General features: G+C 42.8%; 2 protein-coding genes across 2 annotated transcripts; one reads left to right on the forward strand and one right to left on the reverse strand.

Moving 5' to 3' along the window:
- Window positions 1-49,352: 49,352 nt before the first annotated feature.
- RNF146 (ring finger protein 146) lies at window positions 49,353-72,262 on the forward strand. Its single transcript, XM_063441168.1, has 2 exons — window positions 49,353-49,503; window positions 70,234-72,262. Exon 2 carries the CDS (start codon window positions 70,235-70,237, stop codon window positions 71,279-71,281), a length of 1,047 nt encoding a protein of 348 aa, XP_063297238.1. The 5' UTR covers window positions 49,353-49,503; window position 70,234; the 3' UTR covers window positions 71,282-72,262.
- A 17,093-nt stretch (window positions 72,263-89,355) lies between these two features.
- Window positions 89,356-117,481, reverse strand: ECHDC1 (ethylmalonyl-CoA decarboxylase 1). The gene is made up of 5 exons (XM_063441169.1): window positions 117,262-117,481; window positions 108,516-108,662; window positions 107,715-107,763; window positions 93,546-93,626; window positions 89,356-90,381 (listed from the first exon to the last, which is right to left on the reverse strand). The coding sequence occupies exons 1-5, from the start codon at window positions 117,479-117,481 to the stop codon at window positions 89,979-89,981; spliced, it is 900 nt and encodes a 299-aa protein (XP_063297239.1). The 3' UTR covers window positions 89,356-89,978.
- Between the last annotated feature and the right edge of the window lie 26,698 nt (window positions 117,482-144,179).

Genomic DNA, 144,179 nt, shown 5'->3' on the forward strand with positions numbered 1-144,179 from the left:
CCTTTGGCGAAACTATACAGTCACCCACACTATAATTCTCTATATATGAATTACCCGTCTATAACACACCCCAGTAACATCGTCTTTTACAAACAGCAGTTACAGTACGGTTAGCATAGGTCAAAGTACAATTTAAGGTCACAATACAATTATTAGTGGTTATGGTGTTAGACATGCAATAAACGACAATGATTAGTACTTATATACAATGTCAGTAAATATACAGGGTTATGGTACCGTGCACTATAGTACAGCAACACACTATTAACACTCTCGCTAGACGGCTGAGCTCACGCTATCTAACAAGATATACACGTTACTAACAATCTTTAACACATATACAATCCCAACTAAACTATTGGCCAGTACCTTGATGGACTACCTAAAACTATCTACATCCGTTTTGGTTAGCCACACTGCCCAAGCACCACATATAGCGAACTAGAGGGCGGAATTTACAACAGAACCCTTTTAGTCCTTCTACTCTATCAATAGTCTAGTGGGTTCCAAATTTACACGCCTTCCCACTTAGCCAAGATAGGTTGAGATCTAGCGGACCGAATTTACACAGACGCCGCTTAGTCTCCCAGTCCCTCCGACCTAGCGAACAAATTGTACACCCTAGAACGCTCGTCTATACAAGACACCGGTGTCCGGCTAGGGCTATTTACACAGAACCCCGCCTGACTCCAAACCAAATCAAACGGTCTTACTAAAGAGCGTTCGATTGAGCGGTGCGCCTTCGCTCCTTCCCTCCGACAGAGAGGGCAGATTCCATACACAGATTTAACCCCTTATGGGCCTACCGCACAATCGGTATACCCCTAGTGGGTCCGCCGTCTAAAACAGCGGTCGTCTTACCTCCTCGTTCCTGAACCTGAGTTCACACTCATCGACGGGGACACCCCAGCACTTACTACGTAGAGGCCGATGATATCCTGGACAACAGACCAGTGGCGCCGAGACGAAGGGAGGTCCACGCAGAAGTTCAGGGGTGCAGCCGTAGAGAACGTGGGCAAAGATAGACCGTCTCACGCCTCTGCTTCTCAGCTACCGTTGAACGATGAGCTTCCCGGCCAATGCACCAAATGATACCGGAGAAACTGACGGAAGCCAATCACAGAGAGATGGACACAGGTTTCTTCAGGAAGGAAGAGATTCTTTATTCGGTTCACCAATCGGGACTCAGAGGGACTAATGTCACCAAAATACAGCAAGTTCTGAGCCCCGGACAATAGTGCAGGCTCCTTATATAGGCATATAACTCCTCCCATATTAAGCTCCACCCGCACATTCTCTTGACCAATCAATACAAATAAGAATTAACTTCCTGCTTGACCGCATGGCTTGTCCAGCACAATGGAGGAGGGGAATACTACATCCTGTATTCTCGCACATGCTCCGTACACTACTGATCGTATCTTGCCACGTGCAACTAACTGATCGATACGTCAGCATATGCACGTACACATGCCACGTGGTAATCTTGGCCTACTAAATTTATTTTTACCGAGATTCCACCACAATAATGCACAGTTTTCAGAGGCCACGTACCCTGAACTTGAAAAGTTCTGAGGACATAGTTGACTGGCTAACACAGGACACCCAATCTTCTACAGCTTCCGCTCGGAACCTTGACGCACCATCCTCCTCCAGCTTAGCTTCGGGCACCTCTCAAGATACCACTCACCCTCCTGCCGCCACCACCAACACTAGCACTACAGCCGCTTCACTTGGTATGTCAGAGGAGTTATTTACACATCCGTTTGAAGAAATGAGTGATGCGCAACCATTATTGCCAGAGGATGTAGATAACAGGAATATGTCTCAGGCAGGCAGCATTACACACATGGACGTACGGTGTGATGATGATGATGATGTTGTACCCGCTGCTGCTTCCTTTGCTGAGTTGTCAGATACAACTGAAATGGTTGTTGATGACGATGCATCCATGGATGTCACGTGGATGCCCGCTCGGCAAGAAGAAGAACAGGGCGAAAGTTCAGATGGGGAGACAGAGAGGAGGAGGAGGAGACGAGTTGGAAGCAGGAGGAGGTCGTCGCAAGGAGCTAGTGGCACAGTCAGACAGCATGCATTGGCACCAGGGGTCAGCCCGACAGCACGCCAATCAACGCATGCTGTGTCCACCACCAGAATGCCGTCATTGCAGAGCTCAGCAGTGTGGCATTTTTTTTGTGTGTCTGCCTCTGACAACAGCGATGCCATTTGCAACCTGTGCCAAAAGAAACTGAGTTGTGGGAAGTCCAACACCCACCTAGGTACAACTGCTTTGCGTAGGCACTTGATCGCACATCACAAACGCCTATGGGATCAACACATGAGTACAAGCAGCACACAAACTCAAAGCCGCCATCCTCCTCCTGGTCCAGCATCTTCAGCCACGTCAACCACTGCTGTCCTCCTTGCCCCCTCTCAACCATCCACCACTCGGTCTCACGCCTTGAGCAGTTCCCGCTCATCTGCCCACAGTCAGGTGTCTGTCAAAGACATGTTTGAGCGTAAGAAGCCAATGTCAGAAAGTCACCCCCTTGCCCAGCGTCTGACAGCTGGCTTGTCTGAACTATTAGCCCGCCAGCTTTTACCATACAAGCTGGTGGAGTCTGAGGCGTTCAAAAAATTTGTGACTATTGGGATACCGCAGTTGAAGGTACCCGGACGAAATTTCTTTGCACAAAAGGCAATCCCCAACCTGTACTCGATTGTGCAAAAGGAAGTAATGGCATGTCTGGCACACAGTGTTGGGGCAAGGGTCCATCTGACCACTGATACCTGGTCTGCAAAGCATGGTCAGGGCAGGTATATCACCTACACTACACATTGGGTAAACCTGCTGACGGCTGCCAAGCATGGAATGCGTGGCTCTGCAGAGGAGTTGGTGACACCGCCACAACTTGCAGGCAGGCCTGCTGCCACCTCCTCTACTCCTCCTAAACCATCCTCTTCCATAACCTCCTCGGCTGAGTCCTCTTCTGCTGCTGCGTCTTGCTCCACATCAACGGTAACCCCCAGCTCCCCAGGTACTATTCCACATCCCGGATACGGCAGTGTCACGCCGTCTTGGGTTTGACTTGCTTGAAAGCAGAGAGTCACACCGGACAAGCACTCCTGTCCGCCCTGAATGCACAGGTGGAAAAGTGGCTGACTCCGCAGCAACTGGATATCGGCAAAGTGGTTTGTGACAACGGAACAAATTTGTTGGCGGCATTGAAGTTGGGCAAGTTGACACATGTGCCGTGCATGGCACATGTGTGTAATCTGATCGTACAACGCTTTGTGCATAAGTACACAGGCTTACAGGACGTCCTGAAGCAGGCCAGGAAGGTGTGTAGCCATTTCAGGCGTTCCTACACGGCCATGGCGCACTTTACAGATATCCAGCGGCGAAACAACATGCCAGTGAGGCGCTTGATTTGTTGACTCCTAATGTTCGACCGCCTGCTCCAACAAGAAAAAGCCGTTAATGAATATTTGTATGACCGGGGTGCTAGGACAGCCTCTGGGGAGCTGGGATTTTTTTTGCCACGTTACTGGACACTCATGCGCAATGCCTGTAGGCTCATGCGTCCTTTTGAGGAGGTTTCAAACCTAGTCAGTCGCACCGAAGGCACCATCAGCGACATCATCCCATTTGTTTTCCTAGAGCGTGCCCTGTGAAGAGTGCTGGATCAGGCCGTAGATGAGCGTGAAGAGGAAGAGGAAGAGTTGTGGTCACCATCACCACCAGAAACAGCCTTATCAGCATCGCTTGCTGGACCTGCGGCAACGCTGGAAGAGGATTGTTAGGAAGATGAGTCAGAGGAGGAATGGGGCTTTGAGGAGGAGGAGGAAGACCAACCACAACAGGCATCCCAAGGTGCTCGTTGTCACCTATCTGGTGTTGTACGTGGCTGGGGGGAAGAACATACCTTCATTGAGATCACTGAGGAGGAGGAACGGGAAATGAGTAGCTCGGCATCCAACCTTGTGCAAATGGGGTCTTTCATGCTGTCGTGCCTGTTGAGGGACCCTCGTTTAAAAGGCTGAAAGAGAACGACCTGTACTGGGTGTCCACGCTACTAGACCCCCGGTATAAGCAGAAAGTGGCTGAAATGTTACCAAATTACAACAAGTCGGAAAGGATGCAGCATTTGCAAAATAAATGTAAAAGTATGCTTTACACAGCGTATAAGGGTGATGTCACAGCACAACGGGAATCTAACAGGGGAAGAGGTGAAAGTAATCCTCCTCCTCCCACGACCACGCCGGCAAGGACAGGACGCTTTACAGACGTGTTGTTGATGGAGGACATGCAGAGCTTTTTAAGTCCTACGCATCGCCACAGCCCTTCGGGATCCACCCTCAGAGAACGACTCGACCGACAGGTAGCAGACTACCTCGCCTTACCTGCAGATATCGACACTCTGAGGAGCGATGAACCCCTTCACTACTGGGTGTGTAGGCTTGACCTGTGGCCTGAGCTATCCCAATTTGCGATAGAACTTCTGGCCTGCCCCGCTTCAAGTGTCCTGTCAGAAAGGACCTTTAGTGTAGCAGGAGGTATTGTCACTGATAAACACAATGCCTGAATATAACTCCAGACTACAGGGCGCCACAACCACTAGAGTATATGTAAATGCCAAACAATGAAGAAATGACCATGGGTGGAAATCCAAACAATCCACTTTATTTTGGAACAATAAATAAAATAGTAAAATGTGCGCAAAATATGCAGGAAAAAACAATATAAAATATTAACAGCCAAATTGGCTAAGAACCCCTAAGGACAGCAGCTATGAACTCACAGAAGCCTTTAAGTATAATAAGGTGCCAAGTGCTAAAGTGCAAACAATGCAAAGTGCTTGATGTAACTTTAAAGAATGGACACCAAAACTGGACAATAAAGTGCTTACAGGAGACAGAAAAAGACTGCTGTGCCGAAAGTGCAGGGATCTTGTGGGTGCTCAACGCGTTTCGTCGATCTCGACTTCCTCAGCAAGCTCCTGAGGAAGTCGAGATCGACGAAACGCGTTGAGCACCCACAAGATCCCTGCACTTTCGGCACAGCAGTCTTTTTCTGTCTCCTGTAAGCACTTTATTGTCCAGTTTTGGTGCCCATTCTTTAAAGTTACATCAAGCACTTTGCATTGTTTGCACTTTAGCACTTGGCACCTTATTATACTTAAAGGCTTCTGTGAGTTCATAGCTGCTGTCCTTAGGGGTTCTTAGCCAATTTGGCTGTTAATATTTTATATTGTTTTTTCCTGCATATTTTGCGCACATTTTACTATTTTATTTATTGTTCCAAAATAAATTGGATTGTTTGGATTTCCACCCATGGTCATTTCTTCATTGTTTGGCATTTACATATACTCTAGTGGTTGTGGCGCCCTGTAGTCTGGAGTTATATTCAGGCATTGTGTTTATTATGTTTAGAGGTGGAGAGTGACCTCGTGACAGTGGCCTGCCTACACTAGCTTTGTGACTTATCATCACCTCCACCACCCACCCATTTATGGTATTGTCACTGAGAAGAGAAGTCGCCTAGGTCAAAAAAGTCTAGATTACCTCACCTTTATTAAGATGAATGAGGGATGGATCCTGAAGGGACTGACAGTGGGCGATACATTCGACTAAAAAAGGCCTGATGAGATGAGCTGCCTTGGGCTAAAAATGGCGACCCTATGTAGGAGGAACAGTCCCTATTCTGCTCTGTGTCTGTGTGTATCAGGGTCCCTGAGGACAGGTGTCAATCCATATCTGCCAAGTGACCATATGTAGGAGGAACAGTCCCTATTCTGCTCTGTGTCAGTGTGTATCAGGGTCCCTGAGGACAGGTGTCAATCCATATCTGCCAAGTGACCCTATGTAGGGGGAACAGTCCCTATTCTGCTCTGTGTCAGTGTGTATCAGGGTCCCTGAGGACAGGTGTCAATCCATATCTGCCAAGTGACCCTATGTAGGGGGAACAGTCCCTATTCTGCTCTGTGTCAGTGTGTATCAGGGATCCTTAGGATAGGTGTCAATCCATATCTGCCAAGTGACCCTATGTAGGAGGAACAGTCCTTATTCTGCTCTTTGGCAGTGTGTATCAGGGTCCCTGAGGACAGGTGTCAATCCATATCTGCCAAGTGACCCTATGTAGGGGGAACAGTCCCTATTATGCTGTGTCAGTGTGTATCAGGGTCTCTGAGGACAGGTGTCAATCCATATGTCAAGGTGTCAATATGTCATATGTCAGGTGTCAATCTATCAGGGCCGCCATCAGGGGGTGACAACCATAATGGTTGTCACAGGCCCAGCGGTCCTGGGGGGCCCGACCGCCCGGGCCCCACATGGTGGGGCCCATCGGGTGGCCCACACACTTAGGGCCACCTGATGGGCCCCCTCCTTCAGAGGCCCAGTCAGCGCTGTGGCCGTGGTATAGCGCGACCGGGCCCCTTTTAAAAAAAAAAAGCAGCCGCAAGTGCTGCTGGGAGGAAGTGGTCACTTCCTCCCAGCTCACTCCGCACGCGAGGAGCGCGTGCGCAAGTGAAGAAGGAGCCGTGCTGACTCCCACCATCCCCAGCCACCCTCCTGCAGAGAAAAGGTAAGAGACAGGAGGGTGCCTGGAAAATGAGCACTGTGTGTGTGTCTGTATGTATGTCTGTATGTTTGTCTGTCTATATGTATGTTTGTATGTATGTCTATGTATGTATGTATGTATGTCTATGTATTTATGTCTGTCTGTATGCATGTATGTATGTCTATGTATGTGTCTGTCTGTATGTATGAATGTATGTTTGTATGCCATTATGAATGTATGTGTGTATGGATGTCAGTGTCTGTATGTCTGTATGTATGAATGTGTGTATGTATGTGTGTGTGTGTGTTTATGTATGTATGTATGTCGGTGTCTGTATGTATGTATGTGCCTTTATGTCCTCATGCATGTGTGTCTGTATGTATGTTAGTATGTGTCTGTCTTTTACTATGTATGCCTGTGTGTATGTCTCAGTATGTGTGTGTCAGTATGTATGCCTGTATACGTGTATGTCTGTTTCAGTATGTGTGTTTGTTAGTATGTATATGTGTCCTTTTGTATCAGTGTGTGTGTTTGTGTCTGCGTGTGTATTCCTGTGGGCGGTATTTGGAGGTGGACCCAGTGGGCGGTATTTGGAGGCGGGCCCCTGGGGCCCCAGACCCTGAGCTGAGTTAGGGGCCCCAAAATTTCTGGTGGCGGCCCTGCAATCCATATCCATTGTGATTTAGGAATGTTAGATGATTTATGCCCTTTATGGATTAAAACCAGACTCTGCATCAACTGTGTAATTTTCCATGGGAGTTTTGCCATGGATCCCCCTCCGGCATGCCACAGTCCAGGTGTTAGTCCCCTTGAAACAACTTTTCCATCACTATTGTGGCCAGAAAGAGTCCCTGTGGGTTTTAAAATTTGCCTGCCCATTGAAGTCAATGGCGCTTCGCCCGGTTCGCCGGTTCGCAAACGTTTGAGGAAATTCGCGTTCGCCATTCGCGAACCGAAAATTTTATGTTCGCGACATCACTAGTCAGCGGTATTCTTTGAAATGTGTAGCCGATTTCAGTTCCATGGAACGGGGTTATCCTCTGTCATTGTTGAATGATCAACTTAACCAGATCAAGGATCAGAACAGGGAATACTTTCTTCATTCTCATAAACACCAACGAAATGACAATAGGTTAAAATTTGTATACAAATTTGGGAGGTACTCAGATGATCTGCAGAGGATCATATATAAACACTGGCATGTTCTTTCTCAGTACCACCCCAATATAGTGGAATTCTCCCAAAAGCCGAAGTTTGCCTATAAAAGAGGCACGTCACTTAAAGAAAGGTTAGTTAAAACTCTGGTCCCTCAACCTAAGAGTGTTCCAACTGCTGGGAGACAAGGAAATTTTCCCTGCTATAACTGTGTCTCTTGTCATTCTATGATTAAGGGTGATGTTATTTATCCCCCAAACAGTGTTTTTTGTACTGAAGTGCCCTTGTGGCCTTCTATATGTTGGACAAACCAGTCAGAAATTTAAGATTTTCTAAACATAAGTCCACTATTCGGACTGGACTGACTGATTTGCCCATACCGTTGCATTTTGTAGAGGCGAGACATGGTGTATCACAACTTAGATTCCAAATTTTGGAACAAATTATTGAATCACCCAGGAGGGGAGACAGGGACAGGAGACTTCTACTACGTGAGGCTTTTTGGATACGGGAACTTGACACATTATACCCAAGGGGCTTGAATTGTGAATATGATTTATCTATGCTCATATAGGGAATGTTTGGTTGTTTTTATATTGTATGTTTTTAATTTTTATAAATATTTTTTTTGTCTTTCAGGACTCTTTAGATAATTGGTGCTGGTCTATTTGACACCCTTCTTTTTCCGTTGTCACATGGCATGATACCTTGGAACTTTCAGGGACTACTTAAATATGGACACAAGTTATTCTTCTGTCATTGCACTGTAGTTTGCTTACATTTAATTAACACCTTTCACTGTAGTTGTGTATAATTACCAACACTTTTCATAGATGTATATAATTATGGTGTTACTGTATTTTATTGATACACATTATAATTAATATTTTTTTTTGCTTCTTATATTTTTTCACTGCAGGCACTTGCACTTTATGTTTGCTCATCTACACTTTATTTAAGTACACTTATAACATTTAAGTACACTTATAACATGCTAGTGATTTTAATTGTACTCTAGCACTTAATACATATGTATTTGCACATTAGATATTCACTTTGTCCCTGCTTCCTATATAGGTAAGATTGATTTATATCCGATGAATGTACACAAATGGGTTATTTCTTCTTCTGTATTTTTTTTTTTATGTATATTTTTTAGTGTGTTTTTGCTGGGATAAATAGTTGACTATATATTTTGCCCCTTTGTGCCTAGGAGGATGAGAACATGTTCTCCTTCTTATTTTTATTTTTATTTTTAGTTATTTATAATTTGTTTTCTGTTTTGTTGTTTATATTTATTTGTATTTTTTATTTTATTTATTATTTATTATTATTTTGTATTTTATTTATTATTTATTATTTTTTTATTTATTTATATTTTTTATTTATTAATTTTTATTTGTTATTCTTTATTTTTTATTCTTTATTTTGTATTTTTTATTTTATTATTTTTTATTTTATTATTTTATTATTTTTATTTATTTTTATACTTTAGTTTTTGTTTCATTTATTCATCTTTATATTATTTATTATTATTTTTATTTATATTTATTATTATTTACATTTTTTTCTTCTTTTTCTTTTTTCTTTTTGTAGTTTTATATCTTATATTTTATATTTATTATTATTTTATTATTTATTATTATTATTATTTTCTTATTTTTTATTTTGTTCTTATTAGATTTATTTACTCATACTTTAACTGCTGGATAGAGGCATTATGTATTATTATATCTTTAAGTCTTAAGTTCATTGTATGTAATGTATCTAGTGATCTAGGGATCACATGGAGTCCTTGTGACAGGTCCTGCACATTACCTATGTGCTGTGTGTATGTTTTGATACGAAGTCACACTATTTTGGACCTAATGCCGATCCGTTTTCAAGGAAGTGCCGCGTTTGCATTCCAGTGACGTCATTTGCGTTCCACAGACCCGGAAGTGAGCTGCGGCCAGAAGATAGTGGCTCTAATACATTATTTTTTTCGTTTTTTTAGTTTACTTTGAGGCTTTTTCTTTTCTTTTCTCCTCTACTCCTGGGCACTTATGGGTAAGCTACCTGGGGAGACATCTGGGTACAATTATTTACCTTCGATGTTTCCATAGGTTTTCTATTTACTTACACATACCTCATACTATCCCTAGCTATTTATACAATTATGTAATTGATTTTTTAAATTGGTGTTTGACATATGAATGTATCTTGTAAGATATAATGAATTTTCCCTTGTGTTTGCTTTATAACATTTTTCTGATATATTTTTTTTAAAAAAATCTCTTGGCTGTATCAATTAACAACTTTTGTTAATTAGTTAATTAAATCATGGATTGATTTCCTGTTTGTTATTTGTTTGCTATATAAGCACATTTTTCACTGTGTGGTGTCAGCTTGAAAAAGACCTTTGTTGGTCGAAACCTTGCTTGGCGTTGCATTTTTTCCTAATAAATCTGCATACGGTTTCAATTTGGAGTGCCTGTGGTCCTTTCTTCTTTCGTATGTATGTATGTATGTCTATGTATTTATGTCTGTCTGTATGCATGTATGTATGTCTATGTATGTATGAATGTATGTCTGTATGCCATTGTTATGGGCAAATGCAAATATTACAAGTTTTAGAATGAAATGTTGTATTTCTTAAACTGTGTACTTTGTCTTTAAGAGATATTGCAAATTGACAAGGTGTTAGAAATGGAACATATTGTTTTTCATAACTGTTTCTTTAAGCAATAACCTCAGTGCATATTATGTTTGCGCCATTTTGTCCCAGACGAATTACAATAACAATAATGCATAAACAAGCTTCAAGGCTATTCTACGACTCTTTCAGTACACAATATACTGTGGTAACCCCAAGTTAATGGAACTTCCCCAAATCCGGGAATCTCCCACGACTGTGCACTTACGTCTTAGTATAAACAACAGATAAGCTATTCAGACTTTAAGATGCCATCTTGAACTAAGTCAGGAAAATTTCCATGACGTATACACCCTTTAGTTATGGCCTTGTATCTTTGCCAAAATAAGGGAGGTCCTAAATTGATTTAAAGTAGACAAGTTACTTTTTCATATATGAACTATGGTGACTCTAAAATTACGACACTTAAGGTATAAATAGGTGTACTTTTAAAATGTTAAGAAACAGAGGAGAGACTTGAAGACAGACGCTGCTCCATCTTAAAATGACTGAGAGGCTGACATTATGACATGTTCAGAAGGGTATGTTAACCTACTAATGATATTTGCAAGCATTTAATTTCATCTTATAAACTCTGCTATAATGGATTTTATATGTCTATATTTATATTTTTATATAATAAATATCTAAAAGACAAAACTATTGCTTCCAAGACAATCCTTATTTTATATTGTATTCTCAATTATTTACATATGTTAAATAGAGGATCTCTTACTAACTATATAACATTATGGCTAAGATATCTGTATGGTTAGCCCTGCTAAGTTCTATGCTTTAAGACATTATAGAGGTAAATAAGGGAACCGCCAGCGGTTACACCATTATGAATGTATGTGTGTATGGATGTCAGTGACTGTATGTCTGTATGTATGAATGTGTGTATGTATGTGTGTGTGTGTATGTATGTATGTATGTCGGTGTCTGTATGTATGTATGTGCCTTTATGTCCTCATGCATGTGTGTCTGTATGTATGTTAGTATGTGTCTGTCTTTTACTATGTATGCCTGTGTGTATGTCTCAGTATGTGTGTGTCAGTATGTATGCCTGTATGCGTGTATGTCTGTTTCAGTATGTGTGTCTGTTAGTATGTATCTGTGTCCTTTTGTATCAGTGTGTGTGTTTGTGTCTGTGTGTGTATTCCTGTGGGCGGTATTTGGAGGCGGACCCAGTGGGCGGTATTTGGAAGCGGGCCCCTGGGGCCCCAGACCCTGAGCTGAGTTAGGGGCCCCAAAATTTATGGTGGCGGCCCTGCAATCCATATCCATTGTGATTTAGGAATGTTAGATGATTTATGCCCTTTATGGATTAAAACCAGACTCTGCATCAACTGTGTAATTTTCCATGGGAGTTTTGCCATGGATCCCCCTCCGGCATGCCACAGTCCAGGTGTTAGTCCCCTTGAAACAACTTTTCCATCACTATTGTGGCCAGAAAGAGTCCCTGTGGGTTTTAAAATTCGCCTGCCCATTGAAGTCAATGGCGGTTCGCCCAGTTCGCCGGTTCGCGAACGTTTAAGGAAGTTCGCATTCGCCGTTCGCGAACCGAAAATTTTATGTTCGCGACATCACTAGTCAGCGGTATTCGTTGAAATGTGTAGCCGATTTCAGTTTCATGGATTTGGCTACACATACCGCTGACCTCGTTCGAATGAACAAAGATGGCCGCCACCACCGTGTTCCTTTGTCGAATGGCGGCCACTTCAACGACTTCGGCACTTCGGCTGCATCCGAAGTGCCAGTTTAAAGCTGTAGAACTGCTCCAATACAATTTAAAGGGGCAGCAAGTCTTTTAAAATCCAATCTGCTAAAATATTCTTTGACAGTCAATATCTTCCAGGGGCCATAGTCTTAAAGGGGCATTGTTCCCAAAAGTCACAGTATGTCCCCAGATGGTTCTTAAAGGGCCAGCAGCAGCATAATAAAATACAATATGCCCAAATACTGTATTTAAATGGTCAAATCTCCCAGGGGCCATAGTCAGCAGGCAGGAGGCAGGCAAACAGGCTTCTCCAATGCCCAGTGGCGAGGTTGGTTTCGCCACACCACCCTAATGTCAAAATCATATTTTTGCCACCAAATACAACTTCCATTTTGCAACCAATGGACCAAGGTGTTATTGTCACATTTAAAGCACTGTACCTTCGGCAGACATTTAAAATACGGATTAAAGCAACTGATAACGAGACAGGTGCAAGTCTTAAAGATTTTTGGAGAAATTCATTTAATATTTTAGATGCAATAAAAATTACAGCATATGCCTGGAACAAAATTTCTGAGAAAACCATGAAAGGTGTTTGGAAAAAGCTCTGCCTTCAGTTCTGGACATCTTTGCAACTGACGTAAATGACCTTCTTGAAGCACACAAGGAAAACTTACAAATGAAGACCTCTTAGATATGGAAGAACAAGAGGGAGTTGAAGAGGTAGAAGATGTTACTGCACCTGAAACTTATGTTCCTTATTTCACTCTTAAAGGCCTTGAGGTAGCATTTCAACACATAGAAAAGGCAATTAATATTTTTGAGTCACAAAATTTGAACTTTAAAAGAAGTACCAAAGTTGCTAGAGATCTAAGAAATGCCTATGCCTGCTATAAGGAAATTTACAACGAAAAGAAAAGAATGTATTGGAATCAAACCACTATCACAGCTTGTCTACAGAAAGCTGCTGTGACTTAAAAAGTGGAAATCAAATTTTTCAACCCATGGAGGTCTGGTTTTGGAGTCACACTCAAAATTAAAGTGGAAAAACACACTACAGGCTGATCCAACTTTGATGTAATGTCCTTAAAACAAGTAAAAATGAGGCTCAGTCGTGTGTGTGGCCTCCACGTGCCTGTATGACCTCTCTACAACGCCTGTGCATGCTCCTGATGAGGTGGTCTCCTGAGGGATCTCCTCCCAGACCTGGACTAAAGCATCTGCCAACTCCTGGACAGTCTGTGGTGCAACGTGACGTTGGTGGATGGAGCGAGACATGATGTCCCAGATGTGCTCAATTGGATTCAGGTCTGGGGAATGGGCGGGCCAGTCCATAGCATCAATGCTTTCGTCTTGCAGGAACTGCTGACACACTCCAGTCACATGAGATCTAGCATTGTCTTGCATTAGGAGGAACCCAGGGCCAACCACACCAGCATATGGTCTCACAAGGGGTTTGAGGATCTCATCTCAGTACCTAATGGCAGTCAGGCTACCTCTGGCAAGCACATGGAGGGCTGTGCGGCCCCCAAAATAAATGCCACCCCACACCATTACTGACCCACTGCCAAACCGGTCATGCTGGAGGATGTTTCAGGCAGCAGAACGTTCTCCACAGCGTCTCCAGACTCTGTCACGTCTGTCACATGTGCTCAGTGTGAACCTGCTTTCATCTGTGAAGAGCACAGGGCGCCAGTGGCGAATTTGCCAATCTTGGTGTTCTCTAGCAAATGCCAAACGTCCTGCACGGTGTTGGGCTGTAAGCACAACCACCACCTGTGGACGTCGGGCCCTCATACCACCTTCATGGAGTCTGTTTCTGACGGTTTGAGCAGACACATGCACATTTGTGGCCTGCGGGAGGTCATTTTACAGGGCTCTGGCAGTGCTCCTCCTGTACCTGCTTGCACAAAGGCAGAGGTAGCGGTCCTGCTGCTGGGTTGTTGCCCTCCTACGGCCTCCTCCACATCTCCTTATGTACTGGCCTGTCTCCTGGTAGCGCCTCCATGCTCTGGACACTACGCTGACAGACACAGCAAACCTTCTTGCCATAGCTCGCATTGATGTGCCATCCTGGATGAGCTGCACTACCGGAGCCACTTGTGTGGCTTGTATACTCCGTCTCATGCTACCACTAGAGAACTGAAAGCACCGCCAGCATTCAAAAGTGACCAAAACATCAGCCAGGAAGCATAGGAACTGAGAAGTAGTCTGTGGTCACCACCTGCAGAACCACTCCTTTATTGGGGGTGTCTTGCTAATTGCCTATAATTTCCACCTGTTGTCTATCCCATTTGCACAACAGCATGTGAAATTGATTTTATCACAAGACACGGAGGCTCATATTGCATATCCCTTTCTTTACTGTCCACCAATAGCAGCAAAGGATATAAACAAAGTGAAAAAACAATGAACATACAGTAACATAGGCCCCTCCCCTCTCTGGTCCCAGTATAATAGGCAGCGCTTCCCTTCCATTTCCCTCTTTCTTTGCTGCTCCAAAGATAAGTAACAGCTCACATTTTGTCTCTCAGATTATTTTATTATCCTGTGATTTATTTCTCTTGGTTTTTATATTTGCCTTTTATTATTCCATTGTTTATTCTCTGTTGATGTGTTCTATATTATTCAATGTTTTTCTTTCCAAAGATTTTCCGTTTTTATTTATGTTGCTTATTTCTACATATGTATATATTTATTGCCTCCCAGGGTTCCAGACCTCCTCTGTGAGCTAATTGTCTTTTTTCTCTGTTGCTTTACCTCCTTTCAGTCTCTTTCCCTCCCCTGTCTTCCCCTGTACTCGGACGCCATTTGCTCCTTGTTTCTTCTCCGTTCTATTTGGCTGTTTTGATACATGAATCTCGCTGTTCGGCTAAACTAATTTTCTAACACATGCCATTCGTTAGTTTTACCGGTTTATAGCATCATTCGCCTATATACCACGTTCGACTAATTTGTTTGTGCGTTTCGCTCATTCGTATGTTTTCCCCATTCACCTATTCTATTCACACGAATTCATCTATTTTACCACACGTTCACCTGTTTTCTGTCGAATTTCAGTTTTTCTTTTGCCGCGAATCTCGTGAGATTCTCTGCGGCCATTTTCTGACTTCCTGTCTCTCTGCCTACCTCATTGTGTGTGTCACTGGTCTGGACCCTGGTGAGATCTCTCCTTTTGTTCAGTGCTCTCATAGTTTGGGTGACTAACCCTTACTACCTTTTTAGTTTTAGGTAATAGAGATAGTGTGCATCTTGCATTATGCCCAAACCCAGGATGCCTTCCAGCTCCCCACCCTCTGAGGAGATAGATACTCCACTATTCATGGGAGAGGCCCCTGTCAGTACAGACACACCACCCACTCTGAAAGACAGGCCCATCCACCCTGCGGGGGACCAATTCTCGGCGCTACAGCGCTCTGTGACAGATGCCATTATGACAGCCATGGGGTCCATGTCCTCTACCCTCTCCCATTCTATCTCCCAGGCACTTCTACCACGTCCTTTGGACGCGCAAGTGTCAGGTTCCACGACACCTCTTTCGCGTCCTGCTGTGAACCTACCTGGAGACGCACCTAAGAAAGCGACCCATAAAACCAAACATCCTACTGCCTCCAGAACTACTAAGACTAGCGTACCTTTGGTCGCCCCAGAAAACGTGCTCCATACACGCAAAAGAGCCTTTCTGCGCCAGGCAGAACGGGCGCGGCTATGGAAATGTGCCAGAGCACAACCCGAGAGTGACTCCGACTCAGAAATCGGGTCTGGTGAGGAGGCTATGACTGAATCAGATGATGACTCTGATGTTGATTCCGCTGAGCGGGACCTTGCCCTCCTTCCCTCTGCTCAGGCGGAGATGTCTGGAGGCGACACGGGGGTGCTACCGCGGGGTCTGCCCTCTTGGATCCGTTGGGCGAACCTCTCTTCGAACCCGGATGAGCTACACCATCCGTGGTCGGCGGAGTGGCTCCCAGCGGACCATGTATCCAAGTACCTCGAAAATTGGGTACGACGCCCGCTCTCTAAAGCGGCACATAATAAATTGAGGGCCGAATGCCCGAGGCCTATGGTGCCCAATAAGGTCTGCGATACCCCTGAGGTCGACCCTAAAATTACCCAGTTCCTAGCGAAATTAGGCTGGAACCCTCGTAAAGGCCTAGACTCTGCCCTAAAAGCATGTCAGGATAAACACCTGGACATATTTGGCCCACTAGCCAAACTTTTTGAACTGGCGGAGGATGCCAGAGCCGGAAACCATATGGTTGACCCCGAAGACCTCCGTGGTTGGGTCCAAAGGGCTATTTGTATCACAGGGAGTGTCAATACCTCCCTCTCCATTGAACGGCATAAAGCCATTTTATTCAAAATAGAGCCTAAATTGGCCAACCTTGCCCTCACAGAGGCTGGGAAGGACGCCCAAGGTTTACTTCATTAAGGACCTGGGATGCTTTGTGGGAGCATTTACAGCCCTGGACAAGGCACAAGCCTCTATGAGACGCATATTCCAGGGTCGGGTCTCCAACAGGGCCGGCAGATCCAGGAGCCGTCTGTCCGGCCGGTCCTATTTTCAATCCCGTGGCTCGGGACGAGGCTCCTTTCAGCACCGCTCCAATTTCCAGGAGACAAGTACCCGCTCCCCATTCTTCCCATCACGCGGAGAGAGCGATAGAACGGGCGCCCCCAAACTCCACAGGAGTCGTAAGCAATATTTTCCTAGTGGAAAAGAAAGGCGGACAAATGCGCCCAGTCATAAACCTGCGCCCGCTCAATGCTATGGTGAGATACCGCCATTTCAAGATGGAGGGTATCCATCTGTTGCGAGACTTACTCCTTCCAGGGGACTGGTTGGTAAAGCTGGATCTCAAGGATGCGTATCTCACTGTGCCTATAGCCGACGCATCCCGGGATCTTTTGCGTTTCCATTGGCGGACAGGGATTTGGAGGTTCACCTGCCTTCCGTTTGGCCTCTCATTAGCACCATGGTGCTTCACAAAACTGTTGCGCCCACCTATGGCCTGGCTACGCAGTCGAGGCATTCGTCTAATTATATACTTAGATGACATCCTGCTCATGGCTCAGGATCGCTCCATACTCTGAGCCTTCCGAAGTCCAAGACTCGCTCGATACGCAAGGAGCTCCGCAGAGCTCTCATACAGCTGCACCTATCATTGAGGCACCTGGCGCGCCTTATCGGCCTCCTCGCATCCTCTATTCAGGCCGTGTTCCCGGGCCCGCTCCATTACCGCGCACTGCAACGCCTGAAAATAGCTCACCTGAGAGCTGGCGCATCCCACGCGGATCTAGTGGTGCTAGACAGCGAGACGAAGGACGAGCTTGGTTGGTGGATCCTCAACCTATCCGCTTGGAATGGCAGGACAATCTTCGGTTCCATGCCGGAGTTCACCATCGACTCAGATTCGAGCCTCCGTGGCTGGGGGGCTCATTGCGAGGTTGTGGCGACAGGGGGTCGCTGGTCGGAATCCGAATCCCGACTCCACATCAACGCATTGGAACTCTTGGCGGGCTCCTTCGCGATCCGCAGCTTCGTGAAGAACCGGGCTCATACGTGCATCCGCCTCCGTATGGACAATGTCTCCGCGGTGAGGTATGTCAACCACTTGGGCGGTACTCAGTCTGCGGTTCTGGCCCGGCTGGCAAAAGACTTTTGGGGCTTTTGCTTAGACCGGAACCTGGTAATCCGAGCGGCATACCTTCCAGGTCTGCACAACGTCCAGGCGGACTGGAGCTCACGATATCTATCGGACGCCAGCGACTGGAAATTAGATACGAACGTGTTCTCCAGTTTATCGTCTCTATGGGGCCCTTTTACTATAGTCCTATTCGCGTCCCGGCTCAACACCCAACTCCCACGGTTCTTCAGCTGGCGGCCGGACCCGGCGGCGGAGGCAGTGGACGCCTTCCTGCAGGACTGGAACGGAGGACTCCTATACGACTTTCCCCCATTCTCCATGATCCCTCGCACCCTTGTTCACACCTACAGGCACGTAGCCGAGCTGGTCCTAGTAACCCCGTTTTGGGAAACACAATCTTGGTTTCCTCAACTTCTCGGGATGACGGTAGATTACCCCAGACTGTTGCCGTCCTCCCGGGAACTTCTACTGGACCCGTTGGGGTATTGCCAACCCCTCCTGTTGGAAGGTTCCCTCCCGCTTCTGGCGTGGCGGATTTCAGGGGACCTTGGGAGGTCCAGGGAGTTTTGGACACTACTAGACGCCTGCTGGCGGAGGTCAGCTTGGCGAGCTTGGGCTGGCTGGTGCCTGGCTAGGGACATCGATCCCGCTTCGGCCCCTGTAGCTACGGTCCTGCAATTCCTGACTTCCCTCTTTGAAGCAGGTAAGGCCTACAGGACCATCAACCTATATAGGTCAGCCATTTCCTCAGCGCATCAAGGGTTCGATGGCTGCCCAGCGGGCCAGCACCCCCTGGTGTGTCGGCTCCTCAAAGGTGCTCGCCTATCCCGACCGCCCAGGCCACGCTACACCGCGACCTGGGATGTATCGGTGGTATTATCCTTCCTTACTTCCTGGCCCACTAATTCTGCTCTCTCCCTACGACAGCTATCAGCCAAGTTGGTCTGTTTGTTTTGTCTCATCTCCTGCAAAAGGGTCTCGGATGTCCGTGCTCTGGACTTTGATGCCAGATCTTATACCCCTGAGGGTGTCACATTTAATATCAGCAGATGCACCAAAACGTCTATTAAAGCTGTATCTTATCCGAGTTTCCCCTCTACACCGGCGCTGTGTCCGGTGGCCTGCCTACGCGAATATGAGGATCGCACCAAACTACACCGGGCTGCATCCTCTCCCCATCTATTTTTAGCTATCCGACCTCCGTTTAAACCCGTCACTAGCACTACTTTGTCTCGCTGGGTTAAATGGCTACTCTCTCAAGCAGGTATTGATACTGCGCTTTTTGGCGCACACTCTATCAGGGGGGCCTCGGCATCTTCCATGATGGCTTCAGGGGCACGCCTGGAGGATCTCATGAAGATGGCTGACTGGTCGAGGGAATCGGTTTTCCGAGAATTCTACTTTACACCGGTTCCTCATACGTTTCAGGCAATTTAAACTTGCAATATGAGCCTCCGTGTCTTGTGATAAAATTGCATGATTTTGCTATTACATGACGAAAAGTCATGATTTTATTAAAGACACGGAGGCGAGTATTGTCCCACCCATTTTGACTACCCATGTTATGATTCGCTTGTTTTCCCCCCCAGTTTATTTCAAGATCTGGATGACAGGTAGTGTATTGCTTGGTACAGTAAGTGGGGCCTGTGTGATTGGGATTTGAATTTATAACTATTTCAATTTGGGTCTATATGGGTTTGTCTCTGCAGATATTGGTGGGGATTGCTCTGTCTGACCTTGATATCAGTCTCAAGTACTGGTTTAACCCCTGGGCTCCTGTTCTTTATGTCTTCACAGCCTAAACCGATCCTGCAGGGTATTTGGCTTCAACATGTCTGCATCGTTCACTACGAATGAAGTTTCGGTTGGAAGTTATCCAGTTATACTTCCCTGGTTTTGGATGTGGTGATCCTCTTCGTGGCTTGCAGTTTATATGTCCTTAGTTTCTCGTTGGACTATATTACCATTCATGTTATGGACTTTGTGTATGTGTCGCACCTTCAGAAAGAGGGAAATGGAAGGGAAGCGCTGCCTATTATACTGGGACCTGAGAGGGGAGGGGCCTATGTTACCGTATGTTCATTGTTTTTTCACTTTGTTTATATCCTTTGCTGCTATTGGTGGACAGTAAAGAAAGGGATATGCAATACTCGCCTCCGTGTCTTTAATAAAATCATGACTTTTCGTCATGTAATAGCAAAATCATGCAATTGTCACTCAGTGTTGCTTCCTAAGTGGACAGTTTGATTTCACAGAAGTGTGATTGACTTGGAGTTACATTGTGTTGTTTAAGTGTTCCCTTTATTTTTTTGAGCAGTGTGTATAATATATATGATAACTATATATGAGATATATATATATATATATATATATATAAACAAATTGAAAAACTCTTGCACTCCAACTATTAACAATGATACCAGGTGCCAAGTTCCAAATTCATAAAAAATAAAAAAATTACCGGCACTCATGGATTCCTTTCATCCGATTTATTTTAGGTGAATATAGTCAGGTCGACGTTTCAGCTCCCGATCGGAGCTTTCATCAGGACACCAAAGGCATATTACATGACATAAAACAAACATATATAGGACATATGAAACATATCAACCAATAGTCACTGACCTTACCAGCTGTATTCTGTTCATTCTGATGTTCGGCGTGCACTCAGCGCTGTTGCGCATGTCTGCCATCGGTGTGAACTTCCGCGTCATGTGATCGGGAGGCTGGGTCTACGTCCGGGTAGCGTCACAGTATCTTAGCAACCGCTGATACACTCAGCTTAGGTTGCTACTGTGTTTCCAGCCACCGTCAGGAGAACTCTCCCTTCTGAAATAGAGCCAGTCCCTCGGTGACATCGGGTTCTACCATTCCGATCGTTAGTGCTTGCCGAAAATCCTGATGAACTAAAGAACTATCAGATCGTACATATTAATATTAATATCTGAGTACAGTCAATTATACATATCTTCTGATTATACAATAAAAAACAATTATCCTTCAAAATAATTACTAATAATCAAGAAAAATAATAATGACATAAATTTGTAAACATTAAAGTGAAAACTCTGTGAGTGCACACAAGATATAAAAATATATGTAGGTGAAAACATGTGTCTATTATGTCAAAAGTGAATGCAAATACATATGCATAACCATTAGGATATTTATGTAATATAGTGTGTCTAAATAATGTATAAACAGTATTTACACATGTGACATCTTATAGAGGAATATTCCCTTATTAATCAATGGTGGTATATTCATAAAGATATATGAGACGTAAATATACATCAATAGGTGTATTAGTGTATTATATGTGCCAAAACATTATTGATCTGCCCCTAAAGGACAGTCAAGTGAAAGAGGAAAGAGTATATAACAGGATATGTGAATATCAGACACTCTGGATTAAGATATGTAGATAGTCTTAGGTGAGTGTCTATAGTTGTAGCCATCAACATTATTGAGTGCATTTAATATATTTAAGGAAGAAATTTACAGATTATCCAAAGAATCTTTTTCTCTAAAAAATGTTTTCAATTTAAAAAAAATATTTTAAAAAAAAACTATTTCTACAGCTCACTCCCAAGAGTGACTCTCAGAAATGTTCCTTCTTTCCATATAATTGAATAGAGAGGACATATATATATATATCTCCAAAAGGGGACTACTATTTAACACAAAAGTAGAAGATTAATTATAGAAAAGAAATAAATGAACATTTTTCGTTGAGACCTTTAGGAGAAATGGTATCAAGTTCCATTATCCAGTAGGTTTCTCTTTGTAAGAGAAGTCTCCCTCTATCCCCACCTCTAGCTGCCATAGGCACATGGTCAGATGCCACACAGCGTAAGGCAGAGAGTGGATGTTGTTTTTCCAAGAAATGTCGGGCCACAGGTTTGTCCGACTTGCCATCACGATAGGCAAGTCGGATACTCGATCTGTGGCCCCTAACCCTCTCGCACAGTGCTGTTTCTGTCTTTCCTATATAACTCAGTCCACAGGGACATGTGAGTTTATATATAACAAGTATATATATATATACTATAAAAATTAAATAATTAATTAAAAATAAATAAAAAACTGTAAAAATAATTTTAACAAAATTAGAACAATTATATATATTCCACGTGTCCCGCACTCACTGCTCCCGGTCTTGTTAATGCCTTGGTGCAAACTCCGACCATAAGTATATATTGGGTATACAAATTCCACATTAACCCGAGCATTGGAGCAGGCAAAACAATCAATCACAGAACAACCAAATCAGGTGGAAGTAGGCAATCGATTGATTTTCCCACAGGCACTGCACACTTCTGAGTCTTCTCAAATGGCCTCTATCATACGTGAAAATTGGAAGATATTGGAGAAAGAGAACTCCTTACCATCTCTCTTCAAACAAACCCCAATAATGAGCTATAAGAGGGGCAAAAGTCTCAGGAATTTCTTAGTCCATACTGACCACTACAGTAAAATTCAACAACAATCGGGAATCATCAATCCGGGGTGCTACAGATGTCTTAAATGCACTGCCTGTAACTTTATGTAATCTGGCAAAGTATTATTCTATCCCAGATCTGTGGACTGGTGTATGTGGGCAAGACCTCCAATGACCTTAGAGAAAGGATGAGGGGGCATAGATCTACTATACGCATGGCTATTCAGAATCAATGTGCAACTACTCCGGTTGCCCGACATTTTTTGGAGTCGGGTCACCCTTTACCTTCACTCAGGTTCATGGGCATAGATCATGTCCCTGAACCACCTAGAGGCGGGAACCGGGACACACTACTCTTACAAAGGGAAGCGTTTTTGATCCATACGTTGGAAACGCTGGCCCCCCTTGGACTGAATGAGAAGAGCCCACTTTACTGCTTTTTACCCAGAAGATAATGAATATTCAATTATTTCTTTCAGGGTAGTAGAGAGGTTTGAGTCTTTGTAAAAAATGCAATGTTTAGGTGATCTTCCTTTTTTGCTAATTCAGTATTCAGCATGTCTAGCTATCAGTGTCCTGTTGATATATGCTTATATTAATTATTTAATATTCTTTGTATTACTTGATGCTTGAATAAACAGCACGATTAGAAATATTATTGAGTCCTGTGAGTGCACTTCAACAAGAACCTATATATACATATATATATATGTATTTACATTTACATTTTATTCTAATTGTATTTTGATATTAATATATATATATATATATATATATATATAAAAATAAACATATATATATATATATATATATATATATATATAATTTCATTCTATGTATATCTCCTTAACGACCGTGGACGTACTGAGTACATCTGACAAAAAATGGTCATTAAGAACTGCAGATGTACCTAGTATGTCTGCAGATAATAGGAGCCCTGGACTTACCTGGACCAGCGATCCGCATCGATCACGGTCGGGGGGGGACTATTGAAGACCCCAGCAGTCCCCCTGCAGCAGCTCTGGCCATCCCAGCCCTCCAGGACCATGTAATCACCATGATCACATTGCCGCAATAGGACTCTAAGAGCTGCCAGCAGGGTAGACTTTCTGAGCTGTCAGGCATTCCCCCAGGCTGCTAAAAACTAAAAAAAAAAAAAAAAATGTATAAATATGTTATACATGTATTATATATGTATAATATATTATAAAATGCTTTAATTATAATATATTATACATATATAAGAAATATATATATATATACACACACACACACACACACACAAATTATATTTATTTATGTGTGTGTGTGCATTTTTCGATATCAGAACATTGCAAACTGTAAATAGTGAACATATATACATAATTCAAGTAAACACTTACCAATGAACGTGAAGTGAAGCTCCCCCAACCGATCGTGAACTCGGAAGTGAAGGAAGACCAATAGTTTGGTCTTCCGCAATAGTTTAAAAAATCCTTTTCTATATCTCAATTTTTGAAAGTATATAGATACAATAGTGAATCTGACAATCGAGACACTAGAGATGTGGAATAGATTTAGAGTTAGAGGTTACCAACCCTGAACACTGGAAATAGCACAAAACAGGGCTATGGAAATTTGTAATCTCAAAAGATATAATGTGAGAACCAAAAAAGAACCATTAGATCTGAAGATCTATTTAGCAATAACATTCCACACAGGCACATCCAAAGTCAGAGAATCTATTAACAAACATTGGGGACTTCTACACTCAGACAAATCGTTGCTGAAAACGTTTTAAGGCTTACCCATGTTCAGTTATAAGAGGAATAGGAACTTGAAGGATATCTTGGTAAGAAATGATCCGCTACAATGTTACCGCAAACCCATGACAATTTTGAAGAAAAGATGTTTCAGATGCAGTGGATGTGTGACATGCAGTCACATGGTCAGTGGTACGACTTTTGCACATCCTCATAGTGGTCAGAGAATTAATATATCTCACTATATTACTGCGGACTATCATATGTTGGGAAAACCAATCTCACACTGAGAGATCGAATACGCCATCGATCCACCATCACTACTGCCTTTCGGTATCAGGAAAGCGATAAACCAGTTCCAAGCACTTTCTCACTATGGAACATAAACTACCTACTCTACGTTTCACAGCAATAGACCATATCCCGCTTTACCTAAAGAGGGTAATAGATCTAAAATGCTACTACAGTGTGAAGCACAATGGATTCACCGTTTGGATACTGTAGCCCCTAGAGGACTTAATGAAAATATTGTAGCGGTACTTACCTTATCCGGGGGCCGGACGCGGTCCTCTCTTCAAGCCGCGCGCGGTCCTGCGGCTGCACGAGCCGCGCGCGGCTCGTCCGACTGTTCAGACAGGAAGGCGGGCAGTGACCGCGAGAAGCGGTCACGTGTTCCGCCTGCAGCTAAGAGCGCGCCGCGAATCTCGGGCGCGCTCTTAAAGAGACAGTGGGAGCCTAAATTGCAAAAAGGCTCCCATTGGCTCCTGTCATGCCAATCACCCCATACACTTACCTGTTGGGGGAGTGGAAGTGACAGGAGCCAATCACATTAGTTTAAAGGCTACTTATACTTACCCTTTTCCCTTAGTTCCTTGCCCTATCGTGGTTTCTGCTACAGTTCCCTTTAGTGCTTGTTGTGTTCAGTTGTGTTTCTCCGTATTTGACCTTGGCTTTGTATTCTGACTTCGTTTTCGCTTTATCCTATTCTGTACTGTTTGCCGGCTTGCTGATTCCTGTGTACCAGTCCCCGGCTAGTTTTCGTTTACGCTGTCTCTTTGTGCCCTTGACCTCGGATCGTTCCTGACTCTGTCTTATCCTATTACGTCGAGTCCGGCCACTCTAAGGTCCGGTAGACGTATCTCTCCTCTGTACTGTCTTCTGTTAGGCTGGATCCTGCGTGTAGGGGTATATACTCGTTACATTACGATAGGGCCATGGACCCCGCAGATTTAGCTCAACAGATGGCGACCCATGAGGCTAGATTTGTAGAGCAGGATCACCGTATGGATCAAATAGCTCAGGCTCTCCAGACGCTCTTAGCTAGAACCATTCCAGCAACCGCACCTAACCCTCCTGCACCCCTGCTTCCTGAAGTATCGACTATGCCTAACGCTACAGCACATTTAACGCCTCCTCCTAGGTATGGAGGGGATTCTAAGACATGCAGAGGGTTCATTAACCAAATAGAGTTTCATTTTGAAATGTATCCACGTTCATTTCCCACAGAGAGGTCTAAAGTTGGGTTCTTTATGCACCAACTTACCGACAAAGCACTTGAATGGGCAAACCCTATTTGGGAGGCTAATGGACCTATGGTGCATAACTTTCACAGTTTCCTAACAGCTTTTCGCAGAACTTTTGATACTATGAAAAGGTCTAAGAATGCCGCTAGAGCATTAATGAGGGTTAAACAGGGTTCTAGGTCTGTGGCTGATTACGCTATACAGTTTCGTACCCTTGCCTCACAGGTCGATTGGACCAATAATGGGTTAACTACGGCCTTCATGGAAGGTTTATCAGACTCTATATTGGATGAGGTAGCAGCTAAGGAGCTTCCTATTGCCTTAGAGGACCTTATTGACTACCTCATCGATATAGATAATAGGATTCGTGACAGGCTCTATACTAAGAACAGGAATAGACGTTTTGTTACACCTATTCAACCCAGAGTTAATATACCGGAGAGTGTTAAAGTATCTGAAGAGGAACCTATGCAATTAGGGGTTGCCAAACTCTCAGATACTGAGAAATTACATAGGAGAAGGGAGGGACTCTGCCTATATTGTGGTAAGAGAGACCATATGGTAAAGGAGTGTCCTCTGCTCCCGGAAAACTCTCGCACCTAAGACCTTATAGGGGACTGGCCTTGGGTGTGATTTCTAAGTCTCCTACATTGCCTCCTAACCGACTGCTTCTCCCGGTTTCTTTACATATGGGAGAGAGTTGTATAGTTGAAAACATAGACGCCCTGGTTGATTCTGGGGCAGCCGAGAACTTTATAGACTCTGGTTTTGTAAAGAGAAACAATATTCCCATCAGAGAGAAGGAGATACCCTTGGCCGTTGAGGCCATAGATGGTAGACCATTGATATCTCCTGTTGTTACTCACGAGACTGCACCGCTACTCATGTACACAGGGGTTCTACACTATGAAACCATTCAGTTCCAGGTCATCACCTCTCCCTCTTCACAGTTGGTGTTAGGGTATCCATGGTTACGTGCCCACAATCCCATTTTTGACTGGGAGACAGGGCAGATAAAATCATGGAGTGAAGCCTGCCATGAGTCATGTACTATTGAAGTCACGCCTGTGAATTCTATTAACGTTCCTACTGTTCCTCCTTTATCTACGACAATACCCTCTCAGTATTTAACTTTAAAGACTGTCTTTGATAAAAGAGAGGCTGACAAATTACCGCCTCACAGACCCTACGATTGTGCTATTGATTTGTTGCCTGGTACTGTACCCCCTATCGGTTCAAGAAAACCGTGTCATGGAGGAGTACATTAAAGAGTCATTAGACAAGGGATTTATTAGAAGATCCTCCTCTCCGGCTGGAGCGGGGTTCTTCTTTGTATCAAAGAAAGAAGGTGATTTAAGACCTTGCATTGATTATAGAGGTCTTAACAAGATCACCATCAAAAATGCTTACCCTATACCTCTAATAACAGAATTGTTTGACAGGCTCAAACATGCTACGGTATTCACCAAATTAGATCTTAGAGGAGCATACAATTTGATACGTATTAAAAAGGACCACGAATGGAAGACAGCCTTTAACACTCGGTCAGGTCATTATGAGTATACCGTCATGCCGTTTGGGCTTTGCAATGCCCCAGCAGTGTTCCAAGAATTTATTAATGATGTCTTAAGGGACTTTATTCAGTCATTTGTCATTGTGTACTTGGATGACATTTTAATATATTCTACTGACATTCACGCTCATCACAGACATGTTACAACAGTTCTGAAGACCCTTCTTGCTAATGGTCTTTATTGCAAATTAGAAAAATGTCTATTCGACCAGTCCGAGGTCCAGTTTTTAGGGTATTTGATTTCCGCCGAGGGTTTTCGGATGGATCCCCAGAAGCTCGCTGCAGTCATAGAATGGCCTCTGCCGCAAGGTCTGAAAGCCATCCAGCGTTTTCTGGGTTTCTCTAATTATTATAGACGTTTTATCAAAGGTTTTTCGTCTATAGTAGCGCCTATTACTCGTATGACTAAAAAGGATGGCAATACACGTGTCTGGTCTACTGAGGCACTTCAGGCTTTTGACTTTCTTAAAACTACGTTCGCCTCTGCCCCTATTTTACAGCATCCTGTCCCCTCATTGCCATATATACTTGAGGTTGATGCTTCCGATATAGGGGTAGGTGCTGTCTTATCCCAAAGAGAGTCTCCTGACAAGCCATTGCATCCTTGTGGCTTCTTTTCTAAACAAATGTCCAAGGCAGAGAGGAATTATGATGTGGGTAATCGCGAACTCCTTGCTATCATTTTAGCACTCAAAGAATGGAGACATTTGCTAGAAGGAACTAAGGATCCTATTCTCATATTTACAGATCACAAGAACCTATCCAACCTTAGCGAAGCTAAAAGATTGTCTTCAAGGCAGGCTAGGTGGTCACTGTTCTTGTCTCATTTTAATTATATAATCACCTATGGGCCAGGTGACCGGAACACCAAAGCGGACGCTCTGTCCAGACAATTCGAGACTATTGACAAACAGGAGATTGATGTCACTCCTGTCATTCCCCCAGACAGGATAATAGCAACTACTATATTGTCTATTTCCTCGTCCCTCTTGCAGGCCATACAAGCGAAACAAGGCATGGCACCCAGCGAGAGGCCTAATGATAAATTGTTCGTTGACATTCCCGAGAGACGGGATATTCTGTCACTTTATCACGATACTAAGACTGCTGGACATCCTGGTATTTCCAAAACAGTGTCAGCCGTTTCTCGGTATTTCTGGTGGGATACCTTACGTAAGGATGTTACTGACTATATAAGTGCTTGTACTACTTGTGCATGTATGAAAACCTCTCGTAGAGTTCCTTGTGGGCTGTTGCATCCGTTGCCCGTTCCCGAGAGACCTTGGTCTAATCTATCAATGGATTTTATTGTTGAATTACCCCCTTCGAATGGTAACACAGTCATCCTAATGATAGTAGATCGGTTTTCCAAAATGGCTCACTTTGTGTCTCTTCGCAAGTTGCCCACTTCCAAGGAATTGGCTCTTATCTTCGCTAGAGAAGTGTTTCGATTACATGGTATTCCCTTATCTATTGTATCCGATAGGGGTAGCCAATTTATTTCCAGGTTCTGGAAAGCCTTTTGTTCGGAGATGGGTATTTCCCTCTCATTTTCTTCCGCTTACCATCCCCAGTCTAATGGAGCTGCTGAACGTGCCAACCAGTCTCTTGAGCAGTACCTCCGTTGTTTTGTGTCTCACCATCAGGACAATTGGTCTGACCTGCTTCCTTGGGCTGAATTTGCTCGGAATAATGCCACTCATGATTCTTCCGGCAAAAGCCCTTTTTACGTTGTCTATGGCCAGCATCCCGTTGTTCTTCCGGCTGCATTCTCCTCTCAGGGCATGCCAGTTCTGGATGAGCATTTGACTGGTTTGCGTAGTACTTGGGAGCAGGTTCAGCGTTCTTTGGTGGACTCTGCTGCCCGCCAGAAGGCTCAGGCTGACAAGCATCGCAGAGCGGCTCCTTCCTATGTTGTGGGGGACAGGGTTTTGCTTTCCACATGGAATATTCGCCTCCGGGTGCCTTCTATGAAATTGGCTCCCCGCTTCATTGGTCCTTATCGCATTATACATAAGGTTAATCCCGTTTCTTATGCCTTGGGTCTGCCTAAGAATCTGCGTATACCCAATGTATTTCACACCTCTTTGTTGAAGCCTTACGTACGCAACCGCTATACCCGGCATACTCCCCCTCCCCCTCCTGTCTCTGTGGAGGGTCATGAGGAGTTCGAAGTATCTGCTGTTATTGACTCTCGTTTTCTTAGGGGTCGGCTTCAGTACTTGGTACATTGGAAGGGTTATGGGCCTGAGGAGCGCAGTTGGATTTCTGCGGATGCTGTTCATGCTCCCCGCCTTGTACGTTCTTTCCATTCGCGTTTTCCTGCCAGGCCTGGTCCTGCCCGCCCGGAGGGCGTGTCCTCAGGGGGGGGTACTGTAGCGGTACTTACCTTATCCGGGGGCCGGACGCGGTCCTCTCTTCAAGCCGCGCGCGGTCCTGCGGCTGCACGAGCCGCGCGCGGCTCGTCCGACTGTTCAGACAGGAAGGCGGGCAGTGACCGCGAGAAGCGGTCACGTGTTCCGCCTGCAGCTAAGAGCGCGCCGCGAATCTCGGGCGCGCTCTTAAAGAGACAGTGGGAGCCTAAATTGCAAAAAGGCTCCCATTGGCTCCTGTCATGCCAATCACCCCATACACTTACCTGTTGGGGGAGTGGAAGTGACAGGAGCCAATCACATTAGTTTAAAGGCTACTTATACTTACCCTTTTCCCTTAGTTCCTTGCCCTATCGTGGTTTCTGCTACAGTTCCCTTTAGTGCTTGTTGTGTTCAGTTGTGTTTCTCCGTATTTGACCTTGGCTTTGTATTCTGACTTCGTTTTCGCTTTATCCTATTCTGTACTGTTTGCCTGCTTGCTGATTCCTGTGTACCAGTCCCCGGCTAGTTTTCGTTTACGCTGTCTCTTTGTGCCCTTGACCTCGGATCGTTCCTGACTCTGTCTTATCCTATTACGTCGAGTCCGGCCACTCTAAGGTCCGGTAGACGTATCTCTCCTCTGTACTGTCTTCTGTTAGGCTGGATCCTGCGTGTAGGGGTATATACTCGTTACAAATATAGTGTTTTCTGTGTTTCTGTGAATATGTTTAACTTTTTGTACCAGAGATCCTGCTGTGCATATATACTTTATTTTGTTAATCAACCGTTACTATAATATTCTTTCCTAGTGGCTAGACTTCTAGGTGTTATCCTCTTTCCAAAAGGGGTGGTCTATCTGCCTTCTCTTTCCAGATACTATTAGTATATGACTAACAATATACTTTAGTAAAATTAAAGGGACACTATAGTTACCAGAACAACTACAGCTTATTGAATTTGTTCTGCTGAGTAGAATCATTACCTTCAGGCTTTTTGCTGTAAACACTGTCTTTTCAGAGAAAATGCAGTGTTTACATTACAGCCTAGTGATAACTTCACTGGCCACTCCTCTGATGGCTGTTAGAGATCCTTCCTGGGTCATGGCTGCCTAAAATGCATCCAAACATTCAGTGTCTCCACCCTCTGCATGCAGACACTGAACTTTGCTCATAGAGATTCATTGATTCAATTCATCTCTATGAGGAGATGCTGATTGGCCAGGGCTGTGTTTGAATTGTGCTGGCTCTGCCTCTTTGTCAGTCTCAGCCAATCCTATGGGAAAGCATTGTGATTGGATCAGGCTACCACTTCTGATGATGTCAGCAGACTGCTTGTTTTTCTGAGTCTAACAGCATGCAGAGGTACAGCTTCAGGCTTGAATACAGTAAGATTTTTACTATATTTATGGAGGCATGAGGGGCCCAGGGGGCCTAGATGGTGGTTTTAACACTATAGGGTCAGGAATACATGTTTGTGTTCCTGACCCTGTAGTGATCCTTTAATAATTGAATAAAAATTTTCATCTAATAGTTGGTATATATTAAACTCTATAGATATAGAAGTAGTTTGTTATGTTGTTATTTTAAAATGTTGATACATATGACAGAACAGTAAGATATAGCGATAATATTTGTATGGTTTGGTGTTTTGTTTTTCTAGGAATCTCTGTTTAAGATCTGCCATAAACAGATTAGCATATTGGGTGCCATCTTAGTGCCCATAGCAGTGCCCATGGTTTGTAGGTAAACCTCATTGGTAAAACACAGCCACACAATCTACAGCATTAAAGGTTCATACTCCTGCACATCCAACAATGTGGTATAAATGATTCAATGCACCAAATGCCACCTAGGATGCTACATTGGGGAAATCACCCAGCCATTAAATGGCAGAATGAATATGCACAGACACTCCATTAAACACCACAAATAAGAATCCTACTGCACTTCTGTGGGACACCACTTTACCCAGTCTGGCCACTCTCTGAAGGTAAAGGACCTAAAAATCAAAGTACTGAAAGGGGTTTTTAAAAATACCCGGGAAAGAAAAACTTTTGAAGCCAGAATGATTAAATGGTTTAACAGCAAGAAGAGAGGACTAAATTATGATTTGGGTTTCCTGTCCCACTACCAACACTTTACATGAACACTCTCACAGCATTATCTTACTGTTCTGTCATATGTATCAACAAATGCATTCCTATATGTTTATTCTATCTATACACTGTGTGCAGAATTTTAGGCAAATGAGTATTTTGACCACATCATCCTCTGTATGCATGTTGTCTTACTCCAAGCTGTATAGGCTGGAAAGCCTACTACCAATTAAGCATATTAGGTGATGTGCATCACTGTAATGAGAAGGGGTGTGGTCTAATGACATCAACACCCTATATCAGGTGTGCATAATTATTAGGCAACTTCCTTTCCTTTGGCAGAATGGGTCAAAAGAAGGACTTGACAGGCTCAGAAAAGTCAAAAATAGTGAGATATCTTGCAGAGGGATGCAGCACTCTTAAAATTGCAAAGCTTCTGAAGCGTGATCATCGAACAATCAAGCGTTTCATTCAAAATAGTCAACAGGGTCGCAAGAAGCGTGTGGAGAAACCAAGGCGCAAAATAACTGCCCATGAACTGAGAAAAGTCAAGCGTGCAGCTGCCAAGATGACGCTTGCCACCAGTTTGGCCATATTTCAGAGCTGCAACATCACTGGAGTGCCCAAAAGCACAAGGTGTGCAATACTCAGAGACATGGCCAAGGTAAGAAAGGCTGAAAGACAACCACCACTGAACAAGACACACAAGCTGAAACGTCAAGACTGGGCCAAGAAATATCTCAAGACTGATTTTTCTAAGGTTTTATGGACTGATGAAATGAGAGTGAGTCTTGATGGGCCAGATGGATGGATTGGTAAAGGGCAGAGAGCTCCAGTCCGACTCAGACGCCAGCAAGGTGGAGGTGGAGTACTGGTTTGGGCTGGTATCATCAAAGATGAGCTTGTGGGGCCTTTTCGGGTTGAGGATGGAGTCAAGCTCAACTCCCAGTTTCTGGAAGACACCTTCTTCAAGCAGTGGTACAGGAAGAAGTCTGCATCCTTCAAGAAAAGCATGATTTTCATGCGGGACAATGCTCCATCACACGCGTCCAAGTACTCCACAGCGTGGCTGGCAAGAAAGGGTATAAAGCAAGAAAATCTAATGACATGGCCTCCTTGTTCACCTGATCTGAACCCCATTGAGAACCTGTGGTCCATTATCAAATGTGAGATTTACAAGGAGGGAAAACAGTACACCTCTCTGAACAGTGTCTGGGAGGCTGTGGCTGCTGCTGCACGCAATGTTGATGGTGAACAGATCAAAACACTGACAGAATCCATGGATGGCAGGCTTTTGAGTGTCCTTGCAAAGAAAGGTGGCTATATTGGTCACTGATTTGTTTTTGTTATGTTTTTGAATGTAAGAAATGGATATTTGTGAATGTTGAGATGTTAAATTGGTTTCACTGGTAAAAATAAATAATTGAAATGGGTATATATTTGTTTTTTGTTAAGTTGCCTAATAATTATGCACAGTAATAGTCACCTGCACACACAGATATCCCCCTAAAATAGCTATAACTAAAAACAAACTAAAAACTACTTCCAAAAATATTCAGCTTTGATATTAATGAGTTTTTTGGGTTCATTGAAAACATGGTTGTTGTTCAATAATAAAATTAATCCTCAAAAATACAACTTGCCTAATAATTCTGCACTACCTGTATACAAAGTACTGTGAAGACCTATGCTTTCCCATACTCGTATGCATGTATGCTTATATATATTACCGTGCATTTATATTTGTGTATATGAGTTCATGTGCATGTATGTATGTGTTTATGTAAATGTATATGTACATGTGTTTATGCGTTCACATATACATATTTATGTGTGTGTGCATGTATAAAGTGTACCATCCTCTGCACTGTCTGTTTTTTTGTTTGTTTGTTTTTCTTCTCCCTCTCTCCCCCCTCACTCTGCTCTTCAGAAAGATATTTATGACCCTCTGCAAAAATAGTGTCTATTTTCTAACAAACATGTGTCTTATCTACACTCATGTAGCTTTAACCCCTGTATCACAACTCAACTTTGAATTCTATGTGTCGTCTTGCTCAGAAATGCTTCAGACTTGAGAAAGGGAGGTTCTCTTCTGAAAGCTTGTCATTAAAAAATTCTGTTAGTCCAATAAAAAAAAGGTATTACAGATACAAATTTTATCTGTTTTTTACATCTACATCACTGGACTAATACGGCTACAATCTCTACTTGAACACTATATATATTTATATTTATATATATATATATATATATATATATATATATATATAGAATATACAAAAGGAAGGCTTGCACTCACGGTCTGTATAATGAAATATCTTCTTTATTCCAAAATTTTTAAAACATGATATAAGTCATCGACGTTTCAGCCATCTATTGTGGCTTTCATCAGGATCAGTTTAGCACAAAATGCATATGTTAATCATGGCGTTTATATAACCAAACAAACTGATCATTAAATCATTGAAAACACTCATCACCTGAAGCATTCCACACCTGGTGTCTCACTAACTAAAATACACATGTGTGGATATACCAAAACCGGAAGTAGCGATCTCGCGTCACCATCCGTTGCCAGGGTTACCCGAAATGATTACAAGCTCCCCAGCAACGAGGTGACGCTCCTGAGCGCCCGGGTGAATGCCAGATGATCAAACAAATTAAAACATGATAAAACAAACTCCTAGTATGTGTCCTCAGTCCACAAAATGTATATATATATAGATATTAATATCCTTCACAGGCTCATATAGTGTATGTTGATCTGTATACACTTTATTGTACATAATAGCACGTATCACTTTATTGTATATAACCACAATTAGTTTCACTAAATGGTTACACTTATATTATATAAATACAAATTATTATTTTTTTATATTTTTTCATATATTAGTTGCATTTTAGCATTTAGTGCTTATATATACGCACTTCACAGCAGGGAATTGATTTTCTGCACTGTATGGCACTTTTTTAGTCATTATGGGAGTATACTGTACTGTATCTTTAAGAAGCATTTTGTATCAATGTTGCCCCCTGCAGGATTTATATATATGTATGTTAGGATATATTCTTATTCACATTCTAATACTTTAGATATATAGCAGTATGGTCTATGGTATATAGCTGTTTATAATAGATATTTTTGATTGTATGACAGTACTGTGAATATGGTATTAAGATCCTTACTATGGACAGGCTGTTACTTTTGTGGACTGAGGACACATACTAGGAGGTTGTTTTATCATGTTTTAATTTGTTTGATCATCTGGCATTCACCCGGGCGCTCAGGAGCGTCACCTCGTTGCTGGGGAGCTTGTAATCATTTCGGGTAACCCTGGCAACGGATGGTGACGCGAGATCGCTACTTCCGGTTTTGGTATATCCACACATGTGTATTTTAGTTAGTGAGACACCAGGTGTGGAATGCTTCAGGTGATGAGTGTTTTCAATGATTTAATGATCAGTTTGTTTGGTTATATAAACGCCATGATTAACATATGTATTTTGTGCTAAACTGATCCTGATGAAAGCCACAATAGATGGCTGAAACGTCGATGACTTATATCATGTTTTAAAAATTTTGGAATAAAGAAGATATTTCATTATACAGACCGTGAGTGCAAGCCTTCCTTTTGTATATTCTATTATTATTTTTGGCTATGGCTTTGATGCACCCGGCATTATATCAATAAATATACTTGAAAGTGTGTGTGCAGGGCACCAATGGATTCTATATATATATATATAATATATTGCAAACATTTTTTTTATAAAAAAAACGTAATAAAAATGTTAACTTTGGCCAGCATTTGTGACTAAGTGGCTACTACAAAAGACTGGACATACCCCATTTTAAATACCCTGGGTTGTCTACATTTGGAAATGGTATGCCATGATGAGGTTAATTCACATTCCTGGGCTACCATATGGTCTCAAAATGAAACATAGATCCAGCAAACCAATCTGGCAAACTAAATTGGGCAAGCCCTATATTGACCCTTTCCAAACTTTCCAAAGCACCATAAAACCTGTACATGGGGGGTATTGGTATACTTAGGAGACTTAGCTGAACACAAATATGAGTGTTTAAAACAGTAAAACTTATCACAACGATGAAATCACCAGTAAAAGTGCAGTTTTTGTGTAAAAAAAATGCAAAAAACAAATATGAATGCTAACTTTGGCAAGCGCTTGTGGCTAAGTGGCTACTAAAAAAGACTGGACATACCCTATTTTGAATACCCTGGGTTGTATACATTTTCAAATGGTATGTCATTGAGGGGTTTATTTTCATTTCTGGACTGCCATACCTTCTCAAAGGCAACATAGGCCCAGCAAACCAATCTGACAAATTATAATGTGCAAACATGGAAAAGGGGAAAGCCCTACATTTGACCCCTGTAAGTTTGCAAAAACATATAAAACCTGTACAACTCAGGAGAAGCTGCTGAACACATATTGCGGTGTTCGTTGTCAGTAATACATAACAGGAACTAAGAATCCATGCCTAAAGCACAAAATGACTACCCAAAAGTTTGACAAAGACTGGTGGTAGAATTAGTGCATTGAAAGTGTTAAAATACCACCATTTGAAATACCCTAGGGTGCCTACTTTTCAAAAATATATGGTTTGATGGGGGTAAATTACATTGGCCGGCTTCAAAAATGTCCCAAATCTGACATGGGTGCATGATGACCAGCTGTGAAAATTCCAAGTTGGAAAATCTGAAATGCGCACTCTCCAAATAAGGTCTTTTAGCCCCACACACCTATACATGGGTGGTATCACTGTACCCAGGAGATGTTGCTGAACACATATTGGGGTGTTCTTTGGCAGTAACCCTAAAAGTTCTCAGTACATGTATTCTTAAAATGCTATGTGTGTCAAAAAAATCACCAATTTTTTTTTATTTTTTTATTTGGCATAGATTGGTGGTAAAATGTTTGCATGCAAATAATTAAAATACCCCAAGTTTAATACTTTAGGTTGTCTTCTTTTAAAAAAATATGTATGTGAAGGGTTATTCAGTGATTCCTGACAGATATCAATGTTACAATGTAACTTTTGTTAATTTTGGGAAAAAATTGTTTGGAAATAGCAAAGTGCTACTTGTACTTATTGCCCTATAACTTGCAAAAAAAAGCTAAGAATATGTTAACATTGGGTATTTCTAAACTCAGGACAAAATTTGGAAACTATTTAGCACAGGTGTTTTTTGGCGGTTGTAGATGCGTAAGATTTTGGGGGTCAAAGTTAGAAAAATTGTGTTTTTTTATTTTTTCATCAGATTTTATAATTGTTTTATTGTAAATTATAGGATATGATGAAAATAATGGTATCTTTAGAAATACCATTTAATGGAGAGAAAAACAGTATATAATATGTAGACATGTGCAATTCGTTTCGGTCCGAATATGAATTTGGACGAATTTCGGGCAATTCGGACATTCGGGTACTTCCGAATGGCCGAGGTCCCGAAGTTCCGAAATTACCGAATTTCCGAAGTGCCGAAGTTCCGAAGTGCTGAAGTGCCGAAGTAGCCGAAGTTCCGAAGTGTCAAAGTATGTGTGTTACTGTGTGTGTCTGTTACTGAGCGTGTTAGTTTGTGTGTGTCTGTTAGTGTGTGTCTGTTAATGAGTCTGTTTGGTGTCTGTTAGGGAGTGAAAAAAAAAGGTCCCCCTTCCCGAGCCCCCACCCCTGAGCGGTGGGTGGGGGCCCTAAATTATAATACCTAAATAGTAATAGGGGTGTGGGTGGGGGCCATAAATAGTAATAGGGGGGGACCTAATTGCGCGGAGCCCTCCATGGGTGAAGAAGGATTATTTTTTTTTTGCGTTCGTTTTTTTTTTTGTTTGTTTTTTAATTGCGTCGGTTATTATGGTTTTTTATTTGCCCTTTTTGGGGGCTGAAAAAAGAAGATTTTAGAAGAAAGAAAACATTGAATGGTAAGTTATTATTTTTTTTTTTACAGGTTCTTAGTTAAAGGTCCCCCCTCATTATTTTTAGGGTGAGGGGGCTAGGTAGGGGGATCATTTTTTTGGGGGGGGGAGGGGTTGACTAGGGGTTTGGGGACCCCTAGTCACCTGGGGGGATGGGACATTTTTTTAGGGTCCCCCCCCGCCGCTCAGGGGTGGGGGCCGGGGGGAGGACAATAGGTCCCCCCCATTGCTATTTAGGGTCCCCACCCACCGCTCAGGGGTGGGGGCCAGGGGGGAGGACATTAGGTCCTCCCCCTTTATTAGTATATAGGGCCCCCACTCACCGCTCAGGGGTGGGGGCCAGGGGGGAGGGCATTAGGTCCCCCCCCCCTTTATTAGTATATAGGGCCCCCACCCTTAGTATTAGTAAATTTATTAGTATATAGGGCTGCTCACTGTTTACTAGACATGCCACTACTGTCAGGGTACCTGCGGTCTCTACCTCCGAAAGAGGTAGAGACTTAGCTGTTCCTCCATCCAGACGGTCTGATGGCTCCCTTCCCCGCGGTCTATCCGGTCATGCTAGGCCGGCCGCGAAGGAGTGACTGCCTTTTACAGCATCTAGGCAGGAAGTAGTCATCAGGACACTCCCCCGGAACAACCTGTTAGTCAATGGATGCAGGACCAATCAGGACGCCTTGGAGGCGTGGTTACTGCTCTGAACAGGGTATTTAACAGAGCTTCTTTCATTAGCTCATTGCCCTGTCGTGGTTCTAGCTTGTTCTAGTCACTCAGTGCTTGTGTATTCTATTATCCCTTTTGGTTTTGACCCGGCTTGTTTACCTTACTCTGCTTATCTCTGTTACCCTTGATTCGGCTTGTCTCTCGCTTACCTGTCTTCTGTTACCCTCGACCTCGGCTTGTCTTTGACCATTCTATACTGTACTACTTACGTTAGTCCGGCCATTCTAAGGTCCGGTATACGTATCTGGCTACTGTTTGTACTCTGCGTGTTGGATCCCTGTCCCGATCCTGACATTACGACAGGGCCAATGGATCCTGCAAGTACAAACAGTCAGCTGGCTGCTCCTGATCCTAGGTTTGAAGCCATGGATCACAGAATGGATCAGATGGCGCTTGCGCTACAGGCTCTATTAGCTTGTGCCAGTAACCCACCAGAGGAGATACGTAATACCCCTGTTTCTCCTGTCTGTTCAGGTCTAGAGGTAGCCACAGTGGGTGCTTCTTCTCGCATTACCCCCCCAGTACGCTATGGTGGGGCTCCTGAGAAGTGTTGTGGTTTTTTAAACCAAATTAGTATCCACTTTGAATTGCAACCTCGCTCTTATCCTACAGATAGGGCAAAAGTAGGATTTATTATCACCCTACTCATTGAGAAAGCTCTGAGATGGGCCAACCCACTATGGGAGAACGATAACCCATTAGTTTATAACTATAACGCATTTGTAGCTGCTTTTAGAAGAACATTTGACCCTCCAGGTAGAAAGGTTAATGCAGCCAGATTACTGTTGCGCCTGAGACAGGAGAACCGAACACTGGTGGATTATGCACTAGAGTTCAGGTCTCTGGCGGCAGAAATCAAGTGGAATGAGCAGGCGTATATGGATGTATTTTTGAATGGCCTATCTGATGTAATCCTTGATGAGGTTGCTACCAGAGAACTCCCTGAGAATTTAGAGGATTTAATTTCGTTCATCTCTCGTATAGATGAACGTCTAAGAGAGAGACAGAACACTCGAGAGAGGAACCAGAGACCTTCTTTTAGGTTAGCTCCTGCTTTTCCAAGTCCTGACTCCACGATATCTTTGCTTACTGAACCTAGGCAGATAGGGTATACCCGCCTCTCTGAGGAGGAAAGACAGCACAGGAGAAGAGAGGGTTTGTGTATGTATTGTGGAGCCAAGGGTCATTTACTCTCGAACTGTTCTAACCGCCCGGGAAACGCTCGCACCTAAGTCCCTCTAGAGGACAGGCCTTGGGTGTTTCTATTTTGTCCTCTACTCCTAATTATAAGGATCACAGGCTTCTGCTACCAGTTTCCTTAACTTGGGGGAGGAAAGTAGTAAGGGCTATGGCATTGATAGATTCCGGTGCTGCTGAGAATTTTATCGACCAAGCCTTTGCTAGTAAGAACAATTTTCCATCCCAGCTAAGGGAGACACCCTTGGCCGTTGAGGCCATAGATGGTAGACCACTACTAGACCCTGTAATCTTTCGTGAGACCGTACCCATTGATTTAAATGTTGGTATCCTACACGTGGAGAATTTATCTCTTCTGCTCATTTCGTCTCCTTCCGTTCCCATAGTTCTGGGGTACCCATGGTTGAAAAAACATAACCCTATTATCGATTGGGAGTTGGGAGAGATACTCTCGTGGGGCCAGGGCTGCCAGGATCGGTGTTTGTGCAAGGTTTCTCCATTAGCTAATATTAACATACCGGAGAATCCTACTCAGTCCACAGAAAGACAAATACCAGACCTTTACCTAGACTTAAGGGCAGTGTTTGACAAGAAGAATGCCGATTCTTTGCCTCCACACAGGTCATTTGACTGTAAGATTAAGCTGCTACCCGGCACTATGCCTCCGAGGGGCCATGTATATCCTTTGTCTGTTCAGGAAAACTCGGTTCTAGAGGAGTATATTCGGGAGAATTTAGAAAAGGGATTCATCAGGAGGTCTTCTTCTCCGGCCGGGGCTGGGTTCTTTTTCATTAAGAAGAAGGATGGCACGCTGAGACCTTGTATCGATTACCGAGGCTTGAATAAAATAACTGTCAGAAATGCCTATCCTATCCCACTGATTACCGAGTTATTTGATCGTCTTAAGGGCTCCAAAATCTTCACCAAGTTAGATCTCAGAGGGGCTTACAATTTGGTGAGAATCCAGCAAGGTCACGAGTGGATGACGGCATTCAATACCCGGTATGGTCATTACGAATACACTGTTATGCCATTTGGACTATGCAATGCTCCTGCAGTATTTCAAGATTTGATTAATGAGGTACTTAGGGAGTTTCAGCATGATTGTGTTATTGTTTACCTGGACGACATACTAATACACTCTAAGGAGATTGAGACTCACCATAGACAGGTCAGAAAGGTATTACACAAGCTGCTGCAACATGGTCTATATTGCAAATTGGAAAAGGGCAGTTTTGATCAGTCTCAGGTAGACTTTCTTGGATACGTGATTTCTGGGGAGGGTTTTAAAATGGATCCTGTAAAACTCCAATCTATTTTAGACTGGCCCTTGCCCAAAGGACTCAAGGCTATCCAAAGGTTTATTGGTTTTTCCAACTACTATAGGCGCTTCATTAAAGGATACTCCTCTATCATTGCGCCTATTACCAATATGACCAAACAAGGGGCTGATACTAAGTTCTGGTCTAAGGAAGCTCTTGGTGCTTTCAAGACTCTCAAGGAACTTTTTGCCTCGGCTCCCGTTCTAGTCCATCCTGATACGACTCTGCCTTTCTTGCTCGAGGTCGATGCCTCTGAGACAGCAGTTGGGGCTGTTCTGTCTCAAAGGTTAGGGGTGGATAAACCGTTACACCCTTGTGGTTTTTTCTCTAAGAAATTTTCTGGGCCTGAGAGCAGATATGACATCGGGGAAAGGGAACTGTTAGCAGTCATTAAAGCCTTAAAGGAGTGGAGACATTTGTTGGAGGGGACCCTACACCCTATTACGATTTTGACGGACCACAAAAACTTGTCCTATATTGGGGAGGCTAAGCGCTTATCCTCTAGACAAGCTCGTTGGTCCTTATTCCTGACTCACTTCAATTATGTACTGACTTACAGACCTGGTTCTAAAAACTCTAAAGCCGATGCATTATCTCGCCAATATGAACCTTCTACTGTACCTGAACCAGTTCTTTCTTCTATAGTTCCGAAATGCAATATCATTGCTAATACGAATCTCAGGATTCATTCTCCATTACTGGCCGAGATCATTAAGTTGCAACATCTAGCACCTAAACAGACTCCTGCGGGCCGTCATTTCGTTCCTCCTGCTCTTCAACTGGAACTTTTACAGTGTTTACATAATAGCAAGATGGCGGGACATCCTGGTATTCGCAAAACTTACGCGTTGATCTCTAAGGACTTCTGGTGGCCTGCTTTACGGAGGGATATTGAGGAGTTCATCGCTGCATGTGAAGTTTGTACTAAAACCAAACAACCCCATACGCTTCCATGTGGATTCCTGCACCCCTTGGAGGTTCCAGAAAAACCATGGTCCTGTTTGCCCATGGACTTTATTGTCGATCTACCTATCTCTAAAAGACAGACTGTTATCCTCACCGTGGTTGACAGGTTTACTAAGATGGCACACTTCATTCCCCTGCCTAAACTCCTGTCTTCTCCCGAATTGGCAGAGATATTCGCTAAGGAGATTTTTCGCCTACATGGGATACCCTCTCAAATTGTATCGGACAGAGGCTCCCAATTTGTTTCCCGCTTTTGGAGGTCCTTCTGCTCTCAACTTGGTATTAAATTAAACTTTTCTTCTGCCTATCATCCTCAGTCTAACGGAGCTGCTGAACGTACCAACCAGAAAATCGAACAATATTTACGATGCTTTGTTTCTGAACACCAGGATGATTGGGTCGGTTTGATTCCTTGGGCGGAGTTTGCACACAACAATCTCGTTTGCGATTCTACTCATTCAAGCCCCTTCTTCATGAATTATGGTTTTCATCCGTCTATTCTTCCTTTGGATTCCCCTTCCCAGGGGGTGCCGTCGGTTGATGTTCATGTTGCCAATTTGAGGAAGTTGTGGGATCAAACTCGACAAATCCTTGTGCACAACTCTATGTTGGTCAAGAAACACGCTGATAAACGTAGAAGGGCGGCTCCGGTCTTTGTTCCAGGTGATAGGGTATGGCTGAGCACGAGGAACATCCGTTTAAAAGTGCCCTCCATGAAGTTCGCTCCTCGTTATATTGGACCCTACAGGGTGCTGACCCGTATCAATCCAGTTGCGTATCGTTTAGCTCTTCCTAATACCTTACGCATCCCGAACTCGTTTCACGTTTCATTGCTGAAACCACTCATATGTAACAGATTTTCCTCCACAATAGCCCCTCCTCGCCCCGTTCAGGTGGAGGGTCAGGAGGAGTATGAGGTTAACTCTATTATTGATTCTCGAATCTCCCGGGGGAGAGTACAATATCTGGTTGATTGGAAGGGATATGGTCCTGAGGAGAGGAGTTGGGTACCTCAGGAGGATGTTCATGCTCCCCGTCTCCGCAGGGCGTATCACTCTCGCTTCCCATCTCGTCCCGGTTCATTCCGCCCGGTGGGCGTATCTGAGAGGGGGGGTACTGTCAGGGTACCTGCGGTCTCTACCTCCGAAAGAGGTAGAGACTTAGCTGTTCCTCCATCCAGACGGTCTGATGGCTCCCTTCCCCGCGGTCTATCCGGTCATGCTAGGCCGGCCGCGAAGGAGTGACTGCCTTTTACAGCATCTAGGCAGGAAGTAGTCATCAGGACACTCCCCCGGAACAACCTGTCAGTCAATGGATGCAGGACCAATCAGGACGCCTTGGAGGCGTGGTTACTGCTCTGAACAGGGTATTTAACAGAGCTTCTTTCATTAGCTCATTGCCCTGTCGTGGTTCTAGCTTGTTCTAGTCACTCAGTGCTTGTGTATTCTATTATCCCTTTTGGTTTTGACCCGGTTTGTTTACCTTACTCTGCTTATCTCTGTTACCCTTGATTCGGCTTGTCTCTCGCTTACCTGTCTTCTGTTACCCTCGACCTCGGCTTGTCTTTGACCATTCTATACTGTACTACTTACGTTAGTCCGGCCATTCTAAGGTCCGGTATACGTATCTGGCTACTGTTTGTACTCTGCGTGTTGGATCCCTGTCCCGATCCTGACAACTACTCGCGGTATAGCTAGTAGGGGCAAAATTTACTAATACTAAGTAATTTTTACTTAGTATTAGTAAATTTGTCTGAATGTAGGTCTTTCAGCCTTTTGGTAGATAACTCCCTAATACCGTGGGAATTATGGAGTTATCTACGAAGCCGCTGCAATAGAAGTGCCGAAGTCCCGAAATGCCGAAGTTCTGAAATGCCGAAGTTCCGAAGTGTCGAACTGCCGAAGTGCAAAAATTCCGAATTTCGGAATGCCGAACCAAAAATTTTCCCCATGCACATGCCTAATAATATGTGTGGGTACAGTAAATGAGTAAGAGGAAAATTACAGCTAAACACAAACACCCAAAAAATACTCAAACAGCTGGAATGATCCAGACTGGCCGAGTATACGACTGGATATGTTAGGAAAATAAATAGAATAGATGCAATCTAGTAGAAAATACTAATAATTAAATAATAGTGAGAACTTGCCTTAATGGCTCACCTCTATAAATATCAAGTGATACCCTGGTACCTACAAAGCTCCAAGGAATGCTAACTGGCTAATGACTTTATTGGGCAAAAGAATGGTCAAGTCCAGAGCTAGGAGCGTAAGGGTAGGTATGTGTCACTCAGCTGACATGGGTATCTAGGGTATGGTCACTAAAGTATAACCTCAAAAGGTTCTTGTGCCGTGTGGCTGGTAAATGACTCCAAACTTTTAATAGTCTATATATATGCAGTTTACAAAACTGTAGTGAACCGAGTCATAGACCAAGCTGGCATATGGGGCAGCATATAGCAATTCCCTGTATATCTTGGAAGGATAAAATCTAGCATTAGGGAGGAATACAAAGTATCCCCCTAAATATCTCGCTAGGTAACTGTAACACTAAACAAATAACGGTTGCAGTTGATACCAGGGAAACCCCAACCTATTCTGTGAGAATGAATGCTCTACAGACAGTTATAAAGTAACCAAAACCCAAGTAATGAGAGAGGTGAACGAGACAAAGATTAAAGTGGCTCCATGTGCAGAACCATACTTAGAATGTTGGTTGCCTGCACATGGTGATAGATAGCCCTAAGTGAAATAAAGTGAAAGAAAAGAGCCCATAGAGCCCGAGGGCCCGAGGCTCTATGGGCTCTTTTCTTTCACTTTATTTCACTTAGGGCTATCTATCACCATGTGCAGGCAACCAACATTCTAAGTATGGTTCTGCACATGGAGCCACTTTAATCTTTGTCTCTTTCACCTCTCTCGTTACTTGGGTTTTGGTTACTTTATAACTGTCTGTAGAGCATTCATTCTCACAGAATAGGTTGGGGTTTCCCTGGTATTAACTGCAACCGTTATTTGTTTAGTGTTACAGTTACCTAGCGAGATATTTAGGGGGATACTTTGTATTCCTCCCTAATGCTAGATTTTATCCTTCCAAGATATACAGGGAATTGCTATATGCTGCCCCATATGCCAGCTTGGTCTATGACTCGGTTCACTACAGTTTTGTAAACTGCATATATATAGACTATTAAAAGTTTGGAGTCATTTACCAGCCACACGGCACAAGAACCTTTTGAGGTTATACTTTAGTGACCATACCCTAGATACCCATGTCAGCTGAGTGACACATACCTACCCTTACGCTCCTAGCTCTGGACTTGACCATTCTTTTGCCCAATAAAGTCATTAGCCAGTTAGCATTCCTTGGAGCTTTGTAGGTACCAGGGTATCACTTGATATTTATAGAGGTGAGCCATTAAGGCAAGTTCTCACTATTATTTAATTATTAGTATTTTCTACTAGATTGCATCTATTCTATTTATTTTCCTAACATATCCAGTCGTATACTCGGCCAGTCTGGATCATTCCAGCTGTTTGAGTATTTTTTGTTTGTTCTCGAAGCTAAGGGGTTAAGCCCCAGGACACCACTGGAGTGCCCATAAAGGTGTTCTTCCACCAGCGAGACGGTTCCTACCTTCTGGACCCATCCTCACAGGTGGAATTTTTTCTGTTACATTTAAACACAAACACCGCAGAAATGTAAAAACAGCTCTGGTCCTTAACGGTAAGAAAATTGAAAAACGGTCTGGTCACCAAGGGGTTAATTGACAGCCAATGGGGTGTTCCCTATCAAATTTATAAAAGTGCTGATTTCTCATAGACATCAGCTCTTTTATAAACTGGGGTTAAACTAAGCTACTCCTCACCCATAAAGCACTTCAGCAGGCTGAAGTGCTTTTGGGGTGTGGAGTGGTCATTTAAGGTGAGAGCATCTAGGCCTGTTAAAAAACAGAGATAGTTTAAAATCTGCCTTGTTTCAGCAAGTATTGCACATGCCTAGTGTCCTTTAACCCCTTAATGACACAACTTCTGGAATAAAAGGGAATCATGACGGAATATTTCCATCATGTGTCCTTAAGGGGTTAAGAAAGAATTTCTGGAATTTCCATTGAGCCCGCTGACCATGAGCAGAGCCCGCTGACCATGAGTAGAAGCATGCTATTGGTACTGGCGTACATACCGCGGTCGCAGGGGTCGCAGTTGCGACTGGGCCTGGACCACCAGGGGGCCTGGCCGCCCTGCGACCAGGTATGTACGCCAGTTTTCCAGCCTCTTCTCCTGGGGGGGCCCAGAAGCTGGCCACCTCAGGGCCCCCCGAGGCTGGCCCTGGTGTCACCAGGAGGGCGGGGTGGCGGTGCGCGCGAGGGACCATTCTCCCCTGAGCTCACTCTGCCCAGCTCCCTCGCGCGCACCGCACTAATGCCAGAGCCGGAATATGACGTCATTCCGGCTCCGGCATCAGTAAGCGGCGCGCGAGGGAGCTGAACAGGAGGATCAGTGCTCCCTCGCCGCCTGCAGGACCGTCCGCCGGGCAGCCCCACTGGTCCCCAGGGAATCCCCTCAGCACTCCCAAAGGTAGGGAGGCTGGGGGATTAAATTTAAAGAAAAAAAATATGAGTGTGTGTGAATATGTGTGTTAGTGTGTGTGTTAGTTGTGTGTTTGTGTGTGTCTGCTACTGTGTCAGTGAGTGTGTTAGTTTTTGTGTGTGTGTTAGTTGTGTGCGTCTGTTATTGAGTGTGTGTCTGCTAGTGAGGGTTACTGTGTGTGTCTGTTACTGAGTGTCTGTTAGTGTGTGTCTGTTAGTGAGTCTGTTTGGTGTCTGTTAGTAAGTGTGTGTTTGTCAGTGAGAGTGTATGTTTTGTAAATGAGTGTGTATGTCTGTCACTGAGTGTGTGTCTGTCAGTAAATGTGTGTGTCTGTTAGCTAGTGTGTATACGTCTGTTCGTGAGAGTGTGTGTGGTTAAAACTCCCTTCAGCACTTATCTTTCTCCAGCACCGGGCTCCCTTCGCGCTGGGGATCTCTCGGCCCTGATCCGCCTCTCAGCTCCCAATGCGCATGCGCGGTAAGAGCCGCGAGCGCATTCAAACTGCCCGTAGGAAAGCATTACTCAATGCTTTCCTATGGATGTCCAGCATCTTCTCACTGTGATTTTCACAGTGAGAATCGCGGAAGCGCCTGTCAGTGAGAACGCTACTAGAGGCTGGATTAACCCTCAGTGAAACATAGAAGTTTCTCTGAAACTGCCATTTTTTCAGCTGCAGGGTTAAAACTAGAGGGACCTGGCACCCAGACCACTTAATTGAGCCAAAGTGATCTGAGTGCCTATAGTGGTCCTTTAAGTGTATGTATCTGCATGCAGTGGCGTACATACCACGGTCGCAGGGGTCGCAGCCTTGCAACCAGGTGCCCGCTGCCATGTGTTGCGGCCCCAGTCCGCGCAGAGTAAGCGTGGGGGAGGGGGGGGCACCACTTGCTATTGGTCTCTATATTCAGGAGAAATCAAAGGCTAATAGATCCAGGGGGTGGGTTTACAGTTCCCACAGGAGAGAGAAGCAAGAAGCTATCTTGCAAGTGGCACCTAGAGTGCAACAGCTGCTGTGCCCACAAGGGATTAAGCAAGGGAATTTACTCAAATATATATATCCAGGGAAGCCCAGGGGTGACAATTGGAGGGGGTATTTTTGACTAATAGTTTTAATAACTCCTAATGCACATGCCCACCATCTTATTTAAAGTGCTCAGTCACTCTACAGCTGAGACCTGAGACTCTCATGTTGTGGCAAGTTGAAAAGTCATGAAGCTTTAAACTGTGGGAATATGGCTGTGACACTGAGGACTGATCTATTTCTGATTTCAGTATGTTTTAATGTATAATGATTGTAGATTCTGTTAACAATGTTAGCTACGTCTTACCATATTACCACTACATATATATTATATTACCAGCTTCAAAGGTAATAAGAAGTATATCAGTTTCCTGCTGCTTTAACCCTGTGTACACTGTGTGCTGAGATCTAATAGTGGGTCCGGAGTAGCTGACATAGATGGAGTCTATCAGTATATTGATGCTTTAACCATGTGCACTTGGGTGCTGAGAGCGAATGGAGTAGCTGACATGTTTCATAACAGCAGCAACATTTAACCCCTTAAGGACAGACAACGGATATATTCCGTCATGATTCCCTTTTATTCCAGAAGTTGTGTCCTTAAGGGGTTAATAGGGGGTTTAATAGGTTATAATAGCAGGAGTATTACTTAAGATGAGATCATATAAGGGAGAGCCAAGATAGGGCTACAAAGATAGAGAGAGCTGAAGCATTATACAGAGACATGTACAGTGTGGCCCATAGGTCCATACCCATCCATATATCTTATGTGTCCAGTCTGTGTGTTGGATGGGTAGGGACTTATGGGCCACCCTGTAGTGTGGGGATCTCTCTATAGCAGCTCTGTGTAATCCATCACAGTGATCCTGGCTGTGTGGGATAGTTATAGTATCTCCTTACTGTCCCCAGCTCTGTGTTTTTTCTCTGTATTTTACTCAGCTTTGCCTGTCCTATGGTCCTCTCTGCATTCAGCTTTATCTATTGTATGAGTATTTCTGTAGTCTACCCAGCTGTGTGTATTATTAAGTTATCTTTGTATTGTGCCCAGATCTGTGTAATATATATCTCTGTCTTTTCTCAGTTCGATATATGGTATGGCTATCTTTATATTGTACTCAGCTATATGTATTTTATCGATATTTTAACATGGCATATAACGTATTTTATTGTATGAGCCTCTCTGTACTGTATATGGAGGAATACAATTCTTGGAGATGAGTATGGCTCCCCACTACCTTAAAACTTCACCAGCTGACACTGCACACTAACAATATGGAGCTCATCGAAAAGAGGAACAGAGGGATTTGGGCCCACAATACGGTCTGTCCCTCCTAAATAGAGACACTTGGGAAGAATAGTTTGTCTACTTACAATTGGAGGATTGGAAATGAATCACCTGAGTTCAAGCCGGAGCTAAACACAGGGAGGAAGGGTGGCGCTGGATTAATTTTGGGGGCAGTACAGAATGCAGCATAGATTGGGGGGCTGTTAGCACATGCCAGTGTCCAGGATGAGATTCAATAAGAAATGAGATGCCATAATTTAATTTGTAAATATCAAGTGCCACAGCAGCAGGCAGCTTGCTCACTCTTTTCAAGCTGTCTGTTTTGCATGGTATGCAGTTGTTACATTGTGTTTACAAACATTCTGTAGAAACCATCAAACTCTCAGCAATGGCTGCAAATTAAACAGCTTGACCCTGCCATAGGGAATAAAATACACTATTTATTATTAACCAGAAACAGCTTTATGTTGGCTAGCCCTCACTCTCTGTCTGGCCATACATGTCGAGAAGCATGTAGCACCATTTATTAAGTGTTCTATGATAACTCTTTGTTACTGTCTCTCCATGCCCTCACTGCAGCCAGAGCCGCCATCTTTACTGTGGGCATTACTACGTCAATGGTCTTCAGTTCACTTGGCAGCCCGAGCAATTCTTGCATAGCCGCGAGCAGCGCAGTTATATGAACAGAGCTACAAAGAAAGCCATGAGCGTTTTCTTATTATCGGCACGGTTGATCTTGGTCTCCAAGAAAATGGTCGCTGTTATAGCAACCACGTCAAATTCTTTTTGTTGTTGTTATTGAGAACCTATCTTTGTCTCTGGTGTTTAGCACTGGAACAAGGACGCCGCGCGCTGACTTCACATCTGGTCACATGACGTAGTGACGCCGGAAGGTTCCGCCGGGGCCTCAATATCCGAGAAGCTTCATAGAGAACACCGGGGAGGAAGAGAGAAAAGGAGAGAGAGCGAGCTGGTGAGTGTCTCCGCGAGCAGGGCGATGGCCGCCCGGGTATGGTCTGTGGCTGTCACTCATTGTTACCGGGACCTGTCATGGCAGCCACAGAACGTCCATTTTATATCGGTGTCAACACGGAGAGAGGGGAATCGCCTTCAATGCCACACAATAACACAACACCCAGCAAACATGGTGTCACAGCCTGGGATCCCCTCCAGCACGGCACAACACAGCACAGCACAGGGTCTGACTGGGGAGCTCTGGATATAGAGAGATAGTGTGTGTGTGTATATATATATATATATATATATATATAGTGTGTGTGTGTATACTAATCGTGTATAGCTGGTTTGCTGACATCCTGTCTGTTACAGACTGCATTTAGTGTTCAGTCACCATTTGGGTGGCAGTAGGTTTGATCCACAGTAATGAAAGGTTTGCCCTCACTGACACCTTGCATGCTGACAGCATTGTGACAATAGTCTTATTGTTTCACAGCTGATGGTTTTTATATGTGTCCATCTTTAGTCAATTGCAATATAGAGCTCTTATCCACAGGGTTTAATGGATTGTATATGTGCTTGTATATATCTAATTTTTTTTTATAAATCAAATTACACACAACAAAAAGGCAATGGCAAAATACAGTAAAAAAAATATTTAGCATATTGGTGTTTTTATAAACTATTGTATGGCTTTGTCTTGTTTGTTGTGGGCTGGCTAATGACTGGAAATGGAAGTGAAACGCTGCACGAACAGACTCCAGGCACCATGACCACTTAAAGGAACACTATAGGGTCAGGAACACAAATGTGTATTTCTGACCCTATAGGTTTTATTTAATGCGTCTGCCATAGGAAAGCGTTGGCTTGGCTGACATTGTCAATTCTGATTATGTCAGCCAAGGAGGGGGTGGGAGGTGGAGCCAAACATCGTTCTGGCCAATCCGCATCTCCTCATAGAGATGCATTGAATCAGTCCATCTCTACAGGGAAAGTTCAGTGGAGACACTGAATGCCAGGAAGTGACTGCCACTGGAGGTGTCCCCAGGCAGCAATGTAAACGCATCTCTGAAAAGGCAGTCTTTACAAGGAAATGCCTGCAGGGACTGACTATAATCGCAAGAATAAGTACATTAAGCTATAGTTGTTCTGGTAACTATATAATGTTCCTTTAACCCCTTAAGGACCAAACTTCTGGAATAAAAGGGAATCATGACATGTCACACATGTCATGTGTCCTTAAGGGGTTAAAGTCACTGAACCTTAAAAAAAAGCCATGTTTCATTGAATTTTTAATACAATTGAATGAAATACATAAGACAAAGACTTTGTTCTATGCTAAGGGAAAATTTTGGCAAAAGACAGAGCTTTAATCTGCTTTCACTAGCAAATGTGCCATTTCCCTGCAGCAGTCAGTCACATATGAAACAAAACTCTTTTCTTATGATGCACAGCAGATTCCTCTGAGATCTGAGGAGGGTGTTGCAAAATCTTTTAAGAAATATGTATTTGTGGGTTGTGAAAAATTAAAATACACGTAGAGACTCTCACATCTTTAACCTGTAACTGGGCTCCACCATATTATCTTCCTTTTAATTATTACTAGCTCTCTCCTTTGCATCTGGCAGTCACCATAAAGAGGAGAAATGAAACTGTTTCTGCTTATCCTCTTCATTTGCCGCTTTTGTCCTAGCTTTTCCTTAAAAGGACTCTATAGACACCAGACAACTTCATCACAATGAAATAATCTGGGTGCCATGTCCCTCTACGTTTAACCCTGTAAGTGAAAACATTGGTGTGGTCTGCAGGAAGATCAATGTTTACATTGCAGGGTTTAACCCCTTCATAGCGGTCAGTGGTCCTGAACCATCATAGCGAAAAACGGGCTGCGGGAAGCGATCAAGGATCGCTCGCGCCGGTATAACACTGTAACTATCTGCCAGACATCCCAGGCAGATAGTAACAGCCAATTGCGGCGTATGAGCGAACCGCGATCGCTCACAATTGGCTGCTGTCAAAGTGGGTGTTACAAACACTCACTTTGACAGTGATCTCTGCCCCTCTCTCCTCTGTAGCGTTTTGAGAGGCGAGAGAGACATAGATCGTGATAGTTTGTTGCAGCAGTGTTCAGTGACCATCAGAAAGAATCAGTATTTTATTTAAAAAAAAAAATCACCTTCCCTGCCAGATCTGTTACAGCAGTGCATTTGTACTGTCTGTATTTTGTTTTTTTGCCCTTAAAGGGTTAAATTTGTTTTAAAAATCTGTGTCTTGGTCAGTCAGTTTCCTTCCCCCAAATCTCCATTAGATTTTTGTGACAGGAGTTAGTTTAGGGATTGCTGTTTAGTCTGTTTTAGTAAAAAAAAAAAAAAAATGTGTGTGTTTGTAATTTATTTTAGTCGTGTGTAAAACATGCAGCGTATGTATAACTTGCAGGAGGCATATGCCTTCTTGGCGTCAGACTCTGACGCCACTGACACTGCGTCAGATTTTGACCACGGTCAGTTTTCTGACACGTCAAGACGACATGTCATCTGTGTGTGAGCCGTCTGAAGAAAGAAGCTGTGCTTCCTCTGTTATGCCGAATGTGGAGGAGAACTGGGTACCTCCACAGTTAGCCGAGCCCAACGTCCCCCCTTTTTAGTGCCAACGCAGACATTAATGTTAATGTGGATGGCTTCTCCCCAATGCAGTATGTAGAACTATTTTTAGGGGATACCATCTGGGAGGAGATTGCTTCCCAGACTAACTTGTATGCTACCCAATTTATTGATAACGATCCAGGTAGCTATACAGTCAGGGAGCATGACTGGCATCCCACAGATGTCCCAGAGCTTAAAAAAAAATCTAGGCTCTTACAATGCTCATGGGGATTATAAAGAAGCCATCGATTCGCTCATACTGGAGCACCAACTCAATAATGTCTAGTCCAGTATTCTCCCAAACCATGCCTAAAGCCAGATACGAGTTACTGCTAAGATTTTTACATTTCAGTGACAATACCCTCTGTCACCCTAGAGATCACCCCTAATACGATAGGCTTCATAAAATACGCCCACTGCTAGACCATTTTCAGGACAAATTTTCAGATGTTTATACCCCCCAACAAAATTTATCCGTAGATGAATCGCTAATGAAATACAAAGGGAGATTAGGGTTCAGACAATACATCCCCTCAAAGCGCTCTAGGTATGGCATAAAACTGTGCAAGAGCGAAAGTGGATACATGTTTGCCTTTCGTGTATATGAGGGGAAAGATGGTCAACTGGACCCTCCAGGCTGTCCTGACTCCCTGGGGACAAGTGGGAAACTTGTATGGGACCTACTAAACCCCTTGTTTAATAAAGGTTGCAACCTTTATGTGGATAATTTTTATAGTAGTGTCCGTCTGTTTAAAATACTTTATGGTTTACAGACACTGGCCTGTGGCACTGCCAGAAAAAAATCCAAAGACTTTCCATGATCTCTCATAGAGGCAAAATTAAAAAAAGGCGAATGTAAAGCACTTCGCAAAGCTGAAGTGCTTACACTAAAATTTAGGGACAGGAAGGATGTCAACATGCTAACCACCATCCATGACGAACGCATGTCAGACGTCTCTGTCTGGGGCAGAGTAGAGTCCAAACCGGTTTGCATCAGGGTGTATAATAAGTACATGGGGGGGGGGGGGTGTTGATTTGGCTGATCAGCTGATGCAGCCATATCTTATTTTACGAAAAACCAAAGCATGGTATAAAAAGGTGGCTATCTATCTGATGCAAATAGCAACCCACAACTCATTTTTGCTTTTTAAAAAAAATAATCCAGGGAAAACCACCTTTCTCCAATTTCAGTTGAAAATAATTTCTTTAACAATTTATGGAGATGGACAAGTTCCAACAATGGTGCAAGCTGAGTCCAGGCACTTTATTTTTAGGTTACCGCCAACTGCAAAAAAAAAAAAAAAACCCAGAAACGTTGCTGGGTCCCGTTTTTAAAAACGGGAAAAGGACAGACACCCCTTTTCACTGTCCTGATTGCCCTTCGAAACCAGGACTGTGTGTAGGAACATGTTTCAAGCTGTACCACACAGAACAGTTGTAAGAAGTGTTCCTGAATTTTTATTTTTTGTTTCTTTGGAAAGCAGCCATTTTTTTTTGTTAGTCAGTTTCCTTCCCCCAAATCTCCAGTTAGATTCTATTTGCAGGAGTCAGTTTAAAGATTGCTGCTAAGTGTACATTTGCTACCTGCACATTTGGTCTAACAAGTTTTCTGTCAGTAACACATAACCAGCTGGCCAAAACCAGATGACGTGTGCATAAAAAAACAGAATTTAAAAATGACCACTACACTTTCTCTATTTTTTGGGGGGGGCAAAATGGTTGGGGGAAAGAAGTCAAAACACCCCATCTTCTATAACCTTTGATGTCTACTTTATAAAAATATATACTATATATACTTTCATGATGGTAACATTAACTGGGGGGTGTGCAAAAAAATATGTCAAACCGAAGATAGACCAAGCATACCTATATATCAAGTTGAAAAACTGACCTGTACAAGTTCAGATTGTTGCCTTTTGGCCCCCAAACAACCCAGCAACCCTATACATGGGGGGTCACTGTACTCGGGAGATGTTGCTGAACATATTGGGGTGTTGTTTGGCAGTGACATATAACAGGATCTGTTAATTCATGCCTAAAGTACAATGTGTGTGACAAAGAAACAAAAAAAGATTACTACCCAAAAGTTTGACAAAGGCTGGTGGTAGAATTCAATGCATGAAAAAGTGTTAAAATACCACCATTTAAAATACCCTGGGTTGTCTACTTTTCAAAAATATATGGTTTGATGGGGGTAAAATACATTGGCTCAAATGGGACATGGACACAGGTTGATTACATGTCAAAATTCCAAGTTGGGGAAACTGATAAGCGCACCTGCCAAACGTGGCCTTTTAGCCCCCAAAGAACCCGACAGCCCTATGCATGGGTGGTATCACTGTGCTCAGGAGATCTTGCTGAACACATATTGGGGTGTTGTTTGGCAGTGGCACATAACAGGATCTGTTAATTCATGCCTAAAGTACAATGTGTGTGGGGAAAAAAACAAAATTACTACCTCAATGTTTGACAAAGCCTGGTAGTAGAATTAGTGCATGGAAAGTGTTTAAATATCACCATGTGAAATACCCTAGGGTGTCTACTTTTCAAAAATAGATGGTTTGATGGGGGTAAAATACATTGGCCGGCTTCAAAAATGTCCCAAATAGGACTTGCATGCAGGTTGACTACATGTCAAAATTCCAAGCTGGGAAACTGATATGCGCACCTGTCAAATGTGGCCTTTTAGCCCTCAAACAACCCTACACACCTATACATAGGGGGTATCCCTGTACTTGAGAGATGTTGCTGAACACATATTGGGGTGTTGTTTGGCAGTGACATACTAACAGAATCTGTGAATTTATATCTGAATTGCAATGTATATGAAAAAAACTACCTATGCAAAGTTTGGCAAAGGTTTATGGTAAAATGGCTGCATATAAAGTATCAGAATAGTATTAGATGAATACCCTGGATTATCTAGTTTAAGAAAAATATATACATGTGGGGTGTTTTTTGGAGATTTATGACATAAGTGTTACAATGTCACTATTGATACATTTGAAAAATGTACATTTTGAAACAGCAATTTCTTACTTGTACTTATAGCCCTATAACTTGCAAATAAAAGCAAAAAAACACGTAAACATTGGGTGTTTTTAAACTCAGGACAAAATTTTGAATCTATTTAGCAGTTTGTTTCCTTCGATTTTGTAGATCAGTAAAAGATTTTTTTTAAGTAGAAGTCAAAAAACGTTTTGTTTTGTTGTTTACCATATTTTATTATTTTTTTTAAAATTAAATTATATGACATGATAAAAATAATAGTATGTAAAGAAAGCCCTTTTTGTCCTGAAAAAAACAATATATAATTTGTATCGGAACAGTAAATGAGAGAGCAGAAAATTACAGCTAAACACAAACACCACAAAAGTGTTAAAATAGCTCTGGTCCTTAACGTACAAACATTGCAAAAACAGTCCGGTCCTGAAGGGGTTAAATGCCTTTTAGTGGCTGTCACTCTGTCAACATAGCCACAGAGTCCATCTGATTGGCACCACACAGCATTTTGTAGAGTATTTGCACAATCCTCCCAATTCATCATATGGGAAAACATTTTTATGGCAGAGATCATCGATTATGATCATCTTGGTACAATGGTCTTTGCCTTCTTGGCTGAGTGCTGAAAAGTCAGTCAAACTCACCCTTCCAACCCTTTACATGGTGGGGGATATTGATACAGGTAACTATAACGTTATGAATACAAACATGTATTCTTATCACCATAGTGTTCTTTTAAAGGTTTCCTACAACTATCTTTACAAAATCTTGTATTTCATTGTAAAATGCCCTATTGAACATTGCTAATAGGCCACCCTTAAAAAGCAGCAAAGTTAGAGCTCTGGCATCAAAACCTTATTCGCGGTCTAGCTGGAGTAGAATAACTTGTTTTCGTGTTTTTTCATGATTTTAAATCAAGGTGGATATGATTGAAACCAAGCTACTTAAACCATCAGTAACACTGTTTAAATCATGATTTTTAATCTTAAAGGGACACTAAAGGCACCCAGACCACTTAATCTCATCCCTGTATTTTTGACCCTGTAGTGTAAAACATTGCTGTTCTGGAGATGGTGGGTTTTCACTATAGGGTCAAGAATATATGTTTGTGTTCCTGACCCTAAAGTGATTCTTTAACACCTTCAGGACGGAGTCAATTGTACACGTTCTGATCAAAACAAAACGTAAACAAAAACTGGAATTTGCGCTATATGTCTGTTCACCCGTAGTTCCCCTCTTTCATATTATATGCACCCACACTTATTATATATCATTTTGTTCAGGAGAAACAGGGCTTTAATCTATCATTAACTATTCATATATGGAACATAATTCATTCTAAATAAAAAAAAAAAAAAAAAAGTGAGAAAATAAGATTTTTTTTTTAAATTTGTATTTCCGTCTGCCATTTTAGCTGTGAATGTCATAATACTGTTTTTTACGGTTTTACTGCACAAAAATGCACATATTTGTAATCAGCGATGTCTCACGAGTACAACAGTATCCCCCATTAACAGGTTTTATGGTGTTTTGGAAAGTTACAGGGTTAAATATAGAACGTTCCATTTTCAAATAGAAATTTGCCAGATTGGTAATGTTACCTTTGAGACGGTGTGGTAGCCCAGGATTGAGAATTACCCCCATAATGGCATACCATTTGAAAAAGTAGACAACCAAAGGTATTGCAAGTGGGTTATGTCCAGTCTTTTTTAGTAGCCACTTAGTCACAAACACTGGCCAAAGTTAGCGTTCATATTTGTTTTTGTGTGAAAAAAGCAAAAAACGAATATTTGGCCAGTGTTTGTGACTAAGTGGCTACTAAGAAAGACTGGACATACCCCACTTGCAATACCTTGGGTTGTCTACTTTTGCAAATGGTATGCCATCATGGGGGTAATTCTCATTCCTGGGCTACCATACGCTCTCAAAGGCAACATAACCAATCTGGCAAATTTCAATGTCAAAAAAATGAAATGCAAGCCTTATATGTGACTCTCTAACTTTCCAAGACACCATGAAACCTGTACATGGGGGGTACTGTTATTCTCGGGAGACTTCACTAAACACAAATATTAGTGTTTTAAAACCGTAAAACATATTACAACAATAATATAGTCCATAAAAGTGCCGTTCGTTTGTAAAAAAAATGCAAAAAACGTCACTTTTACTTAAAATATCATTGTTGTAATACAATTTACCAATTTGAAACACTACTATGTGAGTTCAGTGAAGTCTCCCGAGTAAAACAGTACCCCCCATGTACAGGTTTTATGTTGTCTTGGCGAGTTACAGGGTCAAATATAGTGCATGCAAATTAAATTCTCTGCACTTTCTCCCTGTGTTGTCAGGTATGTCAATCAAATTTTAATTAATCAAATCAGCTAATTATGTTAAAAGATTACTTAAATATACTTGTAGAATTTTAATATATATGCATTTATAGGTATTTAAATTCTACGTGTATACTAATGTAATCTTTTATGTAATTATATGTATTTATCTATCTATATATATATATATATATATATCTATCTATATATATATATATATATATATATATATATGTCATTCTAAGTGTATTTTGTTACCAATATATATATATTATTTTTATTTATTTATTATTGCCATTTATATAGCGCCAACAGATTCCGTAGCGCTTTACAATATTATGAGAGGGGGATTTAACTATAAATAGGACAATTACAAATAAACTTACAGGAACAATAGGTTGAAGAGGACCCTGCTCAAACGAGCTTACATTCTATAGGAGGTGGGGTGTAAAACACATTAGGACAGGAATTTACACTCAAATAAGGTGGGCTGCCCTTTAGGAGAGGGCAAGAGACAGGTATGTGAGGTAAGGGTTAGTCTTGGAGGCCATAAGCTTTCCTAAAGAGATGGGTTTTAAGGCACTTCTTAAAAGATGCAAGACTAGGGGAGAGTCTGATGGCGGTAGGCAGGCTATTCCATAGGAAGGGAGCCGCCCGCGAGAAGTCCTGCAAGCGCGAGTTGGCCGTACGAGTGCGGACAACGGACAGGAGGTGGTCACGGGCAGAACGGAGAGACCGAGAAGGGACATACCTATGGATCTGTGAGGAGATATGAGGGGCTAGAGTTGTTCAGTGCTTTATAGGTGTGAGTTAGTACCTTGAATTGACTCCTATAGCATACAGGAAGCCAATGTAAGGACTGACAGAGGGGTGAGGTGTGAGAGAAACGACTAGAGAGGAAAATCAATCTAGCAGCAGCATTCATTACGGACTGTAAAGGTGCAGTACGGCTATTGGGAAGACCAATCAGGAGAGGGTTACAATAATCCATGCGGGAAATTACTAGAGCATGGACAAGCTCCTTGGTAGTATCTGGTGCAAGAAAGGGGCGGATGCGGGCTATGTTTTTAAGATGGAATCTACAGGATTTGGCAACATGCTGGATGTGAGGCTCAAAGGTGAGACCAGAGTCAAGTATGACGCCAAGACAGCGCGCTTGCAAGGATGGACTAATGTTGGTACCACAAACTTGGATATATATTAATAACAAAATACAGTTAGAATGAAATTACATATGGATATATAATTTATATTAAATTTTGTTTCAATATTTTATTTATTAATTTATTATTTTATTTATTATTGTAATTATACGTGTATATATATATATATATATATATATATATATATATATGTGTGTGTGTATATATCTATTATATATATATATATATATATATATATATATATATATAACGTCATTCTAAGTGTATTTTAATACTAATATATGTACTTATATTAGTATTAAAATACACTATGTATGACGTTAAATATATATAATAAACATATATATTATATTTATTTATATATATATATATATATACATATATATATTTATTTTATTTTATAACATGTTTAATTTTTTTTTTACACTACCTACCAGCAGGGGGACTGTCTAATATTTTAGACAGTCCCTCTGCTGGCAGATCCACAGCCAGCTATAAGGGGCCATGTGATCGCTCTTTGAGAGCGATCACATGGCCCCCGGGGGCCTGATTTGCCATGGGGGGGCTGCCTGGGCTGTGAGGCAGTCCTCCCGAAGCGGAGCGCCGGGAAGGTAAGTAACCCGGGCGCTCCAGGGCTTAAAGCCGTTACGGCGTTCTATGCCGTCGCAACGGCTTTAAAGCCCACTAAATGCGTGACGGCATAGAACGTCGTAACGGCGGGAAGGGGTTAAACCGTAATTTACCTCTTTCAGAATAATTCAATTTTATTCCAGAAGTTTGGTCCTTAAGGGGTTAAAGGGACACTATAGTAACCAGAACAACTACAGCTTATTGAATTTGTTCTGGTGAGTAGAATCATTACCTTCAGCCTTTTTGCTGTAAACACTGTCTTTTCAGAGAAAATGCAGTGTTTACATTACAGCCTAGTGGCCAAATATTAGTTTTTTGCTTTTTTCACACACAAAAAAAGCAAAAAACTAATATTTGGCTAGTGTTTGTGACTAAGCTACTAAAAAGGACTGGACATACCCCACTTGCAATACCTTGGGTTCCCTACTTTTGCAAATGGTATGCCATCATGGGGATAATTCTCATTCCTGGGAACATTACCATTAACTGGCAAATTTCAATGTGAAAAAAATGAAATGCAAGCCTTATATTTGACTCTCTAACTGTCCAAAACACCATACAACCTGTATTTTTTTAATATATATATATATATATATATATATATATATATATATATATATATATATATATATATATATAATATTTATTTTCATTTTTAAAAATACATATTTGCTTTCCTATGGACGCTGGCGTCTTCTCACTGTAAAAATCACAGTGAGAAGCTCGGAAGCGCCTCTAGCGGCTGTCAGTGAGACAGCCACTAGAGGCTGGATTAACCCTCAGTGTAAACCTAGCAGTTTCTCTGAAAGTGCTATGTTTACAGCAGGCAGGGTTAATCCTAGATGGACCTGGCACCCAGATCACTTCATTGAGCTGAAGTGGTCTGGGTGCCTATAGTGGCCCTTTAACTGTGAATGTCATAATACTATTTGCTTTTACTGCAATAAAATACACATATTTGTATTCAGCGATGTCTCACGTGTAAAACAGTACCCCTATGTAAAGGTTTTATGGTGTTTTCAAAAGTTACAGAGTAAAATCTAAAGCTTGTTTCAATTTTTTCACATTGAAATTCGCCAGATTGGTTATGTTGCCTTTGAGACCGTAGGGTAGCCCAGGAATGAAAATTACCCCAATGATGGCATACCATTTTTAATAGTAGACAACCCAAGGTATTGCAAATGGGGTATGTCCAGTATTTTTTAGTAGCCACTTTGTCACAAACACTGGACAAAATTGGCGTTCAAATTAGTTTTTTGCATTTTTCACACCCAAACAAATATTAACGCTAACTTTGGCTAGTGTTTGTGACATAGCAAATGTAGATGATGGTAGTGCACTCAATCCTTCGTCATGGAATTCAGGGTGCTCTAGTGATTAATCCCAGTACCAGAAAGGACCAAACATAGAATTTGAATATAAGAAATAATCCAGGCACTCCAGCAAATTCCAAAGCAGAGGCAATTTTTATTGGGACAAGGAACCAAAAAGCTTGACAAAGGCCCTAAGGGGTCAAAACGTTGCTTTTTGGTTCCTTGTATACACTTGGACTGTGTGTGTGTGTGTATATATATATATGGGGTTAAAGAGAAACCATAGTGCCATGTTAACAAATTTGTTTTCCTGGCACTATAGCTACTTATAGTGCCCCCTTGGTCGTGGTTAAAAACCCCTTCTGTCACTTACTTGCTTCCAGTGCCAATGTCTCTTTGCGCTGTTTCGGTCTCTCTATGCTCCACCCTCGCCGACATCAACCGGCTGGGGAGACCTAATGTGCATGCGTGAAAATGGCCACGCTTACATTATTTCCCCCATAGGAATGCATGTATAATGCTTTCCAATGGGCTTTCACATGACGCTTGATTTCGTCATGCATAGCGTGAGGACATCAGTCGACCAATTGTCTCCTAACGATCCAGAAGTACCTCTAGTTGCTGCTGGTAGACAGCCCATGGAGGTGGAGTTAACCCTCAAAGGTAATTATTGCAGTTTATCATACATTGCAATAATTATCTTTGCAGGGTTTAGGGACTTGGGACACTGCACCGAGAACACTTCAATGAACTGAACTGGTCTGGGTGCCTAAACTGTCTCTTTAATTCAAATTTTTTACAATTGGAATGTAGTTCAAGTTCCATATACTGTTGCATAGCCAAACTTTATGTATATATGTAGCTTTGTGTTGAAAGTAGTGTAGCAAGTGTCAGACCCAGTCATAAAGTCTTCAGTGAAAATAAAAGAATAAAACGACTTGCTAAGAATACCTTGGCTTCATTAATTACAGTTTGATAATAAATGCACAATGTTTATTTTTACTTTTCTGTACCTTTTAAACTTGTCAATTTAATTAACTATCTGACTTACCGTATTTTTCGCTCCATAAGACGCACTTTTTTCCCCTCAAAAGTGAGGGGAAATGTCTGTGCGTCTTATGGAGCGAATACTTACCTGTCTTGTAGCGTTGGCCGGCAGCACAGGGCGCACCGCGGTACTGGAACTTCAATTCCAGGTTCCGGTTTCCGGCGGGACTGAAAGGAAGTGCGCACTCAGCTCAGTGTGCACACTTCCTTTCAGTCCCGCCGGAAACCGGAACCTGGAATTGAAGTTACAGTACCGCGATGCGCCCTGTGCTGCCGGCCAACGCTACAAGACAGGTAAGTAATTATGGGACAAGGGGAGGGGGACAGTATGGGAGAGAAGAATATGGGAGGGGGGGGGGGGATGAAGTCTATGGGGAGGGGGGGGGAGAGAGATGAAGTCTATGGGGAGGGGGGGAGAGAGATGAAGTCTATGGGGAGGGGGGGAGAGAGATGAAGTCTATGGGGAGGGGGGGAGAGAGATGAAGTCTATGGGGAGGGGGGGAGAGAGATGAAGTCTATGGGGAGGGGGGGAGAGAGATGAAGTCTATGGGGAGGGGGGGAGAGAGATGAAGTCTATGGGGAGGGGGGGAGAGAGATGAAGTCTATGGGGAGGGGGGGAGAGAGATGAAGTCTATGGGGAGGGGGGGAGAGAGATGAAGTCTATGGGGAGGGGGGAGAGAGATGAAGTCTATGGGGAGGGGGGGAGAGAGATGAAGTCTATGGGGGGGAGAGAGATGAAGTCTATGGGGGGGAGAGAGATGAAGTCTATGGGGGGGAGAGAGATGAAGTCTATGGGGGGGAGAGAGATGAAGTCTATGGGGGGGGAGAGAGATGAAGTCTATGGGGGGGGGGAGAGAGATGAAGTCTATGGGGGGGGAGAGAGATGAAGTCTATGGGGGGGGAGAGAGATGAAGTCTATGGGGGGGGGAGAGAGATGAAGTCTATGGGGGGGGAGAGAGATGAAGTCTATGGGGGGGGGAGAGAGATGAAGTCTATGGGGGGGGAGAGAGATGAAGTCTATGGGGGGGGAGAGAGATGAAGTCTATGGGGGGGGAGAGAGATGAAGTCTATGGGGGGGGAGAGAGATGAAGTCTATGGGGGGGGGGAGAGAGATGAAGTCTATGGGGGGGGAGAGAGAGATGAAGTCTATGGGGGGGGGGAGAGAGATGAAGTCTATGGGGGGGGGGAGAGAGATGAAGTCTATGGGGGGGGGGAGAGAGATGAAGTCTATGGGGGGGGAGAGAGATGAAGTCTATGGGGGGGGAGAGAGATGAAGTCTATGGGGGGGGAGAGAGATGAAGTCTATGGGGGGGGGGAGAGAGATGAAGTCTATGGGGGGGGGGAGAGAGATGAAGTCTATGGGGGGGGGGAGAGAGATGAAGTCTATGGGGGGGGGGAGAGAGATGAAGTCTATGGGGGGGGGGGAGAGAGATGAAGTCTATGGGGGGGGGGAGAGAGATGAAGTCTATGGGGGGGGGGAGAGAGATGAAGTCTATGGGGGGGGGAGAGAGATGAAGTCTATGGGGGGGGGGGAGAGATGAAGTCTATGGGGGGGGGGGAGAGATGAAGTCTATGGGGGGGGGGGAGAGATGAAGTCTATGGGGGGGGGGGAGAGATGAAGTCTATGGGGGGGGGGGGAGAGATGAAGTCTATGGGGGGGGGGGGAGAGATGAAGTCTATGGGGGGGGGGGGAGAGATGAAGTCTATGGGGGGGGGGAGAGATGAAGTCTATGGGGGGGGGGGGAGAGATGAAGTCTATGGGGAGGGGGGGCACTATGGGACAGTTTGTTCAGAATATTTTTTTTCTGGGTTATTTCCTCTAAAAACTAGGTGCGTCTTATGGTGAGGTGCGTCTTATGGAGCGAAAAATACGGTAATTTTTACATTTTCCATCTGTGATCTGAGAGTAGCCCTTTAATAACTGTAATAACTGGACTCCTTCTGTTACTAAGGAGATTAAGATATATGCTGTTAAAACTTATTGAACCATGTAATTTTGCATGAAATCTTTGTTTGTCACTATGCAGTCCTAATCATTTCAAGGCAGTTTATTATCCAACTAACTTGTGTAAGTGTAATCTGTTCTATAGCTTCCTGTGACACTATTGCAAAATATGCAGACTTTATTTCCTGTTTTATACACTATTCTGCAAACAGGTCATGTACGTGCACAGTGATGTATAGCTAAACCAAGGCAATTACTACATGTAAAGCAGATTTAACTCTCAAATTTTGTGGACCACTTACCCCTTCACCCTTTTTTTTCATTGCTTAATATTCTAAACTGCACTTGAGCATTGTACATGATGCTAAGCCCTTAGTTTGGTGCAGTTGTTATGATGCATAGATTGCCTTTGTGTCATGCACTTTTATCATGTAAAAACATTAAAGGACCAATATAGTGCCAGGAAAACAAACTCGTTTTTATGGCACTATGTAGTCATTAGGTCCCCCCCACCCTCCTGGCCCCCCTCCCACTGGGCTGAAAGGGTTAAAACACCTTCAGCCACTTACCTTTCTCTAGTGCCGGGCTCCCTCGGCGCTGATGAACTCTTCTCCTCCTGCCGACGTCAGCGCCGAATGTGCATTCAAACCGCCCATAGGAAATCATTAATCAATGCTTTCCTATGGACGTCAGCATCTTCTCACTGTGATTTTCACAATGAGAATCGCGGAAGCGGCCTCTAGTGGCTCTCAGTGAGACAGCCACTAGAGGCTGGATTAACCCTCAGTGTAAACATAGCAGTTTCTCTGAAACTACTATGTTTTCAACTGCAGGGTTAAAACTAGAGGGACCTGGCACCCAGACCACTTCATTAAGCTGATGTGGTCTGGGTGCCTATAGTGGTCCTTTTAAGTAGCAGTTTGATCTAAAGAATGCAGACCACTAATAATGTGTAATAAAGGACCACTCCAAGTGCACAGTAGTAAAGGTGCCAGGAATACCCTGGCGCCCCTCCCTAGGGCTTAGCTTGAGAGCTCTTGGGTTGTCACTGCTGCATAATAGCTGGGACCAGTGGACCCCAGGTAAGAACATAACCTGTTGGCAAGTGGTGTGACTACCAGTCTGCTGCTGCTGGCTCTCTCCTTGATCTGCCTTCTTGGCTGATATAATCAGAAGTGTTGATCAAAAGCATATCACAATACTTTCCCATATGATTGGCTGAGACTGTCAAGGAGGTAGATCAGTGGCAGAGTCAACACAGCCCCAGTTAATCAGCATCTCATCATAGAGATGCATTTAAATCAATGCATCTCTATGAGGAAAATTCAGTGTTTCCATAGAGGGTGGAGACACTGCAGCACTGCACCAGGAAACATCTCTAGTAGCCATCTAAGGAGTGGCCACTGGAGGTGTCCCTAGGCTGTAATGTAAAGACTGCATTTTTTCTGAAAAGACAGTGTTTACTGCAAAAATCCTGAAGGTAATGATTATACTCAACAGAACAAATACAATAAGCTGTAGTTGTTCTAGTGACTGCAGTGTCCATTTAATTTGGATAGAGTTGTTATCGTGCCCAGAGAGTTTTAAGTGGAACAGTCACCTAAGATTTATGCACAACTCAATCACTAATAAAGTGTGTGGTTTTGGTTTTTTTAACCCCTTCACGACCTCTCCCTGCAAGTGTAAAATCAAAAAATAAATGTTAATGTTAGTAAAAATATAAATATATGATATATAGACATATATTATATCTATATAATATGTGTGTGTGTGTGTGTGTGTGTGTGTATATATATATATATATATATTTGTCATACTAAGTGTATTTTTATATTAATATAAAAATACACTTATAAAATTACACACGTGTGTGTGTGTGTGTGTGTGTGTGTGTGTGTGTGTGTGTGTGTGTGTATATATATATATATATATATATATATATATATATTATAAAATACAAATAAGTAAATTTAATTTTTTTTTTTTTAAATAATAAAAATTTAAAAAAATTATATACTTTTTTTGAATTTTTCATACACAAAACGCACTTTTACTGATGATATAATTGTTGTGATACTTTTTACTATTTTGAAACACTAATATTTGTGTTCAGCAAACTCTCCTGAGTATAACAGTACCCCCATGTACAGGTTTTATATAGCGTTTTTTAAAGTTACAGGGTCAAATAAAACGGTCAAATATTTTTACATTGAAATTTGACAGGTTGGTTACGTTGCCTTTTGAGAGCGTATGGTAGCCCAGGAATGAGAATTACCATTTGCAAAAGAAGACAACCAAAGGTATTGCAAATGGGGCATGTCCAGTCTTTTTTAGTAGCCACGTAGTCACAAACACTGGCCAAAATTAGCGTTCAGTTTAGTTTTTTTACTTTTTTCACACACAAACAAATATGAATGCTAACTTTGGCCAGTGTTTGTGACTAAACGGCTACTAAAAAAGACTGGACATACCCCATATTTAATACCCATCTACTTTAAAACAATATGTACATGTGGGGTGTGATTCAGAGATTTATGACAGATAATAGTGTTACAATGTCACTATTGATACATTTTAAAAAATATATATTTTGAAACCGCAATTTCCTATTTGTACTTATAGCCTTATAACTTGCAAAACAAAAGCACGTAAACACTGTTTTTAAACTCAGGACAAAATTTTGAATCTATTTAGCAGTTTTTTTTCATTAGCTTTAGTAGGTAAGTAAAAGATTTTTCAAGCAAAAGTCAAAAACATGTTTGTTTGTTTTTTCAGTTTTTTTTTTTTTGTAAATATGATGTTTATTGAGATGTTTTTCTTTTGCTTCCAATTGCAATATAACAACTATTTGGACTCGCAGGTGCCATACAGCACACATATTTTTCAGGTTACATGACATGTGAGAATTATTGCTGTATACCATGGCTGCCTGTGGTTTGTAGTTAGTTTATGTAAAGCCATAGTTTATCGGACTCGCAGGTCCTATTTCGTGTATACACTCATCACTTAATCATACATAAAGGCGCATGACTGCTATGAACAGTCGTCGGATATAGAGATGCCTTGAGGTCGTAAGCTTTGCTTTGTGTATTGGGATCCGTTCGGCTCCGCGTGTGGTGCCTACGCCTGCTTCTGTGGGAAGTCAAGTGTGAGCTTAGACTCGTAAGTCTCATAGGTGTCTGCGCTGTGCGTCGTTGTGGTTGGATATACTATGCGCTCGTTTAGGTTCGTTTAGGTCGTCAGTGGACTCCTAGAGGAGTGCGCTGAGTGTTCTGTCTGTCAACTTGTGGTTGTGAGCTGTGATTGCCGTTCCTGTGTGTGTTGTCTGTTTCAGTGTTTGTCTGGTGCGGTTATGACTCCGCGTGATGATTTGTATGTGTTTGTGGGTGTTTGTTACTATGTTGTGTCTCTCTCTCTCCTTCTGTGTATGATGGCAACTCCTGTATCTTCTCTGTGTGTCCCCATGCAGGTGAGTTCCCTGTGACGTCTACTCTCAGTGCGGTCGAGTGCAAGGATGTTCTCTCATGGTGTTAGCCCTGGGGCAATATAGGGAGGTCGGAGGGGGCTATGGTAGGGAGGAGGGGGGAAAATGGGAGGGGGAGTATATCTGCCTTCCCCCTCGGTGCACTCGGGCCCGCCCACCATCGACAGTCACCCCGTCTCCCGTCCCGAAGTTTATCGTCGTTCAACTGCGCTCACGTGCTGTGCAAAATCCATGGTGTCCACCGTTCCACGTGTTTGTCGCTTCTCCCTTGGGATTCTGCTATTTTTGCCTCTGCTGTCCTGATATCTTCCACCCTGCGTGTCCATTCTTCTATCGTGGGTGGGTGTTCCTGTTTCCAGTGTAGAGGGATCAGGGACTTGGCCGCGTTTAGTAAGTGCCTCTGTATCGACCTCCTGTAGGAGGGTATCGGCCGTTCTGTGTGATGTAGAAGGGCGGCAGCCATTGTCAAGTCTGTAGGTTCGTCAAGAATTCGCTTGATTTCCTGGTGTATGTCCTCCCAGTAAGGTTTTATTTTGGTGCAGTCCCACCAGATGTGTCGTAGGGTGCCGGGTTCCTCCCCGCATCTCCAGCAAGTGTTTGGTATTGTCGGGTTGTATCGGTTGATCAAGGACGGTGTATGATACCAGTGTGTCAGGAGCTTATAATTAACCTACTTGTAGTGGGAACTGGAGGCACTTTTGTGCTGTAGGGTTAGTATCTTCCCCCATTGTTCGTCTGTAAAGGTCTCCTCCGTCCAATCTTCCCATTGTCTCTTGTATATGTTGTTGGCAGTACGGTGTGACGTCAGTAGGTTTTGATACAATACGGAGACCCTACCCTCCAAGTCTGGTGTCTGTGTGCATAGGTTTTCGTACCACGTCAGGTCCCTGTGTACCTTGCTTCTGTGAGGCATGTTGTGGTAGTAGTGTTTAAGCTGGATGTAGTGGAAGTGATGCATTAGCGTGGGTGTTTCATCTCCTGAAACTTCCCTCAATGGTTGGATCCCCGTATTGTTCAGGACTTTGTGGATCGGTATGTATTCCTCCCGGACCCTCGTTGGCCAGGCGGTCGGTGGTAGGCTGTCTCCTAGGTTTGGATTAGACGTGATGGGAATCAAGGGGCTAGGTTTGGGCGAGATCCGCTGTTCTTTTCTTATCGTGGACCAGTGCGTTAGGGTGTGCGTGAGAGGAGAGTCTTCCCCGAGGAGCGTCCGAGCGTCCCTTTCATTGTGCCACACCAGGGTGTGCAGTTTTTTGTCCGCAGCGTCTCTCCACAGCTGGACCCACCTTTTGTGTTGTGTATCCACGTGGAGTTCTTTAAGTCTCTGTAAAACCGTTGCCTGGTTGTATCTTTTGATGTTGGGTAGGGCTAGCCCGCCCCAGCTCCTCGGAAGGCAGAGTTTGTCGTAGCCAATCCGATCCCTTTCCCCTTTCCAAACATATTGTAGGAATGCTGTTTTGAGCGTCGTGAAGAACGTGTGTGGGATTGTTTGTGGCGCCGTGTGTAGGACGTACAGAATCTGTGGCAAGATGTTCATCTTTAAGACCGCTATTCTTCCGATCCAGGATATGTGGGGGAAATTCCACCGTTTGAGGTCTTCTATGATGTATGTCAGAAGTGTTTTTTTTTTTCAGTTTTTCACCATATTTTTTATTTTTATTTTTTTTAACCCCTTAAGGACACCTGACATGTCATGATTCCCTTTTATTCCACAAGTTTGGTCCTTAAGGGGTTAAAGTAAATTATATGACATGATTCAAATAATGGAATGTAAAGAAAACCCTTTTTGTCCAGAAAAAAAACAATGTATAACTTGTATGGGAACAGTAAATGAGAGGAAAATTACAGCTAAACACAAACACCACAAAAGTGTTAAAAGAGCCCTGGTCCTTAACGTACAACATCGTAAAAACAGGCTGGTCCTGAAGGAGTTAAAGGACTGCACCAGAATGTTAGCACTTGCAGCTGAAGCATTATTGAGCAGTGACATGGCTCTAAACAGGGAAGTGCTGCAGAGGTAAGTTTTTTTTTTTTTTGCACTTGTCTCTGCTGCACTTTTCCCTGTAAGCTGATTTCAAATAGAAATTGTCACTTATAAAATGCCTTTAAATAGGGTACTCCTCAGCCATAAACAGTTCAGCAAGCTAAAGTTCCTTATGGGTATTGAGGGGTATTGAGTTTTTAATGATATTAAATAAACAATAAGTGGATTACAATACTCTAAATATATATATTTTTTTCTTCATTTGGGGAATGATTACCGTTATATAAAGTAATATGTATTTGTATCGTCTCCCCGTATATGCATTTTAGCTGCCATTAGTGATATGTAGCTTAATGTTGCAATTGCACTTGGCTACATATTTACTCCTCAGAATGGCAATTTGTAGTGTGTGTTTTTCCTCAAAGGGATGGCAGAAAATGTCATTTTAACAGATTTTTTTTTTTTTTTTTTTTTTTAACATGACCCAGTGTAAAAGGTTTCTATCTGAGTGATATTCTCATCTAAATTAGCTGTAGTAAGTGTTAGACATTTTCTTCAAATATCAGACAGTGTTTTCTGTTTTTCTTTGTGGATGTGTTCATCTCAAAATTGCATTAAATGCTTTTCAAACCTCTACAGATGTAAATGAAAGATTAGAATATTGAAAAGCACTTTGATCATAGTCTAATTTTGTAATTCTTTATTTAACAAACTAGATGCTTTAATAAAAGGGTTACATTTGCCTGACTTATTAGTGTGCGGTTGTGTGAATGTATGTATATGTGTGGAAAGTGGGTGGGTGCGTGAAATGTGGCAATTGAGTACAGGATGTGTGTATGTATATGTGTGTGTGTAGGTAGTGTAAATGTAGGTATGTGTGTTTATGTAGATGTGTATGGAAGGGCTGTGTGTGAATGTCTGTGTGGAGCCAGAGAGTACACAACTGTATTTTTTTTTTACCATTCTCATGTACCCGGTCAGCTGGCTCCATATGGGAAACGACTTGGATAGGGCTATTAATATATGCTTTAGAACATCACACCACATAGCACCTATTAATGCTTCTGGGTGGCAAACGTTTGTTTACCAATTTGTGTAATTGCATTTCAAATACAATTTATATATATCATTAATAATTTATTTTGTAGTAGTTCATTATTTACCATTGCTTATTGCAATAATATTTTATCTTGACTCTTTTGCAGGATGGCTGGTTGTGGTGAAGTTAGCCACTCTACAAACATGCTGCCCACAAATAAGAAACTGGGCGAGCCCTGTTCCAGTGGCGCACCCTCTCTTACAGTGCCTGAGTGTGCTATCTGCTTACAGACCTGCGTTCACCCAGTCAGTCTTCCTTGCAAACACATATTCTGCTATCTGTGTGTAAAGGGGGCTTCATGGCTTGGAAGACGTTGTGCGCTGTGCAGGCAAGAAATCCCAGAGGACTTCATGGAGAAGCCAACATTGTTGTCCCCAGAGGAACTGAAGTCTGCTAGTCGAGGAAATGGGGAATATGCCTGGTATTATGAGGGCAGAAATGGGTGGTGGCAATATGACGAGAGGACAAGCAGGGAGCTTGAAGATGCATTTACAAAAGGCAAAAAAAACACAGAGATGCTGATTGCTGGCTTTCTTTATGTCGCAGACTTTGAAAACATGGTACAGTATAGACGCAATGAACATGGACGCCGTAGAAAAATGAAAAGAGACATTGTAGACATGCCAAAGAAAGGTGTTGCTGGGTTGCGGCTAGACTGTGATGCAGCCAATGTTAATGCAGCACGAGAGAGCTCAGCTGATGGTGCAGACAATCTCGCTGCACTTGGAGCTACGTCAGGCCAGCCCACTGCAGTGTTACCTGTAAGGCCACTTACATCCTTGGGTGGTCAGCCTACAAGTCCACTTCTACCACATACTGATGGAAATACTCAACTGGAGAACTCCTTTTCACAACTTCAAATTGGAGATGTATCTGGAAGAAATAATATTGGGGAAGGTGAGGAGGGCCTTCCACTACCTGGTGTCAGGGTGCCAGTTCCTGATGCTGCAGTGGATGACCCTGAATCAGATGAGAACAGTGACCAAGATGTTTCTTCTCTGCGATTGAATGCATTTGGTGTGCCACAGAGACTTTCATTAATAGGTGCTACTCAACCCTCCACAGACCATACATCTGCAGGAGCTCTGGGTGCACAAAATGTAAGCGTGAGATCCAGACGGCCTGATGGACAATGCACAGTGACCGAGGTCTAAACACTGGTCTACAGAGAGAAAGAAAGTCCACTTTTAATGATCTTTGTAGACCTGAGTTGCTTTAGAATTGAGCTCTGATACAGTAGCTATTTGGGTTAATAAAATGATTTAAGAAAAATACTGACCATTAACATGAAGTAAACTTTGTTTTTAATCTGGAAGATCTATTTATAAGTAAAGCATTAAAAGAACTGAGGTGGTTAAACAATTGAGTGCTGAAAGGGCCTCATGATGGTTAATTTCTAAGCTGGGCTACATCAAACTTTATAGGTCAATTGAGAGTATAGGTTCAATGTTTCTTCTGGTTTAGCCATGCTTGGTAAATGTAACCTCATATCCCCCTCCCCCCAAAAAACAGCTGTAGTTGTAATTGTTGGTTTTAGCAAGAAAGAACATATTTTAAGGACTCCCAATTTCTGCTTACTTGCACTATTTATTACATTTGTGTCCATATGCAAAAAGAACAGTAATGCGATTACTAGATTGATCACATTATCCATCCCCTTTCTTTCATACTGTGAAGTAAGAGACATGTACAGTCTTCCCTCTATCAGCTGCAATTTAATTGAGATCATTTCAACACTACAAGAGTTAAACTTCTCGTACCACTCCATCTCTACCTGTCATTCATGTATGTCTGTTTATCTGTCCTGGCTTCTTAATGCGAAGTTGTTAATATGACTAACAAACTTCCATATTAAATCTATTCTAACGGACTGTTCATTATAACAGGAAAAAAAAAAAAAAACACTTTCTTCCAACTCTGTTGTATAACTTTATCTTCTCTCATTGTGTAGCTTGATGTGTTTCATGAGCATTTGCCACTGTGTGATTGTTAAATTTACTCCTTCGGTGATAGAGGACCAGTACAACTAATTTAAAGGACCTCATTACCATTGAAGCTCTGGTGTATTTCAGTCTCTTCTGCATGGGTTTGAATGCAAGAAAGAATGTAAAAAAAATATAAAAAAATGTACAAAATACAGGAGTTCAGTAAATATATAATTTAATATGAGATGTAGTTGTAAGTTTGACGTAAAGGTTGTGGTTTGATAGGCAAATGGTATACCATTAAGATCCAATTCCAGCATCTTGTGTATAAAGAGCTAATATTGTTCTGTTGGAAATTTTTTCACCTCCTCTCCTTAGACTTTGCTGTCATGTCTGTACTTAGGATTTCACTTCAAGTTGTCTTGTTTTTGTTACAAGATTTGTAATTTAATAAAGACTACATTTTATCAGCAACAAAACTAAACTATGATGTATTTTTTTTTCCCCACTCAAACAAAATCACACTTGCATAAAAAAAAAACAGCATGTGCCAGTCATGTTTGTTTTTGGTTTTCTTTTGTTGGATGTGTCCTGTTATAAATATGTTTTTGTGTACAAATTGGAATTGTTGTTTGTTACGGTTTCTGTAGTACAGGGCATAACATTTCAAGTCCTATGCTACTAGCCAGGACTGTACCTTTTAATAGATCTGGGGTGCAGGTCCCAGGCCGCCTATTTTCCCATGTATATAGCGAGTACCACTATAAAAAAAAAAAAAAAAAAAAAAAATATATATATATATATATATATATATATATATATATATATATATATATATATATATATATATATATATATATATATATATTTAGTGCATTCCGGGCCCTTGCTGCTGTGTACAGTGAAGAGGGGGACCAGGAATGTAATCTTAAATCTCCAGCAGGTCCTTTCCTCTCGCAAGCTGCGAGAGCGTTGTTCCGGGTTGCAATGGCAGCTCTGTGTGGCCTGCAATAAATGCGGGAGCATTGCCATGGCAACCCACATTAACGCTCTCGTGGCTCATGAGAGGAGAGTACCTTCTTCTGCTGGAGATGTAATATCCTGGGTCCCCTATTAACTGTCCTTCAGCTCCACTGGACCACCAGGGAATCGTGTATCCTCCCTCCCTGCCCACAGGTTAGAGACAGGGAGGGGAGAATATACACTGCAGTCACTATATACACCCACAAACCCTCTGCATCCACTATACACAAGCTGTATCCACTATAGGCACACACTGCATTCACTACACACTGCATGCCGTACACAAGCACTACACATACTGCACACAATACACACACTGCATCCACTACTCATACTGTATAACATAAAGGAATGGACATGGGCGTGTTTTGGTTGCTGTGGTTTTGTTGGATGCATGTATATACATACAATCCAGCCCACTCGCTCATTCACTAAACAGCAATTTCAAGTCTCATAGATTATATTAATTTTATTTAAAAACACCACCTCAATGCACCCCATTCTTGGAGAGTCCCAGTAAGGAAGAATTTACTGGGATTAATGTAATAATTGTCAATATTATTTTGCCTAGGTGAGTGCAGCCCTAGCTATCTTTGGTTTAATATAGATATGTGTTAATTTATATTTTGGCATTCATGGTTCCCTCAATGAACTGTAGCTCTGCAGTGCCGGCAGCACTCCTGCAGGCCTAGACCATGACACACCCACCACCATGCTTGACTGTAGGAAAGGCACACTTGTCTTGATACTCCTCACCTGGTTGCCGCCACACACCATCTGAACCAAATAAGTTTTATCTTGGTCTCATCGGACCACAGGATATCCATGTCCTTAGTCTGCTTGTCTTCAGCAAACTGTTTGCGGGCTTTCTTGTGCATCATCTTTAGAAGAGGCTTCCTTCTGGAACGACAGCCATGCAGACCAATTTGATGCAGTGTGCGGCGTATGGTCTGAGCAATGACAGGTTGACCCCCCCCCCCCCTTTTCAACCTCTACAGCAATGCTGGCAGCACTCATATGTCTATTTCCAAAAGACAACCTCTGGATATGACGCTGAGCACGTGCACTCAACTTCTTTAGTCGACCATGACGAGGCCTGTTCTGAGTGGAGCCTGTTCTGTGAAACCGCTGTATGGTCTTGCCCACAGTGCTGAAGCTCTGTTTCAGGGTCTTTGCAATCTTCTTATAGCCTAGGCCATCTTTATGTAGAGCAACAATTCTTTTTTTTTTTTTCAGATCCTGAAAAAGTTCTTTGCCATGAGGTGTCATGTTGAGTTTCCAGTGACCAGCATGAGAACGATAACACCAAATTTAACACTCCTGCTCCCCATTCACACCTGAGGCCTTGAATAATAGCAAACAGGGTGATGAACCGCGCCCCAAAAACAATAAGATTGAACAGAAATTGGTGATATATAACAAGATATATTTACATCAGTTTATATTCAGTCTACATACGCACAGGGCCGGCGCTACCTGTAAGGCGGACTAGGCAGCCACCTAGGGCGCCCCTTGGGAAGGGGCGCCGCCAGGAGCGCTGGCCCCCCTAATGCTGCAGCCGCCCGAGTGCTCTGTAGAGAGCCTCAGGCGGCTGCAGCTTCAGCGCTCCCTTCTGTTACTCCCTCTCTGTAGCGTGACCGAGCGCAGTATAGTCCGCCGGTACAGGGAGCATCTGTCTCCTGTACTCGGACGGACTAACAGGAAGTGAACACTGGTGTTCACTTCCTGTTAGTCCGCCGGGTACAGGAAACAAAAGCTCCCTGTACCCGCGGACCATGATACAGAGCTCGGCCACGCTACTATAGAGGTAGGGGAGGGTGGGGGGAATAAATAGAGAGGGGGGGGAGATAAATAAATGGAGAGGGAGGGGAGGAGGAGAAATCAATGAAGAGAGGGGGGGGAGATAAATAAATGGAGAGGGAGGGGAGGAGGAGAAATCAATGAAGAGGGAGGGGGGGAGAAATAAATGGAGAGGGAGGGGAGGAGGTGAAATCAATGAAGAGGGAGGGGGGGAGAAATAAATGGAGAGGGGGGAGGATAAATAAATGGAGAGGGAGGGGAGGAGGAGAAATCAATGAAGAGGGGGGGGAGAAATAAATGGACAGGGAAGGGGGAGAAATAAATGGACAGGGAAGGGGGAGAAATAAATGGACAGGGAGGGGGAGAAATAAATGGACAGGGAGGGGAGGAGGAGAAATCAATGAAGAGGGAGGGGGGGGAGAAATAAATGGACAGGGAGGGGGGAGAAATAAATGGACAGGGAGGGGGGGAGGACAGGGAGGGGGGAGAAATAAATGGACAGGCAGGGTGGGGGGAATGGACAGGCAGGGTGGGGGGAATGGACAGGCAGGGTGGGGGGAATGGACAGGCAGGGTGGGGGGAATGGACAGGCAGGGTGGGGGGAATAAATGGACAGACAGGGAAGGGGGAATAAATGGACAGGGAGGGGGGGAAATAAATGGACAGGGAGGGGGGGGGAAATAAATGGACAGGGAGGGGGGGGGGAAATAAATGGACATGGAGGGGGAGGGAATAAATGGACAGGAAGGGGAGGGAATAAATGGACAGGGGGATGATAAATTGACAGGGAGGGGGAATAAATGGACAGGCAGGGTGGGGGGAATAAATTGAAAGGGGGGGGATAAATTGACAGGGAGGGGAATTGACGGGATTAGGAGGGGGAATGAGAGTGGGGAGGGGAGAAGAGAGTGACAACGGGGGAGACGAGAGTGACAAGGGAGGGGGAGAAGAGAGGGACATGGGGGGAGAAGAGAGGGACAAGGGGGGTTGAGAAGAGAGTGACGAGGGAGGGAGAGGGGGAGAAGAGAGTGACAAGGGAGGGGGGAGAGATTGACATCCATCACACACACAATGCACCCCTTGCACACAGAAAAACACACAATGCATTACACACACAGACACCCACACACAAGCAATTCAACCCTTACACACAATGCATCCCTTACACACACAGAAACACACAATGCATTCCTTACACACACTCAATGCACCCCTTACAGACGCACACACTGCATCCCGTACATACACAGAAACACTCATTGCAGCCCTTACACATACAAACACAGATTCACACAATGCATTCCTTACACACATATCAGGACATCCCCTACTCCTGTGAACAAACTAATTGGTGGAACATGAAGGTGGACCCTGGGGCCCAGACCTTGAGCTGTGCAAAGGGCCTTAAAAAAAATGGAGCCTTCTTCCTGTTCTCCCAGAACACAAACAGCCTCCAGAGAGCCTGTTCTACACCAGACCAGTGGAGCCAGACTGCAGGTAGAGCCCATCACCATCCTCATCTGATTGTAAGTAGGCAATCTAGTATATTATTCGTGGCACTAATCTCTAATTTACCTCACATTAAAGGGACACTTTAGTCCCCAGAACCACTGCAGCTTAATGTAGTGGTTCTGGTGTCTATAGCCTGTCCCTGCAGGCCTTTTAATGTAAACACGGTGGCACTGCAGCACTTGCGTTAGTTAACATGGGGCATTGTGATGTCATATCGGGGGGTGGATGGGGGGCGGCAAACTTTACTTTTGCCTAGGGCGGCAAAAATCCTTGCACCGGCCCTGCATACGCAGGAATAGGATGATTTCTGTAACCTTAAAGGAAGCAGAAATGGACAAAAAATAGTGCAATATGTAACAGTAATTTGGACTATTTGAGGTAGGTATGTAGCGCGCTAACTCACAATTGGTTGAGCTACTAAGAGCTCTGCTGTTATGCGCCTGTACGGTACAATCCCCGTCTTTGGATATTTGTAGCTCTGTTCTGTTGTTCTTTCCGTCCAATATAAATGGGAAAACACAATAGAGGTCTTATGGTGTAGTATGTAGGTACACAAAGTAAAAAAATAAAAGGCGGTATTCTACTTACAATATTCAGAGCAATGGCCTGCTCTGGTGTGGAGAGCGTTGGTGGATATGCCGCCACCTCTCCAGTGATGTGCACGTTTTGCAATACCCATAAATTTCAGGTTACCTGAGGCATTGTAACAAGTCACATGACACCGGGGAGGGGAAATGGCTAATTGGGCCCAATTTGAATATTTTCACTTAGGGGTGTACTCACTTTTGTTGACAACAGTTTAGACATTTATAGCTGTGTGCTGAGTTATATTGAAGGGAACAGCAAATTTACACTGTTATACAGGCTGTACACTTACTACTATACATTATAGCAGAGTGTCATTTCTTCAGTGTTGTCACATGAAAAGATATAATAACATATTTACAAAAATGTGAGATACTGTGTGTATGTATATGTGTGTGTGTGTGTGTGTGTGTGTGTGTGTATATATATATATATATAAAATTCTTATGTATTCAGAATGTTAATTGACTATCTCTACATGTAAGTATTGTACATGTAGGTTCTACTTACTAAACTCTAAAAGTTGCTACACCTCTTCTTAATCCTATAATGATATACATTAAATCCCCTCAAACATTACTCTTTTCCCTACGCTTTTTTTTTCTTCTGCCATTTTGTGTTAATTAGGTTAAGCTATTGTAGAATTTAAATTTAGAAATGAGATCAGTTTAAAAATAGCAATGACCCCTTTGCCTTAATGCATGTATAATACCATTAATAGGGAATAAAATTACCGTATTTATCGGCGTATAGCACGCACTTTTTCTCCCTGAAAATAGGGGGAAAATGATGGGTGCGTGTTATACGCCGATATACCATATTTACTCTTGAAGCGTGGGCCGGTGTTCAGCGCGCACCGTGGTACTGGAACTTCAATTTCAGGTTCCGGTTTCCGGCGGGACTGAAAGGAAGTGTGCACACTTCCTTTCAGTCCCGCCGGAAACCGGAACCTGAAATTGAAGTTCCTGTACCGCGGTGCGCGCTGTGAACCCGGCCCACGCTTCAAGACAGGTAAGTAATTATGGGACAAGGGAAAGTGCACTATGGGACAAGGGGAGGGGGGACACTATGGGAGGGGGTGGAGAATACTATGGAAAGGGGGGGGGCACTATGGGAGGGGGTGGAGAATACTATGGGATGAGGGGGGAGAATACTATGGAAAGGGGGGGTAACACTATGGGAGGAGGGGAGAATACTATGGAAAGGGAGGGGGACACTATGGGATGAGGGGGGGAATACTATGGAAAGGGAGGGGGACACTATGGGAGGGGGGGGAGAATACTATGGGAGGGGGGAAATGTCCTTCTTAAAATGAGGTGCGTGTTATACGCAGATAAATACGGTAACTTCTGAGCAATTTTATCATCTGAATACAAAATAATTGAGCCAAATGGAAATGACTGAATTTGCTATAGGATTTTTAAAATGTGGTGAATAGGCCCCATTTGAGGTTACAAAGGTTAATGCATGTATGTCAGAAAGTAACGGTACTAAGTAGGGATCGACCGATTATCGGTCTGGCCGATATTCTGTATTTTTGGCAATATCTGTATCAGCCAATAAAGATACTGATATTGCCAATCAGGATCGCCGGGCTTGCCTTGGTGGCCCACTAAGCTCTTACTTACCTTCTCAGCAGCTCACTTCAGCTCCCCTGTCTAAATATCGAGAGTCCCGCGGCCGTCAAAGCGTTGTTACGGGTTAGACAGGGGAGCTAAAGGGAGCTGCTGGAAAGGTAAGTAAGAGCTTGCTGGGCGCCCACTGCACAGTCCATGCCACTGGGCCACCAGGGAATGCCATATGGGGAGGGGAGGTAACAAGCAGGGAGGGAGGGAGGCATTTTACAAACACACACACACACTGCATTCACTATATACACACTGCATTCACTATACACACACTACACAGACACACTGCATTCACTTTACGCACACTACACACACACACTCTGCATTCATTATATACACACACACACACACACACTGCATTCACTATGCTCACTACACAAACACACACATCCATTACACACATATATTCTTGAAAACAACAAATTCTGACTGGCATGTATATCTTGTGCATTAACATTAAATTTAAATAAGTTTGCAAAAAAAAATAATAAACATGTTTAGTTAACAGTAGATTTGTGTAGAAATAGTTTATTTTTGTTAAATAGTAAATGTGCAAAACATTGGTAAGTTATCGGCTATCGGCCTGAAAGATTATCGTTATCGGTATCGGCTCTAGAAAATCAATATCGGTCAATCACTAGTACTAAGGGTCAATTAAACTAATATAGTAAAGAACACACAATCCTAATATTAATGTATAAAAATAAGCTTTATTACATAATCAACAGTACTCAAACTTAAAGGGAAACTCCAGTGCCAGGAAAACAATCCGTTTTCCTGGCACTGCAGGTTCCCTCTCCCTCCCACCCCCCCAATCCCCGGTTGCTGAAGGGGTGAAAACCCCTTCAGTAACTTACCTGAGGCAGCGACGATGTCCCTCGTCGCTGCTTCCTCCTCCGCGCCGCTCCTCCTTCTGACTATGTCGGCTGGTGGGCGAGACTGATCCCGCCCACTTGCCGAGGAGACCTAATGTAAATTAGTGCTCCCCATAGGAAAGCATTGAAAATTTATTTCAATGCTTTCCTATGGGGAAATGAGCAACGATGGAGGTCCTCACACAGCGTGAGGACGTCCAGCGACGCTCTAGCACAGGTTTCCTGTGCTAGGAACCAGGAAGTGCCCTCTAGTGGCTGTCTAGTAGACCACCACTAGAGGTGGAGTTAACCCTGCAAGGTAATTATTGCAGTTTATAAAAAACTGCAATAATTACACTTGCAGGGTTAAGAGTAGTGGGAGTTGGCACCCAGACCACTCCAATGGGCAGAAGTGGTCTGGGTGCCTGGAGTGTCCCTTTAATCAATATACACCAGTAAATGCGTAATTCAGGAATCAAAAATCATATACATGAAATTCATTATCATACACCATATTAACTGGAACATAACAGGTATAAGATGTAGATATAGTATAATAATTAGTAGTAGTATAAGAAAGAAAACACATGAAAATAAGGTAATGTAATTTGAAAATAAACAAAGTACTATACCTCGTTAATAATCAGGGGACACCACAAACACCCAACATTTCGGCGCAAAGAGGCTTTTGTCAAGGTGTACTAAGCACCAAAACCGTGATGGATTGCACCTAAACAGAAGAGGGTCTGCTGTGCTGGGGACAGGATGACTAGAAGATTGGAGGAAATGTTAAACTAGTGGTAAGGGGATGGGACATAGGACAGAAATGAGATGAGCTTTAGCTTTGGCGGGTGGAGATAGGGAGGGGCAAGATCAAAAAAATGTTTTATGTAACAATAAAAATTCACATAAATTAGATGACCCATAATATTAAATGTATGCTTACTAACATAGACATATATACACATAGACGCTGCATTGACTTCTGGTGGGCAAGAAATGCGGGCGCCATTTTGGGCCAGTCGTACTTCCATAGATATATATGTCTATGCGTACTTCTAGTTGTGTTAATTAACGAATACTGGTACATCCTGTGACAAACCCAGGGGTATTTGCGGTAGGGGTTTACATTTTGGAAGAAAGAAACGGTGAGCCTAGAACACTTATTCTATTACAAGTTCTTAATATTTTAGCCTATATCCCAGTGCTGTAAGGAGAAAAGTAAAATCAAAGTTTTAATCCTGGCAGCAGGAGACTGGTAACCTAATCGATGGCTAGGGTACTATAGCGGTAGTGTTCCTTGTTCCGCAGGGTGAAGATGGATTTTTTTTTTTTAATTGCGTCGGTTATGATGGATATTTATTTGGCCTTTTTTGGGGCTGAAAAAAGAAGATTTTAGAAGAAAGAAAACATTGAATGGTAAGTTTATTTTAGTTAAATGGTCCCCCCTCATTATTTTAGGGTGAGGAGGGTAGGTAGGAGTTTATTTTTGGGGGGAGGGGCTGACTAGGGGTTTGGGGACCCCTAGTCACCTGGGGGGGAGGGGGGTTAAATTTTAATTTAGGGCCCCCACCCACCGCTCAGGGTTGGGGGCCAGGGGGGAGGAAATTAGGTCCCCCCCATTTGTATTTAGGGCCCCCATCCGTCGCTCAAAGGAGGCTAACAAAATTAAGCTAACAAGGCATTAGCCTGGGCATTTGGGGGCGGCGGTTATTGTCGCCCCCTGGAAAGTGCCACCCAAGGCAAATGCCTTGTTAGCCTTGCAGTATATACAGCCCTGGTGCCGTATACAGAGTTTTGTAGAGTATAGTAGTATATAGTATCTCAGGGTGGATGTATGCAGTATGTTGCAGAGTATAGTAGTATAAAGAATTATAGTATGCTTAGTGTTGCAGAGTATAGTGCAGGCATAGGCAACCTTCGGGACGCCAGATGTTTTGGACTACACCTCCCATGATGCTTTGTCAGCATTATGGGTGTCGTAGCATTATGGGGATGTAGTCCACAACATCTGGAGTGCCAACGGTTGCCTACCCCTGGTATAGTGGTTAAGAATATTGCAGTAAGTAGCAGAATATAGCAGTATAAAGCAGGGCCAGATTAAGAGCCCATTGAGCCTGGTGCTGACAATTATGATCGGCCTAATTACAGAATCTTATCGACAAAAAACACAAAAACAGTTATACCTCCCAAGCGTCATGTATCTGGTGGAGGTGGAGGTGGTGCTGGAGGGAAACTTACAGGATATCGCGATCAGAAAACACATACCCTATGCTAATCTCTTGCTTTCATCTTTCAAGTAAATCCATACCCCCTAACAGCAGTGTCCGGTGAAGCAGGATTTCGATGGGTGGGATAAAAGGGTGGGCCACTGATGTGAATCAAGTAACCAGAACCGGTCAAAGGGAAGAACATGCCCAAAAAGGGGGCATATCTGCTGGAAGAATTAGATGGTTATCCTGGTATGAATGCATGTCAGGCTGCCTGACAATCATGCAGGATGACCAATCAAGGGCATACAGTGCAGACAGCACTCTGAGCTTGGCATAAATGTGTCTAATGATGCACTAGCTCTACGCTTTCGAAGAACTGTCCCCTAGCATCCAATGGTCCAGTTCTCTCCTAACCTTCTTACTAGATGGCAGAAGCTCCTGTTATACAGTCTGGGACAGAGAAAAAGCGTTTGTAGTGAGTGTAGAAGAAAGGGAACAGTGTTAGAGAGACTGTAGCAGCAAGAGCATTTGCACAGTGTGCAAAGTCAGCTTTACCTTAAAGGAACACTATAATCACCAAAACAACTTTAGCTTAATGAAGCAGTTTTAGTGTATAGATCATGCCTCTCAGGTTTTACTGCTCAACTCACTGTCATTTAGGAGTTAAATCACTTTGTTTCTGTTTATGCAGCCCTAGCCACACCTCCCCTGGCTATGATTGACAGAGCCTGCATGAGAAAAAAAACTGGTTTCACTTTCAATCAGATGTAATTTACCTTAAACAATTTTATCTCTTGCTATGTAAATTGAACTTTAGTCACATACAGGAGGCTCTTGCAGGGTCTAGCAAGCTATTAATATAGCAGCGGGATAAGAAAATCTAAATTAAACAGAACATGCATTTAAAAAAGGATAAAATTTAGATGATGCTTTACAGGAACTGTTTAGGAAGGCTGTGCAAGTCACATGCAGGGAGGTGTGACTGTGGTCTAATAGACAGCCACTACAGGGCTCCCGGAATCCAAACGGGCTTTTGGTCTGTTATCTGACGCTGGACGTCCTCACGGATGGCCACTCGGACAAAGCAGTAACCAAACACTTCTTGGATCTAAAGCATACTTTAGCCACATTAAAGTTTGTAGCCATTTATCACATCCTGCCACCAAGAAGAGGTGGTGATCGGGGGAGGATCCTTCTCAATAAATAAGCATTTTGGATACACAAATTAGACACTGTGTCCCCTAGAGGGTTAAATGAATCCCTGTCGCTACATTCTTTTGTGTGATATTGTATATTTGCTTCAGCCCTCACTTGCATATAATTTATTTTTAAATGTCAGTAGTTATAAGTATTGTTCTTTATTTCTATGTTATTTAACATTGTAGTATGAGTAGTTCTCTCAAAGGGTAGTTGCTATAAAATATTGGTGTATAGCAACCACTATACGAGCACTTATAATCAATAGCTCATGTATAGTAATTATAGTGATGTGACAGATTTAACCCAGTACCCATAACTTAGCAATGTTTATGTATGTATTTTAGAACTAGATGCCATTATGGATAATGTGGTTCTCTTTGGCACTTTATTTTTATGTACAACTTATCACTTTAAAACTTGGCACTTAGCACTTTTTTGCATGTTTGCACTTTTTAATATATTAGCACTTTAGATTGCCACTTTACTCCCTAGCACTTTAAATATTGGCACTTCACTATAATCCATCCATAGCAATAGCATTCTTGTGTTTTCTTTATGTACTATGGGCAATAGTATTTTGTAACATTACAGTTCACTACTATCAATTGCTACATTTATTTTATTTTATTTATATTTTTTTTTTCGTCCACTAATCACCTCTGGGACGCTATGTCCCCTTCCTACATGAGCTGCTTTGTATCACAGCTCGATCCACACGTTTGATCCACACGATCACTTGGTGTAGCTAAACGTTCCCATGGCGACCTTTCCTAGTTACCCACGTCGCCATGGCAACGCTGGCTAGCTTCACGCGATGACGTCACGGAAATGGGTGGAGCTAATCATGCACATGCGGAAATGGGCGGAGCTAATAACGCACATGCGCAAACGCCGGATTTCACACACAGCACCTGGCAAGATGCCGGTTTTCATACACAGCACCTGGGGTGAGTTACATTTAATTAATTGCATCTCTTATATATGTGATATGTTTTTAACATGTATGTGTGATCCTGATTTAAGTCCATATATTTTATGGAAATCCGAGAGTGCAACCAACTATTTTTCTATATATATATATATATATATATAAAATAAATAAATATGTAAATACGTTAAAAAATAAAATAAAATAATAAAAAATAAAATATATATGTGTAAATTTGTTCTAACTGTATTTTAAAATTAATATATATATATTGATATCAAAATACATGTAGAACAAAATAATATATATATATATCCATATACCTAAGTATATATGTATATATCACTATATATTTAACTATATATAAATAAAAATAATTATAAAAAGTTTTATATATATATATATATATATATATATATATAATAATTCTACGTATATATTTGTCATAATTTTACATAATTAGGTAATTTTATTAATTACAATTTGCAGGACCTGCCAAAAGTCCAGGGAATTTAATTTGCTAGCACTATATTTAACCCTGAAACTTTCCAAGACACCATAAAACCTGTACATGGGGGGTACTGTTTTACTCGGTAGACTTCGCTGAACACCAACTTAATCCACCAATCAGAGTGTTGTTATGAGTCAAATTACACAGCGTGGGAAAATTCCAAAGAACTTTCCCACGCTGTGTAAAATGACACAGAGCACTCTGATTGGTGGATTTCAAACCAACCAGAGTGCTGTGACAGGTAAATGTAGAGACTTACCTGTCAGTCTCTTCATTTACCTGTCAGTGGACTCTGATTGGATGGCTTAAACCCACCAATCAGAGTGCTCTGAGCCAAATTGCAGGGCAATTATAAAGCCTTGCCCCGCCCTGCAGAGCTCAGTCTGCGCCGGGTGAAGATGGATTATTTTTTTTTGGCGCTCAGGGTTTTTTTTTTTTTTTTTTTAATTGCGTCGGTTATTGTGGATTTTTATTTGGCCTTTTGGGGCTGAAAAAATATGATTTTAGTAGAAAGAAAACATCAAATGGTAAGTATATTTTTATCTCATTATTTTTAGGGTGAGGGGGGTAGGTAGGGGTTCATTTTTTGGGGGAGGGGGTGACTAGGGGTTTGGGGTCCCCTAGTCACCTGGAGGGAGGGGGTTACATTTGTATTTAGGGCCCCCTCCCGCCGCTCAGGGGGGAGGACAGTAGGTCCCCCCCAATTTGTACTTAGGGCCCCGACCCACCGCTCAAGGGTGGGGGCCAGGACATTAGGTCCCCCCCTTATTCTAGTTTAGGGCCCCCACCCACCGCTCAGGGGTGGGGGCCAAGGGGGAGGACAATAGATCCTCCCCCCTTTTTTTACTTTTGGGTAAATAGGTCGGGGGTGGGAGCTCACTGTTTAATAGACTTACCCCTACTCGCGGTATAGCCATTTCTTTCACTCCCCTAATGCAGAAGTTGTTCCGTCGGGCCCTGTCCTCCATATCCACCTGTTTGATTTCAAAGACCTCCATACTGGACATCAGGCTGTCTGACTTTGTAGCCATGTCTGTGTGGGCCTCAGCGTACTCCGCCATGGTGTTTTCCACTGTGGCTGTTCTGGCCCCCAGTTCATGCAGATCTTTGCGTAGATCCCCTAAGGAGGATTGTAGAGTCTGCCTTATGTTCGGACTTTGCGTCCAGCATGTTCTTAAGAACACTTTGGGTGACCGGAGGATCTAATGTCCGCGTGCTTCGCGAGGGCTCCAACTCCGACTCCTCTGCGCCATCTTGGCTTTCTTTAGCCAGCACTAGGAATTTGTTCTGCCCGGTTTTAGGGGTTAAAAATTGTGATTTCACCTGCCTCACCTGAGTCCGTTTAGGTTTGGACTGAGACCTATTGCGGTTAGTCGTTGGGATCGGGTGTTTTACAGTCCAAATGGCTCGGAGTAAGGCCTTAGGTGCATGGAGCGTTTATAGAATGCAACCGCTCGCCAACAGCTCCAGGACACGCCCCCTAGACATATACTTCTTAATAGGACATTGTAACTGCTTAATCTCATTGAAGTGGTTATAGTGGCCGGAATCCCCTGGCACTGTAATTCCATTCAAACCATTTTTAATGCTAAATGAGTGGCTTGGGCTAGTGAGGAAACATTCGACTGATCAGCAGTCGGCGGCTGTGATTATCAGAGAGTGACAGCTGGGCACTTTCAACCTATCACAGCGCACATTGCTGTGATTGCTTTACTGTGTTAGAAGGAAGTGTGTAATATCGGTCTTGGCCATTGTGATAAAATGCCTTTTGTCACTGGATTTTTATATGACCAACTGCCCTTTTCCCCAGTCTGTTGGAGGAGCCTGATTGCCAGCCTCCTCCCTCATGACAATGGCCCTGGGGTGTATTGCCATTTAAAAAGACAATGGGGCTTATTGGCTTCTAAAAGACTGTTTCTGCCCATTTGAATCCATGGGAAGATGTGTCTCTTCCCCTTCCCCGTTTCCTGTCTATTGTTCCAGCAGGGTGTTGTCCCAGGCACACTGCCAGACCAGTTGGAACTTGCTGTATTGGCCCTCCTCAGTCTCTCATCAGCGCTTTCTGTGTTTTAACCCCATGGCGATTTGACTGTGGTTGTGGTATCTGAGCGCTGTTCAGATATAGTGAGCGCTCAGATCCAAGCTTTCTGGGGATAGGTTGAATGTGGGGGTTTTGTTAAGTATAATTGGAATTATGTATTGTTATGTGTTGTTGTGAATAGATCCATTTTCTGTATGCTGGAGGTAATTGGTTTACCACACCCAAGCCATGCTTGCAGATGGTCACAAAGGGACTTTCAACTAACTTTTGACCCACTGGACCAATTTGTACTTGACGTATGTTTGTATTTGGAGTATGCTGATTCTGAAAATTTAAGTTTTATGTGAATGTGATGTATACTTTTAGAGTTATGAATATTGTGTAAAACTGTGTATTTTCCTGCCTGTGATAATTCAGTTAGACCATTGTGTTCAGTAATTAGATCACAGGCAGAGGGGAGGATTTTGTATGGGAGTGTCTGAGTGTATTGTACGTATTGATTGGTTGTTCTGCAAAACCCTGTGGGCAGTACTATGTGTGTAGAATGTGAATAAAAGAGGCTGTATGTGCCAGTAAACTCAGTTCTACTTCACCCTCAATTTGGAATCTTATTGGGGGAATCTGCTACAAGGGATTGCTATGCTTGTCATACTCCCTTGCTAAATCGCTACTAAGCTCTTCTAAGAGCTTGTTCCTGTTCTGCTACCTGAAGGAGTCTATGGTGGTTATGGTGTCTGCTGGTGCTTGGAGTCCTCAGGAAGTGCTAGGAGCATCCTTCAACGGAGGTACCCAGTCGGGGTGCCAGGTGATCCGTTACAAATGGTGGCAAGCGTTGGGATCATTCGTGGATTCACAAATTGAGGGCAACGCTAGTAGCCGTACAGCGCCCCTATCTACAAAAGCAGTAACTTCAGCAGAGCAAGCATGGCACCCGGCTACACTCAGGAGGAGTTTACATTGCGGCTGGCTTTCTACAGACCCAACCCCCCGGAAAGATCCGTGCAGCTCGTGAGGAGACACGTGGAAGAGTACCTGCAGGTCAAAGCAGAGTGGGCACGTGAGTTAGCATGTTGGGAGAGACCCCAGCGGCCAAGCAAGTTACAGGGAGAGAAGCGTGTCGTCCTTCCTCCCCAGCGGCAGTGCGACAGCTACACTCAGGAGGAGTTTGACAGAGAGCTGTGATCGCAGCTGGCTTTCAATGGACCTAACCCCCCCCGGAAAGATCCGTGCAGCTCGTGAGGAAACACGTGGAAGAGTACCTGCAGGTCAAAGCAGAGCGGGCATGTGAGTTGGCAGGTTGGGAGAGACCCCAGCGGCCGAGCAAGTTACAGGGAGAGATGCGTGTCGTCCTTTCTCCCCAGCGGCAGTATGTATCCCAGGGAGCCAAAGGTGCCATCCTTCCTCCCCAGCGGCAGTGTGTGTCCTTAGTAGAGGAGACAGTCGGTCCCTCTCCCCAGCAGCCAAGTGAGTTACAGGGAGCCGAAGGTGCAGTCCTTCCTCCCCAGCGGCAGTGTGAGTCCCAGGGAGCCAAAGATGCCGTCCTTCCTCCCCAGCGGCAGTGTGTGTCCTTAGTAGAGGAGACAGTCGGTCCCTCTCCCCAGCAGCCAAGTGAGTTACAGGGAGCTGAAGGTGCCATCTTTCCTCCCCAGCGGCAGTGTGAGTCTGAGGGAGCCAAAGGTGCCGTCCTTCCTCCCCAGCGGCAGTGTGAGTCCCAGGGAGCTGAAGGTGTCGTCCTTCTTCCTCCCCAGCGGCAGTGTGTGCTTGTAGGAGAGGAGACAGGTGGTCCCTCTCCCCAGCAGTCAAGTGAGTCCCAGGGAGCCGAAGGTGCCGTCCTTCCTCCTCAGCAGCAGTGTGTCCGGCAGGGAGCAGACAGTCGGTCTGACTCCCCAGCAGCAGTGTGTTGTACAGGGAGAAGAGACAACCGGTCTCTCTCCCCAGTGGCAGCGTACCCTACCAAGGGGAGACCCTACCCCTCCAGTAGGTGCAGATGGGACCGTGGTCTCTGCACCCGACCTACAGGTATACTGGATGACCTGTCCAGATCCCAAACTACCCTTACAGGATTACCAGGAGGAGGTAAGAGATGTCTCCCCTCCCCAGCCAAGTTGCGTCCAGGCTACCCCAGAAGAAGCGCTGGCATTGGGGAGAGCGCAGCTGGCCTCAGCCCCCCATATCCCCACAGCGTGTTGCCCAGTACCACCAGAGGAACCACCAGGTGCAGTAAATGTGTGTTGTGGGTGGGCTACTCATGTACTTGTTCACTGTGGGTGGGTTTACCGACTAACTCAGGCACTGACCAACAGGTCAGGTACCTGGTTAGTCTACCCACCAAAGGGGAGATATGTGACAAAATGCCTTTTGTCACTGGATTTTTATATGACCAACTGTCCTTTGCCCCTGGCTGTTGGAGGAGCCTGATTGCCAGCCTCCTCCCTCATGACAATGGCCCTGGGGTGTATTGTCATTTAAAAAGACTATGTGGGGCTTATTGCCTTCTAAAAGACTGTTTCTGCCCATTTGAATCCATGGAAAGATGTGTCTCTTCCCCTCCCCATTTCCTGTCTATTGTTCCAGCAGGGCGTTGTCCCAGGCACACTGCCAGACCAGTTGGAACTTGCTGTTTTGCCCCTCCTCGGTCTCTCATCAGCTCTTGCTGTGTTTTAACCCCATGGCGATTTGACTGTGGTTGTGGTATCTGAGCGCTGTTCGGATATAGTGAGCGCTCAGATCCAAGCTATCTGGGGATAGGTTGAATGTGGGGGTTCTGTTAAGTATAATTGTGTATTTTTATGTGTTTTTACTGTTGTTGTGAATAGAGCCATTTTCTGTATGCTGGAGGTAATTGGCTTACCACACCCAAGCCATGCTTGCAGATGGTCACAAAGGGACTTTCAACAAAATTTTGACCCACTGGACCAATTTGTATGATTTTGACGTATGTTTGTATTTGGAGTATGCTGATTCTGAAAATGTAATGTCGGGGTGCCAGGTGATCCGTTACAGCCATACATCCCGGTGGAGCTAATTTATGGATGACCAGGGATCCTAACTGTATGAAAATGGTTTAACATGTAACTATGTAACATTAAATGGAAAAACCGTGGCAGGAGACTCTTCAGGGAGAAGCCTTTTATTGGAGGATTTAACATCCTCAGAGCGCATATGGAGCCCGCAACGGGAGGAGGAACGGGAGGGGAAAAAAGGAGAAGGGAGGGATAAAAAATATATGCGTTTCACTTATGTTTTGCATTTCAGGTATTCCTGTAGATACATTTTCTATGTCCCAAGTGCTACGATTTCACATTTACATCTGCCTAGCACATACACAAAACTTGGAGAGCCATCACCAAAATCTTTTGTCAACATTAAATGCATATTTATATTTACACTTTTTATTTTCTAAATGTGAAATTAGCATGTAATTTTTTTTATAAAGTGATTTCTTAATTTTTTAATTGTTTAAAAATACCATACATTACATTTTATGAATTACAAACACCATTCTAAATGCATTTATTTGACAAGCAAAATTTCTGTGTAAAGAGTACTACTATAAGGAGAGAGAGTTCTGTCAGGCTGGAGGCCTACCTTATAAAAAGGTTGGACAGCATTAATGTAAAGAATCTAACATTTATTTATGTTTAGTTCCCTTTGACAAGGCTTGAACATTATCAGGGCCACCCCACACTGTCCCAAAGATCTCCTTCTCTGTCCTTAAAGCATCTTCAAGATTCTTCTCTCTACCGGACAGAATAACTTTTTTCACAGCTCTGTTTATGAGTGGTGAACCTTTGGTGTATGTCTGCATCCATTTCTGGGTTTCCTCTAGTGATCTATCATCGCCATAATTTAAAATATCATCTGCAAGTCCAATTCTTAATGCATATTCAGGATCAACTCTTAGAGTGCCAGAAAGTAGTTTCAAAGTATGTCTGCTTCCAATCAGATGAATTAACCTGGCTGCTCCACCCCATCCTGGAACTAGTCCCATCTGTTTATGAACAAATCTAATCTCACTGCCTGGAGCCATTAGCCTGTAAATGAAACATAATATTTATACTTTTATCAATGTAAAATGCACACTTTTAGTGAGTTTATAGCAATGACATCAGTTTAAGACCATATCTTGTTACTATTTTAAATGTCTCAAGACAAATGACATGAAGGTGTTTGCTTATCCTTGTTGCTAAAGGCATGACATTTACATTTTTAGGGTATTTGAGCAACTTCCAATATCTATCTGTGCTTGCCCAACTAATGTAATAAAATTATAACCTGTAAATTGCTTTTTTTTTCATTGACCACATTTAAACAAATATATATATATATATATATATTTTTTTTTAAGTAACTGGTTTCATTATTTATTTATTTAAAAGGAAAGCAAAGATAGTACCAGTTACATTATACAGATATTGTTTTGAAAACATTTGCAAACAGAAAAAGGCTTAACCAATCAAGAACCTCTTACTCTGATCTATGGCGTCTGATCATATCCTAGAATCCCCTTCTCCACAATGGCATTTACACCAATGTACAATGACAGAGAATTTTGAAAAATTTTAGTGACATACAGGGATACAATCTCTGGTTTTGGTTTTTATACAGCACTGTTGATATTATAAACGTTACGTACCTTACAAGCAGGAGGTAGCACAAAATATACTTCCCATGCCAAACGTGACACATTTGTATGATCTTATTTGTATTCAGTCTAGAATCCAATCTAGCATATTAAAGCAATACTCCAAGCACTATAACCACTACAGTGCAGTATAGTGGTTATGGTGCCAGGAGATCTCTGGCAGCCCCAATTGTAACTAGTCTTCTGTTTTAGAATCATTTGACTTCTTACCTGGGGTCCAACAGGTGCCGAACCCGGACTCCTGTTTGAAGCTGGAAGCTCTCTCTAACCTAAATCTTGCAATGAAGTGCTTCAAATATGGTCTCAATCAATCAGTGGAGGCTTGTCCACCAATTTTAAAACAAACTAGAATTTTTTTCTGAAAAAGGTAGGAGGAGACCGCGCCCCAAACAATATATACGTACACAAATAGTTTTGTAATTGTACACACAGTTGACCTCAAAGATAAAAGTAAAAATAATACAATAGTACAGTACAGTATGACTGATGGGTGGGTAGTGAAATAATCTTATGTGATATCACTCACATTTGATAGAGCTAACTTAGAGCTCAGCTGTAATGCACGTGGTTGGAATAATCCCCATCTATGGATATGTGCAGATGTGGACGTCTCTGATGTCTCAAGTAAGGTACAATGTGCAGGACATATGTGAAAATACAAAGAGACTTTGCACCAAACAAGGGACATCACTACACCTACTGGGACAAATGGATTGAAAAATTAGACCCTGAACAATGAGGTTTTTTTCTTTATCTTTTCCTTTCCTAGTGGATTTTTCCTTGTTTTTTCTGTATCTGTATGGTTTCCTTCCGCCTAGGAAATTATATGGGCCCCCCCTCGAGCCTGATATGGGAATTTTTTAATCTTTTTTTATTACACCGCGAACCGAGCAAATGTCTGTTTGTTTGTTTGTCTGTTATGTATTTGATTGTTTAATAAAATTGTAACCGTGTCTAGATTAAAAAAAAAAAAGGAAAGAGAAAAGTAATTTGATAAGTGACAGAGAGAGAAAGAGAGATTGAACAATACATATGATGATTTGGTATTTGATCATTTCAACTATGACTATTCAAGGAATGAAACAACAAATACCATATTCTGATGTTAAAAAAATAAATAAAAAAAAATACAAAGAGATACTCCAATGGTAAAGTAAGTAAAGTAGGTGTAAAATGAGAAATAAAGTAATGTACTTACATTTACTAGAGCAGAACTTGCTCTAGCGTATACAGCCTGGGTGGTATAATCCCCACCTAAGGATGTTATGGTACCAGGAAGCAAAAAAAATGTGAGGTAAAAATAAAAAAAAAAATCGGAAAATATTACATTTTTACTTCTTATACTTATTTTTATATATTTTTTATATTTTATATTTTATATTTACCTAATTTATTTTTACCTCCATTTTTTTTTGTGCTTCCTGGTACCTGGGATGGGAGAGCTGAGAGGGGCAGATCAGCGGCAGGAACGTCATGTTACAGCCATGCCTGCTGCCATGACTGGACCCGAAATGAAGCGTGGCACAAAGATTACCTTCTACGCGCTCATACGCTCGCTCCGTTATTCAGGCAGGCACTACACAGACAACAGTGCCTGTTACATGGCTCCCCCCCACCTGATTTACAGGAAAGCACTGCACAGACAGTGGTGCTTGTCGTTTGGCTCCCCCAGGTCCCGCCTCTATTAGGCAAACACCTCATGGACAGCGGTGTGTGCCACATGGCAACTGCCCCACCTGATATACAGGCAGGCACCACACAGATAGCGGTGCTTGCCACTTGGTCCCCACAGCTCCCCCATGCACACTAATATAAGGCAGGCACCCAGTGTTTTAAATAATAATTTTTAAAAGTAATCCTTGGTCGACATCTTGTGGCTACATTCTGTATTACACTTGTAATTTGAGTGTGGTCTCAAAATGCCCAACTTCTTAAACGAATTAATGTGGAATTAACAGGAATTAATGTGAATCATCCACATATATTGGAGGTTAGAGTCATATAGACCTATTCCTATTCATGATTAGAAACATTAAGAAACAGTCAAATCCATGTGTCCAGTCTTGCGCTCCACCAACTTGAAAAGTCACTAGTAACAATGCTAAAATGCGTAATAATTAAAACATTAAGTGTTTTTCTGTTTGTTCGTTTTGAAGAGTTTTTTCTCTGAATGTTCCACTTTTGCAGCAAATCCCAAATTCTGAAGTGTTTGCAGACACCAGAACTTTAGCTAATCCTTGTTCTTGCTCCTGTCTCAGCTGATAAGTTAAAGAGGAAGGCAACTGAAAACTCTCAGCCAACTATCAATGGTCTAACTTAGTATGAGTTGGAATGATATTGTGGGAGTATGAAGAAATATGAACTTCTACTTTAGCACATCAGCTCAGACTGCAAGAAGCTTGGGTGCCTGACAAATCTAGTTAAACTGGTCAAATGGTCTGAGACTGTTTAACATCTGAAGGCACTAAAAAACTCTTGGCTACATAACCACTAAAATGTGTTGTAATTATGGTTTGTAGATTATTTCTTCACTAGGTCAAATGGTCAATTAACCTGAAATCACAGGCAGTGCACAGCTCTGATCCTCCACCCATGGCCTTTCCTTGGATTAATGCAACACTTATCAATGGTAATCTGCAAGAAAAAAACTTTTTTTAAAAAAGGAAACATTATGTATCATGCATTTAATAAATTCTGAATGTTAATGTAAGAGAATTTCTACAGTGGACAACCTACACAAAAATTATGGTAGGAATATACACAAATAAAGAACAATTTCATGTTATTAATGGATCTAATTAACAGTAGCCTAAAAAGCAATTAAATGTTTTATCATCTGATCTATGAAATTATTCTTTTGGTATGATATATACTGTAACTGTAAATAGTAACACTTTTTAGAAAGCCAGGGCCGGTCGGTGTAAGCCCAAAGTCCTATTCTGCCAGAATGTGCAAAGTAGGGGAAAGTTGGCACCGAGGGAGCTGTAATCAATATCTGCTGTGCCTGCACAACTCCCTTGTGTGCCCTATAATGATGCCTAAATATGAATCGCTCAAGCACAGGCACGTATGGCACACGAGGGAGCTGTTCAGGCAGTGCACAGAAATTAGAGCAGCTCCACTGTCCACCATGGATAAGATCCCCTTCAGCTCTCACAAATGTAGGGTGGAGGATAATAATCAAAAACACTATTAAGATAAATCATTTGTGGGTGCATGTGAGAATTGCGCGCGTGTGAGAGAGACTGTGTATGTCATTGTGACTGTATGTGTGTCTAACAGTGTTAATGACCATGTGTATGTGCAAGTGTTTGTGTATGCATCTGTTTCTGAGTGTGTGTGTGTCTGACAGTGTGTAGATCTGTGTTGACATTGTGCATCTATGCATGAGAGTCTGACAGTGGAAATCTGTGTGTCTAACAGACTGCAGGTATCTAACATTGTTTATCTGTGTGCACCTATGCCTGTCATTGTGTATGTGTATCCTGCAGTGTGTATTTATGTGTATCTGGAACCGTGTATGACAAGGTGTTTGTCTCTAGGTATGTGTGTGAGAGAATATGCAATATATATATATATATATATATATATATATATATATATATATATATATATATATATATATATATATATACACACACACACATATATACAAACACACACACACACTGGGACCTCGGTTTACAAACGCCTCAGTTAACAATTTTCCGTTTACAAATGAAAATCCATTGAAAATAATGCCTCGGTTTACAAATTTGTTTCGCAATACAAAGCAAGTTTCCCCAAAGCAAGTTTCCAGCTGCATGCTGGAGCCTGTGGGTAGCACGTGGCGTAGAATATGGCGGTGTTGGAGCGGCTTTTGCATTGAGTTTTGGAGCCATTCTGGAAATTGTTTGCAGTTATTTGGGACTTTTTACTGCATATCTCAAGCTGAGGAAAGGTAGGGAGCAGAGCTTTGTCGTTTGCATGCCTTTTATTGTGTGTTCTGCATTGTGGGTTGGTTTCCATGCCAGCTCATTTTGACCTTTTTCTGACCTCCAGAACGGATTAATTGGTTTTGAATGCATTCCTATGGGAAAACACATTTCGGATTACAAATTTTTCACAATAAGTAATGTCCCGGAGAACACATTAAATTCGTAAACCAAGGTCCCACTGTATGTATGTATGTATAAAAAAAAAATTGTATCTTGTAATACCTTTTTTATTGGACTAACAGAATTTTGGAATTACAAGCTTTCGGGAGAACCTTTCTCAAGTCTTGAGCATTTCTGAGCAAAGACGACACATAGAATTCAAAGTTGAGTTGTGATACAGGGGTTAAAGTAACCTGAGTGCAGATAAGACACAGGTTTGATGAAAAATAGACACCATTCTCCCAGAGGATCGTGAATATCTTGTGTGAAGATCACAGAGTGAGGGGGGAGAGAGAAAACATAAGCAAACAGTGCAGAAGATGATGATAGAAGGGCAGAGTAAAAAAATGAATGAATTAGATTAAGAATTCATGAATTCCCATCGACTATCACCATTCGACTATCATACTAATCTAGTGTTAAAGGCAGCTATCTTTATTGCTTTCCACGGCTTCCTCAGACCTAGGGAGTTCACAGTCATAAGACAGGCAGATACAATATCAAGCCGTAAGCGGTCTTATCTTAGAAAGGTCGACGACCACTATGTAATCTCTTCACCTTCCACAAAAACTAACCATACCAATCACTCCACTATCATTCCTCTCTTTCCTACAGAGAATGCCTGGTGTCCAGTCAAAGTACTTGACTTATTTCTCGTATATCACCACACACACTCACCAAACACTCCACTATTGCTACTCCATGGGCACGCACTCACCACAGCTAAATTCACTTCTCACATTAGGACGCTATTGTCAAAGTTGGGCTACAACCATGCTTCTTTCTCCGGTCACTCTTTTCGTATAGGAGCAGCCTCTTCCGCATCAAGCTCTAACACACCAGTCCACATCATCAAGAGACTGGGCCGCTGGAAATGCTCCATTTTACAATACTTACATACCACAACCAGAGAAGGAGCTTCGGCAAGCTTTCAGAAATCTTGCTTTGTAAACTTGCAATAAAGTGTGTTTACTTTGAATTCTCATTTTGCCCTCTTATTACAGGCCTACTCGTACGTTGGTTTCGGCACACCTCAACCAACTTTGCATCTTCTACAATCCATAACCTATTGAAATTCCGAGCACACATACATACATACACACACACATATATATATTAATTTATACATACATACACAAACATATACACACACTGCTCAAAAAAATAAAGTGAACACTTAATCACACTTCTGTGAAATCAAACTGTCTACTTAGGAAGCAACACTGAGTGACAATTTCACATGCTGTTGTGCAAATGGGATAGATAACAGGTGGAAATTATAGGCAATTAGCAAGACAAATATAAAAAACAAAAAGAATTCCCCTTTGCCCTAGATCAACAAAGTTGAATCTGTGGTTAGGGAAATGGGTCAGAGTAGGTGGTACCAGCTCCACCTAATGGGCATGAACCCTTAATTGTAGATAAAATGAGAAAAACGCACTGAATGCTGTGGTAGTGCCCCTTTAAGAGAGAGAGAGACTACCCAGCAAGCTGGTAAAATGACAAGTCGATATAGGTATGAGCCTAATCTATTTTAAGATTAGGAGTCCAGTGGATAGGGGCGAACTAGGGGAACAACAATAGGAAAAGACAGCAATAAATAATATGGAGCAAGAAAAAGTATCTCAAAATCAACAGTGTTACACTGAAACTTTATTAACTGCTTCTAGAGAGAGATACACTTGCTACTATATATCTACTTATACTTCTGTATCCTATAAATGATTAGAGAGTCTGTCCCTGGTGTGCAGAATGAATACTTTGTTCAGGGTGCTATTCACAGGGAAACATACGACAATCAACCTCTAGACAGTATGGTCCCTTAAAGATATAAATAGTGCCGTCTCTGAATGTATGAAAATGAGAGGCACAGTATTCAATAGGGAGAAAAAAAGCGTTTAGCCAGTACTGAATGCACAGTGGTAAAGAAAAAGGAAAAAATGTCTAATGACAAACACAGGTAGCGATGTTAACACAGTTTGATCGCTCAACTACTGTGATTCCCTTAAATTCTAATATAATCCCTTACAAAATATAAATATAAATCGTGCCATCTATACATATAGCAATAAGAGGCACAGTATTCAATAGGGGTAAGAAGAAACGTTTTACCAGTACTAATGCACAGTAATAAAGCAAAAAAGGAAAGATGTCTATTGACAAAACTCAGGCAGCGATAATGGTAAGATGTAACGAGAAAGGAATCTCTCTTTTGTAACACAGGTCGATCACTAAGCTGCTTAAGTTCCCTTTGCTTCTGCTAATAAACACCTTCGTGGGTGTTCTAACGCTAGATAATTAAATTAAATACTGTTCCTATCAGTAGTATCGGACTCCAAATCCATATCCAATGATCAATGAGAATAGTTTAGCAAAAATCAAACATGATGAAAAAGATGTGCAGAGAGGGGTTTCCCTTAGTGCATATTAGGTGGTGCACGTGAAGTGTCAAAGTGCCGTGAGTGGGAATACCCCCCGTCTTAACCCGACGCGCGTTTCGGAGTCTGAAAACTCCTTCGTCAGGGGTGGAAATTGCCGCCAGAACCCCCCGGTTTTTAAACATAAGGTGGCCAATCATGACGGAGATAATTTGTTCGTCATCAGTGACGTGGTATCTTGACGTGAGCGTCATGTGGGTGGAGACTCACAGATACCACGTCAGATGATTGGCACACGTCCCTCGCTCCATGGGGATGGTTTTAATGATACCGGTGCAAGAATGCATTGCCGGTTACATGGTTGATCAAATGAAGGCTTAATTCTTGCTGGTAAGCCATTCAAATATATGGCAATCAGCAAATACCCTTCAAAAGATTTTTTTATGTATACACAATACAATCACTGCATCCTAAGAGTATTCTATGGAAGGTGAAAGTCCTCTCGTATTCTTATACGTGATATATATGGAGAGATCACTGAAGGGTAGGAATAATAATTTAAAGGGGAAGATTTCCCTTAGTTAGTCAGTGAAAAGTCCATAACACACAAAAGAAGGAGGAAACCTCTTGTTATCTTATAAGTGACATCTAAGGAACAAATCACTGATGGGTAAAAAAAAAATAATTTAAAGGGGAAATCTCCCTTGATTCATCAGTAAAAAATCCATAGCACACAAGAGAAGGAGGAAACCATAATATAGGATGGTGTTGATAAAGTGGAGAGAGAGGCGAAAGGGGAGGAAATGGACGGTAAGTATGGGACAAATTTTTTTTATATATATATATAAATATAATGTCCTCCAAGTCAAATCATGATACAGTGATATATTAAAATTAATAATAGACAAAATCCCGTGAATTGATCAAAAAAAATACTTAGAAAATTATAATTAAGATAGATGAAGTAGGCTATTTACAAATGTACAAAATAGAAATGTATGTTGTCTGAAGAGACTTCTAAATAAAGGGGGAGTATGAAAAGCCCTCATTAAGACCTTTAGGAGACAGAGTTTTTAGGCGGTAGATCCAATAACATTCGCGTCTTCTTAGACGTTGGTCCCAGTTGCCTTTCCTCTGGTCCTGTTTAATTAATTCTATGCCTTGAAATTTGAGGGTATTTACGTCTCCATTATGGACTGTTTTCAGGTCCAAAGGGTACCCCAATAAATGCCTCAAGAGGGCATACCATAGGGCTCTCTTAACTGAACAGGAAGATCTACTAAGAGAAAAAGGAGTTGACCCCTCAATATCAAAAGATGGTGAACAAAAACAACTCAGGTGTATTGCCACCTTTGATGCCGGTTGGGACCAGGTCAGAACCATCATGAATCGCTTCTGGCCTCTCCTAAAACAGGATACACATCTCAGAGATGTCCTCCCTTCTTATGCCTCCTTGACAGCCAGAAGGGGTAATAATTTGAAAGATATTCTGGTGCACAGCCACTTTCAAATGAAAAAAACCCCCAGTCACTGGCTGTCACAAAAAATTAAAGGCACCTATAAATGTGGTAGGTGCAAAGCTTGCAGGTACATCAATACCAACTCCAAAAACTTTAGCAATAGCTCCAATACCGAAAATTTTACCTCACCCTCCTTTTTCAATTGCAATTCGAAGGGAGTGATATATCTCATTACCTGTCAATGCCATGTGATGTACGTGGGAAAAACCTTCAGACCATTTAAGAAACGCATTCTAGAACACATAAACTCAGTGAAAACAACTAGAAATATAGAAACATCTGTCTCCAGGCATGTGAAAACAGTCCATAATGGAGACGTAAATACCCTCAAATTTCAAAACATAGAATTAATTAAACAGGACCAGAGGAAAGGCAACTGGGACCAACGTCTAAGAAGACGCGAATGTTATTGGATCTACCGCCTAAAAACTCTGTCTCCTAAAGGTCTTAATGAGGGCTTTTCATACTCCCCCTTTATTTAGAAGTCTCTTCAGACAACATACATTTCTATTTTGTACATTTGTAAATAGCCTACTTCATCTATCTTAATTATAATTTTCTAAGTATTTTTTTTGATCAATTCACGGGATTTTGTCTATTATTAATTTTAATATATCACTGTATCATGATTTGACTTGGAGGACATTATATTTATATATATATATATATATAAAAAAAATTTGTCCCATACTTACCGTCCATTTCCTCCCCTTTCGCCTCTCTCTCCACTTTATCAACACCATCCTATATTATGGTTTCCTCCTTCTCTTGTGTGCTATGGATTTTTTACTGATGAATCAAGGGAGATTTCCCCTTTAAATTATTTTTTTTTTACCCATCAGTGATTTGTTCCTTAGATGTCACTTATAAGATAACGAGAGGTTTCCTCCTTCTTTTGCGTGTTATGGACTTTTCACTGACTAACTAAGGGAAATCTTCCCCTTTAAATTATTATTCCTACCCTTCAGTGATCTCTCCATATATATCACGTATAAGAATACGAGAGGACTTTTACCTTCCATAGAATACTCTTAGGATGCAGTGATTGTATTGTGTATACATAAAAAATCTTTTGAAGGGTATTTGCTGATTGCCATATATTTGAATGGCTTACCAGCAAGAATTAAGCCTTCATTTGATCAACCATGTAACCGGCAATGCATTCTTGCACCGGTATCATTAAAACCATCCCCATGGAGCGAGGGACGTGTGCCAATCATCTGACGTGGTATCTGTGAGTCTCCACCCACATGACGCTCACGTCAAGATACCACGTCACTGATGACGAACAAATTATCTCCGTCATGATTGGCCACCTTATGTTTAAAAACCGGGGGGTTCTGGCGGCAATTTCCACCCCTGACGAAGGAGTTTTCAGACTCCGAAACGCGCGTCGGGTTAAGACGGGGGGTATTCCCACTCACGGCACTTTGACACTTCACGTGCACCACCTAATATGCACTAAGGGAAACCCCTCTCTGCACATCTTTTTCATCATGTTTGATTTTTGCTAAACTATTCTCATTGATCATTGGATATGGATTTGGAGTCCGATACTACTGATAGGAACAGTATTTAGTTTAATTATCTAGCGTTAGAACACCCACGAAAGTGTTTATTAGCAGAAGCAAAGGGAACTTAAGCAGCTTAGTGATCGACCTGTGTTACAAAAGAGAGATTCCTTTCTCGTTACATCTTACCATTATCGCTGCCTGAGTTTTGTCAATAGACATCTTTCCTTTTTTGCTTTATTACTGTGCATTAGTACTGGTAAAACGTTTCTTCTTACCCCTATTGAATACTGTGCCTCTTATTGCTATATGTATAGATGGCACGATTTATATTTATATTTTGTAAGGGATTATATTAGAATTTAAGGGAATCACAGTAGTTGAGCGATCAAACTGTGTTAACATCGCTACCTGTGTTTGTCATTAGACATTTTTTCCTTTTTCTTTACCACTGTGCATTCAGTACTGGCTAAACGCTTTTTTTCTCCCTATTGAATACTGTGCCTCTCATTTTCATACATTCAGAGACGGCACTATTTATATCTTTAAGGGACCATACTGTCTAGAGGTTGATTGTCGTATGTTTCCCTGTGAATAGCACCCTGAACAAAGTATTCATTCTGCACACCAGGGACAGACTCTCTAATCATTTATAGGATACAGAAGTATAAGTAGATATATAGTAGCAAGTGTATCTCTCTAGAAGCAGTTAATAAAGTTTCAGTGTAACACTGTTGATTTTGAGATACTTTTTCTTGCTCCATATTATTTATTGCTGTCTTTTCCTATTGTTGTTCCCCTAGTTCGCCCCTATCCACTGGACTCCTAATCTTAAAATAGATTAGGTTCATACCTATATCGACTTGTCATTTTACCATCTTGCTGGGTAGTCTCTCTCTCTCTTAAAGGGGCACTACCACAGCATTCAGTGAATTAGCAAGACACCCCCAATAAAGGAGTGGTTCTGTAGGTGGTGACCACAGACCACTTCTCAGTTCCTATGCTTCCTTACTGATGTTTTGGTCACTTTTGAATGCTGGCGGTGCTTTCACTCTTGAGACGAAGTCTACAACCCACACAAGTGGCTCAGGTAGTGCAGCTCATCCAGGATGGCACATCAATGCGAGCTGTGGCAAGAAGGTTTGCTGTGTCTGTCAGCGTAGTGTCCAGAGCATGGAGGCACTACCAGGAGACAGGCCAGTACATCAGGAGATGTGGAGGAGGCCGTAGGAGGGCAACAACCCAGCAGCAGGACCGCTACCTCCGCCTTTGTGCAAGGAGGAACAGGAGGAGCACTGCCAGAGCCCTGCAAAATGACCTCCCGCAGGCCACAAATGTGCATGGAGTAAGGAGGTGAGCGGTCGGAGCGATCGCCTCCATGCTAGTGTGCCGCTCGATAAATCGGCGTAGAATGATACCGCCATATTTTCGAAACGGAGGGGGGACTTGTCCCGCAGTGCTGTGAGGACCGCTGCTTTGTCCTTCCCAGATTGAAAGGTAAGTATTAAGTCCCTGGCGGCTGAGGCTGGCGCTTTGTCGGATTTAGGGAGTCGGAAGAAATTGTCCAGTATGATGGCTTCCCCTGCCTCTGTGGTAGCAGGGTCGCCAGCATGCGCTTCAAAAAGTGTGGCATTTCTTGCGTAGAGATGTCGTCGGAGACCCCTCTGAGTTTGAGGTTGTTTCGTCTCCGTGAGTCTTCCAGGGCCGCAAGGCGGCGTTCTTGTAACCGGGTCTGCTGTTGCAGGTCCTGTACGGTTATGTGGAGTTCGGCAATTTGTTGGGTGGTGGTTTGGGAAGTCCCTTCCAGGGCCCCTATGCGGCCCGTCAGCCCCTGCAGGTCAGTGCGTACCGCCGTTATGTCTGCCAAGATGTTCCTTTGTAGGTCTGCCAGCAGTGCTTTGAGGACCTTTGTGGTCACAGGTGAGGAGTTAGACCCTGCTTTGGCGTGTTTCGGTGCTTGTGAGGGGGCCGTTGCAGGCATGGGCAGATACTCATCAGCATCGTCAGACAGAGAAGTTTGAGCAGCCACTGGAGAGCGCGGCCATTTTGGGCCCGCCGGCGCCATGCGCCTGCCTCCACATGTCCCCAATAGTAAGTCCGGGAGCGGGTTTATCAGTCGTTGGGCGCTTAGATTTGCGTCCCATGTTGTCCAGGCCGACCCGGAAAGCTCTTGCAGTCAGTTTTCGGAGGTAAGGGTGTCGGTTTTCAGGCATTTTGGCTTTTGTGAGCACGGAGCTACAGGCTTATGCAACCGTTCGCCTCTGTGGTCAGGCTCCGCCCCAATGGTAGGTGTATTTTAACAGTGAGAGACAGAATAACAGACAAACAAAAAAATCAAGAAAAACGCATGTGAAAAAAGTTATAAGTACTTTGACTTAGTACTTGGTGGCAAAACCCTAGTTGGCAATCACAGAGTTCCTACGTTTCTTGTAGTTGGCCACCAGTTTTGTCACACATCTCAGGAGGGATTTTGTTCCACTCCTCTTTGAAGATCCTTTTCCAAGGTTTCGAGGCTGACATTTGGCAACTCGAACCTTCAGCTCCCTCTACAGATTTTCTATGGGATTAAGGTCTAGAGACTGGCTAGGCCAATCCAGGACCTTAATGTGGTTCTTCTGTTGCCTTGGCTGTGTGTTTTGGGTCGTGGTCATGCTAGAATATCCATCCACGACCCATTTTCAATGCCTTGGCTGAGGGAAAGAGGTTCTCACCCAAGATTTGATGGTACATGGCACCGTCCATTGTCCCTTTGATGCTGTGATGTTGTCCTTTCCCCTTAGCAGAAAAACACCCCCAAAGCATAATGTTTTCACCTCTAGGTTTGACGGTGAGGATGGTGTTCTTGGGGTCATAGGCAGCATTCCTCCTCCTCCAAACACGGCAAGTTGAGGCCAAAGAGTTCGATTTTGGTGTCATCTGACCACAACACTTTCACCCAGTTCTCCTCTGAATCATTCAGATGTTCATTGGCAAACTTCAGACAGGCCTGTACATGTGCTTTTGTGAGCAGAGGGACCTTGAGGGCGTTGCAGGATTTCAGTCCTTCACGGCGTAGTAGGTTACTAATTGTTTTCTTGGTGACTATGGTCCCAGCTGCCTTGAGATCATTAAAGGATCACTATAGTTTCAGGAAAACAAACTTGTTTTCCTGACACTATAGCATCCTTAGGAACCCCCAACCCTCAGGGTCCCCCTCCCTTGGCGATGAAGGGGTTAAAACCCCTTCAGCGACTTACCTTAATCCAGCCCCGGCTCCATCGGTGCTGGTTACCTTTCCCCCCCCGCCGACGTCACCTCCCGAGTGGAGCGGAATGCGCATGTTCAGCAAGAGCCGCGCACGCATTCAAACAGTTCATAGGAAAGCATTTCTCAATGCTTTCCTATGGACGTTCTGCACGCTGGATGCGAATTTCGCATCCAGCGTCGCAGAAGCGCCTCTAGCGGCTGTCAGGGAAACAGCCACTAGAGGTTGCATTAACCCTACAATGTAAATATAGCAGCTTCTCTGAAACTGCTATGTTTACATCTGAAGGTTTAAAACCTGGGGGACCTGGCACCCAGACCACTTCATTGAGCTGAAGTGGTCTGGGTTACTATAGTGTCCCTTTAACAAGATCCTCCTGTGTAGTTCTGGGCTGATTCCTCACCGTTCTCATGATCATTGAAACTCCAAAAGTTGAGATCTTGCATGGAGCACCAGACCGAGGGAGACTGACAATTATTTTGTGTTTCTTCCATTTGCAAATAATCACACCAACTGTTGTCAGCTTTTCACCAAGCTGCTTGGCAATGGCCTTGTAACCCATTCCAGCCTCTGACATCCTTGGACAGCTCTTAGGTCTTAGCCATGGTGGATAGTTTGGAATCTGATTGATCTATTCTGTAAACAGGTGTCTTTTATACGGGTAACGAGCAGAGATTAGGAGCACTTCCTTTAAGAGAGTGCTCCTAATCTCAGCTCATTTTGTGCATAAAAGACACCTGGGAGCCATAAAGCTTTTGATTGATAGGGGATCAAATACTTATTTCACTCATTGACATGCAAATCAATGTATAACTTTTTTGACATGCATTTTTCTGGATTTTTGTTATTCTGTCTCTCACTGTTAAAATACACCTACCATTAAAATATTAATATTATAGACTGATCATTTCTTTGTCAGTGGATAAACGTTCAAAATTAGCAAGGGATCAAATACGTTTTTCCCTCACTGTACACATACACCTATTCACATATACACATATATAAAAAGGTTACTGATTGCACAAGGTTTGATTTCGTGTTGGTAATTGGTAAGGCATTTGATTAGCAAGGTACTTGCTATTGATTGTTGGTTAATTAGCTATTGTTTGCAGATAAGCAGAGGCCTACCCAGGTGTTAAACATTCCTAGTAGGTGGTGCTTTTAGGAGTTATATAAGGGTTGTGGTAATTAGCTTGGCTAATATAGCTTGGTTGCTGCTTCTAAGTGTGTGATTGGAGATATTCTAGAGATAAACTGGAGGTAATCTGAGGTATACAGGAGGACAAAAACAAACAGTTAAGATTTGATTAATTTAAATTATTCACCTCATTAAAATGTTCAGTGTAATAGTGGTTATGCATTTGTTTCACGTTCCACTTTATGGAGATTTGGGTGCTGTCTAATCTGTAGACAGTTCTCTATATTGCGGCAGGAGATTGTATTTTTGAAGTCTGGGATTTGTAGATTATCTGGTAAACAAACTGAGGCTGGAATTGCTGCAAAGCTACTGCCGCAGAGACGTACTAGGAATGGCAGATAGATTACCGCAGTATCTGGTAGACTTAGAGTTGTGGATAAAAGGCATATTGCACAGTCTGTTGCTCTACATAATTCATAGTCAGCACTTTTAGAGTGTAGTGGTGTTGTGGAGACAGGCTCAGGCACCGAGGGTAGTGGTGTTGTGGAGACAGGCTTGGAGACTATGGTGAGGCCTAATAGAAAGCAGTTGTTGTTGGGGGATTCTATCATAAGAGGTGTGAAGCTGGACAATAGTGGTCTTGTGAGATGTCTTCCCGGACCTACTGCTCACAGAGACGGGAGACGTATTTGTAATATTATTAAGCAGGCAAAGCAGGAAGGGGAATTCGATGTACTTGTCCATCTAGGGACAAATGACTTGGTTTGCAATGAGGTTTCAGAGTAAATTACGTTTTTTGTGTTTTTGCCAATGATATACAGCAGGTTGCTTCCACACTGTCATTCTCCGAAGTTCTGCCTGTGCATAACACTCAGAATGACAGGCGGATGCGTATTAGGGACTTTAACTTGTAGCTTAGTGAATGGTTTTGGGAGCAAGGATTTGGCTTCATTTCTCATGGTAGCTCTGTTTGGAGTGGAAATAAGCTGTACAAAAAAGATGGTTTGCATCTTTCTCAAAAGGGAACAAATGTTCTCAGTGAGCAGTTCAGAGGTTTTGCAAGGATGTTTTTCAACTAGGAGGGGGGTGGGGGAGGGGGTGGGGTAAAAGGGTAATAAAACATCAATCCCATTGCCCCCCAAAACAAGGACAGAAGGCGTCTGTAGAAAATGTGTTTAAAAAATTATAAGCTTAGAGTCATGTCTACAAATGCTCGCAGTTTAGGGAATAAGATACATGAACTTGTGGCAATAATGGCAACTGAGAATGTAGATTTAGTGGCTGTTACTGAGACATGGTATAATGAGAAAAATGACTGGGACATAGCAATACCAGGGTACTCTTTATATAGAAAAGGCAGAGAAGGCAAGAAAGGGGAGATGTAGCCCTGTATGTGAAGGATATCATAAAATCTAGCCTAATAGAAGTTAGTGAGGCGGACATAGAGTCCATTTGGGTTACGTTACAATTTGGTAATCACACAGTAACTCGTGTAGGTGTGATTTATAGGCCCCCAGGACAAATAGAAGAGTTAGATAATCTACTAGTTGAGGAAATAGCTAAAATTACAAAAGAGGGGAAAGTTATCATCATGAGTGACTTTAATCTTCCTGATGTGAACTTTAACCCCTTAAGGACCAAACTTCTGGAATAAAAGGGAATCATGACATGTCACACATGTCATGTGTCCTTAAGGGGTTAAAACCACAATAGCTGCTTGTGCCAGGAGCACAAATATTCTAAACTTAGTACTGGGATTCTCTCTAAAACAAGTCATTGAGGAGCAAACTCGTAAAGAGGCCATACTAGATTTAGTTTTAATAAATAGAGATTTGGTATCAGATATTACTGTAGGTGAAAGTTTAGGATCCAGTGATCATCAGTCAGTGTGGTGTATTATATAAACAGTGACTGAGTCACATCACACAAAAAAGGAAGGTTTTAGACTTTAGAAAAACAGACTTTTCTAAAATTAGAATATTTGTAAAGGAGTCATTATCAGACTGGAGCAATTTAAATGGAGTCCAAGAGAAATTGGATTATTTAAAAATTGCACTGCTGAAGGCAACAGAAAATTGCATTAGGCTTGTCAGTAAAAGCAAAAAATTCAAGAAACTCTGCAGATGTGGCCATAATAGTAAAAAACCAAAAAAGTTAGCATTTAGTAATTATAAAAAACCCAGAGTGAGGAAAATAGACAAATCTATAAGATTAACACACAGAGTACAGCAGGAATTCAGCGCTAATCAACACACAATATATGCAGAATGGGCAGCAACCCAAGCGAATGAAACCCCTCAAGTCCTTCAATGGATCAAATACAACACAAAAAAGTTGGAGTAGGGCTGCGCCAATACGAATAAAATAGTCTTAGAAAGGCTAGGAGGTCTCACTAGAGTAGCAGCAGAAAATCAGGGAAACTTGATAAGACGTATTCTCTTCAATGGGAGTGGAAACGTCTCAGGGTGTTAGTTTGTATATATGAAACAGAGAAGTGTCAGAAAGCAACCAATAGTGAGTATTACTTGTCAGTAAAATAATGTTGATGGCACATCATTGTCTTTTGTCAACCAGATAATATAGTCCCTTTCTTTGTCTTATGGTATCCTTGGATTGCTTTGAAATTTAAATGAAACTCCAACATAGTCTTGATCAGTATTTCTTAAAGAATATATCTTTATGAAATACTGAAAGTGACAAGTCCGCTTTAAAGGCCAACATTGCACATTTCCTCAGATTCTAGAAATCAAACTATTTGCTTATTTGGTGTAATAAAGAATAGTGAACAGTCGTACCTCTGCATTCTTGTCAGCGTGTTCTGCATTAACATACACATCATGATTCCTTCCTGATAACAAAACAAACCGAGCTAATCAAAAAAACATTCAACTATATGTACGATATCTAAAGAGGTGTACATGCACACATTGAAATACCTTACTAGCCAGCGTGGATAATTTTCAGGTAGTGCAAAGTAGAAATATACACTTTACTATTATTTGGGGTTTTTTAAGGACAATTGTACAAATGCAATGTGTACAAATACCATACAAAGCTAAAGTTAAACACTTCAATAACTTGTTTAGGTTAGGAATGAGAACACTTCACATATTGAATTTCCTTGAATAGTTACTACACTACAGTGATCACCATATCCTGCTCCAGACAATATTACGGAAAGCAAAATGTACTTGTTAATTTTTCGGTTGACCCAATATGGGAGGGCATTAATCCTCTTGTTATAGTGAATTCACATCTAAAAATCAGACGATTTCGTACTGTCCAGTGCTCGCATGCTGTAGGCCTCCCCCATACAATTTCCAACAAGATCTACATACTAAAATGTAGATATCGATTTAGCTTGCAAGTTGCATATTAGAAGAGATGAATCGTGACAAATCTTTTTTAGTAAGTGTAATGAGGTCTTCAACCAGTCCACATAATGTAAACATTACAGCATACTGGAAATTCGGGTAGGTAAACACTTTTTCTTTCACCTTTATGTTTCTATGCTTCTAATGATTTTTTACATGGTTTTCAGTTGAAAATAATTGGTGCATTAGGTGGTATAGTGATGAGATTCCAGTTTATCTCACTTGCCTGTGGGCTGGAAATTGCTTTGACAGCGTTCAAATCAGAACCAGTACAGAAGTTATTCCCTGCGCCGTACACAATGAGTCCTTTCCCATCCTGCCAACTTTCCAGTTCACTTATTCGTTCTTCTAACTGTATCATCATTGTTCCTGCGATACAATAACACATCTGTATTCAAGACAAAGCAGTGGATTGCAGAAATGGAAGAGGAACTCAATGTCACATTCTCAAGAAAAGCAAAATAAATAAGTTTTTTTTTTTGTTAATTTGGAACATACATTTTTATTGTAATCTGTTGGCCAAAATTTTTAATTAAGGCTACAGTAAAGCTTATGTAAGTATGTTGTAACAAATAAATATTTGCTTTATGTAGGTTGCTCTTTATTATATTAAGATTTTATTGACACTGTGGCTATTGACACAGCAAAGAAATATGAGAGAAAATTATATGAAACTTAAAGGGACGCTATCGTCAACAAAGCAACTTTAGCTTATTGAAGCAGTTTTGGTGTATAAATCATTTCCCTGCAGTGTCACTGCTCAATTCTCTTCCATTTAGGAGTTAAATCACGTTGTTTATGCACCTTAGTCACACCTCTCTGCATGTGACTTGCACAGCCTTCCTAAACACTTCCTGTAAAGAGTCAGTTAATGTTTATATATCTGTAGCGGACTGTGTGTTACTACTCCGTATTTTTTGTTGGCTGTCCCTACCCCTAATTGTTAAAGCGGCACTGTCATGCCGAATCCCATTTTTTTTTTTTAAACCCCCCTCCCGCCTCCACTACATCCAATTGACCCCCTAGTCACCCCCAAATGCCCCTAAGCCCCCCACATTACCTATTTTTTATTCTTTATTTTCTGCCCCGATCTTTATTCAGGGCGCCGCCATCTTTGTGTGGGTAGGTGAAGTCCCTGTGGGACACAGACTGTGAGATTCCCGCACATGCCCAGTGAAACACCTGGACATGCGAACGGGAATTTCATCTATTCATTCATTAGACAGACGAATGAATGAATAGAAAAAAATCAGATGAACAAACTAACACTGAGTATCAGTGTTCGTTTGTTCGTTCAGTTTATTACAAGGAGGGCCTTGCCCCGCCCTGCAATTAGGCTTCGAACACACTGATTGGTTGGTTTAAGCCAATCAGAGTGCTCTGTGTCATTTTACACAGCGTGGGAAAATTCAAAAGAACTTTCCCACGCTGTGTAAAATGACATAGATCACTGTGATTGGATGGTTTTCAAGCCATCCAATCACAGTGCTCTGTGTCATTTTACAAGCGTGGGAAAGTTCTTTGAAATATACCCCACCCACCGCTAAGGGGTGGGGGCCAGGGGGGGGAGGACAGTAGGTCCCCTTATTGACATTATTTTATTAGGGCCCCGACCCACCGCTCAGGAGTGGGGCCGGGGGGGGAGGACAATAGGTCCCCCCCTTATTGTTTTATTAGGGCCCCCACCCACCGCGCAGGGGTGGGGGCCAGGGGGGAGGACAGTAGGTCCCCCCCTTATTGTTTTATTAGGGCCCCCACCCACCGCGCAGGGGTGGGGGACAGGGGGGAGGACAGTAGGTCACCCCCCTTATTGTTTTATTAGGGCCCCCACCCACCGCGCAGGGGTGGGGGCCAGGGGGGGGAGGACAGTAGGTCCCCCCCTTATTGTTTTATTAGGGCCCCCACCCACAGTAGGTCCCCCCCATCTTTAACCCCCGCGCCGGGGGGGGGGTTTATTAGTTTTTTTTATTTTTTATTTTTACAGTGAGCAGCCACAGGCTGCTCACTGCTTACTAGACATGCCCCTACTCGCGGTATAGCGAGTAGGGGCATATTATTTACTAATACTAAGTAATCTTTACTTAGTATTAGTACATTTGTCTGAAAGACCAATTTAGGTCTTTCAGCCTTTCAGTAGATAGCTCCCTAATACCGTGGGAATTAGGGAGTTATCTACTAAGCGGCTGCAAGATGCAGCCGCGGCAATGAATATGATCGGAGTTTCATTCATTAGAATGAAATTCCGATACGATCAAAGTACCGAATTGCATCCTAACACCAATGGAGAAACAGTGCTCATTCTGTTAGGATGCAATTCGGCAGTTTTGCCGGCGTTCTGTCTAAGTGACAGGACGTTCGGCAATACTGACAGGAAGCATTGTGGGAACAGGGAGTAAAGCTAGGGATCATGGGAAAATTGCTCTGACCAGCGGAAATGAAGCACACTTTGCTCCTCCGCTGGTCTGAGCTGGTCAAGCGGATAAATCCTCCATAAGACAAAGAGTCCCTACTTTGTCTTATGATTTTAAAGAAAACTAAAGAAGACAGCAAGAAAAGAATAACAGATCCTGAGAGAGGGGGAGAAGAGGAAGAGATTGAGGAAAGGTAAGTTCGGCATGACAGTGCCGCTTTAAAGTATTTTATTCCATCCTCCACGGTTCAGTACACTGGGAAAAGAACCAGGTACCCTCTGTTGTGTCATTCGTCTGGTTGTTCGGTAAGAATTTACTTTGAACCATCGGAAGTTGTGCCATTCGACAAACGAACAAACTACCGAACAACCAGGCCACCCCAGAGAGGAGCGTGGCACTAATTGACCTTCCCCATCGTTATTCATATACCTCAATTGACAATTACCCGAACACACTATGTATTCCCTGGGTGGCCGCCGCTTGGCATACAAACACGTGGCGGTGGCCATCTTGCCATACAAACGCACCAGTTGTGTTTGGTCGTCGAGTGTCTGGAACCCAAATCGGACACTCAATCATGCGAACACCGCAGAGACCTCCATACTTCCACCCGTTCGTAGGAAAACATACGAACCGCGCGGCATTCGGTAAAAAGAGTCACACGAACGAGGGGAATCATCCGAACCCAGGCCAAACCCATTATATTGAATGATTTCGTGATTTTTATCACACGAACGGAGACCGACCGCAAGGCCAAAACACATGGAACTATTTTCGGCTAACACCTCATGTGCGGTCGGTAAAACAAAGACCTCCAAGAAAGTCACGAACGCCTGAACCGATCTGGGGGATTTTTGAGTATGTTGCTCACCCAGATCAGGGCTATCAGGGGATATGTAATTTATGGGTGTAAGTTATAGGTTTGGGGTACATCCAGGAATTGGGTAAAAATGTATGTTTCAAATGTACAAATGTTAGTTATGTTATCTCCCAGGCTAAGGGGAGGGAATGTGTGGGCTGTACCCAGCTAGGGATTGGATAATGCCGAATTTTCTGTGGGTGTCTCCCTTGCATGGGAGAATTGCATAAAAGCTGAGTATGTGGCATTAAAATTGAGTTCTGCTCCTGATACTGAGTGTCATCCAGTTATTGGGAAAGGTGATGGGATATTCGTGGATTATTTTATTTACTGCTGATACTGTTCTTCCTATGATAACCTATTTGATCCTGAGTAACTATTGGAATACCAGCAGAGCAAGTCTATGTTAAATTAGCGCTCCGCTACAATGTCCTTCTTTGCAAATTCTATTTAATTTAAAATGTATTATCTCCTGTACTGTTGATAGCTTGCTAGTCCCCACAGAAGCCTCCTGTGTATGATTAAAGTTCACTTTAGAGAGCAGGCAATAAGAACTTTTAAAGTAAGTTATATCTGATTGAAAGTTAAACCATTTTTTTCACGCATGGTGTGTGAGTCACAGCCATGGCAGGTGTGGCTATTGCTGCATAGACAAACAAAAGGGATTTAACTCCTAAATCACAGAATTAAGCAGTGAGACTGCAGGATCATGATCGATATATTAAAGCTGCTTCATTAAGCTAAAGTTGTTGTGGTAACTATAGTGTCCCTTTAAACACAAAAACTGCATAGAAACACTGTAATCAATCACAACAGAGTATATTCCATAAACTGTGAGTCTTCAACCAACGCCTTTTTCTTTGCTGCTCCCTCAGACCAGTTTAGTACAGATACAGTGTTCACTCAGTTGTATCTGTTTTGCCTACTATCTTTGTGTGTGTGTGTGTGTGTGTGTGTGTGCTCCCCTGTATAGTCAGCCCTCTGAACTACCACAAATCTGGTTTTGCCTCCCCCTGCAAATTAAGAACAGAGACAGGAAATAGTTATAATATATATAGATATATACACACATACATACACACTGTGGTATACCTTCCCCTTTCCTCCCCGAATCAGCTGATTCAGCGGCTGATGGCACTTGCACTTTTTTCAACAGTGATTCTAGTGTTTCTGGATTACATAATCCTGTACACTAATTTTTCCTTAAATTATTCTGACTTTAGGTTGGACTTTGGCCAAGGACTTGTCTGCCCTGTTTTTACTACAGGTTTCAACTATACTGCTACCCTTTGCTAGGCTTGCTGTTTTTGCCTGACTGTCAGTGCTTTCTGGCCTGTCTGTAGTAGTATATTTGTCTGGTACTAATTATCTTAGGGTGAGGAACCTTCTGGGCCTTCCTTCCCTTTGACTGGTGATTGGTCCTCTGGTTACAGCTAGCTAGAAACAGGTTAGAAGTCCAAAAAAGGCCTGTAATTTTAATTGAAAAGTTTCAGGATAAGCTTTTAAACACTGGCATCAGCAACAAAATGATATGTGCTTCTTGAATCCACTCAGTTTGGTGACATTCCATATGATTTTGAAGTGGCAAAAGGATGGGTCCAACGGTTGGTCTGCCTTTTGGGTACTGCCAACACAGCCATGTCTGGACAATACAATACTGCTGAACATAGAATTAAAGCTGATTAACATGGCAGTCAATGAGCTGGGTGCGGCCGCTAAGGGCTTGTTGTTAGTTAAGTTCTTTGTGAAGATCTGGGTACTTACAACATTTTCACTGCTTTAAAATAGGCAGAAAGTTCCATGAGACAGGTGTTTTCATCCAAGGTTTCTGGAGCTACCAGAAGAGCTATACGCGGTCTATCCAGCCGTGGTGTCTGTGGCTCATATCGAGGGAACTGAGGCTCCTTCCACGCACAAAGACCTGCCCCGAACTTATGAATGAACTTGGGTCTCACATGGATCATGCAGAGCTGTACCCAGGAGATGATTTTACGGTGAATATGCTAATTCCACGTTCTTCCCATATAGGAATAGGAGACAGACTAGCCCGGTTTTCTTATGTTTGGGATGATAACTTCTTATGTCTGTGTTTTTACAAACTGTTTAGGGGTATAGTTTGGAACTAATCTCTATTCCTGCACACGTATATCCTCCGTGTGACCTGATGAAGTCCACCAATCATCGGTATTTCCAATGAAATTCTCGAATGAGTGTCAAAAAAATGCCATACAAGTCCCTTGGTAGATGCCGGAAGTTGTAAGCAACCTTTTCCTCTTCCCATAGAAAGGCATCAGTGTGCATGCTGTTATCAAATACTTTTGAATGCCTTTGTCCAGTATCAACATTTCAAAATATAGGGTATAATTGTCTTAAATCTGCTACTACAAGCAGATTGGATTTGGGACGCATATATGGTTTCCATTGCAGAGGATTACTGAGACTTCCTACAATTCCTTTGGCAAGGGAAGGAATTGAGATTTACAGGTCTACCATTCGTTCTATCGTCAACTCTTTGGTATTTCACTTAAGTTATGAAACCAGTGTTGTCCTTCCTCCACACTTGAGATGTTTGTTCAACAATCTACTTAAACGACATATTCATTCTCTCTCAATTTCATGTTCACGCTTCTTGGACCATTCATTTTCTCCAAAATCTTAATTTCCTCGTGAATGTGGAAAAGCCCAGAAGTTGTTACTGGCTTTCCGGGTTAATTTTTTATTTGCCAGGGAACATAATCACTGCAATCAAGACAGAAATCAAACGCCTCCTGAGATGCTTGGAATTTTCTTTTAAACACATTACTCACGTTATTGGCCTCCTCGCAGCCAAGCGATCTTTCCAAGTCCTCTAAATTATCGGGCGTTTCAGCGACTAAAAGCAGTATACCCAAGATCAAGTCATTCTTATGAAACCTGTATTTCTCTAGATATAGAATCCAGGAAGAACGGATATGGTGGCTCTCTCACATGAATGCATGACAGGACAAGCAATCTTTTGATCCACCCCTAATCTGGCTATATAGAGTCCGATTCAAACTTACATGGTTGTGGTACCGTTTCCACTGGTGGCAGAATGTCCATCAAAGAGTCTTACCTACACATTAATTGTCCGGAATTACTAGCAGTGTCAGCCGCGAATTATATAAACTATTTAGGTGGAACAAAATCTAAGTTCCTGGAAGTTATGGCTCAAGACTTTTGGCATTATTGTAGTCACCACAACATCTCCTTTTTAGTGGAGCACATTCCAGAGCAGACTGGAATTCTTGTTATCTTCGAGATTGGCAACTTCATCAGTCAATATTTGAGAAATTATCATCTGTGGGGGTCTCTTGACAGAGACCATTTTGCTTCACAACTGAACACTCATCTCCCTTGTTTCTTTAGTTGGAGACCCAGTGGCTCTAGCACACGTTTTTACAGGATTGGTCTTCGACACGGAATTATGCTTTCCCTCTGTTCAATCTCATATTTAGAGTCCTGGCTCACCTCTGTCTTCTCAAAGGTACCGTAGTTCTGATCACTCCTTTTTGGAAATCTCAACCTTGGTTCCCACAACTACTGGAAATGTCAATAGAGTTTCCTCGACTGCCACCGGGCATGCCCTCTCTTCTGGTAGATCTGGACAGGAAGTAACACAACTTAATCAATCAGGGCCTTCATCTGTTGGCTTGGCTGATTTTTCCTGAACCTGGGAAATTAATGGTGTTCCACAACCAAGTCTCCATCTCCTTGGAGACACTTGGACACCAGGAACCAGAGAATCCTATCAGGCAGTGAACATGGTCTAACTGGTGCATTGGACTGTCGCTGGATCCAATATTGGCTCCTCTGAATGCTGTCTACATTTCCTCACGAATATATTTAAGGCTAGTAGACTATCAAACTCAATAGATCAGCTATTTCTGCGGCCCATCAGGGCATTGATGGTTCTTCAATTGGACGCCATACTTTTATTTGCCGACTTCTCAAAGAAATTAATTTTTCCCGACCTTCGAACCGCGATAGTCCATTTTGTGGTGTCAAGATATTACCATATTTCTTTACTTCTAGTTTGAATGAACTTAATTGATATTCGTTTGGTTGACTATTTTTATTCTGGATTGAATGCTGTTGTTGGATTTTGTTTCCAGTGATCTGTTGTCCTGGTCTGTTTTTTTTGCAAAAACAGAGGAGTTGGTTAAAGACACATATGTTGTGGAAGTCAAACCTGGTTTCTTGTTTCCCTTATATCGATGATTTATTTTTTATTTGGAATGGTTCTGAAAACTCTTTGAAGTGTTTTTTTAGACCTTTTTAACTTAAATGAAAGAGGCATTATGCTAACCTCCGAATATAGTCAAAAAACAGATACATTTTTTAGACCTTTATTTTAAGAAGGTCCACACCAATACCGTTATTAATCAATTAAGTTGCTACTATGGCTCCTGGCTCAACAGTATTCCAAAGAGCCAGTTTCTAAATCTTAGGAGGAACTGTTCTCTCATGGATGATCTTAATCAGCAAGCGGAAATTTAAACAAAAAAATAAGTTTGAGATGTAAAAAAAAACTACCCTGGGGAAACCGTGAACCACACCGTAGTTAAAGTAATAGAGGTTTGAGCATTACATAATATTTTGTTCAGGTTATGTATAAAGTTTTATATCGTGTTACTCACTTAATCATATAGGCTTAATAGAAAGTCCTAAGGAACCATAACAAGTCTTTATTTGGATTGAGAAAATCAGTCAATCATTTTTTCAGAGGTAGCAGATCCATGGCTTCTAACACTATCAGATGAATTTAAAGGATCACTACAGGAACCTAGACCACTTCATCTCATTGAAGAGGTCTGGGTACTGTGTCCTTGTTCTACTTAGTCCTGCAATGTAAATCATTACAGTTTTAGAGAATGTCTAATAATTACATTGCAGGACTAAGACTGTCTCTAGTGGCATTCAGTCAGGAAGCCAATAGAGGCACTTCCTGGTGGGTAACCGAATTTTGGTCACCTGACGCTGGGTGCTCTCAAGCTCTGCAGGAGGACCTTCAGTGTCAGTAAAATCCCTATAGCAATGCATTGAAACAATGCTTTCTTATGGGGAGGGCCTCATGTGTTTGCAGCACTTGCAGTGCACGCACATTAGCCCTTCTTCAGATGACGCCAGAGGAGGTGGAGTGCCGGCCCAGCGCGGAGAGACATCTATGAGCCAGAGGAGAGATGGAGTGGGTACAGGAGGGCTCTATAGTGTAAGGAATATAAATTTGTATTCCTTACACTATAGAATCCCTTTAAAGCTCAGCTTATAAAGTTTATTGAAAAAATATATATACATATTTAACCATATTAATCATGGCATATTTTGTTTAATGTAGAGAAATGAAAACCCTCACTCTTAATTCATTACATGGATTTTGGTCAAAATGACACCGGACCTACGTATTACATAATATATCAAAATGTCACTCTGAACCAGATCAATTGTATGCACTTACTGACAAACTACAGAAGCTAAGTGATTGGTTCTGCAACCCCTGAATTCTGATTTATTTGTTCAGAGATCTATAAATGAAAAAAGGTAATCTCAGAGTCACTAATTATATATATCCCCACACCCTGTTCTCTCACCAGCTTTGTTTGGTGAAATGTTTTTATGTATATCATTTTAAAATACTTGAAAACTAGACATACATATTCATATTGACAAAAAAGCATACCTGTGAACGCATTCATTCGACTTGGATTATTTATACAGAGTTCTGCAATACCATTTTCACCTTTACGGAGGTCTACATAGCCCCCTGAGAATTGTGCAAGTTTCTCCTTAATTTTTGTCTCATCAAAACCATGGCTGCTGTTATAAAGGGATAAGCACCTTTGGTGGAGCCATCTAGCTTTTGCTCTGGTAAATGAGCACCTCCAAATGGAAGCTGCCATCTCTGCAAATTAAGAAATCAAACATAATAAAAATACAATATAATTAAGGAAATTGTGATAAGTAAAAATGTGTGGTTACATTAAATGTGCTCCGAGAAGGTCTATAATAGCAGTTACCCATATTTAAGTAATGGACACATACATTGAAGTGTCTGTTTATGCAGACTCCACATTGATGTCACTGCAGACTTTATTAATTAAAAATGTATATACGCCCCATTACATATAAGCAACACTACAAACTTATCAGCCCCTGCCATGCACAAATGATAAGTACAAAATAATATATGCAGAATGTGTCTCACAATTTGTTGTAAATCTATTTTGTATTAGCCAAATGAAGCAGTGATAATCAAAATGAGGGGCAAGTTAATGCACGCCAGACTGACTAGAAGATAATCTGACCAGTTCTACTAAGGGTTTCAAATGCACACAGCTCTTCTAAAGAACTCTGAGCATGGGCTGAATACCCTACGAGCAAACCTTATGATGTGCTTGAGTTGAACTTGCTCGGGCAGTTCCCAAGATAGATTAAGTGGAACCCAAAACCAGGACTGTCCTACTGAACCTGGGACTGTTGGAAGGCACGTACAGAAACTCTCCACTGGGGGTACCAGGCAATGTTTTGGATTAAAAATTAATATTTGTGCTCAAAAAGGAGAATGTTGGCCATAGCAACCTGTAGAGAGGTCCATCCACTGCCTTCCTGCAATAATGTCAAATTAAGGGAGATATTATATACTTATATATTTGTATTGCTGCTGTGGAGTAGGAGCCTCCTTTCTGATTCCATGAATGTCCAGTTCCAGCAGAAGTAGGAGCTACACATATATTTTTAGCATTCAATGCAATGGTTTGATCCGCTTTCCTAAGAATCTTTAAATCTGAGATATTTTTCCCCAACCTGACTACATTGAGTTACAGGATGCCAATCAGACTCCATAGCATTGCCAGCCTCTTAATGGAATACCATGTGTATCCCCTTATCGGCAGCAATGATGGTCTATGGCTACAATCTTTCAACCAGAAATGAACCGTAAATACAAGGTTGAATGCACACACACAAATTAGATTATTGAAAATGGAATAAAGGATGCATATTGCAGCCTCGCTCGGCAAGGTAGAATGTAATTCTACAGGGACTGCAAACTCCAGCTCAGCTGTATTGGCAGACTAAACTCACTGCAGACAGCATAGCAGATAATAAGAAGTCCATCCAGAAAACATATTGACTGTAAAAAGGTTCCCTGGTACTCAGGTAGTACTGTTGATAAAAGCAGGCAAGTCTGGCTCTTACCCTATGGCTATTTGCTGAGAGACAGAAAGTCACTTCGACAACAGAGTAGCAAAGAGTCAGAATGCCATCCGAGACAGACAGGGTTATTCACTAAAGTGAGAATTCAAAGTGAATTTCAAATGTTAGGTCAAAATAGCCAAACTGGAGATATTCTATACACCAGTTATACTTTCAGTTCAGCAACTATGGCTTTAATTTTGAAATTCACTTAAATTCTCAGCTTAGCAAATAACTGTGATAGAGTAGCTGACAGCAAACGGTAAAAAATTATTCTATATTAAAATCTTCACATTGTGAGAGAAATTCGCTTACAACATTGCAAAATAGATCATCATTTATTATAGTGAGAATATTTGGGAATTCAAAGTAAATTTCAGCTTTAATGCCAAAACAGCTGAATAGGAAATATTGTCCGAGTTAGCTATGCTTTCAGTTCTGATATTTTGGCTTTAATGGAACATTATAGTGTCAGGAACACAAACATAAAGGACCTCCAAGGTGGTATTCTCTGAGATATTACCTGTGCCACGTGCTACAGTGGAAAGGCAGCGGGAGATTAGAGAGGTTAATGCGTGGCTGAAGTCTTGGTGCAGGAAGGAGGGTTTTGGGTTTTTAGAGCACTGGGCCGACTTTGCGATTGGGTACAACCTATATAGTAGTGATGGATTGCACCTAAACGGAAGGGGGTCTGCAGTGCTGGGGGATAGGATGGCTAGAAGGTTGGAGGAGATTTTAAACTAGTAGTAGGGGGGGAGGGTCATAGCAATCTACAAAATGGAGATAGGACAGAAAGGAGATGGGCTTTAGAACAGTATAAGGAGGGTGGAGACGGGGGGAGGGGCAAGCTCAGAACAGAGAAGCTATGTAATGTTGGTAATTCACAAAATAAACAAGAGACGCATGATATTAAATGTATGCTTACTAATGCAAGGAGCCTAAATAACAAAATGGGGGAACTAGAGGCATTAGCATACACTAAACAATATGATATAATAGGCATAACTGAAACATGATGGGATGAGACACATGACTGGGCAGTTAACTTAAATGGGTACACATTATTTAGGAAGGATAGGAAAAACAAGAAGGGTGGTGGGGTATGTTTGTATGTCAACCATGATTTAAAGCCAAATCTTAAGCAAATTGAATGCGATGAGGAAAATGTGGAAGCTTTATGGGTAAATATCTGCTTGGGGGAAAAGAAGGGAAACCAACTATTGGTTGGGATATGTTATAAACCACCTAATGTTAATATTGACGAGGAACAACAGCTGTTTGAGCAAATTGAGAAAGCTGCAAATCTTGGTAACACTTTAATTATTGGAGATTTTAATTACCCAGACATAAATTGGGACATAGGGACTAGTAGCTCAGCAAAGGGAATTAGGTTTTTAAACTTGTTAAATGACAACTTCATGTCACAACTTGTACAAGCACCAACTAGAATGGACGCTTGTCTGGACCTGGTTTTAACAAACAACGTTGATCTTTTGACCAACATTCAAGTAGGTGAGCACTTGGGAAATAGTGATCACAATATAGTGTCCTTTGAAATAAACTCAAAAAAACAAAAGCACATGGGGTATACTAAAACATATAATTTTAAAAAGGCCAATTTCAATAAGATAAGGGAAGCTTTACAATATATTGACTGGCATAAACTCTTTAGTGAAAAGAACACTGAGGATAAGTGGATCATCTTCCAACAAATATTAGAAAGGTACATTTCTCAGTATGTACCATTGGGAAATAAGTATAAAAGAAACAAATTAAAACCAATGTGGCTTAGTAGAGAAGTAAAACAAGAGATTAAAAATAAGAAAAGGGCATTTAAAGCATTTAAATCAGACAAATCAGATGCATCTTATAAAAGATATAAGAAAGCAAATAATGCGTGCAAAAAGGCAATTAAACTTGCTAAACTTCAAAATGAAAAAATGATAGCTAAAGAGAGCAAAACCAACCCCAAAGCATTTTTTAAGTACATAAATTCCAAAAAACCCAAAAATGAAAGTATAGGTACACTTAAAACTGAAACGGGGGTGTTAGTTAATGAAGACCAAGAAAAGGCAGGAATTCTAAATAACTATTTCTCCTCCGTATATATTAAAGAAGAACCCATGGCAATAGATGTGCAAATGATTGCTACTAAAAACTTGCAGAATAATTGTAATTGGTTAACTCAAGACAATGTGCTGCAGCAACTAAAGAAAGTTAATATAAACAAAGCTCCAGGGCCTGACGGTATCCATCCACGTGTACTTAAGGAACTAAGTGTAGAAATAAGTGAACCTCTGTTTTTAATCTTTCAAGATTCTTTTCTTTCAGGAAGTGTTCCGGAGGATTGGAGGAAGGCAGATGTGGTTCCTATATTCAAAAAGGGTTCAAAATCCTTGCCTGGAAATTATAGACCTGTGAGCTTAACTTCTGTGGCTGGTAAAATATTTGAAAGGTTATTAAGGGATAATATTCAAGAATTCCTTGAGAAGAATATGGTTATCAGCAAAAATCAGCACGGTTTTATGAAGCACAGGTCATGTCAAACTAACTTGATTGCGTTCTACGAAGAAGTAAGTAGAAGTATAGATCAGGGTGTTGCAGTGGATGTGATCTATTTGGATTTTGCCAAGGCATTTGATACAGTTCCACACAAAAGATTAGTGTTCAAACTCAAGGAAATCGGTCTCGATGAAAATGCTTGTTCTTGGGTAGAACATTGGCTTAAAAACAGAATACAAAGAGTTGTCGTTAATGGTAAATTTTCAAGCTGGACAGAGGTGGCAAGTGGTGTCCCTCAGGGGTCTGTTCTGGGACCCCTTCTATTTAACATTTTTATAAATGATCTTGAAGACAGCATTGAAAGTCATGTTTCAGTGTTTGCAGATGACACAAAACTTTGTAAAATAATACAATGTGAGCAAGATATTACTTTGCTGCAGAAGGATTTAGATAGACTGGAGGACTGGGCACTCAAATGGCAGATGAAATTTAATGTTGAAAAATGCAAAGTTATGCACTTCGGCGTAAAGAATACACAAGCAACGTATACCCTTAATGGAAGCGAATTAGGGATAACAACACACGAAAAGGACTTGGGAATTGTTATAGACAACAAACTATGCAACAATGTGCAATGTCAATCAGCAGTGGCCAAGGCCAGTAAGGTATTGTCATGCATGAAAAAGGGCATTCATTCTCGGGACGAGAATATAATTTTGCCTCTCTATAAATCACTGGTAAGACCACATATTGAATATGCTGTGCAATTTTGGGCACCTGTTCTAAAGAAGGATATCATGGCACTAGAAAAAGTGCAGAGGCGGGCTACAAAATTAATAAAAGGAATGGAACATATCAGCTATGAAGAAAGGTTAACAAATTTAAACCTATTTAGTTTAGAAAAACGTCGCCTGAGAGGGGATATGATAACATTATACAAATATATTCGGGGCCAATACAAACCATTGTGTGGAAATCTATTCACAAACCGGACTTTACATAGGACACGAGGCCATGCGTTTAGACTGGAAGAAAGAAGATTTCGTCTAAGGCAAAGGAAAGGTTTTTTTACTGTAAGAACAATCAGGATGTGGAATTCTCTGCCTGAAGAAGTGGTTTTATCAGAGTCCATACAGATGTTCAAACAGCTACTAGATGCATACTTGCAAAGACAGAATATTCAAGGATATAATCTTTCAATGTAGGGTAATAACTGCTTGATTCAAGGATAAATCTGACTGCCATTCTGGGGTCAAGAAGGAATTTTTTGTCCTAGCTTGTTGCAAAATTGTGCTTCAAACTGGGTTTTTTTTTTTTTTTTTTTTTTCTTTTGGATCAACAGCAAAAAACAGGTGTGAGGAAGGCTGAACTTGATGGACGCAAGTCTCTTTTCAGCTATCTAACTATGTAACTATGTAACTATATTCCTGACCCTACAGTGGTAAAATGAAAGTTTAGGTACCAAGTCCCCCTCTCTTTACTTTAAAAAGATGTTTAAACTCACCTTTTTTCCAGCTTCGCTCCGGTATCGCCCTGTGGCTGAGATCATCAAATTTGATCATCACAGCCAATGCAATACTTTCCCATAAGAAAGCAATGGAAGGACATTGCACATTCATGGCCAAACGCTGAGCTGTGCCAATCAGCATCTTCTCATAGAGATGCTTTAAATCAATGCATCTCTATGGGAAGCGTTCAGCATCTCCATGCAGAGCGTACACACTGAACATCACCAGAAAGCACCTTTATATATTGGCAGTCTGAGCGATTGCCACTAGAGGTGTTACTAGGCATTAAAAAAGGCAGTGTTTACATTAAAAAAAAGTCTGGATGGAAAGGCTATAGACACCATAACAACTACATTAATCTTGATCTGGTGACTATATTGTCCCTTTAAATTTTTAGTTGACAATTCTTACAATGAACCTGTAAGTGAACTCCGTGACAAACATATAGTGAATATACAGCAATAATGGGTTTTGTACTCCCATACACTTGTTTGTAATGCTCAGAGACAATGTTAGGACCCATAGCATTTCAGTTCTATGTCTTTATGACATTGCTTATCTACGTTCATCTCTATTCTTACCATTTCCATTCATTTGTGGTCGGGGGTGGGATGCATTTCCCCTGTGCACTCACCTTTCCCACGTTGCTCCTTTTGGCCCAATGTGCTCCTAGAGATGATACAGTGTTTTGGGTGTTGAGCGGATAGTGGGGAGAGAGAGGAGTGTTTGCGGCGGAGTGCACACGATTCCTCCAGCTATCAGGGAAGTTTAAATAATTACCAAGTGGTAATGCAGTGACACTTATAAATGGGCAAAATAACTTCAAATACATTTGCAAAAATATTAAGGAAGCTAGCTGGAATGAGGACAGTTCTCTTAACTATGTAAGTGAAAAATAAAAATGGAATAATGGAGATCAGGGATGGGCCTGCAGACAAAAATAAAAACCCCAAAACAATATGTATTAATAAAATAGTAATAATTGAATAATTGTCTGGCCAATAAATGGGTTCATGTGACCATCAGTCAGCTGGGAATTGTAAGAGTTGACAAATAAATTGTTAATTTTATTCCCACAAAGCCAAACTGGGAACATTCTCTCACTGTTTTAGATAGCTTAGCTAAAATGTGCAATTCCCTTTCCATATCACACTATTCAGTTTAGTGAGGCAAAACCTGTCAGTGTTATAAAATGAAGCAAAGGTAACTTCACACTTGGCCCCTCTCAGGACACACACATAGCATGCTGCCAGTGTATGAAATAAATATCGTACTGGCATGTTGGTAAGCCTGGCGGAGCATAACCGAGACGTCGCATTGCAGCCTGCTTATAAAGAATTATTATCACATTACAGACACAATCAACGTAGCCAAGCTGAAATGAAAGATTCCATGTTCGGATTCTGTGTGAGAATGACAAACATTCTGCGTAAGAATTATCCCTGATAACATGATTTTATGATAATTTATTTAGGATGACGCTGACTCTAAATGCCACTCGCAGGTCAATCTCACTCACCTCACTGCAACTACGAAACGAGTCCGGGTGGAAACGGAGCACGAGACATACAGTTCCTGTTTCCTAGTATTAGTATAGTAAGTAGTGAATAGTGAGGCATATGTCTCTCATTTTGTTTGGTACCCCCATCACCACTTTCTGCCGGGTAAAGATTTCAAAATAATTTTTTTTATTTTATGACACATCTTTGAAAAGTACAAAGTGCAACAAGATACAAGTTTCAGTTTTCAAAACTAGTCTGGCTTTACTGGTGGCTGCATAATATCGATCCAGAGCTAATTATGGATTATTATGCGCAGTGTTGCAATTTTGTTCACCCACGTTTCTGTATATCCAGTATACTGCACAAAGTTGCACAATGAATGAGAAATCTGAGACTGCAAGAGCATTCAACAAGACATGTATTATCTACCTGAGCAAGGGGTAGTGAGTGCCCTGCTCAGACAAGTTTGTAAAATAAAGGACATGGATGTTAAAATAGACAGTACATGGTCAATTGACTGTGTACACATGTGTGCTGCGGGGTTAGCAGTGGGGTGGGTCAATGCGTACGCACTGCTGACAGGTCGCGAGGACATCGGCAATGGTCTGTGCGATGCCCTCGTGGACATAAAGTGCAGAGGTCCGCGCGGAGAGCGCTCTGATTGGAGCGCGCTCTGATTGGAGCGCTTGTCTGCGAAAGCACTGTAATGCGGAAAAACTGTGGAAGATTTGGATTAGAGCTGTTCCCTCCCTCCCGCTTTATAACTTTATTTAATTCCATGTCGTGGTTTTTTATTGGGGTTAAGGTCACCTGCCTATTTTTAAGGGGGGGGGGACTAAAAAACATTCAGCGTCCCCATGCAGAGCGTGGAGATGCTGAATGGCACTGCTGCCTACTGTGCAGCACTGAGCCAGGAAGCACCTCCAGTGGCCATCTGAGGAGTGTATAGAGGGGTCCGAAAACCAGTCAATATCTGGTTTGACCACCATTTACCTTACGCAGTGCAACTCATCTCCTCCGCATAGAGTTGATCAGGTTGTTGATTGTGGCCTGTGGAATATTGGTCACTCCCCTTTCATGGCTGTGCGAAGTTGCTGGATATTGGCAGGACCTGGAACACGCTGTCGTATATGCCGATCAAAAGCATCCCAAACATGCTCAATGGGTGACATGTCCGGTGAGTATGCTGGCCATGCAAGAACTGGGATGTTTTCAGCTTCCAGGAATTGTGTACAGATCCTTACAACATGGGACCATGCATTATCATGCTGCAACATGAGGTGATGGTCGTGTATGAATGGCACAACAATGGGCCTCAAAATCTCATCACAGTATCTCTGTGCATTCAAAATGCCATCAATAAAATTGATCCATTACATACGCCTGCCCATACCATAACTCCACCGCTACCATGGACCACTCGATCCACAACGTTGACATCAGCAAACTGCTCACCCACACAACGCCATACACACTGTCTCTCATCTGCCCTGTACAGTGAAATCCGGGATTCATCCGTGAAGAGAACACCTGTCCAAAGTTCCAAACGCTATTGAATGTGAGCATTTGCCCACTCAAGTCGGTTACGACGACGAACTGCAGTCAGGTCGAGCCCCGATAAGGACGACAATCATGTAGATGAGCTTCCCTGAGACACTTCATGACAGTTTGTGCAGAAATTCTTTGCTTATGCAAACCGATTGTTGCAGCAGCTGTCCGGGTGGCTGGTCTCAGACAATCTTGGAGGTGAAGATGCTGGATGTGGAGGTCCTGGGCTGGTGTGGTTACACGTGTTCTGCGGTTGTGAGGCCGGTTGGATGTACTACCAAATTATCTGAAACGGATTATAGTTGAGAAATGAACATTCAATTCACGGGCAACAGCTCTGGTGGACATTCCTGCAGTCAGCATGCCAATTGCATGCTCCCTCAAAACTGGCGACATCTGTGGCATTGTGCTGTGTGATAAAACTGCACATTTTAGAGTGGCCTTTTATTGTGGCCAGCCTAAGGCACAGCTGTGCAATAATCATACTGTCTAATTAGTATCTTGATATGCCACACCTGTGAGGTGGATGAATTATCTTGGCAAAGGAGTAACACAGATTTAGACAAATTTATGAACAATATTTGAGAGAAATAGGCCTTTTGTGTACATAGAAAATGTCTTAGATCTCAGTTCAGCTCATGAAAAATTGGGGCCAAAAACAAAAGTGTTGCGTTTATAATTTTCTTTAGTGTATATATGACAATTTCTCATTATAATTCACGGCTCGTAGTTTCCACCTGTCCACTAGCCATTGGTGAGTAGAAATTCACCCCTGGCAAACGTGCCATGGACCGCATATGCTTACAGCGCTGAGTAACTTTTAGCCCTGGCTAGAAGCATGGAACATGAAATTCTGAGCCCCACTATACTTCTTTTTTGTGCTAAAATGTAAAATGTTAATATGATAGATGCTTATAAAGTCTGTGTACTATATTCCTTATATAGTGTATGAAAATTGTACGTATTCTATCTTAAACACTTACAGGTCTATTTACTAAAGTAAAGATTACTGGAAATTCAAAATTAATTAAAACTCAATTTCAAAATTAGAGGCAAAGTAGCTGAATTAGAAATAAACTCCAACTTAGATCTGTTTTTAATTTATCTCCTTTGGCCTTTAACTTGAAATTCACTTTGAAGTCACTTTAAATTCTTGCAATTCTCACTTTAGTGAATAAATGTTTGGCAATTTTTAAATAAGTAGTTAACACTACGAGACATAAGTTTTGTGTAAATATCATTGTGGCCAGTAGGTGGAGACATGTACCCAACTATTTGGTGCTCCGCAACAAGACAAAAATGGTGAATTGTAGTGACATGAGTACAAGCAACATTTAGGCTAAAATAAAGAGATGGAAGATTTGCTTTTCAATTTTAATTCACTGAGATGCTTTAGCCTTAAAACAGAATTGTCACTACCAGACCTTTACACAATCCAAGAGATAATTTATGTTTGCCAAAGGTTGTGCTTTTATATTATTAAAGCTCCTAGTAGTTTTCATTTTTCAGATTTTGCATATTTTCATTTAAAACAGAAAATGGGAACAACACCTAGCATCCATACAAGGCTGCAAGGAATCCGATTCTATCCAAACCAGTATATATTCAGAGTACGGCAATAAATTCCAGCATTTCCTTATAAAAAAATTTTTTTTATCTAGGCGCCAGGGCCTCCATCAGGGGGTGACAACCATAACGGCCGCCCAGGCCCCACGTGTAGCAGCGGAACTGCCGCTGGTGCACTAGCGCCGGCGCCCGCACGCTGATGGAGCCCATTGGGTGGCCCACGCACTTAGGGCCACCCGATGGGCCCTATATCTACAGGGGCCCGGTCAGCGCTGTGGCTGTGGTATAGCGCGACCGGGCCCCTTTTAAAAAAAAAAAAAATGCCGTCGTAGTGCAAGTGCTGCTGGGAGGAAGTGGTCACTTCTTCCCAGCTCACTCCGCGTGGGAGGAGCGCGCGACTGGCAGTGAAGAGGGAGAGACAGCCGACTCCCAGCCCCATCAGCCCCAGCCACCCTCCTGCAAAGACAAGGTAAGAGACAGGAGGGTGGCTGGGAAATGAGCTCCGTGTGTCTGTCTGTATGTCTGTCTGCTGTATGTCTGTCTGTATGTCTATGTCTGTCTGTATGTCTATGTATGTCTGTCTGTATGCATTTCTGTATGTCTATGTATGTCTGTCTGTATGTCTATGTCTGGCTGTATGCATGTCTGTATTATTATTATTATTATTATTATTATTGCAATTTATATAGCGCCAACAGATTCCGTAGCGCTTTACAATATTATGTATGTCTGGCTGTATGCATGTCTGGCTTTATGTCTGTGTCTGTCCATGTATGTATGTATGTATGTATATATGTCTGTATGTATGTCATTATGTGTGTATGAATGTCAGTGTATGTATGTCTGCATGTTGTGACAAACTGCCATTTGCCACTGGGCATTGTAGGAAACTTATGGCTAGCATCCTGCCCTACGACTATGGCCCCAGGACATATTACACGTTAAAAACTATATCTGGGCTTAATGAATTTTCATTATGCTGTCTGTGGCTCTTTAAATGGGCTGTACAGAGACTATGGACACATAGAAGATGTTTAAATGCCTTGTTGGAATTCGGTAGTAAAACCGTTCGTATGGTTCAGTACGAATTCCGTGTGTAAAATATAGGTGGCCGCCATTTCGGGACTTTACACGTGTTCGCGGCCATCTTGCGCACGAACAGCGGTGTTTGCCTGTAACCGCATGGAACTAAAAATGGATACGCAAACAGGCGAACACCGCTGAGTCCTCCAGACCTCCATAAATTCGTACTGTAACTACCGAACGTCCCACCGTTCGGTAGTTATACTTAATCGTCTATGGGGATTTCAGCGAACACCGAGATTCGAATGGATGGCAAGATTTTCGTGTCTTTTCACCGTGCGAACGGAGACCGACTGCAAAACTCATGGAACTATTTTTGGCTAGTTGGTCTGTGCGGTCGGTCAAAACTTTGGAACTCTGTATCTCCCGAACCATTTGTCCGAATTGACTGATTTTCGGATATGTTACTCCCCTGAACAAGGGCTAAAGGTGTACCCCCTGTTTTTAGGGTACATCCAGAACTTGACTAAAAATGTGTGCCGTATAATTATGTTATGTGTTTATCTGAGGGGAGGAGACGTGGGGGTGTTACCATGCATGTGATTGGTTAATTTCATCCTCCCCCTGGGAGTGGCCTGTATGTACCTTTTTGTAATAAAAAGCAGGCTGGGTGTCCCAGTCCTCAGTTCTTCTTGACCCTTCAAAACGTAGCCTTGTCTCGTTATTGGAGGGAATTGCTGTATCACACTGGGGATTGCTATGCTCTGCATATTCCCCTGAGCTTAATCACTTAGCTCTTTTAAGAGCTTGTTCCGGATACGCTCTCCTGGAGGAGAGGTCTTCCCCACACGGTCCTGAATGCTGGAGGTTCATTCCAGGGTGGAAGGAAGACTGCAGGCTCCAGTTAAGCTACGGCGGTTGTGGAGCCTGCGGTGGTTGTGGTGTCGTCTGCAGTGCTTGGAGTCCTCTGAGAGCGCTAGGAGCATCCAACCATGGAGGGTACTCGGTCGGAGTACACGGAGCTCCGTTACACATGTCATTATAAATGTGTGTATGTATGGATGTCAGTGTCTGTCTGTATACCTGAACTGACTAGGGGTTTGTGGAGAGTCATGTTTGACTGCATGTTAAATATATGGCTAAGTCAAAAGAATGGTCCATAAAGTTAAGAGAAGAGATCATCGCCCTTCACAAACAAGGAACAGAATACAAAAAGATAGAGAAGGTACTGAATGTTCCTAGAGACACCGTTGGAAGCATAGTTTACAAGTTCATAGTTGAAGGAACAGTGGTTAAATTAACTTGACGTGGCAGAAAAAGGAAGCTGTCAATGGCTGCAACCAGATTTCTGAGAAGGCAGGTTGTGAAAAACCAGTGAGTAACTGTGTAACGGATCGCCTGGCACCCCGACTGGGTACCTCTGTTAAAGGATGTTCCTAGCATTTCCTGAGGACTCCAAGCACTCTGGCAGACACCACAATCACCGTATCGGAGAAGCATATGAATCCTCTCAAGCCTCTGAATGCTGTAGACAGTTGAATAGGAACCATACGAATAGGTTTGCACTCCTAGCAGTCAAACTGGAACAGCATATAATAAATCCTCCCCCAATAATGAGACGACACTTCACTTTGAGGGTTAAACAGGAACTCAAGATTTATTCACACACTGTCTTATAAAGGATTCTCCCATGCAAGGGAGGTGTGACGAAACCAATCTCGCCACATTGTATTGGAGGAGCCTGGTTGCCCGCCTGCTGCCTTTGGACTATGGCCCTGGGAGATTGGGCCCTTTACAAACAGTATTCGGCCCTAACAGAGTGCATGTCACTCATTCTGGCCCTTTAAATACAGTGGGGCCATTCGGTACTTGCCCTGTGTGAGCAGTGATACCCCCCAGATAGCTATGCCATGGAGCCTATTCATATAATGAAAGACTATGGGAAAGACTTTGGCTCCATGGCAATTAAACTGTATTTGTGTGGTCTGCGTGCCATTCACCTAATAATGTGCACGCAGACCTGAGCTATCTGGGGATATGTTAAATGTCTGTGTTTAATGTATAAAATATGACTTTATGTATTTTAAAGAGTTTTATGTTGTTTTGCAACCATGTGGTTAATGGAGTCTGCCTCTAGTCCTGGATAATTAGATTTCTTCTCCAATTATCTCCAGGGCAGAAGGGAGGAAGCCAGGATGCATTGTGGGGATGTTTTACTTTTACTGTTTGAGCCAGGGGGAATAAAAGATACTTTTAGTAACATTTGAACCCCTGGTCGGATTCATGCCATTTTTTAATATGTTGTTCCCCTGAATGGATTGATTGTGGATATGTATTTTTATGTGAATGTGATGTATGGTTTTAAAGTTATGAAAGTTGTGTAAAAGTATATTTTGAACTGTACACATAATGGGATTAAGTGTCACACTAAGGGGAGGGGATGTGTGGGAGGTAACATCTATGTTATTGGTTATTTTATGCCTCCCCCTGGGTGTGGCCTGTATGTGTACTCATGTAATAAAAACCAGGCTGGGTGCCCAGCACCTCAGACCACTGCTTGACCTTCAACACGGAGCCTTGTCTCGTTCTTGGGGGGATTCACTGTATGCTGTTGGAGATTTGACTGCTAGGAGTGTAAGCTGATGTCTGCTTTTCCTATTCATCTGCTAGCAGCTATTTGTGAGGTTCCAGCTGGAGTGCTACCTTATTCACCTATATCCAGTTCGTGAGTTCTGATGTTCTGCAGTAGCTGTGCCTTTCTGAGAAAAGGGGATTATCGCCTAAACGGATTTTAACCCCTCATATGCTGAAACGGTCCGTTACAATTGGTGGCAAGCGGCGGGATCGTTCCTACAGCCAGAAGGACAGCTACAGAACACCATTGCTTTGGATTTTTACAATTTGAGGGCAACGCATGTCTGAGTACAGCGACCCTGACAGCACCAGGATGGAACCAGCAGTGGAGTACAATGAGGGTGACATGGATGACCGGGATGCATTAAGGAAAGGCATCTGGTACCAGGCCCTGGATAACGTACAGTACCAGCGGGGCAAGAGTCTCCCCAGTGAAGAGCAGCGATGGCAGACACGACTGGCACTGCGGATGCCCTTCCTGGGAGAGCAGCCCCTGAAGGGATGGGTGAAGGAACTAGAGCACCGGGTATGGCAGGAGCTATGGCTGGAGGATGCCTACCAGGCGCTCTGGTGGTATATGGCACAGTATATACCCTGGACAGCCGAACATGACAAGCCAGAGGGAGAAGAATTTGATGGTCCTGGCTTGTTATGGGAGTCCTTTGCAGAGCCTGGCTTCGGGAGCCCTGCGCAAACCAGACTGCAGGACATTTTCTATGAGAGGGAGGCTAGGCATGAGTGGGATGACCCCCATGAGGTAGAGCAAGACCTGGCTCACCTAGCAACCCTGGAGTGGGAACTGGAGCAAAACTACCAAGATCTCTTCCACTTCATTGGGAAGGCTCAGCAGGACAGTAAGGTGACAGACCCAGATCCAGACCCCTTCCGCTGGGAAGATATTGTAGAGATTTACTGGGAAGAACCCCAGGTGGCCGGTAGAGATGGGACCGAGGTCTCTCCACCGGTCCTGCAGGGAATTGGGAGCCCAGTCTCCATTCCCCAGCAGCAGGCTGAGTTACAGGGGGCAGAGGTAGTTGGTCCTACCCCCCAGCAGCAGAGTGATATGCCGGGAAGGCAGTGTGAAGTGCAGGGAGAGGAGAGCAGCGTCCTCCCTCCCCAGCGGCAGGCTGAGTTACAGGGGGCAGAGGTAGTTGGTCCTACCCCCCAGCAGCAGAGTGATATGCCGGGAAGGCAGTGTGAAGTGCAGGGAGAGGAGAGCAGCGTCCTCCCTCCCCAGCGGCAGGCTGAGTTACAGGGGGCAGAGGTAGTTGGTCCTACCCCCCAGCAGCAGCGTGATTTTTTGGGAATAGAGAGCACAGTCTCCTTTCCCCAGCGGCAGAGTGTCCAGCAGGGAATAGAGAGCCCAGTCTCCTTTCCCCAGCAGCAGGACACTGTATTGGGAGAAGAGACAGTCGGTCTCCCTCCACAGATGATGGAAGTATGTATGGGAGAGGAGCTTGCTACCACCTCTCCCCAGCGGCGGATCATTGATATGCAGGGAATAGAGAGCCCAGTCTCCTTTCCCCAGCGGCAGAGTGTCCAGCAAGGAATAGAGAGCCCAGTCTCCTTTCCCCAGCAGCAGGACACTGTATTGGGAGGAGAGACAGTCGGTCTCCCTCCACAAAGGTGGAAAGTATGTATGGGAGAGGAGCTTGCTACCACCTCTCCCCAGCAGCGGATCCGTAATGTGCAGCGAATAGAGAGCCCAGTCTCCTTTCCCCAGCGGCAGAGTGTTCTAGTAGGAGAGGAGCCTGTTACCCCCTCTCCCCAGCGGCAGCTTAATATACCAGGGGGAGACTGTAAACCCCCCACCGGTGCAGATGGGACCGTGGTCTCTGCACTCACCACACAGGGGGTAGGGACGGTCGGTCCTACCCCCCCACGACAGAGCTGTGTATCCAAGGGGGAGACAACCGGTCTCCCCACTCAGCAGCAGAGCTATGCAACTAAGGGGGAGACAGTCCGTCTCCAGCAACCAGGCTCCAACCAGACTACTCCGGTGGTAGTGCTGGCACCAGGACAGAGTACCGCTGGTCTCTGCCCACTCAGCAACCCACCAAGGCAGCCTACCAGTCCCCTACACAGCCGTGGTGAGGCACCTGGACATGGACAAACTTCTCCTCTACCCAGGTGTAGTAACTATTTATTGTGGGTGGGCTGTACTGTTTTTTTTGCTTTATGGGTGGGTTGCTGGACTAACAAGGGCACTGACCGGCAGGAGGTCAGGTACCCTGTTAGTCTTTTTGGAAAGGGGGAGAGATGTGACGAAACCAATCTCGCCACATTGTATTGGAGGAGCCTGGTTGCCCGCCTGCTGCCTTTGGACTATGGCCCTGGGAGATTGGGCCCTTTACAAACAGTATTCGGCCCTAACAGAGTGCATGTCACTCATTCTGGCCCTTTAAATACAGTGGGGCCATTCGGTACTTGCCCTGTGTGAGCAGTGATACCCCCCAGATAGCTATGCCATGGAGCCTATTCATATAATGAAAGACTATGGGAAAGACTTTGGCTCCATGGCAATTAAACTGTATTTGTGTGGTCTGCGTGCCATTCACCTAATAATGTGCACGCAGACCTGAGCTATCTGGGGATATGTTAAATGTCTGTGTTTAATGTATAAAATATGACTTTATGTATTTTAAAGAGTTTTATGTTGTTTTGCAACCATGTGGTTAATGGAGTCTGCCTCTAGTCCTGGATAATTAGATTTCTTCTCCAATTATCTCCAGGGCAGAAGGGAGGAAGCCAGGATGCATTGTGGGGATGTTTTACTTTTACTGTTTGAGCCAGGGGGAATAAAAGATACTTTTAGTAACATTTGAACCCCTGGTCGGATTCATGCCATTTTTTAATATGCTGTTCCCCTGAATGGATTGATTGTGGATATGTATTTTTATGTGAATGTGATGTATGGTTTTAAAGTTATGAAAGTTGTGTAAAAGTATATTTTGAACTGTACACATAATGGGATTAAGTGTCACACTAAGGGGAGGGGATGTGTGGGAGGTAACATCTATGTTATTGGTTATTTTATGCCTCCCCCTGGGTGTGGCCTGTATGTGTACTCATGTAATAAAAACCAGGCTGGGTGCCCAGCACCTCAGACCACTGCTTGACCTTCAACACGGAGCCTTGTCTCGTTCTTGGGGGGATTCACTGTATGCTGTTGGAGATTTGACTGCTAGGAGTGTAAGCTGATGTCTGCTTTTCCTATTCATCTGCTAGCAGCTATTTGTGAGGTTCCAGCTGGAGTGCTACCTTATTCACCTATATCCAGTTCGTGAGTTCTGATGTTCTGCAGTAGCTGTGCCTTTCTGAGAAAAGGGGATTATCGCCTAAACGGATTTTAGCCCCTCATATGCTGAAACGGTCCGTTACAGGAGGGATTTACAATACACAAATCACACAATGGTTACATCCCACAGATTCCCTCCCCTTATCCTGAGAGGAAACTCAATTATACATACAGTTAAAACATACTTTCTACCCAACTTTCATAACTCTAAAACCATACATCACATTTACATAAAAATACATATCCACAATCAATCCATTCAGGGGAACAACATATTAAAAAATGGCATGAATCAGACCAGGGGTTCAAAAGTTAGTAAAGTATCTTTTAAAACCCCCTGCCAGCATTGCTTTCCGGCTCAGACCGGTTTTACAGAGCCATCTCTCCTGGAGACCATGAAGTAATCCAATTACCTCCCAGGACAGGGACAAGACTCCATTATGCACATGGTGACACAAAGACAGTAAAACACTTTAAAATACATAAAGTCACCTTTTACACATAACACACAGACATTTCACATATCCCCAGATAGCTGGGATCTGAGCGCACAAAACTACCGAATAGCGCGCAGATCCTATTCACACAGTTCAATTGCCATGGAGCTAAAGTCTTTCCCATAGTCTTTCATTATATGAATAGGCTCCATGGCATAGCTATCTGGGGTATCACCGCTCACACAGGGCAAGTACCGAATGACCCCACTGTATTTAAAGGGCCAGAATGAGTGACATGCACTCTGTTATGGCCGATTACTGTTTTTAAAGGGCCCAATCTCCCAGGGCCATAGTCCAAAGGCAAGAGGCGGGCAAGCAGCCCCCTCCAAGGACACGTGGTGAGGTCGGTTTTGCCACAAACTGCAAAAGACCTGCAGGAAGACTTGGTGGCAAAAGGCACTGAGGTTTCTGTGAGCACAGTAAAGCGCATTTAAACTCAGAAGGTATCCATAACTCCAAGACGTACACCACTACTAATCCAAAAGCACAAGAAAAGTCTGCTCTAATATGCTCAAAATAATATAAATTATTATTATTATTATTATCATTGCCATTTATATAGCGCCAGCAGATTCCGTATCGCTTTACAATATTAGTTAAGCCTCCGAAATTTGGGGATTTTGTTCTGTGGAGCGATGAAACAAAACTGGAACTTTTTAATGGATCAGCGGTATGTCTGGAGGAAGAAGAATGAAGCATCAGCTAAAAAGAACACTATGTGTACAGTTAAGCATGAAAGTGGCTCGGTAATACTTTGGGGCTACTTTGCATTCTCTGGTACTGGAAAGGGGTGTGTCAGTGTCCTCTCTGCGTATATATGTGTGTCAGTGTTCTATGTATTTAAGTGTGTGTGTCAGTGTCCTCTGTGTGTGTGTGTGTGTGTGTGTCTGTCAGTGTGTGTGTCTGTCACTGAATGTGTGTGTCTGTAAGTGTGTCTATTAGTGAGTCAAATTGTGTGTGTCTGTCAGACCCTGTGAAAATATTGCAAAAAAGGGGGCGTGGTCTGACTGCTGACCTTTATGGCAGCCTAACTTGAGAGCTCCCACTCATCCACTCTTAATCAAGCACCTGTCAACAGCATCGACACTCACAGTGACCACCATGTGCTACCTACATGTCCAATCTGGGCTCAAGTGCAAAACCACCTCAAAAGAAGCAGGGAGAGAGAAGAGAATCCAATTTCTCTGTAGCATATATGTTTGCAGCATCGCAACTACCGCAGGCTTCAGAAGATGGCCGTCAGCCAAGCTCACGCTCTTCCCTCTCCCCAGCATTCACAGCAGACAATGCATCTCTGGATTCCCAACCCAAGGACACTAACCAAATCCTCACTAAACTAACTAAGGTCCTTACTTACAGTTGCAAGAAAAAGTATGTGAACCCTTTGGAATGATATGGATTTCTGCACAAATTGGTCATAAAATGTGATCTGATCATCATCTAAGTCACAACAATAGACAATCACAGTCTGTTTAAACTAATAACACACAAAGAATGAAATATTGCCATGTTTTTATTGAACACACCATGTAAACATTCACAGTGCAGGTGGAAAAAGTATGTGAACCCCTAGACTAATGACATATCCAAGAGCTAATTGGAGTGAGATGTCAGCCAACTGGAGTCCAATCAATGAGATGAGATTGGAGGTGTTGGTTACAGCTGCCCTGCCCTATGAAAAGCACACACCAGTTCCGGAGAGGAGAGCCAGCCGTCGCCCATCATCCCCAGCCACCCTCCTGCAATGCAAAGGTAAGGAAGAGGAGGGTGGCAGAAAAATGAATTCTGTGTGTGTATATGTATGTATGCCTGTATGTATGTATGTATGTATGTATGTGTATGTATGTATGCCTGTATATATGTATGTGTATGCATGTATGTATGTATGTATGCCTGTATGTATGTATGTATGCCTGCATGTATGTATGTATGTATGCCAGTATGTGTCTGTCAGTATGTATGTATATATCATTATGTATGTATGTCTGTATGTATGCCAGTATGTGTCTGTCAGTATGTATGTCTGCATGTATATGTGTGTGTGTGTATGTGTCTTTATGTATGCCTTAATGTGTGTATGCCTGTATGTATGTATGTATGTATTCCAGTATATGTGTGTATGTATGTATGCCGGCATGTATGTATGCATGTATGTATATGTATGTATGTATGTATGCCAGTATGTATATGTATGTATGCCTGTATATATATATATATATATATATATATATATATATATATATATATGTATGTGTATGCCTGTATGCATGTATGTATGTATGTGTATGCATGTATGCATGTATGTATGTGTATGCCTGTATGTATGTGTATGCCTGTATGCATGTATGTATGTATATGTATGTATGTATATATCAGTATGTATGTGTGTGTATGTATGTTCAATTTGTTTCGTTCTGAATCGTTTCGTTCGGATGCTTCCGAATTTTGGAAGTGCCGAACCAAACCGAAGTGCCCGAATTTCGGAAGTGCCGAAGTGCTCCGGATTTCTGAAAAGTGGCAAAGCAGGAGAGGGAGGGAAAATTATGGGAATGATGACAGGAATCTAACCCTAAGTGGTTGTGGTGGTTAGGGATGCATTAGGGTTAGGGGTTAGGGTTAGGGAATTGCCGAAGTCCCGAATTGCTAAAGTTACAAATTTCGGAAGTGGCGAAGTCCCGAATTTCGGAAGTCCCGAACTGAAGTGCCAAAGTCCTGAATTGCCAAAGGCCTGAATTGGGCTACAGTATGCTATCTAGAAAAGAAGAAAGCAGTCAGACTGGGAGATGGTCAAAAATGTTTTTTTATTGTTATTTCAGTGTTATTTTTTTTTTTTTCTTTTGCATGCTTCACCGTGATAATCTATTCATATGTTGCATTTAAATATCTAAGCCTGGGTATGCACATCTAACAAACTCTTCTCCCCTTTGGTGCTCAGGGGTTATTGAACGCTGTAATTAACCCTTTGACATAGTAGTTACATATACAACCATTATATTTATTTTCCTAATTTTCTATATATCTTTACTTTTGGCATTTCTTATCAGCTACCCCTAGCTACTGTCCAGTGATACAAGGCTACTAAGCAACAACACAGGCCTGTGTGTAGCATACCACACAATTTATCCCTTTGCCCATGTCCTGTGCGTATTCATTCAATAGGTTCCTTAGCAGATGCATTATGGGCCTTTGCCCGTTACAAGCATTGTCTGTTTGTATCCTTGTTTCACACACCCTAGCATGGTAATGCAAACTTGTTTTCTTAGCCCCCATTTAACACAAACCCTTTTTCTAACTTTTTTAATTCCCTATAGCAAAGTATTTGCTATTGAACGTGACACGAAATATCTCATGCTGGAACATGCGATAAATAAAGAAGTACAAAAAAAAATGGAATAAACAATAGTCTCTAACGCTTCTCTATATATTTCTGTAAAGGATGAATTCATAAATGGAAAATGTAATTTAAATTCACAAAATTCGATTTTTTAAAGGATCACTATAGTGTCAGGAAAACAAATCGGTTTTCCTGACACTATAGTACCCTGAGGGTGCCCCCACCCTCAGGGTCCCCCTTCCGTGGTGGTTAAAACCCCTTCAGTTACTCACCTTCTTCCACCGCCGAGCTCCCTTACCTCTTCTCCCCCGCCGAAGTCAGCTCCCACGTCTGACGTCATCGGAGCGGAATGTGCATGATCGGCAGTGCCGCGCGCATTCAAAGTGTCTATAGGAAAGCTAGATGTGCCTCTAGTGGCTGTCCGGAAGACAGCCACTAAAGGCCGGCTTAACCCCAAATGTTTACAGCAGGCAGGGTTCACCCTAGAGGGACCTGGCACCCAGACCACTTCATTGAGCTGAAGTGGTCTGGGTGACTATAGTGTCCCTTTAAAGTATTCCAGATGAGCAATCTACACCCACAAAATGCTGTTCATTTCTACTTTTATGCCCTAACTACAGGGCCGGACTGGGAAAAAAATTAGGCCCGGGCATTTTTCAATCAGAGCGGCCCCCTAAGAAGGGGGCGGGGCCAGAGAGGGTGTGTTTTGTCATCACTAATGACAAGCACACCCCCTCTCAAAGTGAGCAAGTTGGTTCAATGCGCAGAGCCGCGCTGAAGAGCTCTGGCATTAGAAAAAGGCTTGCGCTGTGTTTGCTTTTAAATTGTCTCTGGTGTCTCCACAAGTGGGATACCAGAGGACAATTGGGCCAGGAAAGTGTATGGTGCATGTGTTTGGAGCCTGCTTGTGAAATTGCGTGTGTGTTGAGTGTGGTGTGGTATTGTGTAAATAGGTCAATTTCATTTGTGTTTGTGGTGTAATATGTGTGGCTAGGGGCTGTAGATAGTGTGTGTATAGGGGGCATAGTGTTATAGGGGATGTAGCGAGTGTGTGCATACAGGCTGTAGTGTGTGTGTGTGTATAGGTGACGTAGTGTGTGTAGGGGTTGTAGAGAGGGTGTGTAGGAGATCTAGTGTGTAAAGGACCCAGAGTGTGTATAGGAGATTGTGTGTGTGTGTATATATATAGAGGATTTAGAGTGCATATAGGGTAAGGGATCTAGCGTGTATCTGGAGCGTAATGTGTGTGGTGGTGCAGTGTGAGGGGTGCTGTAGTGTGTGTGTTTGTATATATATATATATATATTTGGACGTATTGTATGTGTGAGGGGCGCAGTGTGTGTGTATTTAAGAGGGGTGCTGTGTGTGAGGGTGTTTTTATCTGCCGTCACATTCTAGGTTTCTAATTTTCTTTGTCTGTTAACTCACTGAGGGTTATTTTATATATGTGTATGTGTGTGAGCGAGGGTGCTGTCTGTCTGAGGGTGCTGTCTGTCTGAGGGTTATGTGTGTGTCTGAAGGTGATGTGTGTGTCTGAAGGTGATGTGTGCTGAGTGTCTGAGGGTGTTGTGTGTCTGGGTGCGCTGTGTGTCTGGGTGCGCTGTGTGTCTGGGTGCGCTGTGTGTCTGGGTGCGCTGTGTGTTTGGGTGCTGTGTGTGTCTGGGGGGAGCTGTGTGTGTCTGTGGGTGCTGTGTGTGTCTGGGGGTGCTGTGTGTGTCTGGGGGTGCTGTGTGTGTCTGGGGGTGCTGTGTGTGTTTGGGTGCTGTGTGTGTCTGGGGGGGCTGTGTGTGTCTGGGGGGCTGTGTGTGTCTGGGGGGGCTGTGTGTGTCTGGGGGTGCTGTGTGTGTTTGGGGGTGCTGTGTGTGTTTGGGGGTGCTGTGTGTGTTTGGGTGCTGTGTGTGTCTGGGGGGGGGCTGTGTGTGTCTGGGGGGGGCTGTGTGTGTCTGGGGGGGGGCTGTGTGTGTCTGGGGGGGGCTGTGTGTGTCTGGGGGGGGGCTGTGTGTGTCTGGGGGGGGCTGTGTGTGTCTGGGGGGGCTGTGTGTGTCTGGGGGGCTGTGTGTGTCTGGGGGTGCTGTGTGTGTTTGGGGGCTGTGTGTGTCTGGGGGGCTGTGTGTGTCTGGGGGTGCTGTATGTGTTTGGGGGTGCTGTATGTGTTTGGGGGTGCTGTATGTGTTTGGGGGTGCTGTGTGTGTTTGGGGGTGCTGTGTGTGTTTGGGGGTGCTGTGTGTGTTTGGGTGCTGTGTGTGTTTGGGTGCTGTGTGTGTTTGGGGGGGGCTGTGTGTGTCTGGGGGGGGCTGTGTGTGTCTGGGGGGGCTGTGTGTGTTTGGGTGCTGTGTGTGTCTGGGGGTGCTGTGTGTGTCTGGGGGGGGGCTGTGTGTGTCTGGGGGGGGGCTGTGTGTGTCTGGGGGGGGGCTGTGTGTGTCTGGGGGGGGGCTGTGTGTTCTGGGGGTGATGTGTGTGTGTGTGAGGGGGCTGTTGGTGTGATTTTTTTTATTTAAATATTTTAATTTAAATATATTATTAATAATTTAAAAAAAAAAAAAAAGTTAGATCTCCCCCTCCCTTCTTACCTTTAGCATGGGAGGGGGGGAGCCGTTCTGCCTGCGAGGAGCCAAGGAGCCGAGGAGCCAAGGAGCAGCTTCCTTCCCTGGTGGTCCAGTGGTGAGAGTGAACTCTAACCTGCCGGCTAGAGTTCACTCTCGCGAGATCTGAGAGTTGCCGCGGTAACCGCGGCAACGCTCAGACCTCGCGAGAGGACCCGGCGGAGCTGCTGAATTGAGCTCCGCCGGTCCTCTCTGCTGCTTCCCTCACACCTCACAGCCGGCGGCCGCCTGTCAGTGTCTCTGGGCCGGTGAGGGAGATCTTTGATCTCCCCACCGGCCCATGGAGACTCAGAGCAGGGCCGGCGCTTGGATAGCGCTGGCTCTGCTGGGGCTGGCAGGGGAGATCCTGTGATCTCCCCTGCCGGCCTCGGCCCCACGGCCATCGCGGCCCACCGGGCATTTGCCCGGTATGCCCGATGGCCAGTCCGGGCCTGCCTAACTATGCATACATTGCTTCAAATAAATGCTGTGCTATTTTATTTTTAAACAAAATATGCTTGTTTGCAAATGGGGTTAATAGATTTATACTGAAACAAGATGATCTGGAGAGAAAAACTATTTTAAAATGGTTTGAATTTTTTTTTCCCCCCCAATGAATTTTTCCATAGTTTCTTGGATCTCTGTGAACGAACAGTAATAATATCGGAGTTGATGATATATAAAATGTGTAAACACTCCTGTTCTTTGCTCCATGTTCCCTTGTGTCATATCAGGATATCCTATGTTTGATGTACTTCTCAGTTCCTTATTTCCTTATTTAGTAAAAGCTAGAAGAGAGAAGCAAGACATTAATAAAACAAGGAAGGTTTATACAGTGCAGACAAAGGTAAAGTAACTTTTGGAAGACTGAACAGTAAAGAATAGGCTTCATCCACTAACACTTTTTAGTGCAAATGCGTATTGCAAGTAGAAAAATACAGAGACTGTTCTACCTACAGTAAATATGTCAGTGGAAGTGGGAGAGTGGGCAAGAGGTAATTGCTTATTATTTTTAAAGGAGCAGTAATGCCAGAATATAAGTGCTCTTCATATGAAATTGCACACTGAGAAAAGTTTAAATAGGTATGTAAAAGTTTTAGCACAGTTTGCAAAGTAGTGCATATCATATACACCCCTATCTCTGGTGTCACAAAATCCAGGATGGACAGGTTGAAGTGAGTTTTTATGGTAGCTGTCATCATTGGTAGTAACACTCACATACAAAGAACAGGTCACTACTGCTCCTTCTCACAGTGCACTTTATATAAGCTTAATGAAGGTTATACTAGGAATAAGATGTCAACATCATGATCCTGCAGTTTCCTCCATCCAGAAAAAAGGCAGTGGAATGCACAGGATGTGTGCTCCAAAGTGAGCACGCCCCATACCCAGCAATGGAGCCATGTGCATCTGCAGGAATTTTTTCAGGGGGGGGGGGGGGGCATAATTGTAATGACATCCATGCTTGTTCCCTTTTTGACAGTGTCATGAAGGGGCATAGTCATCATCATGTAAAGCCAGGGTGAATAGTGTTTTCACAACTTTGGTGTCAGGAATACATTTTTGTATACCTGATACTATAGTGTTCCTTTAAGCAAATTAAAGGAACATTCTGGTCACCATAACAACATCTAAATGAAAATGCTATGATGCCAGGAAGCCCCTGGGTGCTCTCTTTCCTTTAAGGGGTAAACCGCTCTCAAATGGTTTAACCCCAAAAGCTTCCTCCAACTCCAGGTCGCTCAGTGGTATTTGGCTTCTGAAACGGAGTGTCAGGAAGTGCAGATTGACATCAGGCATGGGTGCTACAGATTGGCTAGAGTGGTCAGTTGACACTCTAAGCCACTTGCTAGTTCGTGGTTTAAAAAAATGTTTTACTTTTTTATGAATGGGGAGCTACTGATTGGCTTAGAGTGCCAGCTGACCGCTCTAGTCAATCAGCGACACCCCTACCCAGCGGCACTCTGTGCTTCCTGACACTCAGTAAATAAAAGTGAACACATTAACACTGGTATTTTTTACCTGGGGAGAGGAGAAGGTCCAAAGTTTTCCTGCAAGGCCCAGGTACCAAAGCCTTATCATGTGGTGTCCAGAATAAAGTGAAGGGTTCACTTCACTTGTCCTTCCTGCTCCAATCTCCTTTTCTTCTCCTTCATTTGACACAGCCTTCTTTTTCTTCTGACACTGTCTTCTCTCCTCCTTGGCTCCTTCTGCTCCTTTACCTTTCTGCTGCTTTCTGCTTATTTTGTGCCCTTCTGCTCCTTTCTCTTTCTGATCTCTTTCTGCTCTTTGCAGACCATTTCTGCTCCTTCTTCCACTTTACCTTTGTGCTCCTTCTGATTCTTCTGCTCCTTTACCTTTGTGCTCCTTCTGTCCCTTTCTGCTCTTTGCAGACCCTTCTTTCTCCTTACAGACCCTTCCTGCTCCTTGCTTCCCCTTGCAGACCCGTAATGCTCCTTGCAGACCCTTGCTGCTCCTTCCTGCTCCTTGCAGACCCTTCCTGCTAATTTCTGCACCTTCTCCTACTTTACGTTTGTGCTCATTCTGCCCCTACCCAGCTCATTGCTGACCCTTTCTGCTCCTTGATGTCCCTTCCTGCTCATTTCTGTTCCTTCTCCTACTTTACCTTTGTGCTCCTTCTGTCCCTTCCTGCTCCTTGCTGCCCTTTCCAGCTCCTTGCTGACCCTTTCTGCTCCTTCTACTTTACCTTTGTGCTGCTTTACCTTCCAGCTCCCTGCTGACCCTTCCTGCTTCTTGCTGACCCTTCCTTCTCCTTGCTGACCCTTTCTTCTCTTTGCTGACCCTACGTGCTCCTTGCAGACCCTTCATGCTCCTTGAAGACCCTGCGTGCTCCTTGCTGCTCCTTCCTGCTCATTTCTGTTCCTTTGTGCTGCTTCTCATACTTTACCCGTTGTGCTCCTTGCTGTCCCTTCCAGTTCCTTTCTGCTCCTTCTCTTACTTTACCTTCCTGCTCCTTGCTGACCCTTCCTGTAGGCTGTCTCCCCCATCCCTCACTTACCTGATCTGTAGGCTGCCTCCCCATCCCTCACTTACCTGATCTATAGGCTGTCTCCCCTCATCCCTCACTTACCTGATCTATAGGCTGTCTCTCCCCCCTATCCCTCACTTACCTGATCTACAGGCTAACCCCATGCCTCATTCCCTGATCTAAAGGCTGCCCCCCATGCCTCACTCCACTGACTTATAGGCTAACCCCCATGCCTCACTTCCCTGATCTATAGGCTGCCCCCCCCCCCCATGCTTCACTTCCCTGATCTGTAGGCTGCCTCTGCAGGCTGGGAATTGCTGGCTGCGGGTGCTGCTCCCCTGTGGATGCAGTCAGGAGAGAGAAGAAGGGATAAGATTTAGCTTCCTATCCCTGTCTCTCTTCATACACAGTGCTGGTATTG

This window comes from Pelobates fuscus, chromosome 2, assembly GCF_036172605.1.
Source record: "Pelobates fuscus isolate aPelFus1 chromosome 2, aPelFus1.pri, whole genome shotgun sequence".
In the NCBI taxonomy this organism is placed as follows: domain Eukaryota; kingdom Metazoa; phylum Chordata; class Amphibia; order Anura; family Pelobatidae; genus Pelobates; species Pelobates fuscus.

Bases quoted from the DNA above. Each gene is read 5' to 3' on its own strand.
- RNF146 (XM_063441168.1), top strand. From the start codon at position 70,235: ATGGCTGGTTGTGGTGAAGTTAGCCACTCTACAAACATGCTGCCCACA.
- ECHDC1 (XM_063441169.1), bottom strand. From the start codon at position 117,481: ATGGCAGCTTCCATTTGGAGGTGCTCATTTACCAGAGCAAAAGCTAGA. The intron at 108,663-117,261 runs GTATGCTTTTTT...ATTGTATCGCAG, and splicing joins TCGAATGAATGCGTTCACAG to GAACAATGATGATACAGTTA. The intron at 107,764-108,515 runs GTGAGATAAACT...GTTATCAGGAAG, and splicing joins AATTTCCAGCCCACAGGCAA to GAATCATGATGTGTATGTTA.